This window comes from Oncorhynchus mykiss, chromosome 28, assembly GCF_013265735.2.
Source record: "Oncorhynchus mykiss isolate Arlee chromosome 28, USDA_OmykA_1.1, whole genome shotgun sequence".
In the NCBI taxonomy this organism is placed as follows: Eukaryota; Metazoa; Chordata; class Actinopteri; order Salmoniformes; family Salmonidae; genus Oncorhynchus; species Oncorhynchus mykiss.
In genome coordinates this window covers 2,076,613-2,198,757 of record NC_048592.1, presented here as the reverse complement: position 1 = coordinate 2,198,757, position 122,145 = coordinate 2,076,613, and the positions used below count along the sequence as shown (strand labels likewise).

Here is a 122,145-nt window from a genome sequence, read left to right as displayed (position 1 = left end):
GGAGAGTTTACAGTCTAGCCAGACACCTAGGTATTTATAGTTGTCCCCATATTCTAAGTCAGAACCCTCCAGAGTAGTGATGCTCGTCGGGAGGGCGGGCGGGCGAATGCGGGCGGATGCGGGCAGCGATCGGGTGAAGAGCATGAATTCAGTTTTACTAGAATTTAAGAGCAGTTGGAGGCCACGGAAGGAGTGTTGTAAGGCACTGAAACTCGTTTGGAGGTTTGTTAACACAGTGTCCAAAGAAGGGCCAGATGTATACAGAATGGTGTCGTCTGCGTAGAGGTGGATCAAAGAATCACCAGCAGCAAGAGTGACATCATTGATATATACAGAGAAAAGAGTCGACACCCATAGGGACTGCCAGAGGTCCGGACAACAGGCCCTCCAATTTGACACACTTAACTCTATCTGAGAAGTAGTTAGTGAACCAGGCGAGGCAGTCACTAGAGAAACCAAGGCTGTTGAGTCTGCCGATAAGAATTCGGCTTTTGACAGAGTGGAAAGCCTTGTCCAGGTCGATGAAGACGGCTGCACAGTACTGTCTTTTATCGATGGGGGTTATGATATGGTTTAGGATCTTGAGCGTGGCTGAGGTGCACCAGTGACCTCAACTGTTCAGAGGAGACTGTGTGAATCAGGCCTTCATGGTCGAATTGCTGCAAGAAACCACTATTAAAGGACACCAATAATAATAAGAGACTTGCTTGGACCAAGAAACACAAGCAATAGACGTTAGACCGGTTGAAATCTGTCCTTTGGTCTGATGAGTTCAAATTTGAGATTTTCAGTTCCAACCACCGTGTCTTTGTGAGATACAGAGTAGGTGAACGGATGATATCCGCATGTGTGGTTCCCACCATGAAGCATGGAGGAGGAGTGATGGTGTTGGGGTGCTTTGCTGGTGACACTGTCAGTGATTTCTTTAGAATTCAAGGCACACTTAAACAGCATGGCTACCCCAGCATTCTGCGGCGATACGCCATCTCATCTGGTTTGCGCTTAGTGGGACTGTCTTTTGTTTTCCAACAGGACAATGACACAACACACCTCCGGGCTGTGTAAGGACTATTTGACCAAGAAGGACAGTGATGGAGTGCTGCATCAGATGACCTGGTCTACACAATTGAGATGGTTTGCGATGAGTTGGACCGCAGAGTGAAGGAAAAGCAGCCAACAAGGATGGGAACACCTGTTGGAAAAGCATTCCAGGTGAAGTTTGTTGAGAGAATGCCAAGAGTGTGCAAAGCTGGGTGCCTCCCGGGTGGCACAGTGGTCTAAGGCACTGCATCGCAGTGCTAGCTGTGCCACCAGAGACTCTGGGTTCGAGCCCGGCCGCGAGCGGGAGGTCCATGGGGCGACGCACAATTGCCCTAGCGTCACCCGGGTTAGGGAGGGCCTGGCCGGTATGGATATCCTTGTCTCATCGTGCACTAGTGACCCCTGTGGCTGGCCGGGCACAGTGCACGCTGACCAGGTCGCTAGGTGTACGGTGTTTCCTCCGACACATTGGTGCGGCTGGCTTCCGGGTTGGATGCGCGCTGTGTTAAGAAGCAGTGCGGCTTGGTTAGGTTGTGTTTCGGAGGACGCATGGCTCTCGACCTTTGTCTCTCCCGAGCCCGTACAGAAGTTGTAGCAATGAGACAAGACAGTAACTACTATCAATTGGATACCATGAAATTGTGGAGAAAAAAAGCTGTCTTCAAGGCGGTGGCTACTTTGAAGAATCTCAAATATATTTTGATTTGTTTCACACTTTTTTGGTTACTACATCATTCCATATGTGTTATTTCATAGTTGTGATGTCTTCACTAATATTCTACAGTGTAGAAAATAGAGAAAAAATAAAGAAAAACCATTGAATGAGTAGGTGTGTCCAAACCTTTTCCCTATGTAGTGCACTACTTTTGACCATGGCCCATAGGGCTCTGGTCAAGATTAGTGCACTATGTAGGAAATAGGGTGCCATTTCGGACACATTATAGCTCCCACCTGGCAAGAGCTCACTCAATCACAAAGGTGATTAAACCAATCTTAACACTTAATTTTTCTAGTCTTGAAATGTTGTTTAATGTGTATTTAGGAGTATTGTTCTCCTTACCTTTGTCACTCTCCACTTCCATGGCCCAAATGGTACCTTATAATATTTCCTATATTACACAACTTTTGACCAGAACTCTATGGTGAATAGGGTGCCATTTGTCAGCATTTCACTCCATGCATTATCAAAGATGGTCGAATGGTTATGCAGCATTTTTTTTATTAGGAAAACATTGACTAGGTTATTGGTTCAATTAATGACATCAGACAGCAAATAACACATCAGCTGAAATGTCTTCATCTGTGCAGCAGAGGGCAGAGTGGAATCTCTTCATGAGCATCTCTGGTGATAAGAAGTGTTCCTTCACTTCACTGTCAGGGTTACCCTTCTGTCACTAAAATAAAAACAGGTGCTATCTAGAACCTTAAAGGGTTCTTTGGCTTTCCCCACTGGAGAACCCTTTATACACAGAGTTCTACCTGGAACCAAGAGGAGTTATCATTATGGGGACAGCCGAAGAACCCTTTTGGAACCCTTTTTTCTAAGGGTGTAGTCCTTCTCAGCAGCAGAAGTTGTTCTGCTTACCCTCCTGCCTGTGCTTCCCTCAGGCTCTCCTGTGGATTACCATTACTTCATTCGACTCCTTTCCTCTCCTTGTCGTGCCAAACACGTCATGATTGGCATGACAAGGAGTTGGAATGATAGCACAAACCGATCTGGGACCAGGCTATTCTTAAGACATCTTGTATTGATAATGACTGTGGCACGTAGTCCTAAAGCATCCCAGAGTAGGAGTGCTGATCTAGGATCCGGGAACCCATCCGTTGACATAAAATATTATTCATTATGATCTTAAAAGCTAAACGGATTCTAGATAAGCACTACTACTCTGAGATTCTTTATGAATACAGGCCCAGAAACAAGAGGAAGTGAGGTGTTCACAGAGGCTGGGAGAGGGTCTACAGAACTCCCCCCAGGCATTAGGAGTCAATCTACTGTAACAAACATGCTACCAGGGCCATCTGGCATGTTAGTAGAGAGAGAGAGAGAGAGAGAGAGAGAGAGAGAGAGAGAAAAATAGGGGCATGTACAGGTATGACAGTATTAGTTATAAAGCACTAAGCACACATACATACACACACTCAAAATCAATGAATAATAATGTTTCAGTTAATTCCTTGTTTATTGCTTATAGGCCATACAGATTATGATGTTCTTTTCATCCATATTGTCAGAAATCAATCCATTTGTTTTAAGATGAAATACGTATTAACTGTTTCAAACTGTGTCAAAAAGTCCTTCAATTATCCTCTGGTGAAGATCAGGTGACCACTAAAAGTGCTGTGGCGATTTCCATGATCATTTATCTGATTCCCAGCCCTGAGACGCATGTAGACCACATCTTCCACCTCCAGTAGCAGTGACACTCCATTGGAGGAATTAACAACATGGCCACTACCTTGGTGATCATAAGTACAAGCAAGCCATTTGTTGTTCATTCTTAAACAAGAATGCACATGCAGGTTGTGAACTAAAAACTCCATATAAAAAAAACCTGAACAGTCGGAAGTTTACACACACTTAGGTTGGAGTCATTAAAACTTGTTTTTCAACCACTCCACAAATTTCTTGTTAACAAACTATAGATTTGGCAAGTCGGTTAGGACATCTACTTTGTGCATGAAACAAGTCATTTTAACAACAATTGTTCACAGACAGATTATTTCACTTGTAATTCACTGTATCATAATACCAGTGGGTCAGAAGTTTACATACACCATGTTGACTGTGCCTTTAAACAGCTTGGAACATTCCAGAAAAGGATGTCATGGCTTCTGATAGGCTAATTGACATCATTTGAGTCAATTGGAGGTGTACCGGTGGATGTATTTCAAGACCTAGCTTCAAACTCAGTGCAAATTTGCTTGAGATCATGGGAAAATCAAAAGAAATCAGCAGACTTCAGAAAAATATTGTAGACCTCCACAAGTCTGGTTCATCCTTGGGAGCAATTTCCAAACGCCTGAAGGCACCACGTTCATCTGTACAAACAATAGTACGCAAGTATAAACACCATGGGACCACGCAGCCGTCATACCGCTCAGGAAGGAGACTCGTTCTGTCTCCTGGAGATTAATGTACATTGGTGCGAAAAGTGCAAATTAATCCCAGAACAACAGAAAAGGACCCTGTGAAGATGCTGGAGGAAACAGGTACAAAAGTATCTATCTCCACAGTAAAACGAGTCCTATATCGACATAATCGATGGCAAGATGAGGAAGAACGGAAAATTACATGGATATATTGAAGCAACATCTCAAGACATCAGTTTTGCCACAACTTTGGTGTTAAAAGTGCAAATCAGTCCCAGAAAAACAGCAAAGGACCTTGTGAAGATGCTGGAGGAAACAGGTACAAAAGTATCTATATCCACAGTAAAACGAGTCCTATATCAACATAACCTGAAAGACCGCTCAGCAAGGAAGAAGCCACTGCTCCAAAACCGCCATAAAAAAGCCTACCGTTTGCAACTGCACATGGGGTCAAAGGTTGTACTTTTTGGAGAAATGTCCTGGTCTGATGAAAAAAATATATAACTGTTTGGTCATAATGACCATCGTTATGTTTTGAGGAAAAAGGGGAGGCTTGCAAGCCGAAGAACACTATCCCAACCGTGAAGTGCAGGAGGTACTGGTGCACTTCACAAAATAGATGGCATTATCAGGAGGAAAATTATGTGGATATATTGAAGCAACATCTCAAGACATCAGTCAGGAAGTTTAAGCTTGGTCGCAAATGGGTCTTCCAAATGGACAATGACCCCAAGCATACTTCCAAAGTTGTGGCAAAAGGGCTTAAGGACAACAAAGTCAAGGTGTTGGAGTGGACATCACAAAGCCCTTACCTCAATCCCATAGAAAATGTGTGGGCAGAACTGAAAAAGCGTGTGCAAGCAAGGAGGCCTACAAACCTGACTCAGTTACACCAGCTCTGGCAGGAGAAATGGGCCAATATTCACCCAACTTATTGTGGGAAGCTTGTGGAAGGCTATTCAAAACGTTTGACCCAAGTTAAACTATTTAAAGGAAATGCTACCAAATACTAATTGCGTGTATGTAAACTTCTGATCCACTGGGAATGTGATGAAAGAAATAAAAGCTGAAATAAATCATTCTCTCTACTATTATTCTGACATTTCACATTCTTAAAATAAAGTGGTGATCCTAACTGTCCTAAAACAGGGAATTTTTACTAGGATTAAATATCAGGAATTGTGAAAAACTGAGTTTAAATATTTTGGCTAAGGTATGTAAACTTCCGACTTCAATTGTATATTGTGATCATTTAAAAAAATATGTTATACTAATTGCTTAGAGAGATTTTGTTTAACAAGTAATCATTTTTTCTCAAAGATGGTCAAAAGTATTGTTTTCAATATCTTTCAATACTTCACATTGCAAGGCACTGTGCCTTTTCCTAAAATGTTTTATGAGATTGAAAAAAAAAAACATTGGGAGGGATCTTAGACCATTCCTCCATAAAGAATGTTGTTTACATTTGTTGGATGATATAAATGTATTTATGTGGCGTGGAAATCAGGATGCATAAGCAGAGAATAACCCCATACCTAATGTAAACTATGGTTGTGGGGCCCCTACTAACGACACGCATCAATCACGACATCAACCATTGTCTCCTGACTCCCACTAAGAACTAAAGAGCAAGTATATGATATATTACAGATGAATTAAACATTGTTACAGAAAAATAAAGATCACCCAATCACAGAAATGCTTTCTTGTATTTTATTGTGATGGTGGGGGGTCATAAAAAAACAACTATAAAAACAGACAGATTAAACAGGAAATGTATAAAACAAAGTGTAGCCTCTGACATATAACAACAATGTAACAAATTGGCACAAAACTGAAAGAAAAAGAGTATGTTGACAAAAAAAGGGAGTTACGTATATCTTCATAACAACAGCGAGGACTCATGCATTTAGTCACACAGTTAGTTTTCAGTAGCTTCTTATCAAATTAAGGACAAGGTCAGTCTAACCAACTCGTCTGATGATGGATGCACATGGAACACTTCTCTCTTCATTTGTGTCTTTTCTTGTTCTTTTTTTTTTTTACAGCTTAAACAGACATCATGTTGACGTAATACTTCAGGTTGCTTTTTTGAAAACAAACTTCATGACTCCTAGAGCTGTACTTCAGACCGCTCTGGATTCATTGACCTTCAAATCATTTTTCATACTAAAATATATTATTATTGTATCAATTCAAACTACAGTATTGTACACTACAATGTGTGTAATAAATAACCATAAAGAAATATAAAAATAAGACACATAAATATAAAAAGTCCTCTAAAAACTAAATAGGTACACTTTCCTCAGTGACAAGGGTTCTAATACTGCCAAATGCACACATGAAAAATACTAAAGCCAAACTGAAAAATAATGAAGTAACACTGTTAGGTAAAATCAACTGAAACACGTCATAAAACACAGGGACCATATTCACTAACATTTGTTACCTGAAGTGAGGGTTAGTTTGCCACCATTTTTTAAAACAAGTGCACTCAACTAATAATGGCTGACGCTCCAACACAGGAAAATCCCCTTAAACACAGTAAAAAACCTTTCCCATCCATCTTATTCTCTTTGTCACTTTGTCACATGAAATATTCCTTATTCGTGCTATTGTCCACGTCCCAAATGGCCACTTTTCCCCTACATAGTATAGTACTTTGGACCAGAGTCCTATAGTGCACCAATAGGGAATATGGTGCCATTTGGGATGAAGCACTATTTAACAAAAAATGTGTCCAAGCAAGTAAACAAACATTATTCAATATGGGCCTTGCGCAGATTGAAAGATGTACTGGCTACATCCGTGAAGTAAAAATAACACTGTTCAATGGCACTTACAGCACACAGGACTGGTCTTGCATAAGGCTGGAGGCATTGGGGTGGGGTACAATGCAGAACTGCCCCCCTCCTGCTTCATATGACCCTATAACACTGATGATCATTGATTAACAACTAACCTAACCGAAAACAAGGGGTGTCCCAATAATCAAACCTTTCTCCAAACGTGCGCACTTGTTCTCTTCCCTTCATGGATTTGAAAGGAAATGACTAGTATACAAAATATTGTGGAAACTTCTTGTAGTTTAGCCCATGCCTACACCAATCCAATGCTTTTCAATTTGTGGGGAGTAGTAAACAAGTGCACACTTCAGGAAGGAGAGATTATTGGGGCGCGACCAAGGAGGAGCATGGTAAGAATGCTGGATTTGAGGTTGTGACACCTTCCCTGATAGGACAGTTTGGTTATGGCATCAGATGCCACATCATCATCCCCACCCTCTCACCCTCTCACTCTCCCTAGCCTGGTCACAGATCTGTTTGTGCTCTTGCCAATTCCATTGCTGTCCTTGACAAGCCAAACATGGCAAGACAATGAGTGACAAGGAGTTAACATGATAGAACAGACAGACTCAGCACTCAGGCTAACCCCTTCCCACCCATACCCCAGAATCCTCTTTTCTTCTTAAGGCTAACAATCCAACTTAAAACAAAATGCTATGCTAAGGTTAGCTAACATAAAGAAGATCTATAGCTAGTGTGTACATAATCATACTAAAGGGTGAACAACACATCATGAGGCATGTTTTATCCATAGGTAAACCAGGAATACTGTAGTGCAGATGTTTTGTTTTTTTACAACTCAATAAAATACTGATTTTAGCAAACACCATCATTTGGCAATAAAAAGGTATAGAAATCTTTCTTCAACTGTACAGGTTAAAAGGTTAAAACATGAGCTGCAAAATTAGTAATAGCACTGACAAACAGAAATGACCTGGGATCGGATGTCACACTCTCAGTCCATGGGTGTTTCTTTTCTTCCTTCTTTTCAAATGTATAATACTTCTATAAACAAGGTCTAAGTAACACTGATTTTTTTCCACAAATAAAAGTCACTTCTTTTTTTGTCTAGTTCAGGCACACCTGGGTTTGAACACAGTAGTGGACCGACAACACAGCATCAACATGGCAGCCATGTTTGTTTTGTTTCTTCTTTTGACAACAAGACAATATTTTCCTTTCCTGCTATATGACATTTTCAACACAAAATGTATTTTTCATTCACTGTTCATCTTGTTTTCCTCTGTTTCTTTCTGTCCATTTTCTAATGTTTCTGTAATGTTCTCTTTGTCCACATGTGGTTCTTTGTTATCTGTTTCCTTAGCCTTCTCTGTTACCACAGTTTCCTTCTCTGTTACCACAGTTTCCTTCTCTGTTATCACAGTTTCCTTCTCTGTTACCACAGTCTCCTTCTCTGTTACCACAGTCTCCTTCTCTGTTACCACAGTTTCCTTCTCTGCCTCTCCTTCCTCCGCCTCCCCATCTCCCATCACCTGTACCTCCATCTCCTCCTCCTCCTCTTCCTCATACACATCTTTCTCCTGCTGTACAGACTCCTCTCTGCTCTCTTCCTCTCTCCTCCATTCCTCTTCCTCCCCCTCCTTCTGGTGTGCCTCCTCCTCTCTACTCCCTTCTTCCTCCTCCTCTCTCCTCCCTTCCTCCTTATTTTCCTGCTGTCCCTCCTCCTCTTCCTGCTGTGCCTCCTCCTCTCTGCTCCCTTCTTCCTCCTCCTCTTCCTGCTGTGCCTCCTCCTCTTCCTGCTGTCCCTCCTCCTCTTCCTGCTGTGCCTCCTCCTCTCTGCTCCCTTCTTCCTCCTCCTCTTGCCTCTCCCCTTCAAAGTCCTCCACCTCGTAGATCTCACTCTCTTCATCATCCTCGCCCACCTGCACCACCCGTATGTCGTCCATGCTCATGGCTTCCATGCCTTCCTCCTCTCCTTCCTCTTCCTCCAGCTCCTCCTCACTCTCCCTCTCATCTGAGTCCAGTTGGGAGGGAGGGGAGGTGGGCCGGCTATCTAACTGCTGCTCCTCTGCTTGGGGGCTCATTTCGGGGGTCATCCTGAGCCGACGCCCCACCTGATGATCTCCTTGGGGCTCCTTCTTGCAGTATGAGTATCGGTGGTTCATGTGCTGGGAGTAGGAGCCCGAGTGGGAGAAACACTTGCCACACTTGTCACACCGGTAGGGCTTCTCTCCGGAGTGCAGACGCGTGTGCTCTATCAAGTGGTGCTTGTGTTTGAAGGCTTTGTTGCAGATGCCACACTCGTGTGGACGTTTTCCTGAAAACAGAAGAGAAGAAGAGAGAAGAGTAGATTACTTTAGTGTCCAATGTACATGGATGTTTAACAGAAACTTGATTTAAAACCCTCTGAAAGACACACAGCCACATACTGAGTATGGGTTGGAAAAGTTGGAGAGAGAAACAGAGTTTCAAACTCAACCAACTTCTCCATTAAACACACCACAGGTGTCTGCTTAACCCTGTAAAAAAGTTTTTTTCAATCCGCAACCCATTACTCTTGATTTGCTCTGTGTGTGTGTGTGTGTGTGTGTGTGTGTGTGTGTGTGCCTTGCTTTTACCATTACATCATGTCTGTCACTGTCTACATTACACTGACCTGCCTTTAGACTTACTACCTGTGAAACCAACAGCATTTGTCATGGAAACAGTATCATAACACAAACCCTCACAATTAAGTATACTGAACAAAAATATAAATGCAACATGCAACAATTTCAATGATTTTACTGAGTTACAGTTCATATAAGAAAACCAGTCAATTTCAATAAATTCATTAGGCCCTAATCTATGGATTGACTGGGCAGTGGTGCAGCCATGAGTGGGGTTGGGAGGGCATAGGCCTACCCACTGGGGAGCCAGGCCCAGCCAATCAGAATGAGTTTTTCAACACAAAAGGGCTCTACTAGAGACAGAAATACTCCTCAGTTTCAACAGCTATCCGGGTGGCTAGTCTCAGACCATCCCGCCGGTGAAGAAGCCGGATGTGGAAGTCCTGGTCTGGAGTGGTTACACGTTGTCTGTGGTTGTGAGGCCGGTTGGACGTACTACCAAATTTGGAGGTGGCTTATGGTAGAGAATTCTCTGTCAACAGCTCTGGTAGACATTCCTGCAGTCAGCATGTCAATTGCACGCTCCCTCAAAACTTGAGACATCTGTAGCATTGTGTTGTGTGACAAAACTGTACATTTTAGAGTGGCCTTTCATTGTCCGAAGCACAAGGTGCACCTGTGTAATGATCATTCCGTTTAATCAGCGTCTTGATATGCCACACCTGTCAGGTGGATGGCTCACTAAGAGGGATGTAAACAAATTTGTGCACAAAATTGGAGAGAAATACACTTTTTGTGCATATGGAAGATTTCTGGGATATTTTATTTCAGCTCATGAAACATGGGACCAACACTTTACATGTTGCGTTTATATTTATGTTCAGCATAAAACACTTCAGAATATTCCCCCAAACGGATTCCAGCAGGTCTGTTGCACAGGAATATTTTTCAGTAAAATAAACAAACATCTTAGGGTGAAATGAGATCAAGCTAGCTGCCAAATGCTGAAATTTTCAAATATTCTGCTTGACCGGTCCCCTAGGGGCCCTGGTAAAAAGTAGTGCACTATAAAGGGTTCAACTGGGCCCATCCAACGGGGCCGTTAAACACCCCCTTTTCTGAAGTGATTTGGACACTGCCTGCCTGTCCTACGCCAGGCCAGGATTGCTTCCCAAATGGCACCCTATTTCCTATATGGACCCAGGTCAAAAGTTGTTCACTGTATAGGGGATATGTGGCCATTTGGGAAGCAGACCCAGTCTTCACAATGCCATTGGCTATGTGTGGTCTGAGAGTAGTGCAGTCATGGCTGGACCAGACCAATACCCACCTGCCCTCTCAGAATAGAATGGAGCATGGCTAATTGTAAACAGACTTTGTGTCCCAAATGGCACCCTATTCTCCTATGGGTCCTGGTCAAAAGTAGTGCAATACATTTGCACTACATGGGTGCCATTTGGGATGCACACAGAGCCTTTTTGGCAAATCCAAATCGAATCAAAGTGCTGGAGCCAGTAGTTACGCATGCATCTCATAGGAAATAATTCATGTGTGTTTTAGGAGGACATTAGGTGGTTTAAAGATGCACTATGCAGAAAAATAGCTCCTCCATTTCCTGGTATGCAAAAATTCAAATAGTTTGCCTAATTTCAGTTAATGTGACAAAACAAGCATTTATTGGGTAGAATCTGTACCATCTAAACCGCTGTGAAATATATTTTCCATAACCAAAAATATTGTATTTTCAGCTGTTTGAAACTGGCTAAAATACCATCTTCAGGGAAGAACCATTGGTTTACTATATGAAAGTGACAGATAAAGACCTTGGTGTTTTAAATGCCTGTCAATGCTTCATATCATGGAAGAAGTGAAGTAATGTCTCATAGCACAGACGAGAAGGAATGGCATAGGCCCGGCAGCACTCATTAAAAAGTCAAGAATTATCAGAGTAGGAGTGCTGATCTAAGATCAGGTTCCCACCTGTCTGTATAATCTTATTCATTGTGATCTAAAAGGCAAAGCTGATCCTAAATCCACACTCCTACTCTGAGATGCTATCTGGCCCCTGACCCAATGGACCCGCAACCGCCGGGCATATGATTTACCTGTGTGTTCGTATTTATGCCTGAGCAGGGAGCTGCTCTTCTGGAAGATCTTGTCACATAGGTCACAGGCATACATGCCACTCTCCAGCCGACGCATCTTCTTCTGTGGAGGGGCTGAGTCCGAGTCGTTCTGCTCCTCTACCGCCGACACGCTCTCTGAACTGGTGTCAGCCTTCTCCTCCTCCTCAAAGTAAAAGAGAGATGCTTTAATCATTTATCATTATTATTAAGTATTTCACTTATTATGCTTTTCATTACATAAACATTTTCCCAGTGCTTGCAAAGCAAAATAATTATAATGCAAAATCCGAAATCTGTTCTAATGTGACATTGCTATTACTGTATAATCATGCAAGACTAGACCATAAAAGCAGCAGTATGTAAAACACAGTGTTTCCACTGTCACAGGCCTTTGTGTCAGTTCTAGTGAGCCAGCAGGAGTACTTAGAGAGACCTGTCTGCCAGACACTGACAGACGTGGGTTTTCAGACAGACACCGCGCTGTGAGCTGCTCACATGTATAAACATGCAAGGATTCATTCTGCTAGTCTTTCTTTACACACGCACACGCACACACACACACACACACACACACACACACACACACACACACACACACACACACACACACACACACACACACACACACCATCCCCTGACTCCTACTGGAAGAATCCAACTCAACTCCAGGCTGCGGCAGATAATTCTGTCTGCTGTCATGCACGCACAGAGTATTAGGTAACTTCACCTGGTACATACATCATCCAGCTCAGGGAAGCCTGGAGGGAGCCCAAACCATTCAGCCAGGACTGCTTTCATTTTTCCACAGGCAGGGGGAAAGCGTTCCAAATTGCATCCGATTCCCTATATAGTGCACTACTTTTGACCAGAGCACTATGGGCCCTGGCCAAAAGTTCTACACTATATAGGGAATAGGGTACCAATTGAGATGCAGACTTACTTCTTGGTGCTGGGTTATTCAGGCTACTCAGTAAAACTGCAGGAAACTGCAGGAAACTCACAGTGCATTCCTTCCACTGTGTTCTTCTGCTCTGCTCTTCAACTGAATCAATGTGTTCTGTTAGACATAACACTCTCCTCTGTTGGTGTGTGTGTGTGTGTGTGTGTGTGTGTGTGTGTGTGTGTGTGTGTGTGTGTGTGTGTGTGTGTGTGTGTGTGTGTGTGGTGTGTGGTGTGTGTGTGGTATCCCTCTCCTTCACTGATTGATTTTCCCCTATTATTGACGAACAACCATCTCTGTGTCCCATCTACTGTATATCTTCCTAGTGTCTCATCTCACACATTTCAAACATTCTGAATAGCTTGCTCACAAACTAACCTGGCAGCCGTTGAGTATGACGGTCTTCTGGGCTCCGTCGGCCCCAGTGGCGTTGTTGCCTGCTTTAGTGGTGTATGTGTAGGTAAGCTGGGGGATGAGGATAGTCCGTTTGGTGGTGCCAGTGGAGATGGCCCTGAGACAGGGCACACCGCTGCCCTGGTTGGTGATGGCTACTAGCTGGGTGGTCATGATGTTAACCGGGCTGGAGGTGGCCATCTGCGGGGGGGAAGTGACGTAGATGGTGTTGGTGGTTCCCTGAGCCTGGAGCTGGGTTTGGAACCCTGGGAGCTGGCCCTGGAGCTGGGGTTGGAGCTGGGCCTGGAGCTGGGGTTGGAGCTGGGCCTGGATCTGGGCCTGGAGCTGGGGTTGGAGCTGGGACTGGAGCTGGGTTTGGAACCCTGGGAGCTGGGGTTGGAGCTGGGCCTGGAGTTGGGGATGGGACGTTTCCTTCTTCAAACAGGTGAGGTTGAGGGGTTGCTCCTGGGGGACATGGGGGACCTGGGGCTCTGATTGGGGCTGCTTGGGAAGTGACAGGTCCAGGGGAAGATCTTGAGACTCGCCCTCTGAGTCCTCCTCTGTTTTCACGATGACCCGGCCGCTGGAGGAGAGGTTTAGTGGTGAGGGAGCCGAGGCTGAGACCAAGGGCGAGGCGGAGGTCGAGGCAGGGGAACTGTTGGGAGGTTGGGAAGATGATGTCTCCTGGGTTTGGGCCGAGGCGAGTTGCTCCTCTGTCTGCTCTCCGCTCTTCTCTTGGGCCGCCTGAGTCTCTGTGCCAAGACCTGTTGAAGGTAGAGGGGAAGAGGAACCAGGGGGCTCGACAGTAATCTGACCGGACTGCATCTTCTCAAACCATTTCTTGACTATGTCCACGGGCAAGCTGACGTTGTCAGAGATCTTGGCCAGCTCTTCCTCGGTGGGCTCTGCGTTTAAGGCAAAGTAGGCCTTGAGGAGGGAGAGCAGGTTCTTCAGAGGGGGCTGGCCTGGTGTTATCCCTGCTTCTGCCAGCAGGGCGGCGATAGAGGGGTCCAGGGGGCTGCCGTCACCCCCCTCCCCATTGGTAGGTTTACAGTGCTGGAGCATGTGTAGTGCATCCAAACCACCAGGACAGTCATCACACAGCAGACATGTTGTCTTGCCTGTCTGGGCCTTTGGAGTTTCACCCTCCTTACTCTGCTCTGCCTCTGCCTCGGTCTGAGCCTCCTCTTTCTCCATCTCCTTCTCAGACTCAGAGTCGGGCTGCTCGGTCTTGATGATGCTGAGGTCCTGGGTGAGTTTCTCTGTTACTTTGGAGGCTGGCTGTATGTTTGTGGTGGTGGGGGCAGTGAGAGGTTCCTTCTTGAGGAGCTGAGGTGCGCTGGGCTGTTGGGCCAAGCTGGGCTCCAGGGTGTAGTTGATAATGATCTTGGTGGTTCCGTCTTGGTCCACGAAGCCAGGGAGGCTGATGGCTGAGATGACCTGCTGCCCAGCCTGCCCCACCACCCCCTGCTTGGACGTCACCAGCCCGTTGGCCGTCCCCAGCACCTGGCGAAACACATTCCCATCCATGGCCACCTTGAAAATAAGAGCACCACAATGGAAATAAGTAACCTTTTTTGGTGCTATCCTTGATGAGTAGTGGTACTAAAGCTTAATGTTAAAATGTGTAAAAGTCACTGGGATGATAGACACACCAACTGCGAGGTTAACAAATGACCACAACGTCAAGGGGCTCCATACAATAGCTAGATTTGGTCATTTCTGGCCGCAAGGGGCCCTTTAAAACTTTTTGTATTTAAAAAATAATAATTTTAAATGCATGGTTGAATTCTGTTTTTAAATCGGCAAATAAATACAAATCAAACCTTGAGTACGTTCTGCAGGTCGCTGAGATTAATACTGATAGGAGACATCAAACCAACGGTGGGCAGTACCACCGCCTGGACCATGCCCTGTGGCAGCCCCGTGCCCTGGGGTACCGCCATGCCACTGGTAAACACTGTCCCGTTAGTCCCTGCTGCCCCATTAGTCCCTGCTGCCCCGTTAGGCCCTACCGCCACCGGCTTGTACTCATATTCCACCGGCTCTGATTTGATCTGGTTGACGGGGAGCTGCTCCTGAAGGGGCTTGCCATCTGTCTTCTCCCCCCGGAGGAGCAGTCGGGTAGGGGCTACGGGGGCAGTGCCGGAAAGCTGGTTCTGGGTGGCGGGGGTCTGGGAGGCCTTCATGACTGGTCGGGGGGTACCGTTGACAGGCACCATGCCAACACACTTCTTACTGCTGATGTGGGAGCTGTAGGACCCGGAGTGGGAAAATCGCTTCTTACAGTTGGGGCACTCGTATGGCTTCTCTCCTGAGAGAAATTTGTCAAATAAGAAGAATAGAGTAATCAAATAAAGCTACTTCCAGGAAACATCTGAAAACATAAGGTTTGTGTCCCAAATGGCACCCATTTCCTTATATAGTGCACTATGTTTGACACCTATGGGCCCTGGTCAGATGTAGTGCACTACCTGGGGAATAGGGTGCAGATGCACCTATTATTAACAAACAGGCTGAGGTAATGGAGTCATGTCCCTGAGGCCAACAGCAACAGAATTATGACACATTGGCCAGAAGCACAGATTCAATAATTATCATAATCAAGAATCAGAAATTATAGAGCGGCATATTATAAACATATCAAAGGAAATGGTTAGTTAGATACATCTGGACCAGCAGTGCTGTGAATATATTGGTGAGTCACTAGGATTCTGTCCCAAATGACACCCTCTTCCCTATAGCCTATAGTGTACTACCTTTGACCAGGACTGTGTCCCAATTGGCCAATAGGGCTCTGATCAAAATTAGTGCGCTATATTAGAGAATAGGATAGCATTTGGGACTTAACCATGTGAGTCCCATGTGTGTGTTGCCATGGTGACCAAGGTGATGCCAGTATTACTCACCGCTGTGAATACGCAGGTGCTCCTTCAGGTGGTGCTTGTATTTAAAAGCCTTGGAACACTCTGTACACATGAACTTCCTATTCCCCCCTGTTGTTGTCGTGGTTTGGGGCATGTGGCGCTAGCAGACAGACAGACAGAAGGACAGACGTGTGAGTGAGGACACTCTCCAGTCAACGGGTACAGCATAGTTCATTTTTGCGTCCCAAATGGAACCCTATTCCCAATGCAGTACACTACTTTTGACTAGGGTTCTGGGCTCTGGTCAAAAGTAGTGTAAAGTAGTGTGGTATATAGGGAATAGCATGCCATTTGGGACACAGACAATGTGTTTGTTGTGCATGGTGAGAAGCCTCTTCAGTCAACGTGTACAGTGTAGTTAATGTGTGCGTTGTTCATGGGGATGTTTTGGTCTGGGTGAATATATTACATTGTCCTAGAATGTCACAACAGTACTCTGTCTAAAGTCAGTGCATACTCATGTTGCTGTCTGAAGGGCGTGTAATGCATTCCCAGTCAACAGTAATAGTAATCCTGCGTGGCTCAGTTGGTAGGACATGGTGCTTGGATGCCAGGGTTGTGGGTTACATTCCCATGGGGGACCTGTACTAAATAGTATGAAAATGTCTGCAGTCACTCTGGATAAAGACATCTTGGTTCAAATTGCTCTGTCAAAGAATAAAGGGAGTGTTCTGTACAGTACAATTCAAATACGGGTTTAAACATTTAATAGGTCAGCTAAAATGTTGTGTTCATCCCAAATGGCACCCTATTCCCGATGCAGTGCACATTTCTGACCAGAAAAAAGTATGCATTATATAGGGAATAGGGTTCTATTTGAGACGCAAATTTAGTTTGCATCTGTGTCAGCAGACAGTGATAAAAACAGTGCTGAGATAAGACAGAATTATGAATCGTAATGCAAAGCAGAAATCCATAAAGTTAATTTATTCAACAGGAGCAGATAAACATCCAGGAATTTTTACAATATACAGTATCAGTCAAAAGTTTGGACACACCTACTCATTCAAGGGTTTTTCTTTATTTGTACTATTTCCTACATTGTAGAATAATAGTGAAGACATCATCTCACATATGAAATAACACATATGGAATCATGTAGTAACCAAAAAAGTGTCATACAAATCAAAATTCTTTACGTTTAGTGGGGTGTTAGTGGGGCTGGGAAGGATGGCTACTTCTTTAAAGTAGCCACCCTTTGCCTTGACGACAGCTTTACACACTCTTGGAATTTTCTCAACCAGCTTCACCTGGAATGCTTTTCCAACAGTCTTGAAGGAGTTCCCACATATGCTGAGCTCTTGTTGGCTGCTTTTCCTTCACACTGCGGTCCAACTCATCCCTAACCACCTCAATTGGGTTGAGGTCGGGTGATTGTGGAGGCCAGGTCATTTGATGCAACACTCCATCACTCTCCTTCTTGGTCAAATAGCCCTTACACAACCTGGAGGTGTGTTGTGTCGTTGTCCTGTTGAAAAACAAATTATATTCCCACTAAGCCAAAACCAGATGGAATGGCGTATCGCTGCAGAATGCTGTGGTAGCCATGCTGGTCAAGTGTGGCTTAAATTCTAAATAAATAACAGGCAATGTCACCAACAAAGCACCCCCACACCATCACATCTCCTCCTCCATGCTTCACAGTGGGAACCACACATGCGGAGATCATCCGTTCACCTACTCTGCGTCTCACAAAAGACACGGCGGTTGGAACCAAAATCTCAAATTTAGACTCCAGACCAAAGGACAGATTTCCACCAGTCTAATGTCTATTGCTCGTGTTTCTTGGCCCAAGCAAGTTTCTTCTTATTATTGGTATCCTTTAGTAGTGGTTTCTTTGTAGCAATTCAACCATGAAGGCCTGATTCACGCAGTCTCCTCTGAACAGTTGATGTTGAGATGTGTCAGTTACTTGAACTCTGTGAAGCATTTATTTGTGCTGCAATTTCTGCGGCTGGTAACTCTAATGAACATATCCTCTGCAGCAGAGATAACTCTGGGTCTTCCTTTCCTGTGGTGGTCCTCATGAGAGCCAGTTTCATCATTGAACTTGATGTTTTTTGCGACTGCACTTGAAGAAACTTTAAAAGTTCTTGAAATTTTCCGGATTGACTGACCTTTATGTCCTCAAGTAATGATGAACTGTCGTTCCTCTCTGCATATTAGAGGTGTTCTTGCCATAATATTGACTTGATATTTTACCAAATAGGGCTATCTTCTGTATACCCCCTTACCTTAAAGCTCAAACGCATTAAGAAGGAAAGAAATTCCACAAATTAACTTTTAACACACCTGTTTAACACAGCTGTGTAAAACAGCCAGAAGAGGACTGGCCACCCCACATAGCCTGGTTCCTCTCTAGGTTTCTTCCTAGGTTTTGGCCTTTCTAGGGAGTTTTTCCTAGCCACCGTGCTTCTACACCTGCATTGCTTGCTGTTTGGGGTTTTAGGCTGGGTTTCTGTACAGCACTTTGAGATATCAGCTGATGTACGAAGGGCTATATAAATACATTTGATTTGATTTGATTTAATTGAAATGCAGTCCAGATGATTACCTCATGAAGCTGGTTGAGAGAATGCCAAGAGTGGCTACTTTGAAGAATACAGTGCCTTGCGAAAGTATTCGGCCCCCTTGAACTTTGCGACCTTTTGCCACATTTCAGGCTTCAAACATAAATATATAAAACTGTATTTTGTGAAGAATCAACAACAAGTGGGACACAATCATGAAGTGGAACGACATTTATTGGATATTTCAAACTTTTTTAACAAATCAAAAACTGAAAAATTGGGCGTGCAAAATTATTCAGCCCCCTTAAGTTAATACTTTGTAGCGCCACCTTTTGCTGCGATTACAGCTGTAAGTCGCTTGGGGTATGTCTCTATCAGTTTTGCACATCGAGAGACTGACATTTTTTCCCATTCCTCCTTGCAAAACAGCTCGAGCTCAGTGAGGTTGGATGGAGAGCATTTGTGAACAGCAGTTTTCAGTTCTTTCCACAGATTCTCGATTGGATTCAGGTCTGGACTTTGACTTGGCCATTCTAACACCTGGATATGTTTATTTTTGAACCATTCCATTGTAGATTTTGCTTTATGTTTTGGATCATTGTCTTGTTGGAAGACAAATCTCCGTCCCAGTCTCAGGTCTTTTGCAGATTTCTTCCAGAATGGTCCTGTATTTGGCTCCATCCATCTTCCCATCAATTTTAACCATCTTCCCTGTCCCTGCTGAAGAAAAGCAGGCCCAAACCATGATGCTGCCACCACCATGTTTGACAGTGGGGATGGTGTGTTCAGCTGTGTTGCTTTTACGCCAAACATAACGTTTTGCATTGTTGCCAAAAAGTTCAATTTTGGTTTCATCTGACCAGAGCACCTTCTTCCACATGTTTGGTGCGTCTCCCAGGTGGCTTGTGGCAAACTTTAAACGACACTTTTTATGGATATCTTTAAGAAATGGCTTTCTTCTTGCCACTCTTCCATAAAGGCCAGATTTGTGCAATATACGACTGATTGTTGTCCTATGGACAGAGTCTCCCACCTCAGCTGTAGATCTCTGCAGTTCATCCAGAGTGATCATGGGCCTCTTGGCTGCATCTCTGATCAGTCTTCTCCTTGAATGAGCTGAAAGTTTAGAGGGACGGCCAGGTCTTGGTAGATTTGCAGTGGTCTGATACTCCTTCCATTTCAATATTATCGCTTGCACAGTGTTCCTTGGGATGTTTAAAGCTTGGGAAATCTTTTTGTATCCAAATCCGGCTTTAAACTTCTTCACAACAGTATCTCGGACCTGCCTGGTGTGTTCCTTGTTCTTCATGATGCTCTCTGCGCTTTTAACGGACCTCTGAGACTATCACAGTGCAGGTGCATTTATACGGAGACTTGATTACACACAGGTGGATTGTATTTATCATCATTAGTCATTTAGGTCAACATTGGATCATTCAGAGATCCTCACTGAACTTCTGGAGAGAGTTTGCTGCACTGAAAGTAAAGGGGCTGAATAATTTTGCACGCCCAATTTTTCAGTTTTTGATTTGTTAAAAAAGTTTGAAATATCCAATAAATGTCGTTCCACTTCATGATTGTGTCCCACTTGTTGTTGATTCTTCACAAAAAAATACAGTTTTATATCTTTATGTTTGAAGCCTGAAATGTGGCAAAAGGTCGCAAAGTTCAAGGGGGCCGAATACTTTCGCAAGGCACTGTATAAAATATATTTTTATTTGTATAACCATTTTTTGGTTACTACATGATTCCATATGTGTTATTTCATTGTTGTGATGTCTTCACTATTATTCTACAATGTAGAACATAGTAAAAATAAAGAAAAACCCTGGAATGAGTAGGTCTGTCCAAACGTTTGACTGGCACTGTACATCAAGTGGGAGGACTGCCCACTTGATCGTATGTTAATAACAGGCAATCTGTGAGGGGGAGTGAGCTCAAGCAATGACAGCATTAGTGCTGCAAAAGTCTGGGAACTGTCCCAAAACACACAGGTTTTCCAGAAATCCCGTTTGGAGATCCCTGGAATCAGCCGGGAATAGGTAGGAACGCCAGAATCCTCCAACAGGGTATCCTCCAATCACAGGGACAAGGAAAGAAACAGGCACAGAGACAGGCACACCCGCACACACACACACACACACACACACACAAACCAACATGTTGGTTGTGGTACCTGTACAGGTTCCTTGTGTTGAGTCTTGTGTTGGGTCATATGACGGTCCAGCTGTGTGCGGTAGGCGAAGGTGTAGCTGCACTGGGAGCAGCTGAAGTTGTCCTCACTCTTCTCGTGGCGCAGCTTGATGTGCTCCTTCAGGGCAGTGCAGCGCTTGTAGCCCCGCGAGCAGTATGGGCAGGTCAGGAGCTGGAAAAGAGCGTCTGGCGTGCCTGTATGTATAGATAGAGAGAAGGAAAATACATTAAACGTGGAAGACTACGTTTTATGTGCCAAATCACTGAAAAGCTCTGCTGTCTCTCTGAAGATAGCATCATTATAAGTAGAAAAATGAGGTACGAGTTTTACGGTGCAGTGATGTACCATTCTCGTCTGGGACCCGTCTCTCAGGCATGCTCTTCTGCTCGTCCTCTGGAGCTTCGGGGTAGATGACCGCTGTATCCCCCAACTGTAGCATCTCCTCTACCAGGGCATCCTTACCCCCCTCCTCCTCCTCCCCCTCTTCCCCTTCCTCCTCATCCTCTTCTTCAGAGCCACAGTCCTCCTTCACTGCAAAACAGAAACACAGGGATACATGGTTTAATATATCATGAAGCTGTTGCAGGTTCAGGTTGTTTTGTATGTCTAGTGGCTCTCTCTCAAACATTTGTATCAAGGAACTTTTTGCATATAACCATAATCTGTTGACAGGTTAATGTGGACTAAAATGTCACTGCAAAATATTAGGGTTCCTTCTTTAACTCATCCCCAAAAGCCATGTAAACTTTAAAATCATTTCAGATCTAGTCTGTAGATTGTGATTCTGTTTAGGCATGTGGAGACATTTATTCCATGAGAGAACAGTTCTCCCTTCTCCCTCTGTGTGACTAGTCTCTCAGATAACCACAGGATTGTGTGACCAGTCTTCCAGACCGTGTGCAGTATGACAGCAGACAGCTGGAGGGCGCCTCAGGGTCTCTGTAACCTCAATCAGCCTTCAACCAGCTCTCCCTTCACACGGTATAGCCATGACTACAGCACATGACCCTGGGCCATCTCTCTCTTTCTCTCTCTCACACACATATTACTCACAAACAAACATACACACAGCACATTGGATTTCAATTACAGCTGAAAACAGTGTCTAAAAGAATAACAATTCCAACCATGGCCTGAAAATAATGCAAGGATAAAATGAAAACATGCATATACCAAGTTGATGTAGGCCTATGCCTTAGTAATATTGAACAAAGTGAAAGTGTGAAAGGTTAAACCATAAACACACATTAGTGTGAAACTCACCACTCCAAGCCTTCACAATGACTGACTCTTTCCATCTAATAAGGTGGCAAGAGAGCCCTTACAAGCTGACGAAGGCTGTCATTGAAACACGTCCATTTGACCTCTGCTGCTGCTAAAGAACATAAAATACTATTTCAGTGAGTGCAGGTTTTCCTTTTCTCTGGCCCAGGTCAGGAAGGTCTGCCTGTCATGAGAGTTAGTAGGACTGCCTGCTGGACATCCAAACTGAGATCTCCAACGGCAGCACCCTCCCCTCACTGTCGATCACTTCTTTGTCTCCTCCTTTTTTCTTCTCCAGTGACACCTTCTCTCCTCCTCCTCTCCTTTATCCCCTCCTCCTCTCCTTCTCTTCTCCTTCTCTCCTCCTCCTCTCCTTCTCATGCCACTCCAACAACAGAACACCCCACTAAACCTTCCTTCCCAGCCCCACAAACACCCCACTAAACCTTCCTTCCCAGCCCCACTAACACCCCACTAAACCTTCCTTCCCAGCCCCACTAACACCCCACTAAACCTTCCTTCCCAGCCCCACTAAAACCCCACTAAACATTCCTTCCCAGCCCCACTAACACCCCACTAAACCTTCCTTCCCAGCCCCACTAAAACCCCACTAAACCTTCCTTCCCAGCCCCACTAACACCCCACTAAATCTTCCTTCCCAGCCCCACTAACACCTCACTAAACCTTCCTTCCCAGCCCCACTAACACCCCACTAAACCTTCCTTCCTAGCCCCACTAACACCCCACTAAACCTTCCTTCCCAGCCCCACTAAAACCCCACTAAACCTTCCTTCCCAGCCCCACTAAAACCCCACTAAACCTTCCTTCCCAGCCCCACTAACACCCCACTAAACCTTCCTTCCCAGCCCCACTAAAACCACACTAAACCTTCCTTCCCAGCCCCACTAAAACCCCCTAACCTTCCTTCCCAGCCCCACTAACACCCCACTAAACCTTCCTTCCCAGCCCCACTAAAACCCAACTAAACCTTCCTTCCCAGCCCCACTAAAACCCCACTAAACCTTCCTTCCCAGCCCCACTAACACCCCACTAAACCTTCCTTCCCAGCCCCACTAACACCCCACTAAACCTTCCTTCCCAGCCCCACTAAAACCGCACTAAACATTCCTTCCCAGCACCACCTCTCTAACCACCAACTCACCCTCTACTGCGGACACAACTGTTGCATTTGTGTTGTCGAGAATATTACACAACTGTAACATTTTCCTTGCAGACCTGTACTCCCACAAGACCTGTTAATTGAAATGCATTCCATGTACAACCTCATGAAGCTGGTTGAGAGAATGCAAAGAGTGTGCAAAGCCATCATCAAGGCAAAGGGTGGCTACTTTGAAGAATCTCAAATATAAAATATATTTTGATTTGTTTAACACTTTTTTGGTGTTATATGTGTTATTTCATCGTCTTGATGTTTTCAATATTATTCTACAATGTAGAAAATAGTAAAAATAAAGAAAAACCCTTGAATGAGTAGGTGTGTTCAAACTTTTGACCGGGTACTCTAACTCTACCGTATAGCCTCTCTTCTTAGTAACACCATAGTAACAGATGCAGATCACATATGTTACAACAACCAATAAGGACAAAAGAGAAACTCTGAGCACAGGTATTGTAGTGTCCACAACATATTGTTATTCTGTTCTACACCTCCTGTCTCAATATTGGACTCACACCACACTTATGACACACTCACGTCCTTACAAGCCTTAAGAGAGAGAGAGAGAGAGAGAGAGAGAGAGAGAGAGAGAGAGAGAGAGACAGAGAGAGAGAGAGAGCTTCGAACGCGAGTGGTGCAGGTGTGGCTTCATGACAATGATCAAGAGCAGTCGCTCACCGATTTGACAGCTCCAACGCCAAAACGTCGGCTAACGTTTGATCTGATTGAATCTAGGCCTTAGAGACAATAACGAGGTCATTAAGGTTGATTAAAATGTGACACTAGAGAGGAATGTGACCTGTGTGTTTGACCTGAGGATGCAATGATACAAAGCTCTGCTCTTCCCCTTCACCACCCTTCCTCCACTTCCTCTAATTAACACAACATACTCTGCTCAAACTGGCCTCAGGGCACACACACGCTCACACACACGACCTGGTTAACATAACTTGGTTATGATGGTTTTATTTTTATTTTACCTTTATTTAACTAGGCAAGTCAGTTAAAAAAATATATATATTTTCAATGATGGCCTAGGAACGGTGGGTTAACTGCCTGTTCAGGAGCAGAACGACAGATTTGTACCTTGTCAGCTCAGGGGTTTGAACTTGCAACCTTCAGGTTACTAGTCCAAGACTCTAACCACTAGGCTACCCTGCCGTAACGAAAGGGAGCTTTTCTTCCTGTATACCCCTCCGTGGGAATTCTCTGAAATGTTATATGAAGTTGATTTGATAGAATCCAACCTGAGAGAGAAACTGAATTCCCATGGATGGGTTTTATGTTAGGTAGCATGGATAAGATAAGAAGACACTTGATTCTAGTATGACTGACAGACAGAGCTACAGTTTAAAGTCTCAGTCTCCTCCACTGAAAAGACCTCTTAGTGGTTCCACCACTCAGTGGATCCGAGCCATCGCTTAATACGACCCAAACTTCAGCAGGTAGCTATAGCGTTGCCATGGGGATTAAGCATTTTAAACGGTGCCAGGACCTGTGCCAGGAGGCCCTGGCCCTTCCTGCTGAGAGCAGCCCAGAGAGGGACAGGTGCAGCTGGAGAGAGAAGATTCTGCCATAGAATTAGAATAAAGTAGAACGGACATCCCCATTCACCAGCCACAATTGCCATGGTCAGAGCTTCTGCCCCCGTTCTACTCATTCTAATTCTATGGGCTCTGCTGCTAAAGGCCGTCTCATAAAAGGAGGGGAGGAGCCCAGGCTACAGGACTCCTGCTAACCCTCAATCCTTTCACTTCCCATGACCTCATTTTTTTTACCAGCTCTCCAAAACAATCCTGCTCTCTCTACCTCTCTCTCTCTGCCTCTCCCCTTTCTCTTACTCTCGCTATCTTCCTTTCTCTATTTTACTCTCCTTCTCTTTCTCTCTCTCTCTCTCACTCTCTGAGCTCATTCTTCAGAGACCTCTGAGTATTTTCTTCCACGTTCTTTAATTATGCTTGATCTCTCTGTGAATCATCAGACTTGAGTAATTCCCATTAAAATACAAACATGAATGGCAGCAGTCAAAGCCTCAATGGAAAATGTTCAATATCAGTGAGGAGGAACACAGTAAATCATCAGACCTCGGTTCAAATACTATTTGAAATATTTTTAAATACTTTATCAGCGCTTGATTGAGCTTGCCTGGTACAATGGCACTAATAGAATAGTTGAAAAGGTGAAAACCCCACCCATCTGGCACTCTAGGTAGGCTAGAACAAACACCCAGGTCTGAATAGCACAAACACCCAGGTCTGAATAGCGTATGGTGCACCTCTGTTTAGGCTTTCCCACACCGCGCTACAACATTTCACACAGACCCAACTGAATGTACAACCCAACATGGGTCCAACTGCAATGGAAATGATATACTGTAAATAGAACCCCACAGAAAAAAATGCTATAATATACTATGGCATAAATACTAGTATTCACTGTAGTGTTTCTGCAGACTTTACTGTAGTATTTACTGTAGTATTTACAGTATAAATACTGTAGTGAAATAAAACTGTAGTGTATTCTATAGTAATACATGTAGTCTTTTGTGGATTGTCTTACTGAACCCCAAAAAATAGGCAACATGTAAAGTGTTGGTCCCATTTTTCACGAGTTGAAATAAAAGATCCCAGAAATGTTCCATACGTACAAATAACGTATTTCTCTCAAATTGTGTGCACAAATGTGTTTACATCCCTGTTAGTGAGCATCCTACTTTGCCAAGATAATCCATCCACCTGACAGGTGTGGCACATCAAAAAGCTGACTAAATAGCATGACCATTACACAGGTGCAACTTGTTCTGGGGGCAATAGAATGTGCAGTTTTGTCACACAACACAATGCCACAGATGTCTGAAGCTTTTAGGGAACATGCAATTGGCATACTGACTGCAATAATGTCCACCAGAGCTGCTGGCATAGAATGTAATGTTTAATTCTCTACCATAAGCCACCTCCAATCAGCCTCACAACCGCAGACCATGTGTAACCACACCAGTCCAGGACCTCCACATCCGGCTTCTTCACCTGTGGAATCGTCTGAGACCAGCCACCTGGACAGCTGGTGAAACTGAGGAGTATTTCTGTCTGTAATAAAACCCTTTTGTGGGGAAAAACTAATTCTGATTGGCTAGGCCTGGCTCCCAAGTGGCTGGGCCCCTGCCCAGTCATGTGAAATCCATTGGTCGTAACGAATTGATTTAAATTGACTGATTTCCTTATATGAACTGCAACTCAGTAAAATCGTTGAAATTGTTGCATGTTGCAATTCTATTTTTGTTCAGAATAGTATACTGATGTATTTAGTCTAGTGTTTTTAGAGACTGCAGTATACTGATTTATTTAGTCTTGTGTTTTTGCACACTGCAGTATACTGTAGCATTTACTGTAGTGTTTCTGCGGACTGCAGTTTACTGTAGCATTTACTGTAGTGTTTTTGCAGACTGCAGTTTACTGTAGTATTTACTGTAGTGTTTCTGCGGACTGCAGTTTACTGTAGCATTTACTGTAGTGTTTCTGCGGACTGCAGTTTATTGTAGCATTTACTGTAGTGTTTTTGTTTTATTATCTTTGACATAGAAGTGAGGAAACCTTGAGGAAACCGACTGGAGAAATCGTAAGAGCACATTTCCCACAACCTGTAGGTAGGTATAACTTGTGTGTAAACGGATATTACAGCGCTTTCGCTCTTTTCGATAACCTGTAGGGAACACAATACATGGTCCATACTTGGCATGTAGGTTTCTCACTTATGGGTGGCACTAATTTGAACATGGGGAAGGGGAATGGCCAGGGTATACAGTATGCAAATTAAATACTGTAGTATTTACTATAGTTTTAAAAAACGGTAGTGTTTTTGCAGACATTACTGTACATAGTTTTTTTGAGTGAATAATACTATATTATTTACTATAGTATTCTACAAAATTCTACACATGATCGAGGGATAGGACCACTGTGTGTAGTATAGTAAGTAATGTAGTATTAAATAGTAAAGTGTAGTATTTTTCATGTGGGACACTGCATCCAGAGTCACATAGTAAACAGTTGTAACAGGGTGTCAGAGGGCGCTACAGCTGTGCATTAGAGAACAACGTGAACAGTCTACTGAGTGGAGTAGTATATGTATTGTAGGTTTATTGTGTTGTTTATTATGATCCCCATTAGCTACTGCACATGCAGCAACTATACTTTCTGGGGTCGACATAAAATGTATAAATGACAAAGTACAGAACAGTTATAGAAAATAACAAAATAAGATACATTAAATTCCCACAACATAAATAATAGTTATATATTTGAAAGACACCAAGAGACAACAAAAAAACTGTTTACACACTATTCATGTATACAGTTGAAGATTGAAGTTTACATAAAACTTAGCCAAATACATTTAAACTCCATTTTCACCGTTACTGACAATTAATCCTAGTAAAAATTCCCTGTCTTAGGTCAGTTAGGGTCACCACTTTATTTTAAGAATGTAAAATGTGGAATAATAGTAGAGAGAATGATTTACTGGGTCAGAAGTTTACATACACCCAATTAGTATTCGGTAGCATTGCCTTTAAATTATTTAACTTGGGTCAAACGTTTCGGGTAGCCTTCCACAAGTGTCCCACAATAAGTTGGGTGAGCTGGTGTAACTGAGTCAGGTTTGTAGGCGTCCTTGCTCGCACTAGCTTTTTCAGTTCTGCCCACAAATTTTCTATGAGATTGAGGTCAGGGCTTGTGATGGCCACTCCAATACCTTGCATTTGTTGCCCTTAAGCCATTTTGCCACAATTTTGGAAGTATGCTTGGGGTCATTGTCCATGTGGAAGACCCATTTGCGACCAAGCTTTAACTTCCTGACTGATGTCTTGAGATGTTGCTTCAATATATCCACATAATGTTCCTTCCTCATGATGCCATCTATTTTGTGAAGTGCACCAGTCCCTCCTGCAGCAAAGCACCGGCACAACATGATTCTGCAAACCCTGTGCTTCACGGTTGGGATGGTGTTCTTCGGCTTGCAAGCATCCCCCTTTTTCCTCCAAACATAACAATGGCCATTATGGCCAAAAGAGTTCTATTTTTGTTTCATCAGACCAGAGGACATTTCTCCAGAAAGTACGATCTTTGTCCCCATGTGCAGTTGCAAACCGTAGTCTGGCTTTTTTTATGGTGGTTTTGGAGCAGTGGCTTCTTCCTTGCTGAGCGGCCTTTAAGGTTATGTAGATATAGGACTCGTTTTACTGTGGATATAGATACTTTTGTACCTGTTTCCTCCAGAATTGTCACAAGGTCCTTTTCTGTTGTTCTGGGATTGACTTTTCGCACCAAAGTACGTTCATCTCATCTCTATTCTGGAGCGTTATGACAGCTGCGTGGTCCAATGGTGTTTATACTTGCGTACTCTTGTTTGTACAGATGAAAGTGGTACCTTCAGGCGTTTAGAAATTGCTCCCAAGGATGAACCAACCTGGTTCATCCTTGGGAGCAAGGTAGCAAGGAAGGTGAGTCTTGAAATACATCCACAGGTACACCTCCAATTGATGCAAATGATGTCAATTAGCCTATCAGAAGCTTCTAAAGCCATTACATAATTTTCTGGATTTTTTCAAGCTGTTTAAGTTAAAGGCACAGTCGACTTAGTGTATGTAAACTTCTGACCAACTGGAATTGTGATACAGTGAATTATAAGTGAAATAATCTGTCTGTAAACAATTGTTGGAAAAATTACATGTGTCATGCACAAAGTAGATGTCCTAACCGACTTGCCAAAACTATAGTTTGTTAACAATAAATTTGTGGAGTGGTTGAAAAACGAGTTTTAATGACTCCAACCTAAGTGTATGTAAACTTTCGAATTCAACTGTACATATTCACAGTTTTGTATACAGTACAGTTGTCACGCCTGCACTCGCTCTCCCTCTCCGGCGCTCGAGGGCCAAATATGCATGCTTTTACGGTTACAGAAGTCAACAAATGAGAGCGCCTGGGGAATGGGAGTGGTGCTGGGGGCTGCAGGGCCTGGGTTAACCTCTAAATCACCAGAGGAACAGAGGAGGAGTAGGATAAGAGTACGGCTAAAGGCTAAAAGAACATAAGGGCTAGCTAAGGCATATTGATCAGGGCTGGAGGCTCTACAGTGAAATAAGACAAAAATGACTAACCAAAACAGCAATGGACAAGGCATATTGACATTAGGGAGAGGCATGTGTCGCCGAGTGATCATAGGGTCCAGTGAGTAGTTAGGCTAGCTGGAGGCACAACGATTCAGATGGCTAGCAGGCCGGGGCTAGCAGCAGGCTAGCAGATGGGGCTCAGGGGGACATCGCAAAGGGAGAGTCTGTTGAAACCCCCTCAGACGGTTACGTCGGTAGACCAGTTGTGATGGATTGGCGGGGCTCCGTGTTGGCAGCAAAGGGTCCAGGCCAATTGGCAGAAGAGGTATTGAAGCCCAGGAATTATCTGATGGAATTCTTCAGCTAGCCGGGAGAAGGGCCTAGCTCAAGGCTAACTGGTGCTTGCTTTGGGACAGAAACCCCCTCGGACGGTTACGTCGGTAGACCAGTTGTGATGGATCGGCGGGGCTCTGTGTCGGCAGCAAAGAGTTCAGGCCAATTGGCAAAAGAGGTAATTGAAGCTACCTGGTGCTTGCATCGGGGGATGTTAGAGACGTTAGCCAGGAGTAGCCTCTCGGATAGCAGCTAGCTTGCTGCGATGATCCGGAGTGAAAGGTTCAGAGCTTCCGGTAGGAATCCGGAGATGTGGTAGAGAAAAGCAGTCCGATATGCTCTGGGTAGATATCACGCTGTGCAGGCTGGCAGGAGTTGACCGGGCTGAGGCTGGCAGTCCGCGTTAATGGTGATGACCGCTAGCAGTGGCTAACTGACTACTAGCTAGTAGCTAGTTAGCTTCTGAAGGGGGTTCGGTTTAAAAAGTGTAAAAATAGCAGATCCATACCACATTGGGTGAGGCGGGTACATAATTTATGCACCAGCATACAAGACATTTTTGGACACACCTTGTTGTGCTTTGTTACTTGAACAGGAAGGTGGTGCGGGGGACCTTCGTGGGTTAACTTTGTCATCAAACGTTGTCATCAAAGTCTGGCTTTCTCTAGATTTATGGTGCTTCAAGACAACTTGGACCTCGGACAAAAACAAGGTTGAATCATGATGATGTCAGTGATCTTCAGGTCGGAAGTTTTAGGAGAGGCCAGAGTTCCCGACTTGCAATTCCGAGTTGGATGACCGTTCAAAACATATTTTCCCAGTCGGAGCTAGTTTTTTTCAGAGTTCCCAGTTGTCTTGAACTTACTGAAATCTGTTTCCAGTTTCCAGTTGTTCTGAGCGTGACAGAAGTCATGCTGGATTGACACCATGGCCAATATTGAATGTTTATCATTTTAAGCTTGGAAAAGACACCCTTAAACACAGACTTGGGACCACACACCCACTCCACTGAATAGCAGGCTAGTGATTGCTTTGCAATGCTTGTTGTTAGTCACTGATCCCATCCAAACCACTCATTGTTGAATTTGCGATTTCCAACTTGTTGTGTAATGATTATGTCCAATGGCCGATGAGCACCGATATGTTTTATCTATAATTTCTCTACATTAATTCTCTTCATTATGACAAGGATTAAAAATGATTTGTCAGTAGACTGTCGACTTGATTCATGATGATGACTGCTAGCTTGCTAGCTAAGATTTTGAAAGTCCAATCAAAGCTGCTGATAATTTTACATAATTTGGGCGCTTCTAATGTAAATCTATGGCAGCACCCAAGGGGCATGAATATTCTAGCTCTACCCATAGATTTAGCGGTAACGTAATGTTCCCATGAGTGACAGAACACTGAGCCAATCGTGGCACAACTAGAGAACGTGACCAACCCCTACGCTCTGTATTTTCTGCTGGCTGCCCCACCACCACAGAAATCACTGGGCTAGGCTGAAACACCTGCATTTTGGAGCTGCCTTACTCAAGGAAGCACTCACTTTTTTTGCATACTGATATGTGACAAGTATTAATGCCAAAATAACATGCAAAACAGGCATCCCCCAGGGTTTTTCTTCATTTAAAAAAACATTTCTACATTGTAGAATAATAGTGAAGACATCAAAACTATGAAAAAACACACATGGAATCATGACCTAACCAATTTTCTTTAAAACAAATAAAAATATATTTTACATTTGAGATTCTTCAAAGTTGCCACCCTTTGCCATGATGACAGCTTTTTACACTCTTGGAATTCTCTCAACCAGCTTCATCAGCTAGTCACCTGAATGCATTTCAATTAGCAGGTGTGCCTCGTTAAGAGTTCATTTGTGGAATTTCTTTCCTTCTTAATGTATTTCAGCCAATCAGTTGTATTGTGAAAAGGTAGGGGTGCTATACAGAAGATAGCCCCATTTGGTAAAACACCAAGTTCATATTATGGTAAAACAGCTCAAATAAGCAAAGAGAAACGGCATTCCATCATTATCTTAAAACATGAAGGTCAGTCAATCCAGAAAACTTCAAGAACTTTTAAAGTTTATTCAATTGCAGTCACAAAAACGATAAAGCGCTATGATGAAACTGGCTCTCATGAGGACCGCAACAGGAAAGGAAGACCCAGAGTTACCTCTGCTGCAGAGAATAAGTTCATTAGAGTTCACAGAGTTCCAGTAACAGACACATCTCAACAACAACTGTTCAGAGGAGACTGTGTAAATCAGGCATTCATGGTCGAATTTCTGCAAAGAAACCACTACTAACGGATACCAACAAGAAGAAGAAGAAACTTGCTTGGGCCAAGAAACACGAGCTATAGACATTAGACCGGTGGAAATCTGTCAAAATTTGAGATTTTTGGTTCCAACCACCGTGTCTTTGTGAGATGCAGAGCACGTGAACTGATGATCTCAGCATGTGTGGTTCCCACCGTGAAGCGAGGAGGTGTGATGGTGCTTTGCTGGTGACACTGTCAGTGATTTAGATTTAACCAGCATGGCTACCACAGCATTCTGCAGCGATATGCCATCCCATCTGGTGTGCCCTTAGTGGGACTATAATTTGTTTTTCAACAGGACAATGACCCAACAGAGCTCCAGGCTGTGTAAGGGCTATTTGACCAAGAAATAGAGTGATGGAATGCTGCATCAGATGACCTGGCCTTCACAATCACTTGACCTCACCCAACCTATTTTTATTTATTTAACCTTTAACCTTTATTTAACCAGGCAAGTGAGTTAAGAACAAATTCTTATTTACAATGACGGCCTACCCCGGCCAAACCCTAACCCGGACGACTTAGACCACTGCACCACTCGGGATGAGTTGGACCGCAGAGTGAAGGAAAAGCAGCCAACAATTGCTCAGCATATGTGGGAACTCCAGTTGTGGGAACTCCATTCAATCTCTGTCTTTTGTTTGACAAGCTCAAACAAGTCTTTTGTTTGACAAGAGTTGAACATCAAATTAATCCACCCCCACGGACGGGCTGGCCACCACAGAGATGGAACTGTTCTATTATCTATGTTGGCCTGGGTCATTTTTATTTAAAATTGTAAACAACACGGCAACTGTTTTATTCCTCAAGCTTCTGAAGTAGCAACAGTGTAGAATGATGGAGACAGAAACGAGAGAGGAGACCAAAACATAACCAGCTGAGAGTCGAGTGTAGAGAGTAAGAGACACTACTAATATGTTATACAATCCTCCCTGCCTCTCCTCTCCCAGCACAGTGCTCTATGGAATGATTCTGACCCGAGTTAAGCGGACGTAAATGGAAAGTAATTACCTTTTTATGCACTTTTCTCTCAGTGCGTATTCTGATCTTGAATTTAAACATGAGAATAGCATGCTATTCGAGATGAAGGTGTGGCGGAGTGTGTCTACAGATACACCGTATTCTGAGCTTGACTTAATTCTCTCATAATATGCACGAGGAAACCATGAATAAGGTCTAGCGAACCTACCGGTTCCAAGTGGAAAAAGCATATATTTTTTTCCCAATAGAAAAAACTAAAGCTACTGATAACAGCTGGGTAAATGAGTAACTCGTTTGGAGATGGGTTTTCCTTAAGATCTCTGGAGACGAATGTGAAACCAGTCAAATAGAAGCAAACTGAAAATCATATAAACATGACATATATTGTGGCCCCTTTTCCATAGTAAAGTAGGCTATAAATAACTGCGCCTTTATTTAGAATTTTTATTGCGTGCCATCATAATTTGCGTGGATGACATTTGGAGATGCTTCTGTAGGTTTGAACCTGACGAGTTGATGTGTGCGCTTTAGGACATTTTAATTATATAACCAGGCTTTTCGCCTTTTTATTTTACAATTTGTATCATGTTAAATATTAGCCACTATCAGGAGCCACCATCAGTAATACCCACATACGTTTATAACTGTCACTTTAGTGTTAGTTTCCTTCATTTGTAGTTTATATTTAGCATCTTTCCATTTAATTCCGTTTACCTTTCTTTCCTCTGTCATGTCTGTGTAGTTGTTCCCGGTGGTGGCTAGCATTAGTGGATCATATTAAGCTAATAATGTGCAATAATTTGGGACATGTAGCCTGTTTGAATCATTATGGAACGCACAATTTACGAGGACTCGGCCACTGTCATACAGTTCCATGATTAGTGAGGATTCGGGTAGATTTATAGGATTAATGTTCAACCGTTAATGTACACTTTTTTCAACCTTCTAATATTTTACTGAAGGAATGAATCAAACTCTATTTTTGATTCATCAATATATTTTGTGTGTAAAGGCTCTCCAAACCAGATTTTTTATGATTCAGACATACTTTACTAACCCTAAATAATCTACAAAATCTGAGTGTTTTGAAATATACAAATTGGTGCTGAAACAGAGACGAATATGCATATATTTAGATGGCTTCCTTTCACTGATCCCTGTATTTTGAACCCATTCTCTTGATGTATTCTAGTCTATCGACAAAATTGTAATTAAAGGTAAACCGTATTTAAAGGTCTGGCTTAAGATAATTGTCCTGAAAACCCTATTGAATGAAAACTCCACGAGAAAATCTGTTGGCCAGCAAGTGGGAGGGTTTTCAGCAGTTTAATTAAATGTATTCAGCGTGCGCAAAGGGAACCACACCTGCAAAGCCTGTTACGCACCTGCTTGAGGCAAGGCTGAATACCAACTACTGACAAGTATGTAGGAAAAGGCGTGCATAGGAAAAACGTACATTTCCTAAATCGGAATCGGACCCATAGTGCACTTCAGACTGTACAAATGGTGTGGAGTGGAGTGGCTCAGCGTGTGATTTAGCAGTGTAAAGTCAGATGTTTTTCTATTATCAGGCCAATCGAATAAGATGACAGCAGCCATTACCTGCTGCAGTATATATCTCTTCTGCTAGGCAGGAGAGGAGGGGAACTAAAGCAGGGACCAGGCTTAAATATACAGAGAGCCTTTCACATAACTCAACCTAGGTTTTAGTCAACACAGAGTGAGAAAGGGAGGGGGTGGAGACAGAGAGTTTAACACTGAGAGTGCTAGGTTTACTGAGGTAGGTGGGTGCAGATGGTTCGCTACAATGCATTCGGAAAGTATTCAGACCCCTTGACTTTTTCCACATTTTGTTACGTTAAAACCTTATTCTAAAACATTACACAATACTCCATAATGACAAAGCGAAAACAGTTTATTTTTTATTTTTGCAGATGTATTAAAAAAACAAAAAACAGAAATACCTTATTTACATAAGTATTCAGACTTTTTCTATGAGACTCGAAATTGAAGGTGTGTGCATCCTGTTTCCATTGATCATCCTTGAGATGTTTCTACAACTTGATTGGAGTCCACCTGTGGTACATTCAAATAATTAGTAATGATTTGGAAAGGCACACACCTGTCTATATAAGGTTCCACAGTTAACAGTGCATGTCAGAGCAAAAACCAAGCCATGAAGTCGAAGGAATCGTAGAACTCTGAGACAGGATTGTGTCGAGGCACAGATCTGGGGAAGGATATCAAAAAGTTTCTGCAGCATTGAATATCCCCAAGAAAACAGTGGCCTCCCTCATTCTTAAATGGAAGAAGTTTTCGAACCACCAAGACCACCAAGTCACCCGCCAAGGGGGGGGTTGGGGGCAGCATGGTGATGGTGCCAGCATGGTGATGGCAGCATCATGCTGTGGGGATGTTTTTCAGCAGCAGGGACTGGGAGACTAGACAGGATCGAGGGAAAGATGAACGAAGAAAAGTACAGGGAGATCCTTGAGGAAAACCTGCTCCAGAGAACTCAGGACCTTGGAGTGGGGTAAACATTCACCTTCCAAAAGGACAACGAACCTAAGCACACAACCAAGACAACGCAGGAGTGGTTTATGGACAAGTCTCTATATGTCCTTGAGTGGCCCAGCCAGAGGCCGGACTTGAACCTGATCGAACATCTCTGGAGAGACCTGAGAATAGCTGTGCAGCGACATTCCCCATCCAACCTGACAGAGCTTGAGAGGATCTGCAGAGAAGAATGGGATAAACTCCCCAAATACAGGTGTTCCAAGCTTGTAGTGTCATACCCAAGAAGATTCGAGGCTGTAATCACTGCTAAAGGTGCTTCAACAAAGTACTGAGTAAAGGGTCTGAATACTTATGTAAATTTGATATTTCAGTTTTTTTATTTTTAATAGATTTGCAAACATTTCTAAAAACCTGTTTTTGCTTTGTCATTATGGGGTGTTGTGTGTAGATTGAATAGGAATTTTAGAGTAAGGCTGTGAAGTAACAAAATGTGGAAAACGTCAAGGGGTCTGAATACTTTCTGAATGCACTCTATATAGCCATTTCAAATAAGATGCTCTCTCTCTCGCTCTCTCTCCTCTTTCCCCCCTCTATTTCTCTCTCGGTAGATTTAGGAGTCCAGCCAAAACCAAATGGAGTTTTTATTTTACTAATTATCCCTGCTGTAGAGGAAATTACCAGCATTAAGCACCAACAGGGTCAACAGAGACTGCTGGTGACTTAAAGAGATGGAGGTTAGAAAGAGTGTAAGAGGTCAGGGTTATTGAGAGAGAGAGACAGAGAGAGAGAGAGAGAGAGAGAGAGAGAGAGAGAGAGAGAAAGAGAGAGAGAGTTTGTCTGCCAGCCTACCTACCTATCTGCCTACCTTCCAACCTGCCTACCTAACTACCTACCTACAGCTGAAGTCGGAAGTTTACATACACTTAGGTTGGAGTCATTAAAACTCGTTTTTCAACCACTCCACAAATTTATTGTTAACCATCTATAGTTTTGGCAAGTCGGTTAGGACATCTACTTTGACACAAGTCATTTTTCCAACAATTGTTTAGAGACAGATTATTTCACTATAGTTCACAATTCCAGTGGGTCAGAAGTTGACATACACTAAGTAGACTGTCCCTTTAAACAGCTTGGAAAATTCCAGAAAATTGTCATGGCTTCTGATAGGCTAATTGACATAATTTGAGTCAATTGGAGACCTTCAAACTCAGTGCCTCTTTGCTTGACATCATGGGAAAATCAAAAGAAATCAGCCAAGACCTCAGAAAAAAAATTGTAGACCTCAACAAGTCTGGTTCACCCTTGGGAGAAATTTCCAAATGTCTGAAGGTACCATGTTCATCTGTACAAACAATAGTACGCAAGTATAAACACCATGAGACCACGCAGCCGTCATACCGCTCAGGAACCGTTCTGTCATACCGTTTTGTCTCCTAGAGATTCATGTACTTTGGTGCGAGAAGTGCAAATCAATCCCAGAACAACAGCAAAGGACCTTGTGAATATTCTGGAGGAAACAGGTATAAAAGTATCTATATCCACAGTAAAACGAGTCCTATATCGACATAACCTGAAAGGCCGCTCAGCAAGGAAGAAGCCACTGCTCCAAAATCACCATAAAAAAAGCCAGACTACGGTTTGCAACTGCACATGGGGACAAATATCGTAGTTTTTGGAGTTGGCAGCATCATGTTGTGGGGGGGCTTTGCTGCAAGAGGGACTGGTGCACTTCACAAAATAGATTGCATCATGAGGGAGGAAAATTATTTGGATATACTGAAGCAACATCTCAAGACATCAGTCAGTAAGTTAAACCTTGGTCGCAAATGGGTCTTCCAAACAGACAATGACCCCAAGCCTACTTCCAAAGTTGTGGAAAAATGGCTTAAAGACAACAAAGGCAAGGTATTGGAGTGGCCATCACAAGCACCTCAATCCTATAGAAAATTTGTGTGCAAAACTGAAAAAGCGTGTGCAAGCAAGGAGGCCTACAAACCTGACTCCGTTACACCAGCTCTGGCAGGAGGAATGGACCAAAATTCACCCAACTTATTGTGGGAAGCCTGTGGAAGGCTACCCGAAATGTTTGACCCAAGTTAAACAATTTAAAGGCAATGCTACCAAATACTCTGTCTGTCTGTGTCTGTCTGTCTGTCTCTCTTACTGTCTGTCATCAACGCGAACTGTTGTTTTGAGGGTGAAATTTCAACCACAGGATTATGTCATCATCAAATCAGGCTTTATTTAAATAGCACATTTCAGACATGGAATGCAACACAATGTGCTTCACAGGAAAAAACAATGAAAATAAAAACGGAAATATTTACTACACAACAAACATAAGAGGATCAAAAACTAAAGAATAACAATAAAAACTGAACGACTAAAAAGCACCCTGAGGAACAGCAAAGCCAAAAAGGTGTGTTTTAAGATCTCTTTCAAAAATGGCCACAGTTTTGGCCCCCCTCAGGTTCTCTGGAAGGCTATTCCAGAGGCTGGGGGCATAGTAACTGCTTCTCCATGGTTTTTTGTCCTAGGCTTTGGGATAGTTAAAAGGCCAGTGCCAGAGGACCTGAGGGACCTACTGGATACAGAACTTAAAAGCATGTCTGACATGTATTGGGGTGCATAATGGTGGAAGGATTTAAAAACCAAAAGAATAATCTTAGAATGAATTTTAAAACTCACAGGCAGGCGGTGCAGAGATCTGGTCTTGGTCAGTACCCATGCTGCAGCATTCTGTATGTTTTGCAGTTGACCAATGGCTTTCAAAAGTTCCCAGAAGTCATACTACATTCGCCAAAATACGAAGCATACAAGCAATGGACACTATTTTTCAGAAAATGGGAGTGGCTTCACAACATTCTAGCATAGCATTACAGCAGTTGCTTGTATGTACCGGTATGTTATGTTGATTATTCACGTCATTATTAGCTAAGCGGTACTGTTGTTGTGAGTTCTCAATGGATTTTGTTAATGAAGTAAGATGTCTAGCTAGTAATTTGTTAGTCATACTAACAAGCTAGCAAGAAGTTGCATATCAACAGCATCAACTTCCAGTAGACAGGCGAAGCGCTAGTACACTCAACTGAAAGGATATTGTTTGTTTACGGTACACTAAAATTAACTAATAGTATGTAGTATATATTCATTAAGTATGTAGTATACAGTAAGTTAGTATGTTAGTATTCAAACACAACTCTGGTGTTTTATCTTTCTTGCCCGTGAATTAAAATATGCGGCCAGATTCTCTCTCTGTGCTTTGGCTCCAACAATAATTACCTCATTCTTGTCTTGATTTAGCTTAGGAAGTTGTGAGCCATCCAAGTATTTAAAAAACGAACACATTCTAATAATTTATCCGTGGAGCTAAAATCCTCTGGTGACACAAAAATGTAAAGTTGTGTATCGCCTGCATAGTATTGAAAATCAATGCTGTGCTTTCTGATAAACTGAACAGTACCGGACCTAAAATCGAACCTTGTGGAACCATTTTCTTTGAGTTATGTTCACCAAGGGTGACACAAAACTATTGACCGGTAAACTAGGTCTTAATCCATTTAAAAACTGGACCGGAGAGGCCAACCCACTTCTCCAGTCTGTCCAGAAGAACATCATGGTCAACAGTGTTAAATGCAGCACTTAAATCCAAAAGTACAAGGACAGAGGGCTGTTTGGCATCTGTTTTGGCTCTAAGATAATTTACCACTTTCACTAAGGCAGTGGTGGGCCCGAAAACCAGAATTGAAAAATAAAAAATAAAAACAATTGGCACTTAAAAAAACATTTAGGTGTTTGAAAACCAATTTCTCCAAAATTTTGCTTAAGATTGGATGGTTGGAGATTGGCTGGCAACTGTTAGGAGCTGGAGAATCTAGATTACTTTTCTTCAGAAAGGGTTTTACCATAGCAGTTTTTAATGCAGTGCCTGTGAACAGGGAGGGATTAACAATAGCTTGCACTTCTTCAGATATCAAATAAAACCTGTTTTGAAGAAGGTGGTGGGGATAGGATCGAGAACGCAGGTAGACGGCTTAAGTAGTGATATCACTTTCCTGAGCATGTCTATGTCAACCAGGGAAAATAAATCCATAGTGCCTCTGCGTGGTAAACTAGGGCACATATCATCAAACTTCTCATCAGGTCTTGCTTGACTTATACCCAGTCTAATGTTTGTTATGTTATCTTATATCGCATTTAGATGTGGAGAAAAGTTCACAGATTTTCGGGGTTTGGATTTATCAGGCCATCAATGGTTGAGAAGAGCACTCTCACATTATTCTGATTATTAGTGATCAAGTTAGAAAAATAAGCCAGTGTGGAATTTCCAATTGCCTTGTTATATATGCCAAGTTGCTCTCTCAGAATATCATAATGGACCTGCAACGTTGACTCCCCACTCCCACTCTGCCTTTCTGCAATTTCTCTATAATTTATACATTTCTTCACTCATCCAAAGGGGTATCCGTTTGGATGTGGCCTTTTCAACTTTACTGTAGCTATGGCATCAATGGTTGCCCTTAATTTGCTATTAAAGTTATCAACTAAATCATCACAAGAGGAAGGCAGAATAGGTGATAGAGTATGCTTCTTCTACTCAATAAAATCTGTAGCAACTTCAGAAATAAGATAGTGTTTCTCAATAATGCATTCAGTATTAACCTGTGCTATGGCAACAAGGTAGATAAAAATACACAGTGGTGGTCAGATAAAGCAACATCAACAGTAGAAAGCCCCTTGGTATTAACCAGGTCCAGAGTATGGCCACGGTTATGGGTGGGTCCAGTAAAACATGTTGGATAAAGTCCATAGAGCTCAAAAGATTCATAAATTCAATGGCCTTGGAGTCAGTCTCTTTGTCAACATGAATATTAAAATCACCCAACACAATGATTTGTATCATAGTTCTCAAGGACAACAGACAATAGTTCAGATAAATCAGTAAATAAAGTGGGGCAGTGCTTTGGCGGCCTATACAGGGTTATGGACAGCACTGGTGTCTGACATTTAAACAGTATAGCATGATGCTCTAAAGACCCAAAGTCGCCAAATGAAATGTCCTAACAGCTGAGAGCATTAGTAAAAATAGAGGCTGCCCCTCCACCCTTTTCCCCTTTTTTGATAGAGTATGAAAAGCTGTAGTCCAGGGGAGGATTCAATAAGAGTCTGAACTACAGTTTGAAGAGAGCCAGGTTTCAGTGAGAAACATGCAATCAACTTTGTGCTCAGTAATGAGTTCATTTACGAGAAAGGTTTCACTAGTGATTGCTCTAATATTTAAAAGTGCCATATTCAATTAGTGTGGGCCACTCTGCCTAGGGGCGCCTGCCTAGATGTAACCAATGGAATAACAACCAAATTATTAACGTTACAACCACATTTTCTGACAGTCTCCAATCTATCAGAATGGTAGGAGATGACAGTTTGTATAAACTCACTAGAAGAGTTAAAGGAACATAAATGAGGTTACTTACAATAACCATAGTGCCATTTCTGCAGGAGTTGATATGGTTTCCAAGTCCTCTGTTTGCTTATTCTGAAAGGGAGATCTGGAGCACTACCAGACCCTGTCTGTCAGTCTCTAAAACAGTTTGTGATGTTGCTGGAAATAATCGTGGAACCTCTGCGGTTAGGGTGAACCCCGTCTCTTTTAGAACGTGCTGGTTGCTCCCAAAGCAAATCAAGTTGTCACAAAAAGAGACATTCCTGTCGTTGCAAAGTTTTTTCAGATACTCTTTTAGGGCAGAGTCGGCTCAAACGTTCTGAATCGGTAGAATGGGAGGGGGCCAGAGATAATTATTCTCTTCCCTGTGCGAGCGTGGGTCTTTAAAAAAAATGGTAGTCCTCCCTCAGTTTCTCAGATTGCCTAAAACGAAGGTTGTTAAAACCTACGTGGGTGACGATGGTGTCAATACTGGAGTAGTTGGCCATAACCGTGGGGAGGAAAGACCTGATGTCATGGTCACAGGCTCCTGGGTGACAGTGGAACTTTGTCGGTCTACAGAAATCTCTCACCATCGAGCTGCCCACAGTGATGGTGGTTATAAGGACCAACGCCAGAGATGAGAAGCAGGTATGGGGAGTCAACATTTAATGAGGAACAGATGGGTAACAGGACAGGAACGGCGTCAGCACACAGGTATACAAAGACATACGGGCATTAAGGCATCCGTGGGGAACAGAGATGGGGAACTGACAAGTATAGGGGAGGTAATAAACAGGGGATTGAGTCCAAGTGAGTCCAATAATACGCTGATGCGCGTGACGGGGAAAGGCTGGTGTGCGTACTGATGGTGGCAGGAGTGCGTAATGCTGGGGAGCCTGGCTCCTTTGCACGCCAGGGAGGGAGAGCGGGAGCAGGTGTGACAGGTGGTAGTGATGGAATCCGATGGGGAAATGACCTGCTGAACTGTGGTGGCCGTGGGGGAGGGTGCCACCAGGCGTCCGCTGGCTGTTGGTATACGCGCAGGATTCGTGCTGACTCCCGGGGCTGGTAGGTCCGTCTCAAGAGGGGCAAAGCTGCTTGATAGCTGGATCGGATCTTCTCAGATAGATGGGTGGCCAGGTCTCCCATGTAGCCGTGCAGTTGAGTTTAACATCTGTCCATTAGATCAACACCGCCCAAATCATTGACAGCTTTGCATTTAAAAGTGAGATCGGTTTGCCTGGTTTACAGCAAGGTCAGTGTACATGTAATTCGTGTTCATCGTGTTAAGCAGGTTTTCCTTTTCTCGCCGCCTGCTAACAGCCAGAGGATCTCTTTCCTAAGATGCTTGATGGTGGTGGATTTAATGCAGACAAATTCTCTACCACATCTCCGGATTCCTACCGCTAGCTCTGAACCTTTACACCGGATCATCGCAGCTAGCTAGCTCCAATCCAAGTGGCTACTCCTGGCTAACGTCTCTGTCCCAAAGCAAGCATCAGTTAGCCTTGAGCTAGCCTCGAGCTAGACCCATTGGGGTGACAGGTAGCCTAGAGGTTAGAGTATTGGGCTAGTAACCAAAAGGTTGCTAGATTGAATCCCCGAGCTGACATGGAAAAATCTGTCGTTCTGCCCCTGAACAAGGCAGTTAACCCACTGTTCCTAGGCCGTCATTGTAAATAAGAATTTGTTCTTAATTGACTTGTCAAGTTAAATAAAGGTTAAATAAATACATCTCCCGGCTTGCCTAAGAGGTCCACCAGCTAGTTCTTGGGCTACAATACCTCTTTTGCCAATTGGCCTGGACCATTTACTGCCAACGACTGGTCTGCCGATGTAATGTCCGAGGTGGTTTCAACAGTCAACAGTTGACATCGCCGAAGGCCCATCTGCTATCCCCGGCACGCTAGCTGTATGAATCGCTGTGTCTCCAGCTCGCCTAGCGTAGTAGTGACTACTGAATCGGCTCCCTGACTCACCCATTGCTACTCATTGGAATGTCAATATGACTTGTCTATTGCTGTTTTGATTAGTGATTATTGTCTTATTTCACTGTAGAGCCCCCAGCCCTGCCCAATATGCCTTAGATAAGCCTTTTACCACACATGCAGTGGCCTCAGCTGGCTTAACTGGTGCCTCTAGAGACAAAACCGCTCTCATCGTCACTCAATGCCTAGGTTTACCTCCACTGTACTCACATCCTACCATACTCTTGTCTGCACATAATTTATTGGTTTCATGCATGTTAAAATTACAAGCCTCCTCCCTAAGTTTGTTTTATTCACTGCTGTAGCACACTCCGCCAACCCTGATGTCCTAGCCGTGTCTGAATCCTGGCTTAGGAAGGCCACCGAAAATCCTGAAATTTCCATCCCCAACTACAACATTTTCCAACAAGATAGAACTGCCAAAGGGGGCGGAGTTGCAATCTACTGCAGAGAGAGGGGGAGGGGGAGACACTCTAGACCCAAATTGTTGTAGACCTATATCCATCCTGCCCTGTCTTTCTAAAATCTTCGAAAGCCAAGTTAACAAACAGATCACCGACCATTTCGAATCCCACCGTACCTACTCCACTATGCAATCTGGTTTCCGAGCTGGTCATGGGTGCACCTCAGCCACGCTCAAGGTCCTAAACGATATCATAACCACCATCGATAAAATAAAGTACTGTGCAGCCGTCTTCATCGACCTGGCCAAGGCCTTTGACTCTGTCAATTACCACATTCTTATCGGCAGACTCAATAGCCTTGGTTTCTCAAATGACTGCCTCGCCTGGTTCACCAACTACTTCTCAGATAAAGTTCAGTGTGTCAAATCGGATGGCCTGTTGTCCGGACCTCTGGCAGTCTCTATGGGGGTGCCACAGGGTTCAGTTCTCGGCCCGACTCTTTTCTCTGTATATATCAATGATGTCGCTCTTGCTGCTGGGGATTCTCTGATCCACCTCTACGCAGATGACACCCTTCTGTATACATCTGGCCCTTCTTTGGAAACTGTGTTAACAAACCTCCAAACGAGCTTCAATGCCATACAACACTCCTTCCGTGGCCCGCACCCGTGTGGACAACTACAATTACCTAGGTGTCTGGTTAGACTGTAAACTCTCCTTCCAGACTCACATTAAGCATCTCCAATCCAAAATTAAATCAAGAATCGGATTCCTATTTTGCAACAAAGCCTCCTTCACTCATGCCAACAAACATACCGTAAAACAGACTATCCTACCGATCCTTGACTTCGGCGATGTCATTTACAAAATAGCCTCCAACACTCTTCTCAGCAAACTGGATGTACTCCATCTCAGTGCCATCCGTTTTGTCACCAAAGTCCCATAAACTACCCACCACTGCGACCTGTATGCTCTCGTTGGCTGGCCCTCGCTACATATTCGTCACCAAACCCACTGGCTCCAGGTCATCTAGAAGTCTTTGCTAGGTAAAGCCCCACCTTATCTCAGCTCACTGGTCACCATAGCAACACCCACCCATTGCAAGCCCTCCAGCAGGTATATTTCACTGGTCATCCCCAAAGCCAACACTTCCTTTGGCCGCCTTTCTTTCCAGTTCTCTGCTACCAATGACTGGAACAAATTGCAAAAATCACTGAAGTTGCAGACTTAATATCTCCCTCTCTAACTTTAAGCATCAGCTGTCAGAGCAGCTTACTGATCACTCTACCTGTACACAGCCCATCTGTAAATAGCCCACCCAACTACCTCATCCCCATATTGTTATTTATCTGCTTTCTCTTTTGCACCTGGCCAAGATAAAACAAAGCAGTGCGACAAAAACTACAACACAGAGTTACATTCATACATAGAAACATTCATTTGTAGTGTGTGCAAATGTAGAATATTAGGGAGGTAAGGCAATAAATAGGCCATAGAGGCAAAACAATTACAATTTAGCATTAACCGTGGAGTGATAGATGTGCAGATGATGATATGCATCATCATCATCTATCATGTATCTCTACTTGCATATCATCATCTGCACATCTATCACTCCACGGTTAATGCTAAATTGTAATTGTTTTGCCTCTATGGCCTATTTATTGCCTTACCTCCCTAATCTTCTACATTTGCACACACTACAAATTAATGTTTCTATGTATGAATGTAACTCTGTGTTGTAGTTTTTGTCGCACTGCTTTGTTTTATCTTGGCCAGGTCGCAGTTGTAAATGAGAACTTTTTTTCAACTGGCCTACCTGGTTAAATACAGGTGAAAAAAAAAACTAAAACAATATTTAATAATCTCCTTTGAATGTTGATATTTGTCCGCATTGTCAACCAAACACAATTTCATATTAATTTTGTAATAGCCTACAGTTAATCTTACAAACGAATGTAACCGTATTTGTTTAACCTTAAAATTATTAACACATCTATGGCCACAATCTGAGGTCACTATTACTAAATGTCCTCTTATGTAATCATAGAAAGTCTGCATGTTCAATATAGCAGGTAAAGGTTGCAGGTCTGTGGAGATTTTCACAACTGCTATAATAATCTGCACAAAATCTCAAACCAAAAATGAGTGTTAAGTGCCTTGTTCAAGGGCAAAGGTTTTACCTTGTCGGCTCGGATAGTCAAACCAGCAACCTTTCGGTTAGTGCAATCCAGGACATTTGGTTGTGCTATTAGGTGAAGCACAGTGATAACTCATTAAGTTGTTGTATAAATACAAAATATCTGACATTGTATTCCCATTTGAACTTTGTTTTGCTTTTAAATTGTTGAAAGTGGGTGAATAAAGGGTGAAATCTCATTGATCAAAGTCTCAACCAAATATTACCCAAATGTCCATGTTGAAATGACATGGTGTTCCCAGTGAATGTGTGCACGTGCCTGTGTGCGTGTCTCAGATCTCCCACAGGTAGCCGCCCTGTCTGAGGAGAGTAGAGATAATCTGTTCAGGAAAAGAGAGAGAGGGAGAGAGAGTACTCCCAGGCTCTGAGTACAGTACTCCCAGGCAGCTCAGAGTACCACACAGGAAGCCGGGTGACGCCAGCCAACAGGGGCTATATGAAATCAAGAGCGTAATGGAGTAACTTCCCATCTCTCTTCTTTCCCACAGCACACAGAATGGACACTCACAGAGGATATCATGTTCACCTTAATTATTTCCTAGAAAGGTGTTTTTTACAGAAGAAATGCCTTTATATGCCTTTAACATACATTTTATTAAACCATTTTCAGAAAGACTCATATTCCAATAGATTGATGGAGAAAAAAGTGTCACTGCTTTAGTTGCATTCTCTGCTACTAAATCCCTACTCACTCAAGATATTCTCACGATGAACCAACCCTGGCGCAAGAGGGATTTGGTGAGTGAGGCATGTTTTTGGCACTCGTACTGTGTGAGACGTATTGGAGCAGGTGGAGGGATCAGGGTGCACAACTGTTTCCAAATGAACAGAGTTAGTAAGGCCAGTGTTGGCACATGCACTGGATTACAGTACGCTCTTAGAAAAAAAGGTGCTATCTAGAACCTAAAGGGGTTCTTTGGCTTTCCCCATAGGATAACCCTTTGAAGAACCCTTTATGGTTCCAGGTAGAACCCTTTTGGGTTCCATCTTGAAGTATTTCCACAGAGGGTTCTACATTAAAATCTAAAAGGGTTGATCATTTGAGTCAGCCGTGTAGAGCTAGGGCAAAAAACAAAACGTGCACCCCTGGGAGGCCCCAGGACCGAGTTTGGGAAACCCTGACCTATATAGTGCACTAGTTTACAGGATGCAGCCTATCAAATATAACATGGTCCTCTGTGGGTCTATGTGAGGAAGATTTGCAGTATCAGGGGAAAGTTGAGTAATGCAGTACTGATTTGAGCAGCACGTGGGACTAGACAAGCATTTTTCGGTATGAAAGTGTGTAAATAAGATGGCAGCAAGTGTCCGCGGAATACCATCAAAATCCAACGTTCTGTGACATATCTAGTCTACCTGATGAGAGGGAGAGAGAGAGAGAGAGAGAGAGACAGAGAGAGAGAGAGAGACAGAGACAGATACACAGAGAGAGAGAGAGAGAGAGAGAGAGACAGAGAGAGAGAGAGAGAGAGAGAGAGAGAGAGAGAGAGAGAGAGAGAGAGAGAGAGAGACAGAGACAGAGACAGAGAGAGAGAGAGAGAGAGAGAGAGAGAGAGAGAGAGAGAGAGAGAGAGAGAAAAAAGCTGGGTAAATAGTGGACAGAACACGTGTTGAGTTATTTTTGACCCAGCCAGTTGGGTCACTTAGTTGGGTTATTTATCTATGATCTTCCGGGTCAGATCAGAAGACTGGAGGCGAAGCTTGGTAGGATTGTGGCTTTCAGATAGTTATTTTTGACCACATATGAGAGTAAATGTATTTCCTGTTAATCTGTTCTGTTGTCAACACATGTTGACAACAGGTTAAGTACTGACACTTTTGTAGCTTAATGAGTCTTACAGTCCTCAAGTGCCTATGTGTATTCCAATGTTGGGAGAGTTACCCCTTTTTATGCTATATAATGTCATTCATTTTATATATAAATATGTAATGTGCAAAAATATTGAAGGGAAATTTAATTTTGCAGTGCACAAACATAAAAAGCATGAGCTGGCGCACACCCAGATACAATTATTTAGTGTAGAGGTGCAGACTAATGGTGAATAAACAGTAAGCTATAAAACAAAGAGAGTCACTACATATGTATAAACTCCCAGTTATTTATTGGGTAAAACGCCAATGTTTTGGCACCCCTGTGCCTTCCTCAGGGTGAACATAACATGATGAACAGGAACGCCATTTGCTCTCTCCTGAAAATAGCCTATGGATTACATTAAAAAAGACCCCTCGGCTGGATCAACCCAGCATGAAAGTGAATAAAAACCCAACTGATGGTTAAATTAGCCCGTGTTTGGATAATCCAAAAGTGTGGCCTATTGCGGCGTGGCTTTCAGATAGTTATTGTAGGCCACCCGTGAGAGTCAATGTCATTCATGTTCATCGTGTTAAGTTTGTACACTGCAAATTTCAATGTTCCTTCAATATTTTTGCACATGAGATATTTTCATATACAATTTATAATTATTTAAATATTATAACAAAGGGGTAACTATCCCAGCATAGGGATATACAGTGCCTTGCGAAAGTATTCGGCCCCCTTGAACTTTGCGACCTTTTGCCACATTTCAGGCTTCAAACATAAAGATATAAAACTGTATTTTTTTGTGAAGAATCAACAACAAGTGGGACACAATCATGAAGTGGAACGACATTTATTGGATATTTCGAGCTTTTTTTTAATAAATCAAAAAATGAAAAATTGGGCGTGCAAAATTATTCAGCCCCTTTACTTTCAGTGCAGCAAACTTTCTCCAGAAGCTCAGTGAAGATCTCTGAATGATCCAATGTTGACCTAAATGACTAATGATGATAAATACAATGTAATCATCATGTGTAATCAAGTCTCCGTATAAATGCACTTGCACTGTGATAGTCTCAGAGGTCCGTTAAAAGCGCAGAGAGCATCATGAAGAACAAGAAACCCACCAGGCAGGTCCGAGATACTGTTGTGAAGAAGTTTAAAGCCGGATTTGGATACAAAAATATTTCCCAAGCTTTAAACATCCCAAGGATCACTGTGCAAGCGATAATATTGAAATGGAAGGAGTATCAGACCACTGCAAATCTACCAAGACCTGGCCGTCCCTCTAAACTTTCAGCTCATACAAGGAGAAGACTGATCAGAGATGCAGCCAAGAGGCCCATGATCACTCTGGATGAACTGCAGAGAACTACAGCTGAGGTGGGAGACTCTGTCCATAGGACAACAATCAGTCGTATATTGCACAAATCTGGCCTTTATGGAAGAGTGGCAAGAAGAAAGCCATTTCTTAAAGATATCCATAAAAAGTGTTGTTTAAAGTTTGCCACAAGCCACCTGGGAGACACACCAAACATGTGGAAGAAGGTGCTCTGGTCAGATGAAACCAAAATTGAACTTTTTGGCAACAATGCAAAACGTTATGTTTGGCGTAAAAGCAACACAGCTCATCACCCTGAACACACCATCCCCACTGTCAAACATGGTGGTGGCAGCATCATGGTTTGGGCCTGCTTTTTTTCAGCAGGGACAGGGAAGATGGTTAAAATTGATGGGAAGATGGATGGAGCCAAATACAGGACCATTCTGGAAGAAAACCTGATGGAGTCTGCAAAAGACTGACTGGGACGGAGATTTGTCTTCCAACAAGACAATGATCCAAAACATAAAGCAAAATCTACAATGGAATGGTTCAAAAATAAACATATCCAGGTGTTAGAATGGCCAAGTCAAAGTCCAGACCTGAATCCAATCGAGAATCTGTGGAAAGAACTGAAAACTGCTGTTCACAAATGCTCTCCATCCAACCTCACTGAGCTCGAGCTGTTTTGCAAGGAGGAATGGGAAAAAATTTCAGTCTCTCGATGTGCAAAACTGATAGAGACATACCCCAAGCGACTTACAGCTGTAATCGCAGCAAAAGGTGGCGCTACAAAGTATTAACTTAAGGGGGCTGAATAATTTTGCACGCCCAATTTATCAGTTTTTGATTTGTTAAAAAAGTTTGAAATATCCAATAAATGTCGTTCCACTTCATGATTGTGTCCCAGTTGTTCTTGATTCTTCACAAAAAAATACAGTTTTATATCTTTATATCTTTTTTTGGCAAAAGGTCGCAATGTTCAAGGGGGCCGAATACTTTCGCAAGGCACTGTACATAGGTATTTAAGGAACTCCGACACTTGTGTTAGCTTTATTAATGCTACAAAAGTGTCAGTGCTCAACCTTAACATGTGTTGACAACACAACAGAACAGATTAAATGGAATTACATATGCTCACAGGTGGCAAAAAATAACTATCTGAAACCCACACCGCTACTAAACCACGCCTCCAGTCTTCTGATATGACCCAAATGGATCATAGCTTAAAAAGCCAACATCAACAACAAGAAAACAGTGGGTTGTTTGAGACCCAACTGGCTGAGTCAAAATAAACCAATGTGTGTTCTGTTCAATATTTATCCAAATTGTGTTTTATCCCAGCATTGTTTTGTGTGTGCACGCAGACAACAGCATAAATGGTGCATAAACTGCCAGCAGTCATGTAGGTGTCCAGTCCATGTGTGCAATCTTCAATTCTACAGCACATCCTCAAACAGACCACACCTAAAAAGACATCTTAACCACAACTAGTCTCTTTACAGTGAACCAACTTTTGACTAGGGCCCATAAGGCTCTGGTCGAAAGTAGTGCACTGCATAGGGAATAGGGTGACATTTGGGAATCAGACGTAAGTGTGCAGGAAGACTGAAATTCACTGCCTTGAGACAGACCACGTGAAACAAACATCACGGAAACCATGTAAGACCATTCCAGGTCCAGGGGAAAAGCTATGTCTTAGTTGAAGCTTAGGCCAAATGCCCATAGTCTTTGTCGAGCAGGATAATGTAAATGTAGTTGTCCTACCTCTTGACTATGCCTGATGTGTCAGTGTCATTACCAGTTGAAGTTGGTGTGTTTCTAAAGTCAATGAAAAGATGTTAACAAAAAAACGAAACAGCAATGTGGTTGTATGTTCAGTTTTTTGCACTCACACCTGCAATTGTTTTTCTCTTCCTGGCACGGATTCTGCTGATAGCAGCTATTTCGAAGAAGGGCAATGACTGTCATATGCAATATTTTCTCCCTACTAAACTTAGTTGATACATTGATTGTAAATTGCTCTAGATTAGAGCATCAGACAAATTAATACAATTGAAAAGTAATTGTTCTGTATGTACTGTATAGTCTAACCACACACAAACGCACACACACACACACACACACACACAAAGTTATCGTATTCTATAGCCTAGAGTCTCACCTTCATCCCAGGTGTCTTGGTGAGTCTCTGTACCGTTCTGGGTTAATACTACTGAGGCGTCTTCTGGCACCGTGCTGTCACCATCAGGGTCTTCCTCCACTATGTGTAGCTTGTCCTCATCATCAGAGTCTGACTGGCCCTCCACAACATTGTTGTAATTTGTTACTGTGGAGACACAGAGAAGAGAAAGAGGATGGTCAATGAATAAGTAAGTAAAGAAGTAAGTCTCAGCCAGAACAGCCCATAGAGCAGGAGCCTATCTCCTGTTTCTGTAGTAAGGTAGCTTGTTGTACAAGTACACCCCCTGGACAGGACGCTAAGTCAATGAGAGATAGAGGAAAATAATCTGGTAGCGAAGTGCCTGGGCTTACAGTTTAGTGGGTCACTGTTGCATTGTTGTTGCAGAAATCTAACATACTATTATTATAACTGCTCAGTAGAAAGATAAGAGATTTACTAGGCCTACATGAAGATGCGTTGGAATTGTTAAATGGGAAAAACTGATATAAAAAGTTTGGAAAACGTAATGGAGAATGGTAAAATCATTCCAAATACAACAAATAAAGAGTAACCTTTGTCCTCTAATCTTTGCTCTCTACGACATGTTGAAAGTTGAAATGATCCATAATAACACTGCTAGCTATCTTGAATGTAATTTTCTCAAGTGATGAACCCTGAGACCTCTGTTCCAGTGTTCACACAGCCCCATTGACAGATAAAAGAGAGAGAAATAGAGAGGGAGAGAGAGAGAGAGACCCATTGACGGATAAGAGAGGAGAAGAATGTGTTGATTTGATGCAGAGCAGCAGCACCTTTAAATAAGCTAGGCTGTGTATGCTAAGAATATGTGTGTGCTAAATATGCATCCCAAATGGCACACTATTCCCTACATAGTGTACTACTTTTGACCAGAGCCCTATGGGCCCTGGTCAAAAGTAGGGCACTATATAGGGAATGGGACACCATGTGGGACACAGCCTATGCATCCTTCTCCCCTTTAGTCCAGTCATATTTCCTTCTGGGCTGATTCAGTGTTTTCTGCCGGGCAGGCAGATGATCATGCCATCATGACCAGACAAGAGCAGGTCGGGGTCGATGACAATCTGGATCGATGTGGAGGGTGGGTGTGTTGGTGAGCGTGTGTATGTGTGTGTGTCTGTGTGGAGTTACGGGTACATGCACCTAACCACAGAGTAATGAAGAAGCACTGTGACTGCAGCACCTGTCACCTGTGAACAAACAACCACTTCTTAGCCCTCATTAAACAACCTCCTCATCGCTCCCAACACACACACACACACATACACACACACACACACACACACACACACACACACACACACACACACACACACACACACACACACACACACACTCCCTCCTGCATTTTCAAATGGGTCTTGTTCCTCACTCCAGCACCATGCAAACATCTTTCCTCCCTCCCGCCTCCCTCCTCCTCGTAGTCTTCTTCACCCACCTCCCTGTGCCCCTGTACAGGAGCAGTTCATTCAAGCAGTATGGACAGCAATTTTTCACACAGTCCCCCATTAAAACAAAGTGCCTACAGATAAAATCAGTGACTGCAGCCATGTGAAATACATTTGCTCTCTCCAGGGTGATAAGCAAGTGATTATTTTTCCTCCCGGTTGCAGTTTGTCCTTTTCAGATGAACTCTCCAGGAGAAATAGCTCTGGGATGAAATGATGTGTAGGGCAGCCGGGCGGGAACAATAATGTCTGGTTTCAACCTGGAATGAGTGATGCGAAGTGCCATACTGATACATCATCTGCCATAGATTGGAAAGTACATCTGAAAAGCCAGATTCAACATATAGCCTAGGCTAGAATCGTTGTGAAATTAACCGAAAATGGCCGCCGATGTTCTGTGGTCAGAGGCGATAGTAAGGCGATCTGTTGTTTTTAACCATTCATCTGCGCAGTCTGCTTTGTTCTTAAGAGGCAGTAGTAAGACAGACAGATGGTAGCCCTGGGGCATCTAAGTCCTATCTGCATGTTATCACCATGCTACACTCACAGTGTTTAGATAACAGCCAGTCGTCACAGCTTGCCGCTAAATCAATTTCCCATCTCCTCCTATGGCTGTGTGTAATTAGACCTGCATAAACACCTGGCTGAAACAAGGCACGCACAGGGTGAGTATGACTGTGTGCAGCTGGTGGGATGGTGTTGGGTAGGGAGGGGTGGGCTGGGGTGGACATAGACAATCACGGGTGCAGCCGCAGCTGGGGGGCTAGTGGGGGGGGATGTAGCAACACAGAGAGACTTTAATTGTATTTGCTCATACTAGAGGCTCCTATGACAGAGGCACAGCCTGCTACTGATGATGTGAGGCAGGGTGTGGCATCATTCCCTTGTCTTTGTGTGGAAGCTGGCAGAGCAGGGCCATGATATGATAGCAGAGGAGAGAAGCTTGAGTAGTGGGCCAATGGTCAAGATGGAGAGCAATGCCTCAGCCAGTGATGTATTTCAGTATGGTACTGCTGGTGAAATTGAGGTTATTTAAAAAAATATGTTTACCTTTATTTAACTAGGCAAGTCAGTTAAGAACAAATTCTTATTTACAATGGCAGACTGTGGCCAAAACCTAACCCGGACCACGCTGGGCCAATTGTGCGCCGCCCTATGGGACTCCTAATCACGGCCGGTTGTGATGCAGCCTGGAATCGAACCAGTGTCTGTAGTGACGCCTCTAGCACTGAGATGCAGTGCCTTAGACCGCTGCACCACTCGGGAGACTTCAATATTTATACAATAGCAAGTGTGAAAAACTATACACCCTTTTCAATCAACCATATTGTCTCAACCCATAGACGGGTAGGTACAACACCAACGTGTGCACAACTATGGGTTGGTGTCACGATCGTCGTAATGAGCGGACCAAGGCGCAGCGTGAGTATAGTTCCACATATTTTTTAATCTCTTTGAAACAAACAAAACAATACAGAAACAACGAAACGTTAAGGCATGACGTGCACACAGGCAACTAAACACAAACAATATCCCACAAAACACAGGTGGTGAAATGGCTACCTAAATATGATCCCCAATCAGAGGCAACGATAAACAGCTGCCACTAATTGGGAAACATATTACCACCAACATAGAAATAGACATACTAGAACACCCCCTAGTCACAGTTGGCTTAGATTATGTGTCAAACTCATTCCATGGAGGGCCGAGTGTCTGCGGGTTTTCGCTCCTCCCTTGTCCTTGACTGATGAATTAAGGTCACTAATTAGTAAATCACTTCCCTCACCTAGTGGTCTAGGTCTTAATTGAATGGGAAAAACAAAAACCTGCAGACGCTAGGCCCTCCATGGAATGAGTTTGCCACCCCTGTTTTAGATTGCTGACAACATGTAAACCATTGAGGTCACCAGACCCGGGCTTTCAGGGTTTTAGCCCCAAATTATATTCTCTCCGTCCTGAGGCTTTTTCACTGCTGGGATGGTTTAAAACCAGCTAGGCTACACTGCAATTAATACTCCCAAACATGAGCCCTTGCCTGCCCTGCCTTTTTAGTGCTGCCTAATAACAGCATTTTTGTGTACGGTGGCACTTTAGGAGGCAGAGTCAAAGTGGTTTTCCAAAGTATTTTCTTATTTGTCCAAAGAAATTCTAATCCGGCGTGCTGCGTCTGTTCAATCTCTGAGGAAGCGAGCGCAAAGATGAGAACGAGAACCGGAGGTAAACTTTGTTAGGTTGCTGTTTCTATAGCACATTTTGTTAGCCCATGATGATGTTATTCAGAGTTAAGCCAGATTCGAGTAATTTACATTTAAACATGTTGACTCAAAAGCTTCACTGAGGGACTTACCCAGTCTAGCTAGCAGTGCTGCTTCATTAGCAACCTAGCACATTTTATGTGCAGGTTTTTGACAGGAAAGTGAAAGGGGGATACCTAGTCAGTTGTACAACTGAATGCCTTCAACTGAAATGTGTCTTCCGCATTTAACCCAACCCCTCTGAATCAGAGAGTTGCGGTGCAGAACGACAGATTTTTACTTTGTCAGTACAGTTATTGATTAGCTATCTGGACACTGAATACAACTGCTGGAGCTCTGCATCAACAACAAACAAAGTGTCACTAACTAACCAATTACTGTCTAATCAAGTACTGTCCAAATATGCTAAAATTACTAATAAAGATAGCTAGCTAACTTAAGGCTAACATGGCTAACATGACAGTAGCTACGTTTGGTAACGTCAGCTCAATTAGCTAGCTAACATTAAGGTTATCTGTTGAAAAAACAAAGCTGGCTATACAGAATTGAAGATGTAGCTCAGCAAACACAGAGGCGGTTGTTGTATTTGCAGAAGTAAGTTAATAGATTGTGTGTGTGTTTACAATACAATTATTTAGCATCTAGCTACATAGATGGGTTGGCTGACAACGTCATGAAAACGATGTGTGCGCTTCCATGGGGCATACATTTTTGAGTTTTTGAGCTGTTCATTCCATAATATTGTATTGGTCTTTTACCAAATAGGGCTATCTTCTATATACCACCCCTAACTTGTCACAACACAACTGATTGGCTCAAACGCATTAAGGCAGCAAGATATTCCACAAATGAACTTTTAACAGGGCACACCTGTTAATTTAAATTAATTCCACGCCTCATGAAGCTGGTTGAGAGAATGCCAAGAGAGCGCAAAACTGTCACCAAGGCAAAGGGTGGTTGCTTTGAAGAATCTCAAATATAAAATTGATTTAAATTTGTTTAATGCTTTTTTGGTTACTACATGATTCCATATGTGTTATTTCATAGTTTTGATGTCTTCACTATTATTTAAAAATAAAGAAAAACCCTGGAATGAGTAGGTGTGTCCAAACTTTTGACTGGTACTGTACATACTAACACCTTTGGGAAAGAGTGAAGTCATAGACAGGTTTGCACCTACAGTTTAATTTTGTTAAATTTTTTATCTTTATGGATGGACTAACATCCTAGTACTGTGTAATATAACTCGCAAACAATATTGTTCTGTAGCTAATTGACCTTGGAATCTGTGATTTATTACCCCAAATATTCTAAAATCATGATTTTCAAGCATGTTTGTACATATTATCTGCAAAAGTTGTCACCCCCCCCCCCCCCCCCCCCCCACTCTACAGTTATAATTCAAGCCTACTGCTAACGTGAGGTTATGCAGTTCAAACGTAATCCAAAGGAAGTCAACCTAAAATCCCAATCCTGCTATATTACATGTAGCAGTGTTTTGTGCAAAACATGCATTAGTGGTGTAGGCTGCCACCATTTTGATTCTTTTGAAACTGCACAGTGAGCGCAGCATGACAATCTCACATTAGTTAGCAGTAATGTCACCAACATCAACAAGAGGCTTTTTCTATTGCCAGTCAAATATTGGACATGGTTTATGAAAACATTGCAACGAAATGATAAATACTTTTCCCAACTATTTTTCTTCATGGAAAATTAAGATATAGTTATGCACTTGTAATTTGTACTCGCTAGTAGATGTAAAAAAAAAAAATATTGACACCATATTCCATGGGTTTACTGACCCCAACCCATTGAATTAATATTAAGAAGTGTTCATTATTAGGCGTCAGGAGAGCACAGCGCATGGAGGAAACCAGTGAGATATACAACATAGCGCTATGTTTTTGCAAAATGTTTACGGCTAGCGTGCGAGGCCAAGAGTGCGGGACTCTTCATTTTGGTCACGCAGAGATAAAATCCTCCCTTCCGTAGTTAGCCCCAGGTCTTCAGGGCTGAGACCCGGATGTTCTGAATGTCTAGTGGCGTCTCTGATGTAAACTATATTTTGTCTCCAAATGTTTATTGATGACATAAATACATTTGCACAATGAGCACTTGTTGTCTCTCAAATACAATGTCACAGTTGTTGGTTTGCTAGCTAGTGAATTTGAGCCACATTAGCATTGACATGAAATCAGTCAAAACAAGACATGGCATCAAGACAAGATAAAACTAGCTAAAACGAGCCACCTATGATTCCCCAAATTGTTGGTAGCGATCTGACCATTCAGAATCATAACAAAGCACGGCTTCTGGCCACATCGATGCGCGCTCATCATTTTTGTGACGTTGTCAGCCAACCCCTCTATAGGACTCTAGCCAAAGTAGATCACTATAAGAATAGGTGCCAATTGGCACACACATCACCAACTCAGCATAGCAGCTCTTTACAGAAAAGATGAGACGCCACTTTGTGTGTGACGACCTGAAAGACCATCAATCATGAATTCAAAGTTAGAAAGCTATTTATACTTACCTGGGTCACCTTTCATCTTTTTTAAGACATAGCCTACCTATTAAATGTAGCTTGTTTTCTGACTACTTCTGTGAAACTGGGCAGAATACTATATAATCTACCAATGACTGCTTAGTAACAATATGAGCCTATTTTTTTGTCTTGGTGTCAAATGGCACCGTATTCCCTATGTAGTGCACTACTTTTGACCAAGGCCCTAAGGGCTCTTGTCAAAAGTAGTGCACTACATAGGGAATAGGGGGTCATCTTATTCCTCCTGTCCAATGCAGTATCCACTTCAATATACTGCACATCTTCCTGGTTTAAAGTGACATTCCTAGTCTTCTGAAAACCATACTGTACTTCCTGATTCCCTCTACAGGCTCATGAAATAGTCTAGCAGCACATAAACTGAGTCACACAGTCACTGCCCTACTAGTCCCCATCACACATTTAAAAAAAAAAAAAAAAAACATTTAACCAGGTAAGTTGACTGAGAACACATTCTCATTTACAGCAACGACCAGGGGAATAGTTACAGGACACCGGGGTTAACACCCCTACTCTTACAATAAGTGTCATGGTATCTTTAATGACCTCAGAGAGTCAGGACACCCGTTTAACGTCCCATCCGAAAGACGGCACCCTACACAGAGCAGTGTCCCCAATCACTGCCCTGGGGCATTGGAATGTTTTTTAGACCAGAGGAAAGAGTGCGTCCTACTGGCACTCCAACACCACTTCCAGCAGCATCTGGTCTCCCATCCAGAGACTGACCAGGACCAACCCTGCTTAGCTTCAGAAGCAAGCCAGCAGTGGGCTGCAGGGTGGTATGCTGCTGGCACGTGTCAACCTATTCCCTATATAGTGCACTACTGTCGACCAGAGCCCTATGGGGCCAGGTCAAAAGTAGTGCACTATATAGGGTGCCATTTGGGATGCAGGCAGTATGCCTATCAACCTGTGTAACCAATTTAAGTCTATTACTCTATATTTGGCAAATGAGCATGCATCAGGAGGAGGTAAAATTAGACAAACTCATTTGAAACACACCTGAAACAAATGTGGGCCAATTTTAAAACAGCGTGTCCATTTCTGGGAAGAAATAATAGCTAGGTCTAATGCGGAGGTGCTGGTGACTAAGGAGGTGTAGGCTACTTGACAGACTGTCAGAGCAGTCTACTCACAGAGGATGCATCTCAAATGGTACTCAATTCCCTATATGGTGCCCTACTTTTGACCAGGACCCATATGGCCCCATAGGGCTCTGGTCAGAATTAGTGCACTATGTAGGGAATAGGGTGCCATTTGAGACGTATCCAGATGGTGCTAACACCGCCTTTAATGAGTGGTCATATAAATCAGAACAGATAGGGGGCAGCACAGAGCACATTTAGCACAGACAAAAAAATACAAAAGCTGCTACATACACACACACACTGCTAGTTATTTATTGAGCAGCAGCTTCTCCTGGTATTGTGTGTGTGTGTGTGTGTGTGTGTGTGCGTTTGTGTGTGTGTGTGCCTCTTTCTGGAAGTAGTACACTACATAGGAAAGAGCAGCAAGAGACAAGTACATTCCTGCATTCACACGGACACAGCCTGGCTGTTTGACAGTGGAATCCTATAGGAAATATGAAGAACATACAGGTTGCTATGTTTCAAAGCACTCTCAGTATAAAAGACTTGCACAGACACACACACTCTCACAATGTGACAGCTGGGGTCCTTAGGTACATTGAATCAGTTCATCTCACAGGTTGGAGTTGGACCTGTGTTGCCCCTGGCTTGAAACTCTATCACGTAGATTTTCATTATTCTCCACTCTCTTTTCTGGCATTTGTGTGCTAGCTGAGTGGTTTCTGAGAGAGACAGAGAGAGACAGAGTGACTGAATGGATGCAGAAGAACCGTAAGCCCTCTGGGTCTTCTGCTCTGCTCTGTGAAGAAGCATCATAGGTGACATCAACTACACACAGCACAGACCACTTTCCTTCTCCTCCCACCTTAGTGTGTGTGTGACTTGTTCAAGTGTGTGTGTGTGTGTGTGTGTGTGTGTGTGTGTGTGTGTGTGTGTGTGTGTGTGTGTGTGTGTGTGTGTGTGTGTCTATGTCTGTGTCTGTGTGTGGAATATGTGTAATTCCTGTGATAAATTGTGTAACGTACTTCACGTCATTATCCTCTGGGTCAGTTTCAAAGAAGGAAGGAAAGGGGGTCAGCACAGTTTCTCCTAATCTCTTATTCTTGGCAGAGCAGCCTTAGCTGTGAGACACACACACACACGCACACGCACACACACACACACACACCTGTGCTATTTCTGCCTTCTCCAGTCCCTCCCCTCAGCCCTGTACCAGCCCAGGGGGAGGCTCTTACCAAACACAGACATGCCACGGCCACAGGGAGGAGGAAGGCCATTTTTGTGACCCAAATGGCACCCTACTCCTTATATAGCGCACTACTTCTGACCATAGGCCCATAGGGAACAGGGTGCCATTTGGGACGCACCCTAAATCATCCTCTAATATTCCAGTCAAACAAGGCTCCAGGAGGAAACTCATGGAAAACCTTGGCTGTATTCACTAGGCACCAAACGGGACTACATGAACTTGTTTTCGTTTCCCGTTGCAAATAGTTTAGTACTGTGTACTAACGAATATGACCCGGAGGTAGACACATACAGTTGGGGCCTGATCACTCCCTCTCTAATCACCTCACAAACATGTTTACATAATACCACAGATTTTATTTAGGCTACACCAGTATTTCTCTGAGCCCGGTGTATAAACACAGGAAGGCTACATCAGTGTTACACACACTGTATAAACAATAGAGCAAAGAGCATGATGCAGAGTCATTCATTAATCATAGATTATAAATCCCTATAATTCAGGAGAGAGCGAATATCAACAACACAGTGTCACATGAGATTATGAGGCTGGTTGTGTTTGGCCTGTTGTTGTCACAGTAGATTAGTACTGTACTTGTTATCTTCAGTATATCAGCTCTGGTCGTCTATCTGCAGGTTGTTTGGAGAGGAAGAGGGGCCACACCCTGTGTGTGTGTGTGTGTGTGTGTGTGTGTGTGTGTGTGTGTGTGTGTGTGTGTGTGTGTGTGTGTGTGTGTGTGTGTGTGTGTGTGTGTGTGTGTGTGTGTGTGTGAGGGACTTTGACAGGCGGGCGGTCGATCATGTTACATGCACCAGGTACCTCAGAGTGCAACACACACACACACACACACTAGTGATGGGAAAAAAATCAATAGTTACATATCAGGATACTATTTCTGACGATGTCGTTTTTGACAATATCTCAATATTATTTTGGCACTAGTTGGCTGTACCTGCACTAAAACTCTCCTTCATAGCTGGTTCTCCATCTTTTTAAATAGGGAGCCAACTTGTTTTCAGCACTTTTATTTCCATGACTGATCAAAATGTGGTTACTCATGGCTCTCTCTTGTCCCTCTGCAGCAGACATATGGTGAGCAATATGTTTGAAAAGCTCTATCGCAGTAAAATCACAGTATCGAATCGCAATACATAATCGTGAGAATCGCAGAACAAAGTATTGTGATAATTTCATGTCGTGAGGTCCCTGGCCATTCTCAGCCCTAATACACACACACGAACACAGCAGACAGATAGCACTAGGTAACCAGATACCCCTCCTCTTTAACGTGATCGCTGTAAGCGGGCAGGCGTGGCAACTTCTTCATTTGATCACTGAAGTATTTAAAGACCATGTGCCACCATGCATAATGTAACACACACACACACACACACACACACACACACACACACACACACACACACACACACACACACACACACACACACACACACACACACACACACACACACACACACACACACACACACACACTGCTATCGAACAGATGATCCCTTGAGTGATCCGGAAGCTATTCGAAGAAGCTAAATGGAGAAATGAGAGTAAAGGGGGTGGAGACAGGGAGTAATCTCAATTGCATACTCCTGCCGTCCTCTCTCCTCTCCTCCTTCTCAAAACCCATTGGATGAGAAAGCCCTCTGACATTCTCCTCCAATGGGTTTTGAGGTGAGGACTCTACCCTTTCCTCTGTAGCTATACATCACATCCTCTTAGAGCATTCTACTTATTAGATCATCTATCTTCTTCTCTATGGGCTCAGAGAAGACAATTCAGACATTTTGCTAGATTTTCCCACATATTTAATCAAGGGTTTTTGCGTGTGTGTGTATGTGTGTGTGTGTGTGCTAGGTTGTGCCTCTGTGACTTTGGCTGTACTGCTACAGTTATCTGGTCAGGGAGCCGGTGGGTATTTTAAATGGCTGTTGTCACGCTTGGCTGCTTCCAATCACACCTCACTGGACAGATAGAAGGAAGAGCAGATAGCATGGTGTGTGTGTGTGTGTGTGTGTGTGTGTGTGTTTCCAGTCTGCCAGGTTACACTGCCCTGCCCTCTCTCCTAGATAAATAGCCTCTCTGAATGAAGCTGACTGACTGACAGGAACTGACTGCTCTCCTTTGTCAAATCACAGTATAAGGTTGTGGGTCTGCTCTGCTAGCACTGTCATACTGGTTTAGAACCACGGAAAACACTCTGTGGATAAAGACATAACACACAGATACTGTACATGTGTGATAATGGTGGTGGAAGTGATGGGGATTATGATGGTGGTGGTGGTGGTGATGGTACTGTAGTGTACTCACTGAGGACGCTGCTGATGTGTCTTGTTAGCAGCCCTTCCTTAGTGATTGGTCCAAAAGGTGTAAGAGTGTGTTAGGTGCTGCTGAAGGTACACAGTACAAGCATGCACGCACGCACAAATTCTCCATCTCTCTCTGTCTCTCTGATGGACTCTGTGTGATTGTGATGTCGTGTTACCTCGTCTCCAGTACAGTAACTCTCTCTGGCAGGTAAATGTCACATCCTAAAGGGTTGTCTGGATTGAAAAGCACATTACTAAGCTAACACTCCACACTGTAAAGGGGTTACCATGAATTTGACAGTAGCTTACAGGCAGCTCAGTCGCAAGTATAATAATGTATTTCATATTACAGTACACCTACTGTAATATAAATACGGTATCAAAGGACTTTTACTGTAAAAAAGTAAAGGCTACTGTAATCAGTATGAATGAATGGATTAATTAAATTCTTTGAGAGGAGGGGTTTGTATTTCACAGTATTTTACTGTAATTACAAGGGATTGGTGCAAGCTGGTTGGCTGCTGGGTAAAGTGTTTACAAACATTACAGCATATTAATGAATGTTTGGTGTTTTACATCACTTGACTTCTAGATGCCTACCAAACTGGCACTGACTATAAGGCAAAACAGACAAAAAAGGACATTGTCACGGATCCCTCCGGAACTTTCATTACGCACACCGCACACCCCTATTCCCAGTGATTAGTAATTGTATAAGTGTGTCCTTGGTTTACCATTGTCCTGTCGATTATTGTTACTATGTCCGTTGGTCGTGTGAGTACCTGTGCTGTGTGTTTTGGCTTTCGTGTCATTGTGGATTGCGCATATGATTATGGGTCTCGTCCCGTGTGATAATCATTGTGCGCTTGTGTTATTTATTTGAGATACTCCTCGCTCTTTTGTTTGGGTTTCAAACCTGTGTTTTATATAGTGTTTGTTTGGTCTTTGTCCCCGTGCCTTTACATGGCACGCCGTCATTTAGGTGTAATAAAAACCCAGATTACGCATTCCTGCGCCTGTCTCCCGACCCTTTATGCCAGCGTGACAAATAAGTTAAATGCTCAACCATTTAAGATTTAAGACTAGCTGCCGAAGGTTTTTGGCGCTCCAAAGATATGGTTGAGTACTACTGTATTCTGTTGGGTGGAATTACAGTACCATTAGAAATACAGCAATTTTCCCATAATGCACCATCATTTACACTATGATGCAGTAAAACGTTTCAGATTTTTTTTAACTGTTGATAAACCCTAAATGACCATATACAGTTTTCCATCACAGTACAGGAGAAAGGCTGAAAGGACATTTAAGGAGTTGGTTACAAAAGTGTATTTCTGAACTATAGCCTATCAGCAGTTCGGTGTTTTATCATGTGGAGAATAGGTAGCCTAGTTAGCCTAATTAAGATATTACTTCTATAGAATGTTGGATGGTTTCCTCACACATACACACACACACACACACACACACACACACACCCCTCAAAATCTCCCCCACACTTCCCTCTAAGCATCTGCGCTGAGTGAGAACAGAGTCACCAAATTTCCCCTCCGACTGCATCACTAAATCACGATGATGTCATTGGATTTGCTAGGTAGCACACACACACACAAACACCGCAGACTGATTTCACGACATCACTAGGTTTGCCAGGCAGAGTCTCATCTGATCCACTCCGAGCCACCGTAAAGGCAACCTGCCCTGTTCTGCCCTGGGCTCTAGTCTAAAATCCTAGAGCTTTACACTGGAGCTCCTCCAATATTGATTAGACTCAGACATGCACTATGAAAGTCTCTGCAAACAGAGGAAAGCTAATCTCATGAAGAGTGACTGTGTCAAATTGGACTTTGCCCAATATTTTCCCCTGGGGGTTCTGAGTGTAATCGTTACTCAGTGTATTACTGTTAAGAGACTGACTTTACCTTAGATAACCAATGGATACAGATCTGGGGTCAGTTCCCCCTGTCATCCATCAGCTGAATGATTGTGGCCAGAGAATAGCTGAGGTCATGAGGTCATGGCCCTTACTTTGTGTTTAAACATTGAAGAGGGAATGGGGAGCTATTAAGGAGACTGCTTGTGTGCGCAGTGTGTTTGTATGTGCATGTGTCACGGGTGGCACCTTTTAACCAGGTAGACCAGTTGAGAACAAGTTCTCATTTACAACTGCGACATGGCCAAGATAAAGCAAAGCAGTGCGACACAAACAACAACACAGAGTTACACATAAACAAACGTACAGTCAATAACACAATAGGAAGATCTATGTACAGTGTGTGCAGATGTAGTAAGATTAGGGAAGTAAGGCAATAAATAGGCCATAGTGGCAATATAATTACAATTGAGCATTAACAGTGGAGTGATAGATGTGGGGATGATGATGTGCAAGTAGAGATACTGGGGTGCAAAAGAGCAAGAAGATAAACAGCAATATGGGGATGAGGTAGTTGGGTGGGCTATTTACAGATGGGCTGTGTACAGGTACAGTGATTGGTAAATTGCTCTAACAGCTGATGCTTACAGTTAGTGAGGGAGATATAAGTCTCCAGCTTCAGTGATTTTTACAATTCGTTCCAGTCATTGGCAGCAGAGAACTGGAAGGAAAGGCGGCCAAAGTAGGTGTTGGCTTTGGGGATGACCAGTGAAATATACCTGCTGGAGTGCGTGCTATGGGTGGGTGTTGCTATGGTGACAAGTGAGGTGAGATAAGGCGGGGATTTACCTAGCAAAGACTTATAGATGACCTGGAGCCAGTGGGTTTGGCGACGAATATGTAGCGAGTGCCAGACAACGAGAGCATACAGGTCGCAGTGGTGGGTAGTATATGGGGCTTTCGTGACAAAACGGATGGCACTGTGATAGACTACATCCAATTTGCTGAGTAGAGTGTTAGAGGCTATTTTGTAAATGACATCGACGAAGTCGAGGATTGGTAGGATAGTTCATTTCAAGAGTGTATGTTTGGCAGCATGAGTGAAGGAGGCAATTGTTGTGAAATAGGAAGCCGATTCTAGATTTAATTTTGGATTGTAGATGCTTGATGTGAGTCAGGAAGGAGAGTTTACAGTCTTACCAGACACCTAGGTATTTGTAGTTGTCCATATATTCTAAGTCAGAACCGTCCAGAGTAGTGATGCTAGACGGGGGGCAGATGCAGGCAGCGAACGGTTGAAGAGCGTGCATTCAGTTTTACTAGCATTTAAGAACAGTTGGAGGCCACGGAAGGAGTGTTGTAAGGCACTGAAACTCGTTTGGAAGTTTGTTAACACAGTGTCCAAAGAAGGGCCAGAAGTATACAGAATGGTGTTGTCTGCGTAGAGGTGGATCAGAGAATCACCAGCATCAAGGGCGACATCATTGATATATACAGAGAAAAGAGTCGGGCCGAGAATTGAACCTCGTGGCACCCCCATAGAGACTGCCACACCTTAATTGGGGAGGACGGGCTTGTGGTAAAGGCTAGAGGGGAATAAGTGTAATGGTATCAAACACAACACATGGTTTCCAGGAGTTTGATGCCGTTCCATTTGCTCCGTTCCGACCATTATTATGAGCCGTCCTCCCCTCAGCAGCTTCCACTGATATGTGTGTGTGTGCATGTGTGTGTTTTTTTGCTGGTTTGCTGTCCTTGTGGGACCCAGAGGTCCTCACAAGGATAGTAAAACAAGGAAAATTTGGACAATTGGGGACATTTCGCCGGTCCCCACAACGAAAAATGCTATTTTGGGTTAATTAAGGTTATTGTTAGGGTTATGTGGTTAGGTTGAGGGTCAGGAGTTAGGGGTAAGGTTAGGAGTTTGGGATTAAGGTTAGAATTGAAGTTAGATTAAAGGCTTAGTGTTAGGGGTTAGGGAAAATAAGATTTTGAATGATAATTCAATGTTTAGTTCCCACAAGGATAGTAAAACAAATGTGAGAGTTAGTGTGTCACATGTGTGTTTGCTTCTGTATATGTCTATGTGCTTGTGTATTTCTGTCTTGTGTGCCTGTATTTGTGTGTGTGGAGGCACAGAGGTTAACTCCTCTCCCGTTCCAAGTTCCTGCCATTCTGTGCTGGGGGCCAGCACTGGCTCTGTCTGTGTCCCAAATGGCACCCAATTCCCTATATAGTGCACTACTTTTGGCCAGAGACCATTGGGCTTTGGCCAAAAGTAGTGCACTCTATAGGTAATAGGGTGCCATTTGGGACTCTGGCGCAAGCTGTGTCTCTGGGGGGAGAAAGGGCCTGAGCACCTGGGTCTCCCCACACAGGAAGCAGCTGGAGAGGCCTGATTACTGCTAACCCTGATGACTCCAACACACTTCCCTCCCTGCTGGGGTCTCTCTCACTACGTTCCACTATGTCACACACACGCACATGTGACACGAACACACACACAGCGCACACCTACAAACACACAACCATATGTACTCAAAGGTTTTGGGGGAAGTCCCTGGCTTACAGCACTGGCTACATCTAGAGGGGCTTTCCTCTGTGTGTTGGGGTGTGCGTGAGTGTGTGTGTGTCAGGGTGTGTGTGTTCTTTGCTGAGAGTGGGCATGGAAACACTCGTAGTGTGCCTGGGAATTACTGGCTGCCTCTCATCTCCATGGAAATTACGATTCCTGAGTCTGACTTCATGATTCAGAATTCTGCCAGACGCAAGGAAAGAGCTCTGTTTTTAACCTGCATCGTAACTACGATACTGGATTCATTCCAATGATGCCCTAAGCCACATAAACGTTCATATTCATCTCTCATCTGCCTCTCCCTCTGTTGCCATTTATCATGGTTATATTCACACTGTATGTGGGTTATTTGTTGCGGTATTCATGTGATTGTCAGTGCTTAAGTGAACGAGCTAGTAAAGTGAGCCACGCACCACATTGTTTGACAGTGTCAATCTGCACCGTCATTCATCACCACCTGGCAAAAACAATGGAGGGAATGCCATCAATTGACCAGCGCTTCACCATCATCAGAGGCGTGACAAATTGCAACGACACCTGAATTCAACTATTCTGTTATAGAAATGCAGCATTAGGCCTCTCTCTCTTTCTCTAGCCTTATAGTCAGTTTAGTAGCAGGGCCTCTCTTCTCACAGTTCTCTTCCCTGTGTGGTTCTCTCTCTTTCTCTAGCCTTATAGTCAGTTTAGTAGCAGGGCCTCTCTTCTCACAGTTCTCTTCCCTGTGTGGTTCTCTCTCTTTCTCTAGCCTTATAGTCAGTTTAGTAGCAGGGCCTCTCTTCTCACAGTTCTCTTCTCTGTGTGGTTCTCTCTCTTTCTCTAGCCTTATAGTCAGTTTAGTAGCAGGGCCTCTCTTCTCAACTTTTTCTCTTCTCTGTGTGGTTCTCTCTCTTTCTCTAGCCTTATAGTCAGTTTAGTAGCAGGGCCTCTCTTCTCACAGTTCTCTTCCCTGTGTGGTTCTCTCTCTATCTCGCGCTCCACCCCCTCCACCCTTCTTTCGCTCTCGTTTTGTCTGTCTCTCTCTTTATCTGTCTCTATCCCTCTGCGGTTCTATCTACTCTCTCTCTCTCTCTCTCTCTCTGGGCCTCGTCACTAAACTGTCTGTCAGAGCAGCTCACGTGCCGCATCGTCAATGTCTTACCTTTAACACTGACAGAGAAAAGGAGCGCAATGCTGCAGAGCATCCCACCTTAGTTCACCTCTGCCCCCTCCCCTTTGACACTCTCTCTCTCTCTCTTCTCCCTCTATGCCCCCCGCTCTTCACTCTCTCTACCTCTCTGTCCTGTCTCTTCACCCTCTCTCTCTCTCTTCTCCATCCTCCTGGTCTAACAATATTGGGCTTTCCGCTGTGACACACTCACCCCCTCAGGCCGGCGTCATGCACAAATGAGCACAGAGGACTGACAAGCCAGGTTTTGTGTTTTTGAGTCATTAGCAGTTTCTCTTCCCTCAGTCCTCTCTCTCTCTCTCTCTGCTTCTCTTCTATCACTCACCAGACAGAGCATGGCTAAAAATGGGGTCCTCACTTCACCTCACTGTAGAAAGCCGGATTCAGATTACTCCTGTTTTCAAGTAGGCTATTACAGGCAGTTGTTGAGTTCCTGTTTTGGCAGTAAGATGTGTGTGATTAAGCCAGGGGCAGCAAGAAAGGAGGGCTCAGGAGAGGAGGGCTCAGAAAGGGAGGACTCAGGAGAGGAGGGCTCAGGAGAGGAGGGCTCAGGAAAGGAGGACTCAGGAGAGGAGGGCTTGGGAGAGGAGGGCTCGGGAGAGGAGGGCTCAGGAGAGGAGGGCTCGGGAGAGGAGGGCTCAGGAGAGGAGGGCTCAGGAGAGGAGGGCTCAGGAAGGGAGGGCTCGGGAGAGGAGGGCTTGGGAGAGGAGGGCTCAGGAGAGGAGGGCTCAGGAGAGGAGGGCTCAGGAGAGGAGTGGAGGTAGGAGGAGTTTCTCCCAGGGGCCTGGAGATAAAGCAGGGTAGAGCAGGAGGGGTTGAAGGCAAAGCGTTCCGCCTGGCTGAGACTACTGACTTCACACCTGGTGCCCAGCAGCATTGACCCTGGCAGCTGGGGGGCAGAGGGAAGAGGGGGCTGAGGGGAACAGCTACTGGCAGAACAGAACTTCCTCTGGCTGAACAGCCTGGCAGAGAGATGGAGTTTGCGACCCAAATGGCACCCTATTCCCCATGGGGCATAGTAGTACACTATGTAGGGAAATGGGGTGTCATTTTAGATGCACCCAGAGGGGCAGAGACAGGCCTCACCACTGAGTAGTTTACCACTAACATTCACTGCTCTAATCAGGCTTACAGTCGCTAGGGTCCGGAGTGAGTTTTTTTACCACATGTCCTGAACAACTCCCTAGATGGCCTGATTGGTCATTTGTGAACCACTGTAAATTTCCAGTGTCAGCAGTTCTGGCTAGACACCTATTTCTCCCCTCTATTGTTAGACTCAAAGCTCTTATACATCGTCTATGTTGCCTCTTTTCTTTCTGTTACCCTTGCTAACAGGCAATAAGTTATTAGACTATATGCGTTCAGAGAGAAGCTTTATCAGAGCCATATGGTTTCAGGTGAAGGCAGTGTTAATATGCAGTCAGCCATCATCCAAGCACCCAGCAGTCTCTCGTGAGTGAGTGTGACTGGGTGGGCGGGTGAGTCTACTGCACTACAGTCCCCTCACCTTCTCTCATAAGCAACAAGTAACAACCACACCATGACCAAAATAGTGCCGATATTGAGCATGTGTTGGTTAGGCTATGCGTGTGTGAGTGTGAGTGTGTGAGTGTGTGAGTGAGTGAGTGAGTGAGTGAGTGAGTGACTGAGTGAGTGAGTGAGTGAGTGAGTGAGTGAGTGAGAGAGAGAGAGAGAGAGAGAGAAAAAAGTAAATAAGCGCAAAAACATTCACAAATATACAAATGTATGAGAAATACATACAACGGGTCAAAATATGATACCGGGGGGAAAAACCAGTCTGGCGCATCACACTAAACACGTAACAAAACAATTTCACACAAAGACATGGGGGGAATTGAGGAATAAATACATGCAGTGTGATTAGGGAATGTAAACCAGGTGTGCAGGGAACAAGACAAAACAAATGGAACAATGAGAACATGACCGGCAATGGATAGAAAGCCGGCGACGTCGAACGCCGAACGCCTGAGGAGTATGACTGAACCTGCAGTGTATTGTACTGTATGGTACATGGCAAATTGTCCCGTTTTACCCAGTGTTGATTTTTCAGTGTAATATTTATAGTGTTGATTCAGGAGTTAAATTAACACTCAGTGGTGTAAAATAACCCTAGTGTTGTTAATAACCAGAGTTAATAACCAGCGTTGCTGTGTTGAGTAAAACACTCAAAAGTCAAATTATTATAGATGATGTCCCATACATTGTAGAGGGTGCGCAGAGTAGCCACTTTTTGTCTTCTACCATAACCAATACCAAACCGATCGGGTGGTTGTTCGACGAAACGAAGCTTCGAACGTCATCGATGTGCTTCTGATAAAGTGACGGAGGCATCAGGCAAAGTAAACCGCTTAGCGACTTCGACCGCGTGCTTCGGAGCTCCAGGATATCAAACGTAACACCACTAGTCCCCGGTAAAACCAATTACATTCGGTTCTATGAAAACCCCATCATAGAGGGTTTCTACGTAGCACTTTCTTCCTAACACTGTAGGGGACGGAATTCCCCTGACTCTTTGTTGATTCCTCTTTTCTTTTTCTCCCTCCCTTTTTCTACCTTGCTTTCATTCTCTCTCTTTCTCGTGCACTCTCTCATCTGAACCCTCTCTGCCACACCACCAGGTCTCCCCCGCGCAACAACTCCCGTAACAAGAATAACACTTTAGAATCTTACTCTGGAATGCCCAGACAGGCTCCAGTCACCTGTTCCCACAATGCAGCAGCTGAGCTCCCCAGAAGCAGTACCACCTAGGTGGGACTGAAACCGGTTCAATCCGGTTGTGGCCCCTTCTCTACTCTGAGCTGAGGGACCTGTCGAGGTAGAAATACGTTCAAGCCTTTTACAACCTCAGAGTGCAGCTGATCCAATCCACATTGACTCATGAAAAAGAGAGGGAATGAAAGCAAGATAGACAGGGCGGGAGGGAAGGAAAGAGGAATAGAAAGAGTGAGGGAGGTTTCTCCTCTAAATGAGCTCCACACCTCTCTCCTCTCTCTTTCTCTTTCTCTCTAGGTGTAGGCAGCCACTCTCACAGTCTATAGTTCCTGTAAAATCCTGCTGTGTCTGGGAGCAGAATGAGGCACATGCAGGGCAGAAAAGCTATTAAACCTACCACACAACCACACTGTGAATGACTAGGCCTTTTACACCACACAACTGTTTCTTCCAGTGTTAACTTTACTCTCTGTCTGACATTACCTTTTTCTCTATCTCTCTTTCTATCGCCCCATCAGTGGACTGCTCCCCAGAGTGCTGTCAGTCCCCAGGCTCTAGTTTCTTCTCCACAGTCCCTGAGCTCCCCTTTCATCTCCTCTCCTTAGTTTTACCACTGTCCCCTGTTTACATTCCCCAGGAGTTGACTCACCTCAGGGGACTCAGCAACCCCCCCCAAAAAAATGTACAAACACAGACGGTATACACAGTCGTACATGCTGTACTATCCCTTTCAAACAGACACGCTCTCTCTGCCTCCCATGCACATACACACAAACACAATCCTATTGCCCAAAACATAAAGGAAGCAGCACTAACCGTAAAACACTAGCAGACCCTAGTCACGTGACAAGCTCTACTACTCCCTGAGGAGAAGGCTGGTCCACATCCATGCTGGAAGCCCAGTCACTCACACACACACACACACACACACACACACACACACACACACACAGCTTCTGCTTGCTGCTGTCCTGATGTGAACCTATCCTGTACACATGAACCGTTCTCTCCCTCTCCTTTCAGCCAACTACCACTGAAAGGTCCCACTCATCATTGCCTTTTCAGGCTAATTGAATGAAATATACCTCAAAGCAGATTAAATTGCTAATCCCTATATAATGCACTACATTTGTCAAGAACCCTATGGACCCTGGTCAAAAGTAGTGCACTAAATAAGGAATAAGGCTCCATTTGGGACACAGCTTATGAGAAGTTTAGTCTAAAATATCTTCTCTAGCAAGCAGCAGACCTTGTGCATGTTTCAGGATGTCTCCCTGAAGCACTCTACTAAAAACCTAACTCGATTTAACTCAAAGGGCCAAAGGTAATATCGGGTTAATTCAATAACAGAGCCATGTTACATTCAGTTACAGTCTCAGGAACTGGTCCTTTTAATTTCATCATTGAGCACATTCTCCATTCCAATCCCATGTCTTAAAAGAGGACGCATCTTTAGAATCAATTCTATATTATAACCTTGGGAGGAAGTGCAATACACAAAATCATGGCAATCTGTGATAGAGATTACAGCATTATGCTATGTGAAGGCAAACATAGGTTTAAAGTGTAAACTAGTCTGCTAAGTGGGTTTTTATAACATATTATGAATGTCAGAAATGCACTTGCATTCAACAGCAAGAAAATAATGTAATGGAACACTCATTCTGCCTACACCTCTGTGCAGTTATAATCTTGGTCCACTTCTAAATACATAGGATGCAGCCAGGCAGAGTGAAGTGTAAAGTAGGACCTAGGACTCTGGTCAAAAGTAGTGTCCTACATGGGGAATAGGGTTGCATTTGGAACACAACCTAGCTTTAAGTGAACAGTTGTAGAGTCCAGCCAGGCATTGTGTAGGCCTAGTAGTGTAAAACCAGGAGCTAGCAGACAGAGGTAGCCAAGCAGAAGAGCAGGCTACACTAAACACTCTTAAAGAGGTCGTAAAGGTCACCAGAGAGGCATCTGGGTGTCCATTGACTGGGAACAGCCGCAAAGCCGTGGAAAGAGAGAGGCCACTGTGTGGGGGGGAGCCTGGAGGAGCTGCAGTCTGCCTCCCAATTTTGCAAACTAGTCCCTATATAGTGCGCTACTTTTGACCAGAGCCCAATGGGCCCTGGTAAAAAGTAGTGAACTATATTGGGAATAGGCACAAAGTCACAGTCTCCTCTGGTGCCTTGTGACCATAGAAATAGATTCATCATTACAGACCTACTAACTTGAATAGGAATGCCATTCTAGTGATTATATTTCTATTCATTAGAAATGGACAACTAGAGGGAGAAGAAGGCATGTTGGCACATACTGTTCTTACATCAATCTCATATCCAGGGTTGTTCCTGATTCCATAGTCAGAACCCTTTACATTCCATTTTGGCCTATTCTAAACTGTGCAGGTGCGGCCTCTGTAGAGCCTGAATATAGGCCTTACTGTGGCTATATACAGTGCCTTGCGAAAGTATTCGCCCCCCTTGAAGTTTGCGACCTTTTGCCACATTTCAGGCTTCAAACATAAAGATATAAAACTGTATTTTTTTGTGAAGAATCAACAACAAGTGGGACACAATCATGAAGTGGAACGACATTTATTGGATATTTCAAACTTTTTTAACAAATCAAAAACTGAAAAATTGGGCGTGCAAAATTATTCAGCCCCCTTAAGTTAATACTTTGTAGCGCCACCTTTTGCTGCGATTACAGCTGTAAGTCGCTTGGGGTATGTCTCTATCAGTTTTGCACATCGAGAGACTGACATTTTTTCCCATTCCTCCTTGCAAAACAGCTCGAGCTCAGTGAGGTTGGATGGAGAGCATTTGTGAACAGCAGTTTTCAGTTCTTTCCACAGATTCTCGATTGGATTCAGGTCTGGACTTTGACTTGGCCATTCTAACACCTGGATATGTTTATTTTTGAACCATTCCATTGTAGATTTTGCTTTATGTTTTGGATCATTGTCTTGTTGGAAGACAAATCTCCGTCCCAGTCTCAGGTCTTTTGCAGACTCCATCAGGTTTTCTTCCAGAATGGTCCTGTATTTGGCTCCATCCATCTTCCCATCAATTTTAACCATCTTCCCTGTCCCTGCTGAAGAAAAGCAGGCCCAAACCATGATGCTGCCACCACCATGTTTGACAGTGGGGATGGTGTGTTCATTGTGATGAGCTGTGTTGCTTTTACGCCAAACATAACGTTTTGCATTGTTGCCAAAAAGTTCAATTTTGGTTTCATCTGACCAGAGCACCTTCTTCCACATGTTTGGTGTGTCTCCCAGGTGGCTTGTGGCAAACTTTAAACAACACTTTTTATGGATATCTTTAAGAAATGGCTTTCTTCTTGCCACTCTTCCATAAAGGCCAGATTTGTGCAATATACGACTGATTGTTGTCCTGTGTACAGAGTCTCCCACCTCAGCTGTAGATCTCTGCAGTTCATCCAGAGTGATCATGGGCCTCTTGGCTGCATCTCTGATCAGTCTTCTCCTTGTATGAGCTGAAAGTTTAGAGGGACGGCCAGGTCTTGGTAGATTTGCAGTGGTCTGATACTCCTTCCATTTCAATATTATCGCTTGCACAGTGCTCGTTAGGATGTTTAAAGCTTGGGAAATCTTTTTGTATCCAAATCCGGCTTTAAACTTCTTCACAACAGTATCTCGGACCTGCCTGGTGTGTTCCTTGTTCTTCATGATGCTCTCTGCGCTTTTAACGGACCTCTGAGACTATCACAGTGCAGGTGCATTTATACGGAGACTTGATTACACACAGGTGGATTGTATATTTATCATCATTAGTCATTTAGGTCAACATTGGATCATTCAGAGATCCTCACTGAACTTCTGGAGAGAGTTTGCTGCACTGAAAGTAAAGGGGCTGAATAATTTTGCACGCCCAATTTTTCAGTTTTTGATTTGTTAAAAAAGTTTGAAATATCCAATAAATGTCGTTCCACTTCATGATTGTGTCCCACTTGTTGTTGATTCTTCACAAACAAATACAGTTTTATATCTTTATGTTTGAAGCCTGAAATGTGGCAAAAGGTCGCAAAGTTCAAGGGGGCCGAATACTTTCGCAAGGCACTGTATGCTGTGGCTGATTTAAGCATGAACTAAACTAGACCTATATAATTGTCACCACATTGTTCAGACACCTACAGTGAGGGAAAAAAGTATTTGATCCCCTGCTGATTTTGTACATTTGCCCACTGACAAAGGAATGATCAGTCTATAGTTTTTATGGTAGGTTTATCTGAACAGTGCGAGACAGAATAACAACAAAAAAATCCAGAAAAACCCATGTCAAAAATGTTATGAATTGATTTGCATTTTAATGAGGGAAATAAGTATTTGACCCCTCTGCAAAACATGACTTAGTACTTGGTGGCAAAACCCTTGTTGGCAATCAGAGGTCAAACGTTTCTTGTAGTTGGCCACCAGGTTTGCACACATCTCAGGATGGATTTTGTCCCACTCCTCTTTGCAGATCTTCTCCAAGTCATTAAGGTTTCGAGGCTGACGTTTGGCAACTCAAACCTTAAGCTCCCTCCACAGATTTTCTATGGGATTAAGGTCTGGAGACTGGCTAGGCCACTCCAGGAGGACCTCAATGTGTTTCATCTTGAGCCACTCCTTTGTTGCCTTGGCCGTGTGTTTTTGGTCATTGTCATGCTGGAATACCCATCCACAACCCATTTTCAATGCCCTGGCTGAGGGAAGGAGGTCCTCACCCAAGATTTGACGGTACATGGCCCCGTCCATCGTCACTTTGATGCGGTGAAGTTGTCCTGTCCCCTTAGCAGAACCCTGCCCTCAAAGCATAATATTTCCACCTCCATGTTTGACGGTGGGGATGGTGTTCTTGGGGTCATAGGCAGCATTCCTCCTCCTCCAAACACAGCGAGTTGAGTTGATGCCAAAGAGCTCCATTTTGGTCTCATCTGACCACAACACTTTCACCTAGTTGTCCTCTGAATCATTCAGATGTTCATTGGCAAACTTCAGACGGGCATGTATATGTGCTTTCTTGAGCAGGGGGACCTTGCGGGCGCTGCAGGATTTCAGTCCTTCACGACGTAGTGAGTTACCAATTGTTTTCTTGGTGACTATGGTCCCAGCTGCCTTGAGATCATTGACAAGATCCTCCCGTGTAGTTCTGGGCTGATTCCTCACCGTTCTCATGATCATTGCAACTCCACGAGGTGAGATCTTGCATGGAGCCCCAGGCCGAGGGAGATTGTCAGTTATTTTGTGTGTCTTCCATTTGCGAATAATCGCACCAACTGTTGTCACCTTCTCACCAAGCTGCTTGGCGATGGTCTTGTAGCCCATTCCAGCCTTGTGTAGGTCTACAATCTTGTCCCTGACATCCTTGGAGAGCTCTTTTGTCTTGGCCATGGTGGAGAGTTTGGAATCTGATTGATTGCTTCTGTGGACAGGTGTCTTTTATACAGATAACAAGCTGAGATTAGGAGCACTCCCTCCCTGTATAAAAGACACCTAGGAGCCAGAAATCTTTCTGAGATGAGGGGGGTCAAATACTTATTTCCCTAATTAAAATGCAAATCAATTCTTAACATTTTTGACGTGCGTTTTTCTGGCTGAAACCTACGTCACAGCCATTGACAAAGCACATGCCTGCTATCCATCGTAGTGCAGCAGGAGAGAGTGGTTTCGTCACTATTGCACATTCAGATTTATAGCCATTAATTTAAAATAATTCATAGATTTTAAACAACAACCCTTCCTGTTTGTCATAGACGGAAAATATCAATATGACATGAAAAGAGAGTTCCTCACGAGTTCAGGCAGCCAAGAACGAGCTCTGCATGACCTTCACAGCAGTGGGGGCAGATGTTTTGATCAAGAAAGATATGCACATTTTCTCTAACACTAAATATACAAATATGTATTTTACAGTTATAAGGAAGGTTAAATATTATAATTAGTGGTTTTATAATTTGATTATACGATATTTAGAAAGCATATAAGTCATGCCAAGCCTTATTCAGTTTTATTGAATAGGAAATAGGTCATATAAATATTTTTTATTTTCATCATATTTGTACTGTGTACTTGAGCTTGTCCTTAAAAGTGACTGCACCTCAGTAATTTATAAAAACAAATGATCAGAAAGGTGAGATTCTTAGATTTTTTGTTGGAGTATGCAGCATTACTAGTTATTGTTTATGGTCCTCTCATGTAACGGCAGATGCAGCGTGGTAAGTGTCCATAACCTTAATCAAAGAAAGCACTGAACACTGAATAGAAAAATAACAAAAGAAACGTGAAGAAACACCCACCACTCAAAAGTGAAACCCAGGCTACCTAAGTATGATTCTCAATCAGAGACAACTAACGACACCTGCCTCTGAGAACCATACCAGGCCAAAACAGAAACCAAACATAGAAAAACAAACAGACTGCCCACCCCAACTCACGCCCTGACCATACTAAATAAAGACAAAACAAAGGAAATAAAGGTCAGAACGTGACAGTACCCCCCCCCAATGGTGCGGACTCTGGCCGCAAAACCTGAACCTATAGGGGAGGGTCTGGTTGGGCATCTGTCTGCGGTGGCGGCTCTGGCGCGGGACGTGGACCCCACTTCACCACAGTTTTTCTCCGCCTCATTGTCCGCCTCCGTGGCCTCTTAAAAGCGGCTACCCTCGCCGCCGACCTTGGACTGGGGACCCACGCCACGGGTCCCGAATGGACGGGAGATTCCGGCAACGCCGGACAGGCGGGAGACTCCGGCAGCTCCGGAGTGAAGGGCGACTCCGGCATCGCCGGCGTGACAGGCGGCTCTGGCAGCTCCTGGCTGGCTGACGGCTCTGGCAGCTCCTTGCTGGCTGACGGCTCTGGCAGCTCCTGGCTAGCTGGCGGCTCTGGCAGCTCCTGGCTGGCTGGCGGCTCTGGCAGCTCCTGGCTGACTTGCGGCTCTGGAAGCTTCTGGCTGACTGGCGGCTCTGGACAGACGGGAGACTCTGGCGGCTCAGGACAGACGGGAGACTCTGGCGGCTCAGGACAGACGGGAGACTCTGGCGGCTCATGACAGACGGGAGACTGACCGTGCTGGAGAGGAGGAAGGCTCTGGCAGCGCTGGACAGGCAGGAGCACCTGTAGGCAGAAGACGGAGAGACAGCCTGGTGCGGGGGGCTGCCACCGGAGGGCTGGTGCGTGGAGGTGGCACTGGGTAGACCGGACCGTGCAGGCGCACTGGAGCTCTTGAGCACTGAGCCTGCCCAACCTTACCTGGTTGAATGCTCCCGGTAGCCAGGCCAGTGCGGCGAGGTGGAATAGCCAGCACTGGGCTGTGCTGGCGAACCAGGGACACCATGCGAAAGGCTGGTGCCAGGTACGCCGGCCCGAGGAGACGCACTGGAGACCAGATGCGTAGAGCCGGCTTCATGGCACCTGGCTCGATGCCCACTCTAGCCCGGCCAGAACGAGGAGCTGGAATGTACCGCACTGGGCTATGCACACGCACTGGGGAAACTGTGCGCTCCACCACATAACACGGTGCCTGCCCGGTCCCTCTCTCTCTCCAGTAAGCACGGGAAGTTGGCGCAGGTCTCCTACCTGGCTTCGCTACACTCCCCGTGTGCCTCCTCCCCCCCAATACATTTTTGGGGCTTTTCCAGCCGCTCTGCCGTGCTAGCTCCTCATAATGCCGCCTCTCTGCTTTCGCTGCCTCCAGCTCTGCTTTGGGGCGGCGATATTCCCCTGGCTGTTCCCAGGGTCCTTTACCGTCCAGAATCTCCTCCCAAGTCCATCTCTCCAGGTATCGCTGCCTCTACTGCTGCTGCTGCTGCTGCCTGTTACCACACTGCTTGGTCCTTGGTTGGTGGGTGTTTCTGTAATGGCTTTCCTCCTCTGAGGAGGAGAACGAGAAGCGAGAAGGATCGGAGGACCGATGCTCAGCGTGGTAAGTGTCCATAACTTTAATCAAAGTGAACTGAATACAAAAATAACAAAAGAAATGTGAAGAAACGAAACCAAAACAGTATCGTGTGGCGACAAACACTGACACGGAAACAAACACCCACCACTCAAAAGTGAAACCCAGGCTACCTAAGTATGATTCTCAATCAGAGACAACTAACGACACCTGCCTCTGATTGAGAACCATACTAGGCCAAAACAGAAACCAAACATAGAAAAACAAACAGACTGCCCACCCCAACTCACGCCCTGACCATACTAAATAAAGACAAAACAAAGGAAATATAGGTCAGAACGTGACATCTCATGATAAATAATTACTTTAGGGGGTTACGTAGATTACATTTAAGAAGTTATTAAATAGATGTGAAATGGTTTGACTATGACTTTCCTAACCAAAACACATCAACATTATTTACAGATGTATTGTTTTAGCTTGTATTAATTCAGCCTGTTTTGAGGAATTAAATGGGGTTCGTTAGGGGAAGTTACATAGGTCATATTTTTTTTACGTTAGACAGCACATTGTAGCCAAACTACTTTCGTGCGATCTCATTACCTTTTGCGAGATACGAGAGAGATCAGTGCAGGCAGAATCGACGCGCTGTCAGACGTAAGCCAATGACTGAGGTGATTGTTGCAACTTGTTTAGTGCACATGCCACAATGACACCGTTTTAGTGCATCAGTCAACCAATCACTGTGTCAGACTGAGGCAGCTCATTATTGGTCATTGTCTAAAAACAATCGTAATACACCAAAAGAGATTGTGAAGTAATATAAATGTGTTAAAATCCTACCTTGATTCAAAATGACATGTTTGAATGACACTCAAGAAGAGATACGCTCATCAAAAGCCATCAACTAAACCTTGAGGATGGAAATGATGCCGCACAGCAACACTACCATAAACACCTGACGTGAGAATTGAGAATTGTGCTACGATAGCAACAAAAACAGCCTGGAAGCTCCACTAGAATTTGCCATCAGCAGCCATGTGACTCTCCCTGTCCTCCCCTGCTGTGTGTGTCAGCTTTGGGCACATCTGGAGAACACAGCCCAGCCCCTGAACCAGCTCGTTAGAGTAAAGCAACATCCCACCCCAGACTCCCCCAGAAAGAGCCTACGCTTCTCTTTCCACATCCCACACATACAATACTGTACAGTACGCTTGTGCATGAAGTACAATCAAACAAACAGACAAACATGCAGGGCTGACACTTTTATAAAACAGCTGAGGTACTGGGGGTTTTGTGCCTCGCATTTCGCCCTCCCAAAAGGATCCTTGATTGCTCCAACAAAGTGACAGAAGAGAAGGTGAACTGGCCAATAATATTGTGATAACTTGAGCGATATCTCCACACTACATGACCAATAGTATGTGGACACCTGCTTGTCGAACATCTCTAACCAAAAATCATGGGCATTAATATGGAGTTGGTCCCCTTTTGCTGCTTTAACAGCCTACACTCTTCTGGGAAGGCTTTCCACTAGCTTTTGGAACATTGCTGTGGGGACTTGCTTCCATTCAGCCACTGTTACGACTTCGGCCGAAGTCTGGTCCTATCCTTGTTTGGGCGGCGCTCGGCGTCGCCGGTCTTCCAGCCATCGTCGATCCACTTTTCATTTTCCATTTGTTTGTCTGTTTTTTCCTCACACCTGGTTTCAATTCCCTAATTTACTTGATGTGTATTTAACTCTCTGTTCCCCCCATGTCTTTGTGTGGGATTGTTTATTGTAGTGCTTGTCATTGTAGTGCTTGTGCACGTTCCCCTGGAGCGCACTTTGGGTTATTTTGTGCCCATTTACTCTTGTTGTTCTGGATGCCGTTGGTTTTGCTTAATAAATCTCCGGTTATTACCAAGTTCTGCTCTCCTGCGCCTGACTTCTCTCCCGCCCATTACGCACCCTGCTACAGCCACAAGAGCATTAGTGAGGTCGGACATTGGTGTTGGGCAATTAGGCATGGCTCGCAGTCTGCATTACAATTCATCCCAGAGGTGTTCGATGGGGTCAGGGCTCTGTGCAGGCCAGTCAAGTTCTTCCACACCGATCTCGACAAACCATTTCGGTATGAACCATGCTTTGTGCACTGGGGCATTGTCATGCTTAAACAGAAAAGGGCCTTCCCCAAACTGTTGCCACAAAGTTGGAAGGACAGAATCATCTAGAATGTCATTGTATGCCGTAGCGTTAAGATTTCCCTTCACTGGAACTAAGGGGCCTAGCCCGAACAATGAAAAAACATTATTTATCCTCCACCAAACGTTACAGTTGGCACTATGCATTTGGGCAGGTAGCGCTCTCCTGGCATCCGCCAAATCCAGATTCGTCCGTCGAACTGCCAGATAGTGAATTGTAATTCATCCTTCCATAGAACGCATTTCAACTGCTCCAGAGTCCAATGGCGGTGAGCTTTACACCACTCCAGCTGACAATTGGCATTGTGCATCGTAATCTTGTGTGCGGCTGCTCGGCCATGGAAACCCATTTCATGAAGCTCCCAACGAACAGTTATTGTGCTGACATTGCTTCCAGAGGCAGTTGGGAACTCGGTAGTGAGTGTTGCAACCAAGGACAGACGATTTTCAGCACTCAACGGTCCCATTCTGTAAGCTTGTATGACTTACTACTTTGCGGCTGAGCTATTTCCACTTCACAATAACAGCACTTACATTTGACCAGGGCAGCTCTAGCAGGGCAGAAATAAGACAAACTGACTTGTTGGAAAGGAGGCATCCTATGATGGTGCCACTTTGAAAGTCACTGAGCTCTTCAGTAAGGTCGTTCTACTGCCAATGTCTGTCTAAGGATTGCATTGCTGTGTTCTGGATTTTATACACCTGTCAGCAACGGGTGTGGCTGAAATAGACAAATCCAATCATTTGAAGGGGCGTCCACATTCGTTTGTATATACAGTGTATCTTACAGGAAAAGCTGTGACATTATAGAATAGCCTACAGATTAGGCATATTAGCAATATGAATAATATCAAGATGAATAATATTTCTATGTGCATTAAACAAAAATAGATGAACAAAAGCATGTATTTCAGAAGCAATGCTGAATAACAGATTTCAAGTGAGATACAAGTACTGCTTAGAATTTCCAATGTAGTTAACAGTGCAAAATATGATTGCATTACCTAGAACATCCTTACCAATAAATCCACACTAGGATGCGTCCCAAAAGGCGCCCTATTCACATTGTAGTGCACTATACTTAACCAGGGCACATAAGGCTCTGGTAAAAGTAGGACACTATATAGGGAATATGGTGCCATTTGGGACACACACGAAATGTGCTTTTGCAGAGGCTCTGGGTCTCTAACATGGACTTTCCGTTTGCAGTACCAACACATTATATTATTTCCATTTAGCTCAATCCAATCTTTTTCATCCACCTCAGTCTGCCGAACTGAAGAATAGCAACAACCATGTAATCATATAGAAAGCCCCTATATGATTATAAAACATATTCTCTCTGTTGGTGTGTGTGTGTGTGTGTGTGTGTGTGTGTGTGTGTGTGTGTGTGTGTGTGTGTGTGTGTGCGTGCGTGCGTGCGTGCGTGCGTGCGTGCGTGTGCCGATGCGCTGTTTGTAGGCGTAGGCCTATATCAATGAAGATAACTATTACAAAGTCTCTAATACGGAAATTCATTGCCGAAGACGTAATATCTATTTTCTAGCAACTAAACCCTACCCTGTATGACAGGAAGTCACTCCACTAGCTTCTATGAGTCTGATAGTACATCATACAGGCACGCAGCAGGTAGGCCTAAGCACGGTACGCTGATGTTGATTTGATAATAATGTACTGCTGCTTAGCTCTGAACTCTTCATTTTCTCTACTGATTCTCAACATCCACTTCACACACACACACACACACACAGACACACACACAGACACACACAGACACACACACTTTGCATGAGAAGAGCTTTCCATGGTGTGATTGAGAAGAGCAACCACATCATGACAAATCTGCCAGGGGTGGGATGTGGTGATGGTGGAACAGTCATATAAACAAGCCTGTAGGCACAAGGTGCATAGTCCACGCCATGACTCTTTCTGTGTAGTGTGTGTGTGATTTGATTTTTCTATCCTTGTGGGGACCAGAAGTCCTCACAAATCAAATCAAATTTTACTGATCACATACACATGGTTAGCAGATGTTAATGCGAGTGTAGCGAAATGCTTGTGCTTCTAGTTCCGACCGTGCAGTAATATCTAACAAGTAATCTAACAATTTAACAACAACTACCTTATACACACGTGTAAAGAAATGAATAAGAATATGTACATGTAAATATATGGATGAGCGATGGCCGAACGGCATAGGCAAGATCCAGTAGATGGTATAGAGTACAGTATATACATATGAGATGAGTAAAGTAGGGTATGTAAAAATTAGCATATTAAAACAAGTTTAGTACAACAAGTGGCCGGCCCTCACAAGGAAAAATGCTATTTTAGGCTTAGGGGGTTAGGTTTAGGATTAGGGTAAGGGTTCAAATTAAAGTTAGATGTTAGGTTTAGCGTTAGTAATTAGGGTTAGGTTTTGTTTTAGGGTTGTGCTCGAGACCACCTAAAGCGAGACCGATTCAAGACCAAGACCGGCCAAAATCAAGTCTGAGACAAGACTGATACCGGAAGGGAGACGAGGGGTCCAAAACAGAGACCAATAAAATGTGAGTCCAATTCAAGAATATAATTGTAATTGTGTCAAATAAGAATTCAAAATGTCCAGTATTTCTGTGTTCATATTTCAGAAGAGCCTATGGATGGGCAACTAGGAACTCAGCCGAGTTCTCAACTTACTGTTGAGAGTTAGAATAGTAGAATACACGAGGTGCAATTTCAAAATTTGGATGTGCATCAGTAGTTTTTCTCTTGTTACAGTATGCCAGTCACTCAATTTGTCATGCCCTGACATTAGAGAGCCTTTTTATTTCTCTAAATAGAGTGTGGTTGGCCGAGTGTGGTTCCCAATCAGAGGCTCCATATCATTGTCTCTGATTGGGAATCATACTTAGGCAGCCTTTTTTCCCACCTGTGTTTGTGGGTAATTATTTATTTTCTGTGTGTGTTTGTGTACGCCACGGTTGCGTCACGGTCGGTTTCTGTTTATTTGTGAAGGTTTCACTTTATTATTAAAGATGTGGAACTACATTCACGCTGCGCCTTGGCTCATTTATGACAGGGAGTTTGAAGACAGTGATCGTGACACAATTAGCCTATGTCAGTTCAAATGTTTTAGTTAGTCCACCGGCCAGCTAATAAAACCTGCAAACATTTGTCTCCACCCTATGGCATCAAGTTCAACTGTCAGAGTCAGTTGGCGCGCCGGTGCGCAATAACTTCAAATCAAAGGCCTGCAGTATAATAGGCTAATAGCCACACCACACTAAACCTTCACAAAAGTTTTCAAACTTTACTGGGATAATATCAAAAGTAGGCCTAAGTCAAGTCATTGTTTATAGGAAAAATAAGTGCAAGATACTGTATTATATTGCGGCAAACACAACATTACATTTAGAACTTAATTTGTCTAAAGAAAATGTCTCAACAGAATTAAATAAAACACTTACGAACACAAAATTGTTTTACAGGCTATATTGCAGCAATTACCAAGTAAGGCCAGTGCCTACCGTATCCAACAAATGACAACAATAAGCTAATGATATTTATTTTACAACAGGCCTACTTATAACTTATCTTACACTAAATAATGTCCAGAGCACACAATTAAAAATATTTGTTGGTTTCTGCTTGTCAGTATTACTTACTAAAACTGCTGTTACACTAAGGTTTTTATCCAAAGAGAAACAAAAATGTTCTATTATATTCCATGAAATTCTTAAGATATACACTACACTAAAAGTTTGGCGTCACTTAGAAATGTCTTGTTTTGGAAAGAAAAGCACATTTTTTGTCCATTAACTTCTCTAGGGTAGGGGGCAGCATTTGGAATTTTGGATGAAAAGCGTGCCCAAATTAAACTGCCTTCTACTCAGGCCCAGAATATAGGATATGCATATAATTAGTAGATTTGGACAGAAAACTGTTAAAATAATGTCTGTGAGTATAACAGAACTGATTTGTCAGGCGAAAACCTGAGAAAAATCCATTCAGGAAGTAGGATTTTTTTGTTTGTAGTTTTCTATTCAATGCCATTACAGTATCCATTGACTTAGGACTCAAATTGCAGTTCCTATGCCTTCCACTAGATGTCAACAGTATTTAGAAATTGTTTCAGGCTTGTATTCTGAAAAATGAGGGAGTAAGAGCAGTCTGAATGAGTGGACCCTGCCGTGTCACAGAGCTTTTTCATGCGCACAACCGAGAGAGTGCATTTCTTGTTTACCTTTTATATTGACGACGTTATTGTCCGTTTGAAATATTATCGATTATTTAGGCTAAAAACAACCTGAGGATTGAATATAAACATAGTTTGACATGTTTCTATGAACTTTACGGATACAATTTGGATTTACTGTTTTTACTGCGTTTGAGCCTGTGGATTACTGAAGAAAATGCGTGAACAAAATTGAGGTTTTCAGATATAAAGAGAGACTTTATCGAACAAAAGGAACATTTTTTGAAAAAATGAATGTCTTCTGAGTGCAACCATATGAAGATCATCAAAGGTAAGTGATTAATTTGATCTCTGTTTCTGACTTGTGTAATTCTTCTACTTGGGTGGTTACTGTTTGTAATGATTTGTCTGCTGGGCTTACAAATAATTGTAAGGTATGCTTTCGCCATAAAGCATTTTTTAAATCTGACACCGTGGTTGGATTCACAAGAAGTTCATCTTTAAACCTATGTCAAATAGTTGTAGCTTTTCTGAATTTTTATAATGAGTATTTCTGTATTTGCATTTGGCGCTCTGCAATCTCACTGGATGTTGGCCAGGTGGGACGCTTCCCACATACCCTAGAGAGGTTAAAAATAACATCAAATTGATCGGATATACAGTGTAGACAATTGTTAATGTTGTAAATTACTATTGTAGCTGGAAATGGAAGATGTTTTATGGAATATCTACGTAGGCGTACAGAGGCCCATTTTCAGCAACCATCACTCCTGTGTTCCAATGGCATGTTGTGTTAGCTAATCCAAGTTTCAGATGTTGGCACAGCTGAAAACTGTTGTTTAGACTAGTTGAGTATCTGGAGCATCAGCATTTGTGGGTTTGATTACAGGCTCAAAATGGCCAGAAACAAATAACTTTCTACTGAAACTCATGAGTCTATTTTTGTTCTGAGAAATGAAGGCTATTCCATGCGAGAAATTACCAAGAAACTGAAGATTTCGTAGAGCGCTGTGTACTACTCCCTTCATGGAACAGCGCAAACTGGCTCTAACCAGAATAGAAATAGGAGTGGGAGGCCCCGGTGCACAACTGAGCAAGAGGACAAGTACATTAGAGTGTCTAGTTTGAGAAACAGATGCCTCACAAGTCCTCAACTGGCAGTTTCATTAAATAGTACCCGCAAAACACCAGTCTCAACGTCAACAGTGAAGAGGCAACTCCGGGATGCTGGCTTTCTAGGCATATTCTTCAGGCAATGGGCACAGCCATCTTTGACTTTCTTTATTTGCGTTATATAGTGACTGCCATTCTGGGATTAGGGAGTTTTTGCTTGTCGAACATAAACAACCATGGTTGCCATCATGAAGAATTTAGCTGCGGTTAGTTTAGCTGACACGCATCTCTTTTCTAAACAATATTACATTTCTCCCTTGTTCAAGTCTAGCTGTTAGGTCGCTAACTTATGTTTAAAAAAACATCTTTATGGATTGAGTTTGTCTTTGGATGTGTTCCATGTGATATTTGGATGATGAAGTTTGCATTTATCTTTTACAATAAAAGGTGAAATTGAGAAATAAAGTTGTGAAGACCTTTATTTCCCATCAGTACAAAACATTGTTTAGGTGCTTTTCCGACAACAATGCTGCTTCGACACGTTTGTTGCATCATACGTTCTGTTGCTACTATTCCAATCACATATTTGCGATGATACACTGCAGGGACCACTCAACAATGATCACAAATATGTGATGGTACACGTCAAAGGGTTAAGCCGATTAAACCAATGCCTATGCGCCAGAAGTTTCTCCCGGTCTTTCTCTTTTGGCTAATGAAGGCCAAGTTTGACATGTTGGTCCACCAGACTCTTCGCGTACTTGGGCGGAACTGTCTGCGAACGAGATTAGGTCTAGGTTAGCGTGGGCAAGGCTAGCTACAGTTTGAATGGCTGTAAATGAACCAGCATCAAGCTGTGGGATGGGACCGCTAGGACACTAGAAGCTGGCAGCTAGTCAGTTGAGTTGATATTTGAGTGGCAGACCCCAAATGGTACTCTATTCCCTATATAGCGCACTATTTTTGACCCTGGGCCTTGGTCAAAAGTAATACACTCTAAAGTAGTGCTTTATAAAGGTAATAGTGTGCCATTTGGCACAGACCAAGAGTGGAGAAAGCTTTGCTAGTGCCGTTATATTAGAAGCTTGACTGAACCACTGGGGTGAGGACTGGGCTGGGAAGGAGTTGTGTCCAGGATAGCCTAGGCACGATGGAGAGGTGATCTGTAACGTCTGCTTCCAACTCACACTCTCAAACAGGTAGATCCCCTGAACGCAGCTCACTCTCGTGATCCCAATCACCTGAATTCTGATCACCTGTTCACACACTTGATAGGTCATTTACACACACTATTTAGTTCAGTTCTTTGTACCGCATCATTGTTAGGTATTGTTTGTTTTGTTACACGTTCTATTCGGAGCTCTGTTTATTTCCGTGTTAGTGCTCCTGTGTATCGTTGTTTTTGGCCATCAGCAGCCATGTAGCTGATGGCCAAAAAGCAGCTCACTAACGATGCCTTTTTGCCTATTCCCTGCCTGTACTTTGCCTATCAGATTTCCTGTCGTCAACCTCTTGCCTGATCTCCCGGACTACGTTATTAGCCTTTTCCCTGCCTGTACTGTTACCTTTTTGGAGTCCATGTGTATGACCTTCTGCCTGCCCCTGGACCCAGCTACCTGCCTCCTCCTGTGTATGACCTTTTGCCTGCCCCTGGACCCAGCTACCTGCCTCCTCCTGTGTATGACGTTTTTCCTGCCCCTGGACCCAGCTACCTGCCTCCTCCTGTGTATGACCTTTTGCCTGCCCCTGGACCCAGCTACCTGCATCTTCCTGTTGTCCTTTACTAATAAACACCTGCTGTGCCCTGTGCTTGAAACCAGCACTCTGTCTCCCATCGTATTCATTACATGATCACAATCATTCTTCAGTCAGTTTGACCTCACAGGGCACTGCACACGGTGCAGGTTAAAAGTGATTCCCCTTACAACATAATTAAATTATGTGTGAATTTGGTAATTAAATTGACTCTGACTAGAGTACCTAAATATAATGTTCATTTGGTGGGAGGATGAAATGTAAATGATTGTGTTTGAAGCCTTTGTACTGTACTACATGGGAGAAAAATAAAAAGAGGGTATTACTGTATGTATGTATACAGGAACAATAATCCTCAGCCTAGCTGTACAAGTACTGCTGCACTGTTATCCCCAAGGGGCATGCAGTCTGTCACAGTGTTTTCACTGCACGTTTAACCTGACTTAATCCCAAATGTCACCCTACATAGTGCACTACTTTTGACCTGAGCCCAGTGCACTATATAGGGAATAGGGTACCATTTGGGATTCACACTCTAGTTACACGATGCAGTGCAGAGTGGGGGAGAAGGAAGGAAAAGCAAGGACAGGCAGGACCCTCCGAATGCAGTTTAGCAAATGTCAGGCGCATTCAGAGAGCCGTCATCTAAAATGTCACCCAGATGAGGAGGCAAGAGAGAAGTGAAGCTGAGGGGGGAGATACGGAGGTGCGTGCATGCAGCGAAGAATGCCACACACATACATAAATAAAATTAAATGACAAAAACCATGTAGATAGCTGCATTGAAAGTATGAGAACCAGTCTTACATTTACAGTACACACACACTGTGAACTAACATTCACAATGGCAAACTGACTCACAATGACAAACAAACTAAACAAAAAACAACACAAACAATGTGGTAACCAATTTGAGACAGAAATAAGATACGTGACAGTTTTTGTTTGTTTCTGAGAAGCATGTTAACCAGATATTTCAGGTACCTTTGAAAACATCTGACGGTCATTGCACACGCAAATGAAACTGAAGTGTTATGTCTTCAGAAGAGAATGTGAGTGTCTTTCAGCCTATTAGCAAATTCTAAACATTGTCTGCGACCCTATGGGCCATGGTCAAGTAGTGCACTACATAAGGAATAGGGTGCCATTTGAGGCGCAACCGTTTTCCTACCTGGAAAACGGTTGCTGACACTAAGACACTATGACACTAATATTCCATGCCTCCTACTGCCTCCCTCTCCTCTTCACCTGTCTTCCCCACCTCCTCTCTGCCTCCCCTCACCCCATCTATTCCAGCAGAGCAGACAGATGCCTCTGGGCTCCAGTCCTGTTAAACCTCTCATAAAGAACACTTGACAGAGTTTGGTCAGGAGGATTTTAGAACTGTTTCCTCCGTGGCGTGAGCGTGCCGTAAGGCCTTCAGGACAATTATGTTAACATGTTTCAAGGGGAAAAAGTGATACACCTTTCAAATGCCACTTAGCAGAATAACCTGGACACGAGGTTCCTTCCTCCCTTGGTTTGTATATAGTAGAACTTAGCCGAGCTGAATACCTAACCAAAAGGTGACATTGGGATCTAGCATGCTATATAAAGCTCAGCTAAAGAGTTCTGGTCAAAAGTAGTGCACTAGCCTACATGGGGAATAGGGTGCCATTTGGAAAACAGACATTACAGTTAAGGCATTACATGTAGACTATACCAGGACCTCCTGCTAATACTAGTAGCCACACTAGTAGCAAGCTTCACAGAGCCTGATAGCTGATGATGTCTATCCGTCTGTCTGTTGCTTTGACAGAGGAAACCATGTAAAAAGTTAAGAGAAACCCAGGGAAACCAACCAGCCATTCACATCCGGCCATGACAGACCCACCTCCTCTCTCCCTGACAGCACACACACACACGCATACACGTGTGCACACACACGCTCGCACAGGCACAAACTGCCAGGTGTATAGTTAGGTCTAGGTAGGGAGGTGTGGAGGAGGACCAGGCTCTCACTAGTGATAGGGGAGCTGGGCAGTAGTGGAGCAGGTTGAGAGCTTCAAGTTCCTCGGGGTCCACATCACTAAGGATCTATCGTGGTCCAAACACACCTACACGGTCGTGAAGAGGTCACGACAACGCTTCTTCCCCCAAAGGAGGCTGAAAAAATTTGGCATGGGCCCTCAGCTCCTCAAAAAGTTATACAGCTACACCATTGAGAGCATCTTGACTGGCTGCATTACTGCTTGGTATGGCAACTTCTTGGGATGCGACTGCAAGGCGCTACAGAGGGTAGTGCGGAGCTCCCTGCCATCCAGGATTCTCTATACCAGGCGGTGTCAGAGGAAGGCCCTGAAACTTGTCAAAGACTCCAGCCACCCAAGTCATAGACTGCTATCTCTGCTACCTTCTCTCTGCTACCGCACGGCAAGGGGTACCGATGAACAACTCTGGAACCAACACGAGTCTGAACAGATTATACCCCCAAGCCATAAGACTACTAGACAGTTAGTTAACTAGATAACCAAATAGCTAGCCGGACTATCTGCATTGACCCTTTTGGCACTAACTTTTCTTTGTCATCACATACTCTGCTGCTACTGTTTACTATCTGTTACTTTATTCCTACATATCTACCTAAATGACATGGTACCCCTGCACATCCACTCTGTACTGGTACCCCTTGTATAGCCAAGTTATCATTACTCAATATGTATGTATTATTACTTTTGTTATTACGTGTTTTACTTTTCTATTATTTCTCTATTTTCTTTCTCTCTGTATTATTGGGAAGGGCTCGTAAGTAAACACTTCACCTTTCGTCCACACCTGTGACCAATAAAATTCTATTTTGATCTGACTACAAGGAAATAAAATACAATTGTATTTGTCAAATGCACCAAATCCAACAGGTGTAGACTTTACAGTGAAATGCTTGCTTACGAGCCCTTCCCAACAATGCAGAGTTTAGAAATAGTAACACGAGAGGAATAAAATAAAATAAACATGGAGCTATATTCAGGGAGAACCAGTACCAGATCAATGTGCAGAGGTACGAGGTACAGTATGTGAGGTAGATATGTACATGAAGGCAGGGTAAAGTGACTAGGCATCAGGATAGATAATAATAAGGTATTTGAGGTAGATATGTACATGAAGGCAGGGTAAAGTGACTAGGCATCAGGATAGATAATAATAAGGTATTTGAGGTAGATATGTACATGAAGGCAGGGTAAAGTGACTAGGCACCAGGATAGATAATAATAAGGTATTTGAGGTAGGTATGTACATGAAGGCAGGGTAAAGTGACTAGGCATCAGGATAGATAATAATAAGGTATTTGAGGTAGGTATGTACATGAAGGCAGGGTAAAGTGACTAGGCACCAGGATAGATAATAATAAGGTATTTGAGGTAGATATGTACATGAAGGCAGGGTAAAGTGACTAGGCATCAGGATAGATAATAATAAGGTATTTGAGGTAGATATGTACATGAAGGCAGGGTAAAGTGACTAGGCATCAGGATAGATAATAATAAGGTATTTGAGGTAGGTATGTACACGAAGGCAGGGTAAAGTGACTAGGCATCAGGATAGATAATAATAAGGTATTTGAGGTAGGTATGTACACGAAGGCAGGGTAAAGTGACTAGGCATCAGGATAGATAATAATAAGAGTAAAATAAAGAACAGAGCAGCAGCAGCAAATGATTAGTGTAAAAGTGTGTGTGCATGTAATGTGTATGTATGTGTGTTTATGTTGTGTCGGTCTGTGAGTGTGTTATGTATGTGTGTATGTAGTGTATATGAATGTTTGGTGGTTTTGTGAGGGAGTGTCAATGTAGTGTGTGTGTGAGTGAGTGTGTCTATGGTTTGTATATATAGTCTAGCAAGTGTGTGTGGGGTAAGTTCAAGATAGAATCAGTGCAGATAGTTTGGGTACCCTTTACTGACTATTTAGCAGTCTTATGGCTTGGGGGTAGAAGCTGTCTCGGAGCCTGTTGGTCCGAGAGCCGATGCTCTGGAACCGTTTGCAGGACGGTAGCAGAGTGAACATTCTATGGCTTCGGTGGCTGGAGTCTTTGGCCATTTTTCGGCCCTTGACTGTGAAATTAGACTGTGAGTGAGCTCAGGGCAAACTGGAAAACATTGGATACATCGCAAATGGCGCCCTAGTAAAGAATAGTACACTACATAGGAAATAGATTGGCTTTTGGGGTGCACATATACTTCAGGAACTAGGGAGTGTATGGTATTCTCCAGGATACAGGAAAGAGAGCAAGTGTTCCAGATCTTATCCACTCAGCAAGAAGGTAAACCAAAACAACAACAAAAACAACAACCACAATGACAGAGGACAACTCTGAGGGGAGGTAAATATTGTGTGGAGACTGAGAGAGACAGATATATAGGGGGAAACTCTGTACCCAGACCCAATCACCTAAGTGAGTCAATATGTTTATTGCAACCGGGCCCAGGGCCCCTTATTCATTAGCCCACTGTTAACTCATAGTGGGTTTCTTTCAGACAAAGACGACACACACAGTAGACATACAGCTTTCTCCTAACAGCCTCATCAACACAGCCTCCGCTGACACACACGCATACACATCCACCATCAACACAGCCTCCCCTGACACACCCTCTGCTCACATCACCTCTGAAAATGACATTTAGCTGACATAACCTCCAATTCAATACCACACATGTACACACACAAGCGCACACACTGCACCGAGCAGACACACACTCACAATTGCACGTGCACACACACATATAATATACTCGGCACACACACCCTGCAACATAAACCCATATTAGGCCATGTCTTTCGATCATCAATCTTCTCCAAAACAACAAACCTTTCCAGTGTTCTTTATACTAACGTACCCCCCCCCCCCCCCTCCCCCCCACACACACACACACACACTCCCAGGGGCCTCTTTGTAGAGTACAGTACCCCTCACCCACCTGTCTGGCCCTGATTAATGTCCTCAAAGACAAGATCTTCATCCCAAATGGCACCCTATTCCCTATGTAGTGCACTACTTTTGACCAGAGCCCATGCAAAAGCAGTGCACTATATACAGTGGCAAGAAAAAGTATGTGAACCCTTTGGAAATACCTGGATTTCTGCATGAATTGGTCATAACATTTGATCGGATCTTCATCTACTTCACAACAATAGACAAACACAGTCTGCTTAAACTAATAACACACAAACAATTATACGTGTTCATGTCTTTATTGAAAACACTGTGTAAACATTCACAGTACAGGGTGGAAAAAGTATGTGAATCCTTGGATTTAATAACTGGTTTACCCTCCTTTGGCAGCAATAACGTCAACCAAACGTTTTCTGTAGTTGCGAATCAGACCTGCACAACGGTCAGGAGGAATTTTGGACCATTCCTCTTTACAAAACTGTTTCAGTTCAGCAATATTCTTGGGATGTCTGGTGTGAACAGCTCTCTTGAGGTCATGCCACAGCATCTCAATCGGGTTGAGGCCAGGACTCTGACTGGGCCACTCCAGAAGGCATATTTTCTTCTGTTTGAAGCCATTCTGTTGTTGATTTACTTCTGTGTTTTGGGTCGTTGTCCTGTTGCATCACCCAACTTCTGTTGAGTTTCAATTGGTGGACAAATCGCCTAACATTCTCCTGCAAAATGTCTTAATAAATTGGGAATTTATTTTTCCGTCGATGATAGCAAGCTGTCCAGGCCCTGAGGCAGTAAATCAGCCCCAAACCATGACGCTCACTCCACCATACTTTACAGTTGGGATGAAGTTTTGATGTTGGTGTGCTGTGCCTTTTTTTCTCCACACATAGTGTTGTGTGTTCCTTCCAAACAACTCAACTATAGTTTCATCTGTCCACAGAATATTTTGCCGGTAGCGCTGTGGAACATCCAGGTGCACTTTTGCAAACTTCAGACGTGCAGCAATGTTTTTATTGGACAGCAGTGCCTTCTTCCGTGGTGTCCTCCCTTGAACACCTTTCTTGTTTAGTGTTTTACGTATCGTAGACTCGTCAACAGAGATGTTAGCTGACACAAGTCTTTAGCTGACACTCTAAGATTCTTCTTAACCTCATTGAGCCTTCTGCACTGTGCTCTTGCAGTCATCTTTGCAGGACGGCCACTCCTAGGGAGAGTAGCAACAGTGCTTTCTCCATTTATAGACAACTTGTCTTACCATGGACTGATGAACATCAAGGCTTTTAGAGATACCTTTGTAACCCTTTTCAGCTTCATGTAAGTCAACAATTCTTAATCTTAGGTCTTCTGAGATCTCTTTTGTTTGAGGCATGGTTCACATCAGGCAATGCTTCTTGTGAATAGCAAACTCAAATTTTGTGAGTGTATTTTATAGGGCACGACAGCCTTAACCTTTTGCGTGTAGGGGGCAGTATTTTTGTACCCATTTGAAACTGCCTATTTCTCAGCCCCAGAAACTAGAATATGCATATAATTGTCAGATTAGGATAGAACACACTCTAAAGTTTCCAAAACTGTAAAAATATTGTCTGTGAGTATAACAGAACTGATATTGCAGGCGAAAGCCTGAGGAAAATCCAAGCAGGGGGGTCCTCTTATTTTGAAACATCTCTGTTCCTATGCAAGCCTATTCTCCATTTAAAGGGATATCAACCAGATTAATTTTTTTATGGCTTCCATAAGGTGTCAACAGTCTTTAGACATAGTTTCAGGCTTTTATTTTGAAAAATGAGCGTGAAGGATCACATTGCGTAAGTGGATAGGTGGGGGCTCTCAGAGTGAGCTTTATGCGCAACTGCGTAAAGCCGCCATTGTTCCTCCCGCTGTTATTGAAAAACCTACACACTCGGTTGATATATTATCGAATACATATTTTCAAAACAACATGAGGATTGATGATAAAAAACGTTTGACATGTTTCTGTGGACATTATGGATATTATTTGGAATATACGTCTGCATTGTCGTGACCGCTCTTTCCTGTGGATTTCTGAACATAACGCGACAAACAAACATCGGTATTTTGGGTATAAAAATAATCTTTATGGAACAAAAGGAACATTTGTTGTGTAACTGGGAGTCTCGTGAGTGAAAACATCCGAAGATCATCAAAGGTAAACGATTAATTTGATTGCTTATCTGATTTTCGTGACCAAGCTTCCTGATGCTAAGTGTACATGATGCTATGCTATGCTATCGATAAACTTACACAAACGCTTGGATTGCTTTCGCTGTAAAGCATAATTTCGAAATCTGAGACGACAGATGGATTAAGAAAAGGCTAAACTGTGTTTTGCAATATTGCACTTGTGATTTCATGAATATGAATATTTTTTAGTAATATTATTTGACTGTTGCGCTATGCTATTCAGCGGTTGCTGACAAAAATGATCCCGCTAACGGGATGGGTAGCACCAAGAAGTTAACAAACATCTCCAATCTTGTCTCATTGATTGGACTCCAGGTTTGCTGACTCCTGACGCCAATTAGCTTTTGGAGAAGTCATTAGCCTAGGTGTTCACATACATTTTCCAACCTACACTGTGAATGTTTAAATTATGCATTCAATATAGACAAGAAAAATACAATAATTTTTGTGTTATTAGTTTAAGCACTATGTTTGTCTATTGTTGTGACAGACGAAGATCAGATCAAATTTGATGACCAATTTATGCAGAAATCCAGGTAATTCCAAAGGGTTCACATAATTTTTCTTGCCACTGTAGGGAATTGGGTGCCATTTCGGACACAACAGAAAGCGGCTGGGCTGAGGCAAAGGTGCCTGCTGCTGGGAGGTCTCTCTCTCTCCCTCCACCCACCCACCTCTCTCTCTCTCCCTTTGTCTCTCTCTCCCCCTCTCCTTCAGTTTCCCTCCCTCCACCAGTTTCCCTCCCTCCACCAGTATCCCTCCCTCCACCAGTTTTCCTCCCTTCACCAGTTTCCCTCCCTCCACCAGTTTCCCTCCCTCTACCAGTCTTCCTCCCTCCACCAGTTTCCCTCCCTCCACCAGTTTCCCTCCCTTCATCAGTTTCCCTCCCTCCACCATTTTCCCTCCCTCCGCTCATAACTCAGCAGATAGCAGCACCAAAACCACCATAGCTGCTGTTAGCACTAGCTAATGATCCCTCATTACGCTACATCACAGCTCCTCTGTACTGTCAACTCCCCAGCCATCCCACTCTAACACTGAGTCCTTGCCTCTCCTTATTACTGGTATTATGGTTTTGGATAATGTTAGTGAACCCTGTTAGTGAAGACAGATATCACAATATAAACTACTGTATTTCAATGACCACCACCAGGAAGACATAATGCCCAGAGGGGCTAAGAGCCTAGGCGTAGCTAGTGAGATTTCGAATGATTTCATAACTTCCTGGAATGGAGTGCCTCGCTAACTCGATATTCTTTGCAGAGGCTTCCATGATAAAGAGCATGGGAGGATTTGCAAATGAGCTGATGAAAACAAGGAGAGAGTTTCCCACCAGCCGAGTGTGAAAGAAAGAGAGTTCCCCATTCTCAGTATTGCCTGTGAATGGACTCTTTTTTCTGCCTCACACTTTAACTTCTTGGTGACAGGGAGGCAGTATTGAGTAGCTTGGATGAATAAGGTTCCCAGAGTAAACTGCCTGCTACTCTGTCCCAGATGCTAATATATGCATATTATTAGTAGTATTGGATAGAAAACACTCTGAAGTTTCTAAAACTGTTTGAATTATGTCTGTGAGTATAACATAACTCATATGGCAGGCAAAAAACCCTGAGACAAATCCAACCAGGAAGTGGGAAATCTGAGGTTTGTAGTTTAATTTAAGTGATTGCCTATCCAATATGCTGTGTCTATGGGGCCAGATTGCACTTCCCAAGGCTTCCAGCAGATGTCAACAGTCTTTAGAAAGTTGTTTGAGGCTTCTATTGTGGAAGGGTGTTGAATAAGAGCTGTTTCAACAAGTGGACTGGGCTGAGGCCAATCAGTTGTTTACTGCGCGGTCATGTTGGCGCGCCGTTCCTTCTTTTTCCTCTGTAATGAATATGCTATTGTCCGGTTGGAATATTATTGAAGATTTATTATAAAAAGACCCTAACGATTGATTGTAAACATCTTTTGACATGTTTCTACAAAGTGTAATGGAACTCTTTTGACTTTTCGTCTGGATTTTGCGCTCGCGCATTGTGCCTTTGGAATAGTGAACTAAACGCACAAACAAAACAGAGGTATTTGGACATAAATATGGACGTAATCGAACAAAACAAACATTTCTAGTGGAAGAGGGAGTCCTGGGAGTGCATTCCAACGAAGATCAGCAAAGGTAAGTGAAGATTTATAATGCTATTTATGACTTTTGTTGCCTCCACAATTTGGCGGGTAACTGTATGGCTTGCTTTTGTGGCTGAATGCTGTTCTCAGATTGTAGAATATTGTGCTTTTGCCATAAAGCTTTTTTTAAATCTGACACAGCGGTTGCATTAAGAACAAGTTTATCTTTAATTCTATGTAAAACATGCATCTTTCATCAAAGTTTATGATGGTTATTTATGTTATTTGATGTGGCTCTGCAATTTCTCCAGATGTTTTGGAGGCATTTATGAACTGAGGTTTTTGGATATAAATATGAACTTGATCGAACAAAACATACATGTATTGTATAACATTGAGTCCTGGGAGTGTCATCTGATGAAGATCGTCAAAGGTTAGTGATTCATTTTATCTATATTTCTGCTTTTTGTGACACCTCTCTTTGGTTGGAAAATGGCTGAATACTTTCTGTGACTAGTTGCTGACCTAACATAATGATATGTTCTGCTTTCGCCGAAAAGCCTTTTTGAAATCGGACACTGTGGTTGGATTAACGAGAAGTGTATCTTTAAAATTGTGTAAAATACTTGTATTGTTGGGGATTTTTAATTATGAGATTTCTGTTGTTTTGCATTTGGCGCCGTGCAATTTCACTGGCTGTTGGCGAGCTGGGACGCTAGCGTCCCGAACGATCCCAGAGAGGTTAAAGGTAGGAGGGAGGCCAGTCAATTACAAAGGTAACTAGGGACGCGTCCAAAATGGCGCCCTATTCCCTATCTTGTGCACTACTTTTGACTAGGGGCCAATATATTCCCACTATAAAGGGAATGAAGTGCCATTTTGGACATAGGGGCCTTCTTGGGCCTTATTTCACTCTAAATCCAGCACACAATAGCTTAGCCTAAGCCATCACAAGACCCAATAACGCACCTATAGGCTATTGCTGGTATTCAGATGACTGAATGAAGCTAGTTTTTTTAAATCCTTTATTTAACTAAGCAAGTCAGTTCAGAACAAAATCTTATTTACAAATGACAGCCTAGGAACACTGTGTTAACTACCTTGTTCGGGGGCAGATTGACAGATTTTTACCTTGTCAGCTCAGGGATTTGATCTAGCAACCTTTCAGTTACTGGCCCAACACTCTAACCACTAGGCTACATGCAGCCCCAGCTAGTGCATGAGAGAGAGAGAGAAGAAAAACATGTTATTTCTGGACTGAAATTTCTCAAACAATGACTTGGTGGCCTCTGGAAGAAAGCCTGTAAGAAATCAGTCCAACCTACTCTCAAATCATTCCAACTGTACTAACTCAAAATTAAGATAAGCCTATAGTTTGACATTATAAAAAGCCTACCTAGGCCTAAACTGTTCTGGTAACAGCGAAAAACATTGATCACAGCCTAGCTGACGGGACATTAGAACTAGGCCTACAACTGGATGAGATCTCTTTCAGAGGGTTGAGAATTAGCCTATGTTTATAATCATAGCCCCCGTCCCCACAGGAGACCTTTTGCCTTCTGGTAGTCTGTCATTGTAAATAAGAATTTGTTTTTAACTGACTTGCCTAGTTCAATAAAGGTTAATAAAAAATATGATAATAAAAATTCACTAGGAACTAAATGGAAACCAAAACAGGGAAGGACTACTATCTGAACGTGTCCAATAAGGAACCATTGTTTTCGTTTTTCTGTTGCAGAACATATTGTTACAGTGTGCACTGATGAATATGACACTGCAGTTCCGTATTTTGTATCACTTGAGAATTTAGGATTGTTAACATGGATATAAATGTTCCTGTAAACCTAATACACAATAATAACCTTATTAGCCTATTTCATCTGAATAATTAAGCCATCTCTCACAAACAAGCTGGACAGTAATAATCTAAGTGTTATCTGGCTAGTGGCTACATCATTTCATTTCAACACAAAATACTCACAATAAGGAACAAGTGCTTAAAGGAAAACTTCACCCAAAAACGATATTTTGGTATATGTTTCATTAGTCCATTGTTGATATAGTCTCAAAATGTTTTGCATGTCAGCAATCAAGTTTTCAAGATGGGTACCTTTCAAAATACAGAAATATTGCCGGAATTATGCATTTTGCATCATATGTGGTATTTTGAAAGCTATATACCTTGAAAACTTGATTTCTGACATGCAAAACATTTCGGGACTGTATCAATAATGGGCTAATGAAACAAACATCAAAGGATAGTTTTTTGGCATGGAGTTTTCCTTTAAGCCTTGCCACACATTAATTCATGTAAATTCACCGACCATTTCGAATCCCACCGTACCTTCGCCGCTATGCAATCTGGTTTCCGAGCTGGTCACGGGTGTACCTCAGCCACGCTCAAGGTCATAAACGATATCATAACCGCCATCAATAAAAGACAGTACTGTGCAAATGTCTTCATCAACCTGGCCAAGGCCTTCGACTCTGTCAATCACCGCATTCTGATTGGCGGACTCATTAGCCTTGGTTTCTCAAATGACTGCCTCGCCTGGTTCACCAACTACTTCTCAGATAGAGTTCACTGTGTCAAATCGGAGTGCCTGTTGTCCGGACCTCTAGCAGTCTGTATGACGGTGCCACAGGGTTCAATTCTCAGGCTGACTCGTTTCTCTGTATATATCAATGATGTCGCTCTTGCTGCTGGTGATTCTCTGATCCACTACTACGCTGACGACCATTCTGTGTACATCTGGCCCTTCTTTGGACAATGTGTTAACAAACCTCCAAACGAGTTTCAATGCCATACAACACTTCTTCCGTGGCCTCCAACTGCTCTTAAATGCTAGTAAAACTAAATGCATGCTCTTCAACCGGGCGCTGCCCGCACCCGCCCGCCTATCTAGCATCAGTACTCTGGACGGTTCTGACTTGTTAACAACTACAAATACCTAGGTGTCTGGTTAGACTGTAAATTCTCCGTCCAGACTCACATGAAGCATCTCCAATCCAAAATTAAATCTAGAATTGGCTTCCTATTTCGCAACAAAGCCTCCTTCACTCATGCTGCCAAACATACCCTCTTAAAATGAACTATCCTACCGTTCCTTGACTTCGTCGATGTCATTTACAAAATAGCTTCCAACAGAATATCAGTCTGTCCCTAATGTTTTTCCTGGAGAGAAGTGGCTTCTTGCTGCCCTGCTTGACACCAGGATATCCTCCAAAAGTCTTCACCTCACTGTGCGTGCAGATGCACTCACACCTGCCTGTAGCCAGTCCTGAGCAAGCTCTGTACTGGTGGTGCCCCGATCCCGCAGCTGAATCAACTTTAGGAGAAGGTCCTGGCACTTGCTGGACTTTCTTGGGCGCCCTGAAGCCTTCTTCACAACAATTGAACCTCTCTACTTGATGATCTGATAAATGATTGATTTAGGTGCAAACTTACTGGCAGCAATTTCCTTGCATGTGAAGCACTTTTTGTGCAAAGCAATGATGACAGCACGTATTTCCCTGCAGGTAACCATGGATGACAGAGGAAGAACAATGATTCCAAGCACCACCCTCATTTTGAAGCTTCCAGTCTGTTATTCGAACTCAATCAGCATGACAGTGATCTCCAGCCTTGTCCTCATCAACACTCACACCTGTGTTAACGAGAGAATCACTGACATGATGTCAGCTGGTCCTTTTGTGGCAGGGCTGAAATGCAGTGGAAATGTTTTTGGGGGATTTAGTTGATTTGCATGGCAAAGAGGGACTTTGCAATTAATTGCAAATCATCTGATCACTCTTCATAACATACTACGTTGCTTTATCTTGGCCGTTGTAAATGAGAACTTGTTCTCAACTGGCCTACCTGGTTAAATAAAGGTGAAATAAAAAATATAAAAAATTAAATGTAAATCAAAGTTTATTTGTCACGTGCGCCGAATACAACAGGTGTAGTAGACCTTACAGTGAAATGCTTACTTACAGGCTCTAACCAATAGTGCAAAAAAGGTATTAGGTGAACAGTAGGTAAGTAAAGAAATAAAACAACAGTAAAAAGACAGTGAAACATAACAGTATAGAGAGGCTATATACAGTAGCGAGGCCATAAAAGTAGCGAGGAGCCACGCAAAGCCCAGGGGAAAAGAGACATTTCCCACCTTCCTAAACACACACATACACACACACACACACACACACACACACATTAGCCACAGCAGCCCCTCCCCCAGTCTAGATTCACCTCCCCTTTACCATAAAAGTAGAGAGGTGGGGTTTGTTATTCCTCAGCACAATTTCATTAAAGGGACACATACACAAGCACACATACATACATACACACATACTATATATACACACCCTCAGGGTCTAGGATAAGGGGAAAGTGAAATTTTATGTCTCCGGTCACAGGTCAATCAACACTGTTAGGGCTACTGTGGCAAATCACTGCCATTGAAAGTGTGAATTAGCCCCTTTTATAATCAACTGGGCCAATTTAGATTTAGCCAGCTGCCAGTTGCAGCTACATCAAAGTCAAAGCAGAATGGCTTTAATTTAAATACTCAAAACACACTGTTAAATAATTTATATCTAGACACCACTATCAGAAACAATTTGTAACATCTAGGCAGTCATTGAGGGTGTGACTTTACACGTGGATTTAGCTCGTCTTTAATCAGGTGCAATTAGTCCCAAATGGCACCCTTATTCCCTATTCCATAGAGTACTTTTCACCAGAACCCTATTGGCCCTGGTCAAAAGCAGTGCACTACATAGGGAATACTATGGTGCCATTTGGGACATAGACAGTGAGTCTAAGTGAAATCCTAAGCTGCTACAGGGCCAGTGCTGAGAAGGCTGTGTTTATACTGTGAAGTATGTTAACACGGGCCCACATTCCTCTATTCCCAAATTGTAGTGTTAAAATTACAGCCTCGGCAGAGAGACGTGACAAAAGCAGCACGCTTAGGGATGGCCAGCACCTGTTTAACCCAGCCAGGACACACACACACCGTCCTCCTTGCTGCCAGTTTCTGAACCTGACGCCCCAATTTTTACAGCTGCATGGGGCATCATATCAGGACTGAGTCTCAAATGGCACCATATCCCGACATAGTGCACTATATACGGAATAAGGTGTCATTTGGGACACCATTTGGGATGCATCCCAAACCTTCACCTGTCAAGACAGTGCACTGAGCAGCCTTGGTTCTTATAAACTGTACCTTAGCAGGAGGTCTTGCTCACACACCACACATACACACCAATGTGCTTGCATACTAGTCTCTCCAACAGCTGGTAGAATAAGTCCCAAAATCTGAAGTAGGCTATGATACCATAATTGGCTACAAGATGGAAATAGCAGCTTAACTACAAGATTCAACTACCCGAGAAGAAACAGCATCAAGGTAATGGAAACAACCTCCCATGTACGGGGGAGAGACACCACGTGACACCCTGCCTGCTCTAACATCTTTTGATTTGCTACCGGGAGGGAGAGCTTCATGAAAGAACACTGTTATTTTCCATTATCACGCATCAATAACGTAAGAATATCACATCAGTCCAATATGTAATTAATAATTGAAAATGTAGGCCTAACACAAATTATTAATATGAAGCGGGACAATGTTTATTTTTCAAACAATAAAAAATGACAGAATGACAAAAATAACACTGAAGGGTTTAAAACATAAGGTGTAGGCTAAAATAAAACACCATGAAGACTTGCACCTCAACCCTATGGCCCGCGGTCAACCGTCAAAATGACCACTGCCCGTTATAGAATAACACTAAGCATGCATTGCTATCATAAATGATACGTGATCGAACAGACTGGACTTATATTAAAACAATAAAAATGACACAGTAATATAGAAACGACATAGTTCGAGGCACCTTTATAGGTGTTGCATCACCTTGCATACCTGGCCGTCTCATAACATAAAAAGCAGCAGCCCCGCCTTCACTGCAGTAACGGTACACACCGCCATTCCATTCCATCGACCCACTCGGAAATTGCATAACGATATAATTGAAAACAATAGATGGAAAACATTTAGGTGTGTGCTGTCTGTTTCACAATATTGCTATCTATTACAGGAAATAACGGAGTCATTCGCATTCGCCACCACCTTGTGTACTGCTTTCCTTTTCCTTCACAACCTATTCTTCCCTTGCCTGCACGGTGACACACACAGGGCGGTAGGCTACACTAGAGTAGATTATACATCACTTGTTTCGACAAAAGAAAAAGAACGGAACAAAAACCATCATAATCAAACATCAACAAATTGGACATCATCATGCATGTTTATGAGTGAAAAATCCCGCGAGAACAAAACCAACAGTGAGAAACCAAGAATCTACTGACGCTGATATGCACGGATAAACTAAACAACCATAATGTTTTTCTACCTGCACAAGTTGCCATTTTCTGCAGCGTATATTGGAGTCTTTTCCCTCGTCTGCTCTAGAATGAAGATAGGTTTAAAATAAACAAATGTTTCCCCCAATCTGTGCCAATAATACCGTAAAGATAAATGCCGCAGGTAGGGTTTTATAGGAGGACATTTGCGAGCCCCGTTTTCACTGTTCAGGTGAACATGTTGATGGCTCCTGCCTGCGCACGGACGCTGCCTGGGCGGCACGGCGCTCAGCTCTGTGTCACATCTTGTGTCGTCAGCGGCCACAGGAAAATGTGCTTTCCTGTTTCCAGCCCTCATCTCACTACTCGAATAACGGTACTACCTATAATATTTGTTTGGCCGGTAGGTAGAGTGAAAGTGAGGAGGATAGGTAGAACACAGGTAAGATACCCTCCAATGAGAGGGAGCTACTCTTTTCTGATCAAATCTAAAGTGGAATCCAAGCTACAATAATTTGCTGACAAACTTCATCAAATCAAGTGAATGATTAGGCTACATCGAAAAGATCAATTGTCGTTGTATGCTATTGTAGGTATAATGTTGTTAATTTAGCAAACTGAGTATCATTAGCCTGTTTATGCTCATGTAGCAATTGAACTATTCAATAAATAAACAAATTCGTGCAGTGTATTATGTTCTGTTACCTTTCATTCACGTGAAGTTTGGGTCGTTAGACAGAATGTCCAGGCTGCGCTGTTGCTGCTACATAACTCGATTCCTTATATAGACTGCAGCAGTTGCTCATACACATAGGAAGGCTATGGGCTGTGTGACGCCCATTTCTTTCATGCATTGCTTACACCACCCAGCATAACAGGTAAGTACTAGCCTAGGCAATATATCAGCTTCTCTTCCACAAATTAAAATCAACATCAAGCTATTCAAGAAGCGAAATTTGAGGACTAAAATGTAAAGTAAAACGGATCGGTTAAGACCAAAACAAAGTTATGCTACCTAAAAAGGAGACCACTAGAAGCCTGAGTGTCATGTATTCAAATCGAAATGAACAAAAGTGGACTAATACGACAAAATACTTTGTACAAGATAGATCTCCTTCCTTAACAAACCCCTCGACAACAATGCATCAAGCAGTGTTGCGTGCAGATAATAGAAGGGGTTGCTGCCCAAATCACAACACAAGCCCGATTAAATGTATTTTATTTATCTATTAATATAGGCCTAATGCAAGTCCAGAATGACATGCAACTAGTGAGTCTACAAAGTCAAATGGAAGAATATACTATGCATTCAAAGAACTCTGCTACCTGTAGCAAAACACGACAAACTAGCTATTACCATTATCTCGTAATTTTTCAGTAAAATTACAGGTGGCTGAGTTTAACTGAACTGAATGTCTGGGACAGCAAGTTAGCAAGCTGCTAGCCTGTTAGCTTAGAAGTTTTTGTTGAGCAAAAGCGTAGCAAACGACAGGATTTCTGTTTACAAATATAACACATCGCATCTTGTCTCTTATAAAAACAAGGTGACAAGTGACCGTAAAAGAAAATTGGATCGAGGAACAAAATCAGTCTCTCACTCAAATCCACGGGATGATAGGTGCGTATAACGGTACGCTCGGGCAGCGCCGCTGCGCTAGGCGGAGAGAAGCGAGCCAGGTATAACGGTACACACCACATTTGAATATACGTACTACTTTCCAGCACTTCAACTCCCTAAAACGTGGGTCAGAAAAGTCCCAAAGTCGGCGAACACAGTTGAATGAACCCAAAAGTACGTAGTCCATCTCACTTAATCGTTTCCCGTCGGTTTACGGAGTTTGGCTTACCGTTATTCCTCTTCGGGTTCGCCTGTTTTCTGCGCTTACACCTGGGGCCATCCGCCATGATCCTTTCGCTCTGTCTGAATAATGCCTGTCGGGGCGAGTCACCTCCTCTCTCGCCACCTCCCCCCGTACCCCACTCCTCTCTCCACTCCACCTCCCTCCCTCCCCCTCTGCACCTGGTTTACGACACTTTCTGCTTTACGACATCACCTTCTCCAGTTTCTTAACATGCTAAATTCGTTCTCCTAACCTGCAGCGTAAATTCTAACCTGCTACGAAGTCACTTCGGTATCGAAGTGGCGTGAAAAGAGTGTTTCCCCACTGCTAAAACCCCAGCACATGGCCCAACTCCCTACTGGCAGCACATAGAATCCACCCCGAGCTTTTGCTTTCGCCGAACTCTTGATCGTTTGCTCCTGTTGCCGAAAATATAAGATGCATGGTCAAAATAAGAACATGGTAATGTGTTTTGATAACAGATAACATTTTGACAGGTAACAGACAGTCCATCATTAGGCTGCTACAATTATAAACTATTATTTTGGAAAGGAAAATACTTCAAGCGACAGGGAACTGTTCACGTGACAGAGCATTAACCCCTTAAATGCCAGACTGTTGCTGGCGCGCGACTACGTTTCAAATTGGCTATTCTATAAGAGATTTTAACACACATACATACACACACACACACACACACACACACACACACACACACACACACACACACACACACACACACACACACACACACACAGTTTAGCAACACGTTTGATGGCAACAAATGCACTATTTCTACATTATTATGATCATGATGAAATTGAAAACAACAATTTTGAAAAGTATGATATCCTGATTATAATAAAGATAATAACACAATGATTATTATGAATATAAAATAATATTCAAATATTTTGTTTAGTTAACACAGACAGCACTTTTGGGACATATGTCTTTGGCTTGTGTCTTTACTTCCAGTGAAAGTGAGAAACCAGGATGTTATGTTATACCTGGAAAGTCATGGAAAGTCTCTGGAGGCTCCTCAAATGGCACCCTATTCCCTATAGTGCACTTTTGACTAGGGCTCCATAGGGCTCTGGTCCAAACTAGTGCACTATATAGGGAATAGGGTGCTATTTGGCATGCAGACTCTGAGATGGGATGCTGCACACATAGAATAGACCCGCTGTTCTCACTGAGCAGGAGAAAATATGACGTATGCAGGATTCCTGCCTTTATAGACATACATTTTTTCTCTCTCTCTTCATCTGTCCAGATTCAGACTGTTATCACTGTTTCACGTCTTGCATAAGCCTAACCCAGATAGATAGAGTTTTTATAATGTATTTAACCATTATTTAACCAGACAAGTAAATTAAGAGCAAATTCTGATTTAGACATACATTCTTCAGATGACCCACCTGAGAGAGGAAAGATAGAGGCAACAAGAGACACAGTCCGATGCAGCGATCAAGGTTTGTCTCTTCAAACAAGAGTACACGGTAAGGCTACACTTTTTTCCTCAAAAGGGACAAGCAGCCATGAGCTCAGTGACAGTTCGTTACCGGTCACAAGAGCAGCTTCCAGACTGCAGACCCATCAAGCTATTCTTGTACCTGAGGTCAGTTTTCGGACTGAACCTGGACTTGCCAGGTGCTGTATATGTTCCATGCCTTTCCTTTCAAAGTCAGCTCGACTGTTCCAGTACAGTACATGAAATAGACATTTTACAGATTGTTACATTCTATTTCAGCTCTTTTGCATTTTATATCCATCTTCACTTCAAATTTTTGGCATTGATCTAAGTTTTCATTTTTCACAGTATGATGACATAATTCAAGGTTTGTCTTATTTTTCATTTTTAGCAAATCTGTTTTAAAGCAGCAATTAGCAGTTAAAATCATAACAAAGCTTTCCCCGCCCCTGTTTGAGTAAAAAGCTGAGAGATTGGGCTGGAGAAATGTAACCACTCTCCAATTCATAGACAGCTAATGGATGTTTACATTTACTTTGTTTACAAACATTGGAGTAAAACAAGCTTATATTTTGGGTTCTGATGGGGTACACCAGTTGAACTAAGTTCATGAGGCATTTATAAGTTACATTCTTCAAGAATCAATGCGTACATATAATTAATTTATATGTTAAACAATTGATGTAGCAACTGCGGAGTGCTCCTTTAAAGATTCTAGTAAATTAAAAGATATATTGTCTTTATAGAGGGTGTAACAACATTTCTAGTTCACAGGTCATGATGAAGTCAATTCCCAGCCCCTGATGACAGCAACAAACAACTCACCAGTCTCCCCCATGAGGCTTTACCACACCCACCACCAGGGGACAATCTCTGGAGGTATCTTATTGCATGAAAACATTTGTTTATGTTCAACCAATCAAATAAGTATTGAATGTAACCCAGGTTTAACTGGCAGGTGCTAGATTACATCACCCAAAATATGTAATATTATAACACAATTTGGCTGTAATCTGAACTACAAGGGCAGGAAAATAGCATTGAATGAGCAGGGAGCTGTTGTCTAAATCAGAGAACATCTGTCAAACCTGGTCCTCCTCTACTCACGTAGAGCTACAACAGCTCTCTGTACCTTATTCCCAGTCTGCCCCATATGGAGATTGCAGGGGCCTGGTATCCAAACTTTCATGGCTTGAGAGATGTGGTCATCAGTCAAGTGTGTGTAGCTGGCTATCTAGTTTGACTATCAACAGTACTGCCACAGCAGCATAACATTTGATTAACACTTGATAACACATCATTTAGCTTACATCATCATCATCAATATTCAGTCTAGTTGGCTGATACACGCAGCAGAGAGAGGCAGAAACACGAGGTAAATAACAATCAGTAAAATAAATCAAGCTAGCTAACTAGCATGTACAATTATATTATTTTGTTTACGGGGGAGGGATGCCCTTTTCAAATTTTGAGTGCCTGCCCCCTGAAAGGTCTGTGAACGACCCTAGTGACAGTGCATGGTCCAGTCCATAGGCAGTGTCAGTGTTCTTTTGCCCATATTAATCTTTACTTTTTTTTGGCCAGTCTGAGATATAGCTTTTTTTTGCAACTCTGCCTAGAAGGCCAGCATCCCGGAGTCGCCTCTTCACTGTTGACATACTTTAATGAAGCTGCCAGTTGAGGACTTGTGAGGCATCTGTTTCTCAAACTAAACACTCTAATGTACCTCTCCTCTTGCTCAGTTGTGCACAGGGGCCTCCCACTCACTGCTCTTTCTATTTTGGTTAGGGCCAGTTTGAACTGTTCTGTGAAGGGAGTAGTACACAGCGTTGTACCAGATCTTCAGTTTCTTGGCAATTGCTCGAATGGAATAGCCTTCATTTCTCAGAAAAATAATAGACTGATGAGTTTCAGTAGAAAGTTATTTGTTTCTGGCCATTTTGACCCTGTAAACGAACCCACAAATGCTGATGCTCCAGATACTCAACTAGTCTAAAGAAAGCCTGTTTTATTGCTTTAATCAGGAAAACAGTTTTCAGCTGTGCTGACATAATTGCAAAAGGGTTTTCTAATGATCAATTAGCCTTTTAAAATGATAAACTTAGGATTAGCTAACACAACGTGCCATTGGAACACAGGAGTGATGGTTGCTGATAATGGGCCTCTGTACGCGTATGTAGATATGCCATTAAAAATCAGCCCTTTCCAGCTAAAATAGTCATTTACAACATTAACAATGTCTACACTGTATTTCTGATCAATTTGAAGTTATTTTAATGGACAAAAAATGAGCTTTTCTTTCTAAAACAAGGACATTTCTAAGTGACCCCAAATGTTTGAACTGTGGTGTAGGTCCTGGATGGCAGGAAGCTTGGCCCCAGTGATGTACTGGGCCGTACACACTACCCTCTGTAACGCCTTACGGTCAGATGCCGAGCAGTTGCCAGGTGGTGGGTGATGCAACCGGTCAGGGATGCTGTCGATGGTGCAGCTGTCTAACTTTTTGATGATTTGGGGACCCATGCCAAATCTTTTCAGTCTCCTTAGGGAGAAAAGGCATTGTCGTTCCCTCTTCACGACTGTCTTGGTGTGTTTCGACTATTATAGTTTGTTGGTGATGTGGACACCAAGGAACTTGAAACTCTCGACCCACTCCAATAAAGCCTGTCAATGAGAATGGGGCCGTGTTGGCCCTTCTTTTCCTGTAGTCCACAATCAGCTCCTTTGTCTTGCTCACATTGAGGGAGAGGTTGTTGTCTTGGCACCACACTGCCAGGTCTCTGACCTCCTCCCTATAGGCTGTCTCATCATTGTTGGTGATCAGGACACTGTTGTGTCATCAGAAAACTTAATGATGTTGGAGTCGTGCTTGGCCATGCAGTTGTGGGTGAACAGGGAGTACAGAAGGGTACTAAGCACGCTCCCCTGAGGGGCCCCCGTGTTGAGGATCAGCATGGCAGATAAGTTGTTGCCTACCCTTATCACCCTTAATGATCAGCCATTAAGGATCAATTGGAAGGATGTCCTAGTGCGGCCTTTACAGACATACTTCAGAGAGATCCTGTGGCGTTCTACATTAGCATCGAATAGTCCCCGCGATATGCAACTTTTCAGGGAAGTCAAACCAAAACACGCAGTCAGTCAGGAAAGCAAAGGCTAGCTTTTTCAAACAGAAATTTGCATCCTGTAGCTCTAACTCCAAAAGTTAGATGGAGAATAAAAAATAAAAAAAGTCCATGGAGAATAAGAGCACCTCCTCCCATCTGCCCACTGTACTGAGGCCAGGAAACACTGTCACCACCGATAAATCCACGATAATCGAGAATTTCAATAAGCATTTCTCTACGGCTGGCCATGCTTTCTTCCTGGCTACCCCAATCCCAGCCAACAGCTCCGCACCCCCCGCAAGCTACTTGCCAAAGCCTCCCTAGCTTCTCCTTCACCCAAATCTGATACCAGATGTTCTGAAAGAGCTGAAAAACTTGGACCCGTACAAATCAGCTGGGCTAGACAATCTGGACCCTTTCTTTCTAAAATTATCCGCCACCACTGTTGCAACCCCTATTACCAGTCTGTTCAACCTCTCTTTCGTATTGTCCGAGATCCCTGAAGATTGGAAAGCTGCCTCGGTCATCCCCCTCTTCAAAGGGGGTGACACCCTAGACCCAAACTGTTACAGACCTATATCCATCCTGCCCTGCCTTTCTAAAGTCTTTGAAAGCCAAGTTAATAAACAGATCACTGACCATTTCCGTACCTACTCCGCTGTGCAATCCGGTTTCCAAGCTGGTCACGGGTGCACTTCAGCCAATCTCAATGTATTAAACGATATCATAACCGCCATCAATAAAAGACAGTACTGTGCAGCCATCTTCATCGACCTGGCCAAGGCTTTCGACTCTGTCTATCACCGCTTTCTTATTGGCAGATTCAATAGCCTTGGTTTCTCAAATGACTGCCTCGCCTGGTTCACCAACTACATCTCAGATAGAGTTCAGTGTGTCAAATCGGAGGACCTGTTAACCTCTGACAATCTCTATGGGGGTGCCACAGGGTTAATATCTCGGGCCGACTCTTTTCTCTGTATATATCAATGATGTCGCTCTTGCTACTGGTGATTCCCTGATCCACCTCTACGCAGACGACACCATTCTGTATACATCTGGCCCTTCTTTGTACACTGTGCTAACAAACCTACAAACGAGCTTCAATGCCATACAACACTCCTTCCGTGGCCTCCAACTGCTCTTAAACGCTAGTAAAACTAAATGCATGCTTTTCAACACATCGCTGCCCGCACCTGCCCGCCCGATTAGTTTGACTACTCCGGACGGTTCTGACTTAGAATATGTGGACAACTACAAATACCTAGGTCTCTGGCTAGACTGTAAACTCTCCTTCCAGACTCATATTAAACATCTCCAATCCAAAATTAAATCTAGAATCAGCTTCCTATTTTGCAACACAGCCTCCTTCACTCATGCTGCCAAACATACCCTCGTAAAACTGACTATCCTACCGATCCTCGACTTCTGCGATGTCATTTACAAAATAGCCTCCAACACTCTACTCAGCAAATTGGATGTAGTCTATCACAGTGCCATCCGTTTTGTCACCAATGCCCCATGTACCACCCACCACTGAGACCTGCATGCTCTCGTCTGCTGGCACTCACTACATATTCGTCGCCAGACCCACTGGCTCTTGGTCATCTATAAGTCTTTGCTAGGCAAAGCTCCACCTTTATCTCAGCTCACTGATCACGATAACAACACCCACCCATAGCACGCGCTCCAGCAGGTATATCTCACTGGTCATCCCCAAAGCCAACACCTCCTTTGGTCACCTTTCCTTCCAGTTCTCTGCTGCCAATGACTAGGATGAATTGCAAAAATCGCTGAAGTTGGAGACTTATGTCTCCCTCACTAACTTTAAACATCAGCTATCTATACACAGCCCATCTGTAAATAGCCCATCCAATCTACCCACCTCATCCCCATATTGTTTTTATTTACTTTTTTTCTCTTTTGCACACCAGTATTTCTACTTGCACATCATCATCTGCACATCTATCACTCCACTGTTAATTTGCTAAATTGCAATTACTTCACCACTATGGTATATTTATTGCCTTACCTCTTCACGCCATTTGCACACACTGTATATAGACTTTTTTTCTATTGTGTTATTGACTGTACATTTGTTTATTCCATGTGTAACTCTGTGTTGTTGTTTTTGTCGCACTGCTTTGCTTTATCTTGGCCAGGTCTTGTTCTTACATGGCCTACCTGGTTAAATAAAGGTGAAATATAATTTTTTAACATTAAAATAGAGATAAAAGTAAAGACCATTTAAATATACTGTATGACATCTTCTGTGTTTAAAAATCACTCTGCCATTTCCTGGTTGCTAAATAGTTTGTCTATTAAAACAAGCAGTCATTGTGTAGGGTATCATTGTACAATCTAACCGCTATGAAATATATTTTCCATAACCCAAAATATATAGTTTTTTCAGCTTTTTGAAGCTGGTGTATAAAACCGAAAGTAAAAGACGTAAAAACTAAACTTCAGAACGGGAAGCATAGAAATTTGCACAACTACCGCTTCTTAGACTTGTTTTTAATGAGAATGAAATATCTATAACACATTTCTATGTGAATTTGGTCTCGTCGCCCAAAAAGTTGTATCTTTAACTTAAGGATTTGTATGACAAGTGTCGCTGTGAAGTCGTCATTGATATGTATTCATACTTAACAATGCCATTAAATGCCATTAAAGTTAATATAAGGAAATCTAATCTAGGCCTCAATCTATGGATTTCACATGACTGGGAATACAGATTAAAAATATATATATATTTAACCTTTATTTAATTAGGAAAGTCAGTTAAGAACAAATTCTTATTTACAATGATGGCCGTAACCCGGACAACGCTGGGCCAATTGTGCACCCCCATATGGGACTCCCAATTACGGCCGGATGTGATACAGCCTGGAATCGGACCAGGTTCTGTAGTGACGCCTCTAGCACTGAGATGCAGTGCCTTAGACTTCTGCACCCCATCTGTTGGTCACAGATACCGTAAAAGGCAGGGTTGTATAAGATAACCAGTCAGTATCTGGTGTGAAGACCATTTGACTCATGCAGCGTGACACAACTCCTTCGCATAGAGTTGATCAGGCTGTTGATCAATGTTCCTTCTAAACGGCTTGTGCTCCTCAAGGACTGCTGGGCAGAACAAATGCCATGCTGTGCAGAGATGCAAGAGATTGAACTTCACTAAATTCGCCCCATTGGTTTGCACTATATAGATCAAATATTTTTCTGTAATCGAATAAACATTAAATCAGCCCCCTTTCAATGCAACAAACCAAAACAAATCTAACTTTGCAACATTGAGTCTGTGATTTTGTTGTAGGCAGAGCCAGAGCGTAAGGAAGTAAAATTATATTGGTGGGGGTAGCCCACGAGCAGTCTTTTAATCACTGCAAGTGAATGGCTTTTCAGATCAGAGCGCAGAGTCGCGTGTGTACACATTTGTTGACATTCTTTGCTAGTTAGCGAGTTATTAGCCCAGTTCTAGATAAGTATAGGTCAGCAATGGGGAGTTACTGCTTCCTACAAGAGCACAAAACATGTAGGCCACATTTCAAGCTGTCTTTGAAAAACAGCCAAGGAAAAAGCTTATGTCTTAATTAAAGGGGCAGTGTTGTATTTTGAGACAGGCTAGAGGGTTAGCCTGCATTGTCTAATTCTCTGTGTGTTAATAATAATACATTTTATTTTGTAAAGTATTTTTTTGTATCATACAACACAATACAATGCAATTTAAAGTCACTTATGTGTTACAGACCAAGTAAAAAACGAATTAATTCATGTCAAGCCCTTCATAATGTAAAAACGTTTTTTAAAAGTTTCATGCAGTGTAGGCCTGCATTGAACACCACATATAGGCAACTGTAGGCTATATGGGGCGGCAGGGTAGCCTAGTGGTTAGAGCATTGGACTAGTAACCGGAAGGTTGCAAGTTCAAACCCCCTGAGCTGACAAGGTACAAATCTGTCATTCTGCCCCTGAACAGGCAGTTAACCCACTGGCTGTCATTGAAAATAAGAATTTGTTCTTAACTGACTTGCCTAGTTAAATAAAGGTAATATCATGAAAAGCTATTTCCATGTGAAAATGTTATGGGATTTGCTCCATTGGTTTTGTTGGTAGGTATCACATTTGTCGAAGTAACACACTTTTATTACTAGAACAGAGGGTAGGCAAAACGACAGGTAATAAAAGTGTGTTACAAATGTGATACCTACCAACAAAACCAATGGAGCAAATCCCGTAACATTTTATTACTGGAGGGCGCTTACGGTAGAGAAATTAATATTAAATTCTCTGTCAACAGCTCTGGTGGACATTCCTGCAGTCAGCATGCCAATTGCACAAACTTGAGACATTTGTGGCTTTGTGTTTTGTGACAAAACTGCACAATTTAGAGTGGACTTTTATTGTCCCCCCGAACAAGGTGCACCTGTGTAATGATCATGCTGTTTAGTCAGCTTCTTGATATGCCAGACCTGTCAGGTGGATGGATTATCTTGGCAAAGGAGAAAATGCTCACTAACAGGGATGTAAACAAATGTGTGCGCAAAATTTGAGAGAAACCGTATTTTTGTGCATATGGAACATTTGGAACATTTCTGGGATCTTTAATTTCAGCTCATGAAACATGGGACCAATACTTTACATGTTGCAATTATATTTTTGTTCAGTATACATCAGTCATGAGTTATGATTTAAGCATTAGACACGTGTTTTAATACGTGAGTAGGAGTAATGCTATACTGTGTTAGACTGAGGTGTCCGTAAAGGAAAGCAAGACATGAGCAATTCCCAGTCAACGCACATTGACTTTGACTTTCATCTCGATTAATGTCAAATAAAATGACTCATGTTTCCAGAGAGCTTAATCAGCCAATGTGCAGACAACAGGAGAACTCTGGGGCTGCATTCTAAAATGGCACCCCAGTGCTCTACTTTTGACCAGGGCCGTAGGTAGTAGTAGTAGTGGACGATATAGGGAATAGGATGCCATTTGGGGCAGACTGGCTCTGCCCTCTATCTTATCGTACAGTGGGAATCAGGACATGAGTGAGTTCATCACTGAGGTGAAGTGAGGTCATATGAGGGTGAGCAGACAGACATTTACATTCAGTGCTACTGAACCCACAGAAGACATGGAGATCTGACCTAAATCAATACATAGGAACTGTACACATGCACGCACACACACACACACACACACACACACACACACACACACACACACACACACACACACACACACACACACACACACACACACACACACACACACACACACACACACACACACACACAGCTTGTTTTGCATGCTGTCATAACCTAACACTCATGTATGCAAGTAAATTCCATGTGCATGCATACGGCTACAGTGGTGGAATTATGCAATACAGTTGCAATTGTCATGTCAGCAACACAAGACGTATTTCTTCTCACACATAGCTTGCTTGTATTAATAGAATGATAAATACATTCCTTGAACATCAGAAGTTAAGATTGACTTGAATTACTTGTTTATGATGGCTGGGATGTTTGTGGTATTCTAATGTAATGTACTTATTATTGTATCTTGTATCTTTTTTATCGTTTTATATATGTCATAAGGGAACCATTGAAAATGAGACCCTGGTCTCAATTCGTCTCCCCTGCATAAATAAAAGTTCAAAAGAATAGCATGGTATATACTGTAATTAATGTTTCCTCAGCAGGCCCTCTCTTCTCTGCCTGTGTTCTGCACAGCAGGGTAGCAGAGGCACATAGTATTTTAAATGTCGAAATAAATACAATACGACTTGAAATAGGATTCCACCCTTGAAGTAATATGCATGTGTCACAAGGCCAATTGACTGCAGTGACATTAAACTGGTTGGGAGCCATGATGCTGCTGTTTGTCTGGGAAGGAGGATTAATCATACGATTGCATCCAAAATGGCACACTATTCCTTATATAGTGCACTACTTTTGACTAGGGCCCTGGCCAAAAGTTTTACACTATATAGGGAAAAGGGTGCCGTTTGGGGGACAGACTTTATGTGGGCACCAGAGGAACCAAACTGGGCTCGCTCCCTGCTCATAGAGGAAATAAAAGTTATACTGTCTATGAAATATGCACAACAACTGAAGACAACAAACATCGTCAGTGTTGGTTGGCTTGGCTGTGTTAGGTGCATGCGATGAGACTGAGTCAATTGAACTTGAGGTATTTAACTCGATGTGATTTCAGAACTTTTATCAATTGAATGTTTTTCTGAAATATTGTATAAAATATGCAAATTAGGTGAGATGTACTGCAAATCAGTTTCTGGACACTTGATGGAGTCTGCCTAAATATTTGGTTTAATTTTCAAAAAAATAATTGAAGACATTTGGGTAACATTTTACTTGACACCCAGAGTCATAATATGTCACAACCAGTCATAATATGGTCATAACACTGTCATGACTCATATATTTACACCAGTTGTGACATATTTTCTATTATTTTATGACTGGATATGATATGACAAAAATCTAGCTTACAAATTTGACGTATCAACAATTCTCTCTGGAGTATCTATCTAAGGATAACCACACCAACCTTGGTGAATGAATATGCTTCTGAAGCTGAGAAAAATGTGTTGGCATGCGGGAACAGTCTGACTTTCGGGAAATGACAGTTAAAGGCAAGTACATTGAACCTAGCCTACCAATCGCAAAATGCCTATTTTCACCCAATCACCATCTATTCAAAGTAAGTTACAACATTTGGTCCCGTTTTGTAACGTTCTCTATGGAATGGGCTTTAAGATTATATGAGCTTTGAAATTATGGACGTATGTCCATTTAAAAGGGGTTCAAATTTCATGAAATATTGATGAAAATGTACATTTACATAAAGTTTTTGAAATGTTATATTTTGAAAGTACTCATGGGTGTCACTAAAACGGGATGGTTTTTCTAACGTGCGCTAATGTGACTAAAATGACATTGTATACAACAGCCAACTGTCCGGGACATAGACATGTCTTATATGGACAGAAAACGTAACTTCTTGTTAATCTAACTTCACTGTCCAATTTACAGTAGCTATTACAGTGAAAAAAAGACATGCTATTGTTTGAGGAAAGTGCACAACAACAAAACACTTTTATTAAGGTAACTGGTTTGATACATTCACCTATGAAGGTAAATGATGTACTTACATTTAGTAATCTTGCTCTGATTTGTCATCCTGAGGGTCCTGGAGATAAAATGTAGCATAGTTTTGTTTGATAGAATCCATTTTTATGTTAAAATGTAGGAACTGGGTTCTACAGTTTGACCCCACTGCTGTTTCTGGCTCCACACCCACTCCGCCCGGCCATCTAGATGTGTGAAAGTTAGTGTTTTAGCTAATGATCCATAATGTAAGGAATTCCTGGGAGTGTGTAAACTTAAATATTTTATTACCATAACATTTTTGTATGTTCTCTATAGTTATGTACTTGAAAATGTATCAATTGACCAATTTCGGCAAATTTGGGCAAACTCCTGGCAGACTTGATACAAAATATTGTGCAGTAATGTAATTCTTCACTGGATCAGTCTGAAACTTTGCACACACACTGCTCCCATCTGGTGGCCAAAATCCAAATTACCCATAGGCCATACTTTCAGATAGGAGTCTTTCTCTTGCATTTCAAATATGATGGGGGGAAAAAAACAAGTTTTTTTTGTTTGTATTATCTTTTACCTGATCTAATGTGTTATATTCTCCTACATTAATTTCACAATGGTATCACGAATAAGCATATCCTTACCTCAGGTCCTGAGCTACAGGCAGTTAGACATGGGTATGTCATTTTAGGCGAAAATTGAAAAAAAGGGCACGATCCTTAAGAAGTTTTAAAGGACCAAAAGACCCCAAAATATCAAAATGTATAAGTAGATAAGTTGTTGAAATGTAATTTCAGCCTGTGGTGGTCATTGATTATTAATGGAATCACAAAATACTGTCAGAAGTGTTGGTGATAAAAAGGTGACCTAGTTCCTTCCAGGTTGTAACATATTTTGTGGATCAAAGTCTGTGAGGAGGATATGGGCAGACAAACAGACAGGTGAACCTGGGGTCAACTGGCTGACCGGTTTATTTCCTCCAACAGGTGTGCATTAACAACAACACAAACATACAACACACACCAGGGCCAGTTCTATCCTTTTGGGGGCCCTAAGCGAGATTTGGTTAGGCCCTCCTCCCCTCTCAGGCTAAATATTTTACGCTACACAGTGAATTTCCTGCCATTCTACACATTTTGCCATGGCTTACGCCATGTTAATGGTACTGTATCTGAGTAAGTGACAAACAAAATCAAAGGGGGGACCCCTGGAGTTCAGGGTCAGTATTCGGCCTCGATAGATAGCTGGCTAGACTAATTTACCAATGAAAACATTTGTAAGCTAACATGGCTAATTGAATGACTGTCTTTGACTGACATAAGATAAAAGTTACTGAACCAAATTTCGAACTTGCACCTTGTGTATCCTACTATTCTAACTCTCAACAGTAAGCTGAGACCCGACTGAGTTGGGTGCCCCCTAGGGGCTTGGGGCCCAAGCGACCGCTTATGTTGCTTATACCTGGAGCCGGCCCTGACCAACATACACCCACACAACGTAGCAGGAAACAGGTGATAAGTGAGTGAGCCAACAGACAGGACCCAGTTCCTACATTTTTGTCTCTCTCTCTCTCTCTCTCTGTAATTTAGGCTTCTCTAAGTTACGTAATGAGTCACATACAGTATGTAAGGAGAAGATGAGGACAGGGTTTGATGTCACTGAGCATCACATCATTCCCACTGGGGACTATGTGTGGGAGGCTTCTCCTAGGGGACCGCTGCTCACCCTCTGTGTGTGTTGCAGGGCTGGGAGTGCTTTTCCTATGGGACCGCTGCTCATCCTGTGTGTGTGTGTGTGTGTGTGTGTGTGTGTGTGTGTGTGTATTGGAGTCAGTTGTACTCCTGTGGGACCGCAGCTCAGTGCTTGGTGCTAAGGCCCATACCTGGATGCTGACCTCATTGTTACGGCAGCAGTGGACACGAGGATTGCATATCACTGAGTACTGAGTTAGGTTAGATCACAGCTCCCTCTGGAGCCTTGCTTCCCCCCTTCCTGTCTTAGGCAGCACACCAAATGCCACCCTATTCCTTATATAGGGAGACCAAGGCCCATAGGGCTCTGGTAAAAAGTAGTGCACTATAAAGGGAATAGGGTACCTTTTGCTTTTGGGATGCATCCTCAGTCTCGGAGACTACATTACATTACTAAACTCCCCAGCTGCTCATTCAGACACGTGATTTATGCTGACATCACTCATAGTAACACAGCATTCTACATTATTCATTTGTTTGTTGATAATCCTCCTTTACTGTCTGTATGTGATAGAACTACATAAAGTAGCCAACAGAGTATTCATTGATGGCCAAAGCTATGAATGCAGAATTCACTCCCCCCCGTCCCGTCCCGCCCCCGTCCTGCCCCTCTGGAAACTTAATCTCAAAACTAAGGTTCCGAATCACATTTGTGCAATTTATATTTTACACACAAATTCAAGCTTCTCTCTTTACTCTATGCTTTACTCACCACGAGCCCGTCCTCCCCAATTAAGGTGCCACCAACCTCCTTTGGCTGTCGTATAGGCAGAGCTGCTGAAAAATAACTCTGCCTCCCAATAGTCAATGTTTGCACATTACATTGCTATTCCCTGTCTGTCTGTGTCTTGCTTGTTGATATGCTGTGTACGTATACAATAGCTTGCCTAAATACTGTAGCTGCATGTAGGCTAACCCTTCCTGAAAAGAGAACACGAAATCGCTAGGCTGCCTGTTGTGTCGTGCTTATGTTTTCTTCGATTACTGTTACAACAGACAAAGAACTAAGTTTGTTCGAACAAGCGGAAGTGGAGTTACAGGGAAAATCTCAATTGTATGTATACTCCTCGTGTCCTCTTCAAAACTTCTGGGTTCCAGAAAATCCGGAACCACAGCAACTACGTTAATTTATTCATGCAAACTGTAACAAAGGAAGGACCTCTATTAACAAAAAAGCAGTGTTTAACCTATCCAGGGGTACAGACACATTCATTTGCCCCTCATTCACAGAGCCAGCTCCCTCAAAAAAGGTAGAACACCTACAGTACAGTAGTTATTCCCCAACATCACAATACACAGCACTAAGGAAGAGGTCATGGGGGCTTTAGGCCTGTAGAGATGATTCCATCTCAAAGGCAACATGCAGGCAAATCCCCATTGGCCTATTCTTACACAGAATAACATTCAATAAACCTGTGAATGACTTCACTGGAGAAAGGGCGGCTTAGCATCACATTAAATTATAATGTTAATGTTGAAAATAGCATCCAATAGCATCCTCTCTGGATTCTCCAGTAGCATGGCAATGGGTTGTCTGTTGTTAAGTAGGACTCCCCCCCTGACTAAAGCTACATCCAAAATGGCACCCTATTCCCTACATAGTACACTACATAGGGGCTCTGTTCAAAAGTAGTGCACTATGTAGGAAATAGGCGGCCATTTGGGACTTACCTTGAGGCTCATCAAGCCGAATCCGTCCCGGCAGGAAATGCAATTAGCTCATTACTGTTGCAGAGATGAGAGCATCATGTCAGCTAATGGGACGTATCATCTTACTGCTACACTGATGCTGTATCCATGTATGTGTGTGTGCGTACAGTATGTATGTCAAATCAAATCGTATTTATCACATGCCCCGAATACAACAGGTCGTAGACATTACCATGAAATGCTTACTTACAAGCCCTTAACCAACAATTTCAAGTTCAAGAAATAGAGTTAAGAAAATATTTCCTAAATTAACTGAAATCTAAAAATAAACAAATTACATAACAATACCGAGGCTATATACAGGGGGTACCAGTTCTGAGTCAATGTGCAAGGGTACAGGTTAGTCGAGGTAATTTGTAAAGTGACTGCGCATAGTATGTGTGTGTTTGTGTATGTGTGTGACTATTAAACATTGATCAAGCCTGAACATTGAAAACATATACTGTAAGTGCAGGTTTGTATGTTGGATCATTAGACTATGCAAATAAATTGTATTGAAGACAAATAGGGCTAAACATTTTGAACCACAATCAACCCAAAATTAAATAATGTGTGTTTAAAACGGCACATCTTAATTAATGTAAAATAGCGTTCCTTTGACTTAGTAAGTCATTCAACTGTAAATATTATTTTCTGAATAAGAATTCTCAAACCACTATAGGTGTATCAATGCATGAAAGTCACATACTGCACTGTTGAATTTAATTATAAGAAGGTTAACTGTGTACAGTTAAGCACCAAATATCCTGAAATTTCCATCCCCAACTACAACATTTTCCGACAAGAGAGAAATGCCAAATGGGACGGAGTTGCAATCTACTGCAGAGATAGCCTGCAGAGTTCTGTCATACTATCCAGGTCTGTGGTCCAAAAACTTGAGCTTCTACTTTTTAAAAATCCATATTTCCAGAAACAAGTCTCTCACCGTTGCCACTTGTTATATACCCCCCTCAGCCCCCAGCTGTGCCCTGGACACCATATGTGAATTGATTGCCCCCCATCGATCTTCAGAGTCCGTACTGTTAGGTGACCTAAACTGGGAAATGCTTAACACCCCGGCCGTCCTAAAATCCAAGCGTGATGCCCTCAATCTCACACAAATGAGCAAGGAACCTACTAAGTCGATAACCATAGGCACCCTCTTAGATATCATCCTGAGCAACTTGCCCTCTAAATACACCTCTGCTGTCGACAACCAGGATCTCAGCGATCACTGCCTGTGTCCGTAATGGGTCTGCGGTCAAACGACCACCCCTCATCACTGTCCAACGCTCCCTAAAACACTTCAGCAAGAAGGCCTTTCTAATAGACCTGGTCCGTGTATACTGGAAGGATATTGACCTCATCCCGTCAGTAGAGGATGCCTGGTTTCTCTTTAAAAGTGCTTTCCTCACCATCTTAAATAAGCATGACCCATTTAATAAATGTAGAACTAAGAACAGATATAGCCCTTGGTTCAACCCAGACTTTAAACAAAAATGTATTTAAAGGGTGGATCGGACTTGATTGCCCTTGACCAGCACAAAAACATCCTGTGGTGTTCTGCATTAGCATTGAATAGCCCCCGCGATATGCAACTTTCCAGGGAAGTCAGGAACCAATATACACAGTCAGTTAAGAAAGCTAAGGCTAGCTTTTTCAAACAGAAATTTGCTTCCTGTAGCACTAATTCCAATTTTTTTTCCGGAAACTATAAAGTCCATGGAGAATAAGAGCACCTCCTCCCAGCTGCCCACTGCACTGAGGCTAGGAAACAGTGTCACCACCGATTAATTTACGATAATCGCTAATTTTTCTACGGCTGGCCATGCTTTCCACCTGGCTACCCCTACCCCGGCCAACAGCTCTACAACCCCTGCAGCAACTTGCCAAAGTACTGCCAAAGTACTCCCCGATTCTCCTTCACGTCCTTCAAGTCCAGACAGCTGATGTTCTGAAAGAGCTGCAAAATCTGGATCCCTACAAATCAGCTGGGCTAGACAATCTGGACCCTCTCTTTCTAAAATTATCCGACGAAATTGTTGCAACCCCTATTACTAGCCTGTTCAACCTGTCTTTCGTATCGTCCGAGATCCCCAAAGATTGGAAAGCTGCTGCGGTCATCCCCCTCTTCAAAGGAGGAGACACTCTAGACCAAAACTGTTATAGACCTTTATCCATCCTGCCCTGCCTTTCTAAAATCTTTGAAAGCCAAGGTAACAAACAGATCACCGACCATTTCAAATCCCACCGTACCTTCTCCACTATGCAATCTGGTTTCCGAGCTGGTCATGGGTACAACTCAGGTCCCAAACGATATCATAACCCCCATCGATAAAAGACAGTACTGTGCTGCCGTCTTCATACACCTGGCCAAGGCTTTCCACTCTGTCAATCACCGCATTCTTATCGGCAGACTCAATAGCCTTGGTTTCTCAAATGACTGCCTCGCCTGGTTCACCAACTACTTCTCA

At 43.2% G+C, this 122,145-nt stretch overlaps 1 protein-coding gene across 1 annotated transcript; it reads right to left on the bottom strand.

Annotated features, from left to right (window-relative positions):
* Positions 1–8,200: 8,200 nt before the first annotated feature.
* On the bottom strand, positions 8,201–104,682 carry LOC110509192 (zinc finger E-box-binding homeobox 1). Its single transcript, XM_036967070.1, has 10 exons — positions 104,529–104,682; positions 50,652–50,816; positions 20,989–21,174; positions 20,626–20,837; positions 15,922–16,039; positions 14,839–15,326; positions 12,998–14,548; positions 11,659–11,842; positions 8,707–9,261; positions 8,201–8,502 (listed from the first exon to the last, which is right to left on the bottom strand). Exons 1-10 carry the CDS (start codon positions 104,584–104,586, stop codon positions 8,201–8,203), a joined length of 3,819 nt encoding a protein of 1,272 aa, XP_036822965.1. The 5' UTR covers positions 104,587–104,682.
* Positions 104,683–122,145: the final 17,463 nt, after the last annotated feature.

Bases quoted from the DNA above. Each gene is read 5' to 3' on its own strand.
- LOC110509192 (XM_036967070.1), bottom strand. From the start codon at position 104,586: ATGGCGGATGGCCCCAGGTGTAAGCGCAGAAAACAGGCGAACCCGAAG. The intron at 21,175-50,651 runs GTGAGACTCTAG...TCTGTTTTGCAG, and splicing joins CCAAGACACCTGGGATGAAG to TGAAGGAGGACTGTGGCTCT. The intron at 16,040-20,625 runs GTACCACAACCA...TCTGTCTGCTAG, and splicing joins AACACAAGGAACCTGTACAG to CGCCACATGCCCCAAACCAC.